At 43.6% G+C, this 123,069-nt stretch overlaps 1 long non-coding RNA gene and 1 other non-coding gene across 4 annotated transcripts; one reads left to right on the top strand and one right to left on the bottom strand.

Annotated features, from left to right (window-relative positions):
* The first annotated feature begins 14,249 nt into the window (after positions 1 to 14,249).
* On the top strand, positions 14,250 to 71,170 carry LOC117098428. Of its 3 annotated transcripts, XR_004443401.1 has the most exons (9): positions 14,252 to 14,310; positions 15,892 to 16,005; positions 30,891 to 31,266; positions 40,068 to 40,179; positions 41,632 to 41,764; positions 47,386 to 47,498; positions 58,535 to 58,675; positions 60,169 to 60,218; positions 70,485 to 71,170. It is a non-coding gene; the product is annotated as an uncharacterized LOC117098428 (long non-coding RNA). The 3 variants fall into 3 exon arrangements; XR_004443400.1 differs by lacking the exons at positions 58,535 to 58,675; positions 60,169 to 60,218; positions 70,485 to 71,170 and having other exon boundaries at positions 14,250 to 14,310; positions 15,841 to 16,005; positions 47,386 to 49,961; XR_004443399.1 differs by lacking the exons at positions 58,535 to 58,675; positions 60,169 to 60,218; positions 70,485 to 71,170 and having other exon boundaries at positions 47,386 to 49,961.
* LOC117099554 lies at positions 18,478 to 18,584 on the bottom strand. Its single transcript, XR_004443878.1, has one exon. It is a non-coding gene; the product is annotated as a U6 spliceosomal RNA (small nuclear RNA).
* Positions 71,171 to 123,069: the final 51,899 nt, after the last annotated feature.

Genomic DNA, 123,069 nt, shown 5'->3' with positions numbered 1-123,069 from the left:
TCACTTCTGTAATCCCAACACTTGGGGAGGCCGAGGCGGGCAGATCACCTGAAGTCAGGAGTTCAAGACCAGCCTGGCCAACATGGTGAAACCCTGTCTCTACAAAAAATACAAAAACTAGCCAGGCATGATGGCGGGTGCCTGTAATCCCAGCTACTCTGGAGGCTGAGGCAGGAAAATTGCTTGAACTGAGGAGGCGGGGGTTGCAGTGAGCTGAGATCACACCATTGCACTCCAGCCTGGGCGACAGAGCAAGACTCAGTCTCGGAAAAAAAAGAAGTACGTTTTAAACATCTCAAATGAATCTTGTGCACATATACAAACAAATACAGGTTACAACACACAATTTTAAAACATTCCTTTAAATTATGCTATAGGATTTTTCAATTTGATTATTAACCCTCTAGCTTGGAAAGCAATTGTCCTCAAAACCAGGTTCTCATGGAAAATGGCAACATAGTATGCTCAATAATGTCAGAACAGATTTTTCTTTCCTTTATCCCTTTTGCAATGAGAAGTCGTAATCCCTGCCTTTGGTGAAGTTACCCTTAAATTCCAAATCAATAGGATTCAAAGCTCTTCAGAGAATTTCTGAATAACTCTGTAGTTGCTCCCTTCCCTGCTGGCTCTTTTCTGCCTTGAGGCCCCCACCTGCACCCCCAATCTCAGCACCCATCTCCTGTCTGCCACATCTTATGGCATCTCTCAGCTGCCTCCGTGCCCATCTACTCACCCCAAGCCTAGAGTGGTCCAAAAAAAGAGAACCAGGCTCGGAGACAGAGGGTCCTGAAAAGGAATTCCTCCCTACCCCTTACTAGATTGACCTTGGACAAACGACTGCTGCTCTCTGGGCTTCAGTTTCCTCACTTATAAAATAAGGATAATAACACAGTCTCTCAAGGTGGTTTCTTGGACTGAAAGAGGAGAAGTGAGATACGATAGTAAAGTAATTAAGACAGTGTTTAACTTGGTGAACATTATTCCCATTCCTTTTTTTTGCCAGAGGCATGTTGAAGGCCCTGTCTGAGGTCAGCAGGTGCTGGGAAAATAACACCCTTACTAGAGATGCATCCTGGACGATCACAGGGCAGCATGGACTCCAAAAGTAATGTTCTGTGAAACTTTAGTCCAATCATGGCCCAAAACTCCAGCGTCCAAGAAAGACATCATCATGGTATTTCTCGGGGGCAGGATAAATGGATCTCAAGGAAAGGCAGGAGCCAATGACCTTGAATACCCTCCCACCCCCTATCCATTCATAGACTGTTTCATACTCATGAAAAAACAGCACTAGAGGCTGGGCACAGTAGCGCATGCCTATAATCCCAGCACTTTGAGAGGCCGAGGTAGGTGGATCACTTGAGGTGAGGAGTTGGAGACCAGCCTGGCCAACAGGCGAAACCCCATCTCTACTAAAACTACAAAAATTAGCTGAATGTGGTGGCACATGCCTATAGTCCCAGCTACTTAGGAGGCTGAGGCCAGAGAATTGCTTGAACACAGGAGGTGGAGGTTGCAGTGAGCCGAGATTGCACCACTGTACCCCAGCCAGGGCGACAAAGCCAAGACCTTGTCTCAAAAAAAAAAAAAAGAAAGAAACTAGAAATGCAAACTTTCAAACTTTGGGTGAGAGGGCTATGAAAACAAAGAATGAACAGTATACATCAGCTATTTTTGGTGGCTACTGCCCTGAGTTGCCCATTTACATAATATAGTAAGAACAAAATGGTGCTAATCTGAGAGGTTAATGGAATCAGATCTCACATATGCTGTCCTTGAATGTCATGCCATCTCACCCAATGAATATTAAGTTGTATGTTAGAAAGAGCTTGAGAAACACATATAGAAATTAGGAAGTGAATTAGATACCAGCTGGATTCTTTTTAGGAATATGATCTGGTCTAGTATTAGTTTTGAACTGGGAACTTCCATTTTTCCTCCTGGAGACTTTCCTTTCACATCATCAATTTTATTAGTGATAGTTGAGGTCTCTCAAATCTGTGAATAAGGTTTAGTGAGAATTGATGCCCTGGTTAAATAAGAATTCTAATGGCTATGGGTTGCCGCTGTGTGGTAGAAGTCAAACTCAATTATTATATTTTTTTTTTTTTTTTTTTGAGATGAAGTCTTACTCTGTCGCCCAGGCTGGAGTGCAGTGGCGGGATCTCAGCTCACTCCAACCTCTGCCTCCCAGTTCAAGCGATTCTCTTGCCTCAGCCTCTCAAGTACTTGGGATTACAGGCATGCACCAGCACGCCCGGCTAATTTTTATATTTTTAGTAGAGATGGGTTTTCACCATGTTGGCCAGGCTGGTCTTGAACTCCTGGCCTCAAGTGATCCACCTGCCTCAGCCTCCCAAAGTGCTGAGATTATAGGTGTGAGCCACCACGCCTGGCCTAACCCAATTATCTTTGAATTCAACAATTCTCTATCTGGAAGACTCCCTAGAACCTCTTCTATGTGTCTTTTTTCATTTGAAATCTTTCCTTTGAAATCAGGCCTACTTTAGAAAGACCAAAAAAAAAAAAAAAATCAAAATACAAAACCTTCATTTGTGAAAAATGAAAGAAAGGGAGAAGGGATTCTTCTCTCTAGATCTAGCTTTTTTCAGTAAGGAAATATTAGACCATCAGGTAATCAATCTTGGCTACACAGTTCAAGCAAAAAACAAAACAAACAAAATCATAGTTTGCTTAGCATTGCTGTATCCCTATACAAATTCTACCAGCTTTTACATTGCTATTACTCTCCTTCCCCATTGCAGCCGTTTAAGAAAAGTTCTACTTGGGAAGATAGAACAACGCCTATCTTTATGCTCTAAGCAGTGCCTAGCTCTCAGAGTTGGAGGAGGGAAGAGAAAGGAATAATGAACTAGGAGGAGGAGAAGGTGGTATTTAGTTTCTTCTTAAATTTCACTTACTAAGAATTCCCTCAGTGTCAAATGGGGAGGCATCTTTAGGATTTACAGTTTATTAAATGTTATCCAATGTTTTCAGATACATTCTTTGGAATACATTCCTCTTTTTTCAGTATGCATATTCACATAATAATACATTAGCAGGCATTAGGAACAGCAAGGTCCACGATTGTACCAGGCTAGAACTAGGAAACTTTATTTATTTATTTATTTATTTATTTATTTATTCATTCATTCATTCATTTATTTATTTATTTTATTTTTATTTTTATTTTTATTTGAGATGGAGTCTCGCTCTGTTACCAGGCTGGAGTGCAGTGGTGTGATCTCAGCTCACTGCAACCTCTACCTCCCGGGTTTAAGCAGTTCTCCTGCCTGAGCCTCCCGAGTAGCTGGGATTATAGGCATGCACCACCACGCCCAGCCAATTTTTGTATTTTTAGTAGAGATGGTGTTTCACCATGTTGGCCAGGATGGTCTCTATCTCTTGACTTTGTGATCTTCCCGCCTTGGCCTCCCAAAGTGCTGGGATTACAGACATGAACCACCACACCCAGCCTACTTTTTAAATATATATACAGGGTCTTGCTCTGTCACCCAGACTGGAGTGCAGTGGCACAGTCATAGCTCACTGCAGCCTCGACCTCCTGGGTTCAAGCGATCCTCCCACTTCAGCCTCCCAAGTAGCAGGACCACAGGTGTGTACCACCAGGCCTGGCTAATTTTTGTTTTTTTTTTTTTTAGACAGAGTCTCACTCTATAGCCCAGGCCTGAGTGCAGTGGTACCGTCTTGGCTCACTGCAACCTCCACCTCCAGGGTTCAAGCAATTCTCTTGCCTCAGCCTCCTGAGTAGCTAGGACTACAGGCACATGCCACCACGCCTGGCTAATTTTTGTATTTTTAGTAGAGACGGGGTTTCACTATGTTGGCCAGGCTGGTCTTGAACTCCTGACCTTGTGATCTGCCCGCCTCAGCCTCTCAAAGTGCTGGGATTACAGGCGTGAGCCACCGCGCCTGGCTTACTTTTTGTATTTTTTGTAAAGACGGGGTTTCATCATGTTGCCCAGGCTGGTCTCAAATTCCTGAGCTCAAGCAATCCACCTGCCTTGGCCTCTCAAAATGCTGAGATTACAAGTGTGAGCCACCATACCCAGCCTAATTTTTAAACTTTTTGGAGAGATGAAGTCTCACCATATTGCTCATGTTGGTCTTGAACTTCTGGGCTCAAGTGATCCTCGTCTTCAGCTTCCCAAAGTGGTGAGATTACCGGTATGAGCCACTGCACCAGCCCTAGGAAGCTCTTTCATAAGGAGGGAATATTCTCTTCCCCATCATCCTTTTGGGTTGACGACAGCAGCCAAGATGGTATTAGGGAAAGGTAGGAAGATAGTGATGGTGGTGGTGGTGGCAGGTGGAAGGGATTAATGTTGAGAATTGTTACTTCCATTGCAAAAAGAGCCTGATGTGTTCCTTTTGTGAATACTATTATACTCATTTCTTGAAAAATATTCTGAAAGGATACTGCCTAGTTCTACAATCTCAACAGATAATTAATAAGAATCCCAAGTTGGAATTAGTTTCACTGAGTTTAGCTCAGAGATCTGTATAGAAAAAAACAGTTCTTTCACAGGTAAAAGGAATGGTAGGGACGCAGTCTCTTAAGTTGGCTTTGGGACCCAGAAAAGTGCAAATAGCTAGATGGCTTCCAGCAAGCCTTTAAAATAAATAGAATAAATAGGCCATGCCATCCTGAATGTGCCCGATCTCATCATAAAATAAATAGAATTTCTTTGGTGAAGCATTTTCTCCCCAAAAGCTATGACAACTCTTTTAGGGGCTAATGACCTTCTCATCAAAGTTCAGCTGTATACCTCTCATGGTCCTCCTGGAATTCAAACTCCTGGGCTGTTGGTCCTTAGTTGGTGTACATTGTCTCATCCCTTACTCCTCAAGATTTAGCTGCCCCGGCCGGGCACGGTGGCTCAGGCCTGTAATCCCAGCACTTTGGGAGGCCGAGACGGGCGGATCACGAGGTCAGGAGATCGAGACCGTCCTGGCTAACATGGTGAAACCCCGTCTCTACTAAAAAATACAAAAAACTAGCTGGGCGAGGTGGCGGGCGCCTGTAGTCCCAGCTACTCGGGAGGCTGAGGCAGGAGGATGGTGTAAGCCCAGGAGGCGAAGCTTGCAGTGAGCTGAGATCCGGCCACTGCACTCCAGCCTGGGCGACAGAGCCAGACTCCGTCTCAAAAAAAAAAAAAAAAAAAAAGATTTAGCTGCCCCATATCCACTTTCAAGGATGGGCGTGTGTGTGTTAATGGAAGTTAAAGTTTTCAAGCATAATCTGTTCCAGGTAACAAGTTATCAGCCAGTATTTATTTAGATCTACCAAAAAATATAGTTCTCTTCTAGGTATTGAGGACATAGGGAACTATTTACATAAATGTTCATTCTTCTCTCAAAACACACAGGATAGCCAGAAATTCAAAACTCATACTTTAAATTATGAGTAATGGTAAAAGACTATCACAGAATATATGCTACGGGTCAAATAAGGGTTAGCTTCAGAGAGCCCTGGATGAACTGGTGGGGCCATGTGACTTGAAATGGTGTCATGAGCTTCACTGAGTCTTGATGCTGTGCTCCTGGAAGAGCACAACCAGATGAAGACTAATTTTACTGGTGGAAAATGGCTCTGCTATCTACGCAGTCTAAAATAAAAACCATGGATACATCATCACGAAACATAACCTGGCTGCTGTGCTAGGCCTAAGCAACTGCTTCTGAAGTTTTCCAATAATACTTGTTTTCTACGTATTAATTCTTTCCAAACACGTATTAGCACTAAAGGTATAAAAACTTATGGCATGAAAATTTAAATTTAAAATTTCTATTTGTTAACCTAATTTGGGCCCAGTGAGGTGGCTCACACTTGTAATCCCAACACTTTGGGAGGCCGAGGCTGGAGGATCACTTGAGGCCAGGAGTTCAAGACCAGCCTGGGCAATAATAGAGTGAGACACTCATCTCTACAAAAAGAAAAAGAAAAAAAATTAGCTGAGCGTTTGGTGGCACACGCCTATATTTCTAGCTACTTGGGAGGCTAACACAGGAAGACGGCTTGAGCCCAGGAGTTCGAGGTTGCAGACAAAGTGAGACCCTGTCTCTAGAATTAAACTATAAATAAATAAATAGAATAAGAAGAAAAAGTCAATCGGAGGATATTAGGATCTCTATGACGCAGGAGCACTAGAAAAGCCTGGGAAGGAAACTCTCTCTCTCTCTTGAGCTCACAGACAGTAGAAGCCACGCAGTATTAGCACATGTTAGATAAGTATAAGATTTGTCAAGTCGAACAATATATGGTCTGGTTCTTACCTAACATATTTTTCTTCACGTCTAGTCCTTAAAGATGTTGAAACAGGCTCGGTGCGGTAGCTCACGCCTGTAACCCCAGCACTTTAGGAGGCCAAGGTGGGTAGACCACAAGGTCGGGAGGTCAAGACCAGCTTGGCCAAGATGGTGAAACCCCGTTTCTAATAAAACTAAAATTAGCTGGGCGTGGTGGCGGCCACCTGTAATCCCAGCTAATCAGGAGGCTGAAGCAGAGAATTGTTTGAACCCCGGAGGTGGAGGTTGCGGTGAGCCAAGATCGCGCCACTGCACTCCAGCCTGGGCAACAGAGCTAGACTTCTTCTCAAAAAAAAAAGATATTGAAACAGCTTGAAGCAAGACCTGTTCTTTCTAGGGCTCTCATCTCTTTTGGAGTTAGTTTCGGTGGGCTTTACCACCGAAAGGGAGAGGTAAACATGGCTGGAGGGTATGCCTGGCAGTAGATTTGGGAGAGGGAATTTCTTCTCCTGCACATCTAAAATGGTTCTAGGAGAGCCCGCTTTGCCGTCATACTTCTGTCCCCTTTGTACTTTCCTCTTGACTACTCCCTCACCACCCTGCATTCCCTTCAGTATACTAACCTGGGCCACATTTGTCAGCATGTGTCATTACTGTTCATTAAAGTTCAGAAACCACATTCCATTTTTTTCTTTCTTACCTCCTGCCACCCCAAAGGATCAGGCTAGCCTTCCTTGTACATTCTGATGCTGCTTAGACTCAGGAAAGAAACAGAAGTGGAATGCCCTGCTCAGGAGTTCCGGCCTTGGCCATGTCTTCCCCTAAAAATCAACCAGAGTTGGCCGGGTGCAGTGGCTCATGCCTGTAATCCCAGCAGTTTGGAAGGCCGAGGTGGGCAGATTACGGGGTCAGAAGTTCGAGGTTAGCCTGGCCAACATGGTGAAACCCTGTTTCTACTAAAAATACAAAAATTAGCCAGGCGTGGTGGTGGGTGCCTGTAATCTCAGTTACTCAGGAGGCTGAGGCAGGAGAATCACTTGAAACCGGAAGGCAGAGGTTGCAGTGAGCCTAGATCAGGCCACTGCACTCTAGCCTGGGTGACAGTGTGAGACTCCATCTCAACACACACACACACACACACACACACACACACACACAATTAACCAGAGCTGCACTGATTTGGGGAGGAGGTAGAAGTCGAGCTCTTATGCACTTACCCAGCTAGTTCTTTATTCTCCCTCTGGCTCTAGTTCAGAATGTGTCTCTTCAGCAAACATCCCTAGAGGACCAGAGAGGGGAATGACAGGAGCTGTGCGTCAGAACTGTTCTCTGAAGCTCTCACATTTGAGGACACTGTCAGCCAATGCTACTGCTTTAATATTAGTGACTGACACTAACGGGCGAAGGAGAGGCAAAGGAATACAGTCCCCACAGAGCCCAGCGGTGGACTGGCTGTACCTTTGTCAATATTGAATTCAGAGCCATAAAATATTTCACCTTGCCTAATTTAATAATCCCACTGTTGGAACTGCATCCTGAGAAAACAGTTCAAATTAAGACAAGAGAATTCTAATGATACCTAGTGCCAATATCTTAGTATCTGAATGTCATTACCCATGAGAATGTACCCAGAACTCCTTGGAGACACGGCTGATTCAGATCTGGGGCAAGGAAACGTCGTGGTGTGTGTCAGAAAGAAAAATGATACTTAGAGGAGGAAGAGTTTTGGGTAGAGAGGTATTGAATTCTGTTTTGGATTGAGCTGTAGGTACCTGGGAGATGTACAGCTGGAGATGATCAGTGGGTACTATACAGATGTGGATGCGGATGTATACCTATGTATCGAATCAGATAATCAATGTTGAAAATTTTCTTGTGCCACCTTGCAGAAGAATTCTCTGTGATGCTTGGTGAAAATGCGGATTTATGGGTCCCACTTCAGAGGATGAGGCAACTGCATTTTACTTTATTTTATTTTATTTTTTGAGACGGAGTCTCACACTCTCCTCCAGGTTGGAGTGCAGTGGCGCGATCTCTGCTCACTACAAGCTCCGCCTCCCGGATTCACACCATTCTCCTGCCTCAGCCTCCCAAGTATCTGGGACTACAGTCGCCCGCCATCACGCGCAGCTAACTTTTTTGTATTTTTAGTAGAGACGGGGTTTCACCATGTTGGTCAGGATGGTCTCGATCTCCTGACCTCGTGATCCGCCCACCTCGGCCTCCCAAAGTGCTGGGAATTACAAGTGTGAGCCACCGCGCCTGGCCCACAACTGCATTTTAAAGATGTTCTGATGTTCTCCAAGTGACTTTTTTTTTTTCTTCAGATGGAGTCTTGGTCTGTCTCACTCTGTTGTCCTGGCTGAAGGGTGGTGGCATGATCATAGCTCACTGCAACCTCGAACGCCTGGACTCAAGCTATCCTCCCACTTCAGCCTTCTGAGTAGCTGGGACTACAGGCATGCACCACCACACCTGGTTAATTTTTCTATTTTTCATAGACACAGGATTTTGCTGTGTTGCCCAAGCTGGTCTCAAACTCCTGGGCTCAAGTGATCCTCCTTCTCAGCCTCCCAGAGTGTTGGTTTTACAGGTGTAAACCACCATGCCTGGCCCTATTTATTTATTTTTAATGTTTAAAATTTTTAATTTTTAAAATTTGATATGGGGTCTTGCTATGTTGCCCAGACTGGTCTTGAACTCTGGGCTTCAAGCCATCCTCTCACCTTAGCCTCCCAAAGTGCTGGATTACAGGCTTGAGCCACCATACCCAGCCAGTAGAGAATTTTGTAAGCTTAAAAGCAAAGGAAGAAAACAACACATTTCTGGATTTGACTACACGAATGTTAAATACTTTGACATGTCAAAAACACCATGAAAAAAATTAAAATGAAAAATTAGAGGGAAATCCTACAGCATATATGAGCAAATAAAGTAGTATCATTAATACATGAAGTTTTTTTTTTTTTTTTTTTGGCCGGGCACGGTGGCTCAAGCCTGTAATCCCAGCACTTTGGGAGGCCGAGACGGGTGGATCACAAGGTCAGGAGATCGAGACCATCCTGGCTAACACGGTGAAACCCCGTCTCTACTAAAAAATACAAAAAACTAGCCGGGCGAGGTGGCGGGCGCCTGTAGTCCCAGCTACTGGGGAGGCTGAGGCAGGAGAATGGCGTGAACCCAGGAGGTGGAGCTTGCAGTGAGCTGAGATCCAGCCACTGCATTCCAGCCTGGGCGACAGAGCGAGACTCCGTCTCAAAAAAAAAAAAAAAAAATACATGAAGTTTTTATAATCCATGCAAAAAACTACCGCTATTTCAGTAAAAAAAAAATGTGCAAACAGGTGAATATGCAATTCCCAAAGAAAAAACAATTTTCTCTCTCTCTATATATATAGAACATGAATATGAAATACTTATTAAAACAAAAATGGAATGTCATTTTTAGCTCCTCAAATTGGCAAATACTTGTACAAAAAAGTATGGCTCAGGGAATCAAGGAAATAAGCAAAATCATTCACTGTTAGTCGAAGTAAATTTCATATCACTTTTCTTTCATTGTTGTCGAGACTGGTTCTCACTCCCAGGCTGGAGTATACTCCCAGGCTGGGATCTTGGCTCACTGCAGCCTGTACCTCCCTGGGCCCAGTTAATTCTCCCAACTCAGCCTCCATAGCTAAGACTACAGGTGTGCACCACCACACCCAGCTAATGTTTTGTATTTTTAGTAGAGGTGGGGTTTCCCCATGTTGCCCAGCTGGTCTCGAACTCTTGGGTTCCAGCGATTCGCCAGCCTTGGCCTCCCAAAGTGCTGGGATTACAGGCGTGAGTCACAGTACCTGGCCTAGTATCACTGTTCTGAAAGGCATGTGTAAGTAATATCAAAAATTTTAAAATATTTCTACCCTTTGAAAGCAATTTTGCTTCTGGGAGCTTATGTTTTACATTTATGTAAAAAAAAAAATTGTTCCAGGCCGGTTGTGGTGGCACGCACCTCTAATCCCAGCTACTGGGGAGGCTGAGGCACAAGAATAGCTGGAACCTGGGAGGCAGTGGTTGCAATGAGCTGAGATGGTGCCACTGCGCTCCAGCCTGGGTGACAGAGCAAGACGCTGTCTCAAAATATACATATATATAAAGGCTCGCTGGCCTTTGGCGACCTTGCACTTACACCGTTGCCAAGAAGTGTGTGGAAGTGTGAACCACTGAGAGTTTCCCTGTTCTACGTTTTGACAGAGTTTTATATCTTCTCATCTGTAGATGTGCACTTTAATACAGACAGCTACATGATGAGCATGTAATACTGACTCAAGGCTCCAGCAGCTCTGTTAGTTGAAATAGTATATATCTGTACCCTCTACTTCAGTTGTTCAAATGGCCTTATAAAAATAGTTATGAAAAAGTGGCTGTTCTCACAGGTGTACAGGCAATCTTAAACATCAATGAGTTGGCTGTTTTCCCCTTAGCCTGAGAATGGCAGCCAGTCACACTTTGGAAGTCAGGCCAGCAAATCTGGGAATGCAAATAGATTCAGAAACCTGGAGTGCTTTTATTTCCTTCACAGACTCATCTAGCAAAATGGATTGCTTTGCAATTGTGAAAAGGGGAAAAAAAAGAATAAGGAAGAAAAGAAGAATGTGTTGGCTTTGTGAGCCCTGGTTTGAGTACAGGATGATTTTTTTTTTTTTTGATGAAAAGTGGGATCTTAATGGACACTCACAGTCGGCTCAGGCAGCCTCTCAAAGCTCCCCCTTGTCAAACAGCACCCTAGATAGAAGGACCCATTGTTTTCTAAGACTAAAGTTACCACGCTTCCCTTTATCCTTTCTTTTGTACCTTTTAGCGTTTGCTTAATCAGAATCTTTTAATCCCTAATGTGGTGACTCGGTGTAATTTATCTCATTAAGCCTCTCCTATTTTCTCCTGTTTACATGACTAATGTTATTGTGTTTTATAGAGCTTATACCAACAAGCCACTCCTTTGTCCCATTGTTTCAGCTCCAGGCCAAAAACCAACAATGAAGTTTTATCTTTCCAATCTTGGACCTCACCTACTTGTCATTCAGATTGTATAGATTGCATGAAGAGCATGTTCCTTTGAAAACAAAGCAAGGATTCATTTTTATGACCTAAAAACAAACAATTACCTTTCTCAAAGGTCCTGGTCATCTCTTTTTATGAGTATAGACTGGCAAAGACTCACCTTAGAAGAGGAAAGAAGTATATACTTCCTTGTGGGCTAAAAGCCCAAAGTCCCCTAGCAATAATGCCCTGCTCCCTAACTTATATTTCTTTCCTAGAGCATAGAATATCCAGAAGCAGAGAATCTGAGCAGTGGAGGGCATCTGGCGAGGTCGTCCAAACCCCCGCCCTTCAGCAAGACCACACCCAGGCCAGACCGAGGAGAATCGATCTTATTTTTTAACCCTTACAAAGCAGAGCCTTCTTTGAAAGTCCCGTATTTGAAATATCGGGTCAGAAAATTTCTTTTCTAAAAACTCAGCCTAGTAAAAGCTTTTCTTGTCATTTTCTCAGTTACTCTTTTTCTTTTCTAGGCTGAAAACAACCAGTTACCATCCTCAGGGAATCAGCAATTTAATGAGCAATAACTTCTGGTGAGGCCGTGGTTCTCAAACGTTAGCCTGCATCAGCGTCACCTGGAGGGCTTATGAAAGCACACATCGCTCGCTGCACACCCCCGGTTTCTGATCTCAGAGGTCCAATGAGGGCTCTAGAATTTGCATTTCTAGAGAGTTCCCAGGTGATGCCGATGCTGTTGGACTGGGGACCCCACTTTGAGAACTGCTGCTATCAAGCCTAGTGCTAGGAAATCTGAAGGACAGAAATATGCAGATGCTTAAGAGGTGGGAATAAGTGGAGTTAACAAGTCAACGGGTTAACCTCCGTATGAAAGTGCCAAACGCCCATCACATAAGCCCTTTGCTAGCTCAGGGCACAGTGTGGGAGGCCGACATGAACTGTAGTTTAGGATGTTAGTCATTCACACCAAGAACCAGGTGGGCATTGAAGGGGAGCACAGCTTCCTGCAGAACTGGAAGCATCAGGAACCATTCTTGGGTGGATTTGTTTTTTTTGAGATGGAGTTTTGCTCTTGTCGCCAAGACTGGAGTGCAGTGGCACTATCTTGGCTCACTGCAACCTCCACCTGCTGGGTTCAAGCAATTCTCCTGCCTCAGCCTCCCAAATAGCTGGGACTGCAGGCACGTGCCACCCACCTCTGCCTCCCAAAGTGCTGAGATTACAGGTGTGAGCCACTGAGCCCGGCCTCCTAGGTGGATTCTTTTCTTTATTTATTTATTTTGCTTTTGGAGATTCCTCTTTGAAGGTTTTTTGTTTTGTTTTGTTTTATTATATTATACTTTAAGTTCTGGGATACATGTGCAAAATATACAGGTTTGTTACATAGATATACACGTGCTATGGTGGTTTGCTGCACCCATCAACCCATCATCTACATGATGTATTTCTCCTAATGCTATCCCTCCCCTAGCCCCCCAACCCCCTGACAGGCCCCAGTGTGTGATGTTCCCCTCCCTGTGTCCATGTGTTCTCACTGTTCAGCTCCCACTTACGAGTGAGAACATGTGGTGTTTGGTTTTCTGTTCCAGTGTTAGTTTGCTGATAATGATGGTTTCCATCTTCATCCATGTCCCTGCAAATTACATGAACTCATCCTTTTTTGTGACTGCATAGTATTCCACGGTGTATATGTGCCACATTTTCGTGGATTCTTCAAGAAGAGAAGGTTTCCAGACAAAGGGGAAGGGCAAGGCATGTGCTCTTCCAGCAGCGGAACAGCGTGGAACTGAGGAGGGGACGTGGAGTGTTCACAGAGCAGCAAGCCATGCAAGTGCCCCCAAGGGGAGCGTGCAAGTGAGGCAGTGAGGACAGAGTGCAGAGGCGGGCAGGGCAAGATCCAGAGGGCTTGGCAACGCAGCGGGAGGAGTCCGGGCGATAATTCTGAAGGCTCCTTTGACATCAAGGACAGAGGAAGCTTTGCTAAGACTCATATAAGGGGTCATCAGAGACAAAAGGAGAAGTAGGAACCCAGCTCTTCCCAGACCTGTAGGTCCTCCACAGTAGGACTTATCTGCCAGGTTCACTCTGGTTTCCCGCTGGTATCAGGGCTCTGCTAGCCTCCTAGCCTAGGTGCAGGACTCGGCTTTCTCTTTCCTTTTCATTTTGTTGAATGATTTGGGAATTTCACAGAGGAAAATTTGTAGACATTGGGCAAACAGAACCAAAATGAACACGAAGGGAATACAGAAGTTGGGTCTAGAGATAAGGCTTCTAGCTCCACCTTTTGCGGGCTACATGACCTTGAGCGTGTTACTTAACTCCCTGTGCAGCAGTCTCTGTATTTAAATAGGGACCTTATCCCCTAACAAGATCCATAAGACCTTACAGGGCTTGGCATTCCCTGCTGTTTTCAGTCTGAGCTCACACTCACTGACTTTTTCTGCCCCAACTATATAAACCCCTTCCTTCCTTCCTTCCTTCCTTCCTTCCTTCCTCCTTCCCTCCCTCCCTCCCTCCCTCCCTCCTTCCTTCCTTCCTTCCTTCCTTCTTCCTTCCTTCCTTCCTTTCAGACGGAGTCTCACTCTGTCACCCAGCCTGGAGTGCAGTGGCAAGATCTCGGCTCACTGCAACCTCTGCCTCCCGGGTTCAAGTAATTATCTGGCTCAGCCTCCCAAGTAGCTGGAATTACAGGCACCTGCCACCACGCTCAGCTAATTTTTGTATTTTTAGTAGAGATGGGGTTTCACCGTCTTTGCCAGGCTGGTCTTGAACTCCTGACCTTGTGATCCACCCGCCCTTGGCCTCCCAAAATGTTGGGATTATAGGCATGAGCCACCGCACCAGGCTTATAAACCTCTTTTTTTTTTTTTTTTTTGATACAGAGTTTCGCTCCTGTTGCCCAGGCTGGAGTGCAATGGCACGATCTCGGCTCACCGCAACCTCTGCCTCCCAGGTTCAAGCGATTCTCCTGCTTCAGCCTCCCTAGTAGCTGGGACTACAGGTATGTGCCACCACACCCAGCTAATTTTGTATTTTTAGTAGAGACAGGGTTTCTCCACGTTAGTCAGGCTGGTCTCAAACTCCCGACCTCAGGTAATCTGCCTGCCTCAGCCTCCCAAAGTGCTGGGATTATAGGCATGAGCCCTCCCGCCGGCCCTATAAACCTCTTTTAACTTGGGTTTACTGTGCTGCTTTCTGCCCCAGGCCTTTGCACAAGCTGTTTCCTTTGTCTGCAATAGTCTTACCCTCACCTCACTAATTAACTGCTACATTAGATCTAAGACTTGCTCCCTCAGGGAAACCTCTGATCTCCCTGAATAGGTTAAATCTCTCTGATTATAGTGTTTTTTAGTATCAGGAACTTCTACCTGATGTCACTTAATGATTGCTTTTTGTGTAATTATTTACTTAATGTTTGTCTCCTACTAGAACAGGGGTCAGCAAACTGTAGCCAGCTTTGGCCTGAAGCCTATTTTTATAAAAAAGTTTTATTGGCTTGCAGCCACACCTACTTTTTTACATATTGTATGTGGTTGCTTTTGCACTACAGTGGCAGGGTTGAGTAGTTGCAGCAGAGGCCTTATGGCCCACAAAACCTAAAATACTTACAATCTGGTCCTTTACGGAAAAAAAATTTGCCAATCCCTGTATAATCTCCATGAAAGCAGGCACAAGGTCTATTTTTGCTTACTTGCTTATCCTCAGCATCTAGCATAGTGTCTGCCACATAAAAGATGCACAATATTTATTTAAAAAAAATGAATGCAAGAAGATTTTTTAAATGATTATTTTACCAGAGTGTTGAAAGAGTTAAATAAGAGACAGTATTATTTTTTAAAAACCAGCAACGTATGCCTAGAACACAATAGGTGTTTAATAAAAAAAAGTTAGCAGTTTTTTGTTGTTGTTGTTATTCTTAGCCTTTCCTTAGTCGGTGCTTTTTTTTGTTTTGAGACAGAGTCTTGCTCTGTCACCCAGGCTGGAGTGCAGTGGCACAATCTCAGCTCACTGCACCTTCACCTTCTGGGTTCAAGCAATTCTCGTGTCTCAGCCTCTCTCCCGAGTAGCTGGGATTACAGGCACGTGCCACCATGCCTGGCTAATTTTTGTATTTCTAGTAGAGATGGGGTTTTGCCATGTTGGCCAGGCTGGTCTCGAACTCCTGACCTCAGGTGATCCACCCACCTCGTCCTCTCAAAGTGCTGGGATTACAGGTGTGAGCCACCATGCCTGACTGTCAGTGCTTTTTAGTCCTCTCTGTGGTACTAGACCTAAACTGTCCTGTGACCCTGGTGTACTCCTGTCTTCCATATCTTGTCCTCTGGCCTTGGTCTCCTGAAGGAGAAATTCATTTCCATTTCTGTCTCCAGGACTCCTTCCTTGGACCCAGATTGTTAGCAATGTCTTCTCCACCTTTCCTAGAGATTTCCTTTTATGATGTGCAATCTATTTGAAGCGTATTATTTGCAAGGCTTGTCATAGTGTTTGGGTAATACCCCTTTAACCTGTCCTTGGGGCTTTGCCTCACCAGGGTCATCTAAATGATGGCAGTTCCATCTTTCTTTATGGCCACCTCCTGCAGGGACAGCAGACAGCAGCTTGTGGTTGGTCAGGAGATGCTGGAAGACTGGAGGAGAGCTCCTGATGGGTCAGCGATGAGCAGATGCTTGTGGACTGGACCTGTGTGGTTTCGTAGGTAAGAGGAGCGGGCAAAGGAGGGCAGGCTCAAAGCCCGACCTAGAGGCTGTTTAATCTGGAGTTGGCCCAGCTGGATGTAGAATCCAGAAGAAGGTAAGGTTTGGTAAAACTAGGGTCAGCAAACTGTCACCTACAGGCCAAATCCAGCCTGCCTCCCGTTTTTATGTGACTTTTACGCTAAGCATGGTTTTTACCTTTTTATGTGATTGGAGAAAAGAAGCAAAAGAAGAATAGTATTTTGTGACACATAAAAATTTTAGGAAATTCAAATGTCAGTGTCCATCAATAAAGCTTTACTGGAACACAGTCCTGCCCATTCACTTATGACTATGGCTACTTTCATGTTACAACAGCAGAGTTGAGCAGTTGGCTACAGAGACCATATGGCCCGTTAAACCTGAAATATTTACTGTCTGGCCCTTTACAGAAAAAATTTACCAACCCCCAAGTTATACTGTTAGCCTGAGCGTTGACCCAAGCCCATCAGAACACCTTCCCTGTTCAGTGTTGCGTGACCTGTGCAAACCCCACCAGGTCCCATCCTAGGAGCGGGAGGGAGAGAACAGGTTAATTAGATGGGTTAATTTGAAGAACTGTTCTTTCAAGAGGTGAGAAGGGATGAGATCAGAGAATGCAATGCAGTTAAGACCATGGGCTCTGATTCAAATGTTGGTTTCACCACTTACAGCAGTGGGACTTTGAGCTAGTGTCTTAACCTCTCTGAGCAGCAGTTTCCATATAACAACATGTGAATAATTATATGGTCAAATATATAGTGTCATTGTGAGGAGCAAATGAGCTACTGCATGCAACAATGTCTGGCATATGGTAGACACTCAATATATATTCACTACGATTAATTACTATGATTAGATGGGGTACAGCAGTGGAAGAGTCGGCCTGGGAGAGGAAAAACCTGTCTTTCTTCGAGCAGCATGTGGAGTAGAGTGAAAACAATAGGCATTCGAGATAAACAGACTTGGGATCAATTCCCTTTGTTAGTGATGCTGTGTGACTTTAGTGACGTTGATTAACTTCTGAGCCTCAGTTTTCCCCTCTCTACAGAACTCAGATGTCAACGGGTGGGGGTGGGGGACCTTCCTGCTCTTGAATTTAGGAAATGTACTTCCTTTACAGGTCTGCCTGTCACCATCTCAGGTGAAACACACGTGGCTTTGTTTCACCCTATACCAGAAAACACATTCAAAAATTTTCTTTCAGCATTTCATGAGCTTAGTAAATTTATTTGAGATTTTAAGAGATATGCTTTTGAGGGTAGGGGCATATTGTGCCACCCAAAGCCTTTCTCTAAAGCTCCTGCTCTTTTCTTGCCTCTGCCCCTCCCCTCTTCTTTCTGAGTGAGGAGCCCACCGTCCCTTCACCCTGCCCATTCCACACACATTTCCTCATCTCTCTCCCCTCCCTCCACACTGTCCAAAGAGGCTGATAAAGGTATTTTCCCATGAAGATGATTCTCGCTCCAAGATAAATTTTTTTTTTTTTTTGAGACAGAGTCTTGCTCTGCTTGCTCTGGCCCCAGGCTGGAGTATAGACTGCAATTTCCACCTCCTGGCCTCAAGCTATTCTCATGCCTCAGCCTCTTGAGAAGCTGGGATTACAGGCGTGCACCACCACACCCGGCTAATTTTTTGCATGTTTAGTAGAGACAGGGTTTCGGCATGTTGGCCAAGCTGGTCTCAAACTCTTGACCTCAAGTCATCCACCCTCCTGGGCCTCCCAAAGTGCTGGGATTACAGCCCCGAGCCACCACGCCTCGCCCCCAAGAGAAATTCTCATACCAGCTGCTAAAAGAATATGATTTCCTCCATCCCCTAACAAGCAAAACAGGGATAATTATGCCTACCTCACAGGGTGTTTGTGGGAATTAAATGAGGTAATGTTTCTGCAAGCTGCTGGCACACAGCAGGCAGTCAATAAATGTTAGCTCCCTCCTCCTTTGATTCTTCCTTTGTGACGTGAAGGAACAAAGAGAGATGTTGGGAGATATTTTGAGGTGGGGAGGAGGGTAGATAAAGCAGCCAGGAAGGTCATCTCCTTGACCATCACCCTCCAGTAAAGTGGAAGAGATTATTTGCCAAGAGCAACTGGAAGAGGTGGAGGGGCTCAGGGCGGAAGCTAGACAAGCCTGGTTTATCTTGGAGTCCATCCAAAAGGGTTTAGTTACTAGAACAGCAGTTCCTCTACATAAATCCTTCAGGTTCTTGAAAAATGTTATTAAATCACTTCTGCATCATAAATAATCCTAATTTTATTACTCTGGCCTCTCAGGCCAAGGTGTGAGTCCTGCAAGGTCCCTCTCCTGCTGAGCTGCAGACCCAGGCACACAGCTGAACAGGGCAGAAGCCCAGGCTCGGCTGAATAGGCTCCAGTGGCCTGGATCGTCTGCTGGCTTTCTCTGATGTTTTCCAAGCTGTTTCTTTTTTTTTTTCTTTAAAAAAAACTTTCTTAAAAAAATATGGAATGCTTCACAGATTTGTATGTCATCCTTATGCAGGGGGCAGGTTAATCTCCTCTGTATTGTTCCAGTTTTAGTATACATGCTGCCAAAGTGAGCACTCCAAGCCCTTTCGAAGTTGAATTCCTCTTAGTAATCTTCCTTGACGTGTAGGACTCCAAATGGGAGGTTTATTAGCAAGGTCCTGCGTGCAGAGGCATGGGAATTTGGGAATTCTGTTACTTGTCTATTTAGATATGTCTCTTGTCCTGTTTGTTTGTGTTAGTTAACTTTTTTTTTTAAACCACGGATTTTTTTTTTTTTTCCCTGAGACAGAGTCTCGCCCTGTCGCCCAGCTGGAGTGCAATGGTGCAATCTTGGCCCACTGTAACCTCCTCCTCCCGGGTTCAAACAATTCTCCTGCCTCAGCCTCCTGAGTAGCTGGGATTACAGGTGCCTGCCGCTACGACTGGCTAATTTTTTTTTTTTTTTTGTATTTTTAGTAGAGACGGGGTTTCACCATATTGGCCAGGCTGGTCTTCAACTCCTAACTTTGTGATCTGCCCACCTTAGCCTCCCAAAGTGCTGGGATTACAGGCATGAGCCACCGTGCCCGGCTAAACCACGGAATTTTCTTTTAAAAACTTCTTCCAAAAGAGTGGATGGATGGCTTTCGTCCACTCTGCTGTGGGCCAAAGATGTTTCTCCCCCATGTAAAAACAAATGGTTGTGATTATTCAATACCAAATTGTATCCTATACCTTAAGAAGTCCCTGCTGTTCTCCTCAGATGTCCTCATCTATATCTATGTATCTTTTCTTTTCTTTTTTTTTTTTTTTGAGAGGGAGTTTCGCTCTTGCTGCCCAGGCTGGAGTGCAATGGTGCGATCTCGGCTCACTGCAACCTCTTCCTCCTGGATTCAAGTGATTCTCCTGCCTCAGCCTCCCAAGTAGCTGGGATTACAGGCTCATGCTACCACAGCCAGCTAATTTTGTATTTTTAGTATAGGAGACAGGGTTTCTCCATGTTGGTCAGGCTGGTCTTGAACTCCTGACCTTGGGTGATCCGCCTGCCTCATCCTCCCAAAGTGCTGCGATTACAGGCATGAGCCACCACACCTGCATCTGGCCCTGTATCTTTTGATTTATCTTTTTTTTTTTTTTTTTAATGTTAGAGATGGGGTGTTGGCTGTATTGCCCAGGAGTGCAGTGGCTATACACAGACTCAATCATATCATTCTACAGCCTCAAACTCCTGGGCTCAAGCAATACTCCTGCCTTAGCCTCCTGAGGACTGCAGTTACTTGCCATTGCGCTGGGCTCTGTCTGTAATTTTTTAACCCAGAGATTTCACGTAGCTTTTCTTCCCAGAGCAAAGTAAGTTGAAAAGTAGCAACACCAGACGGGCATGGTGGCTCACGCCTGTAATCCCAACACTTTGGGAGGCCGAGGTGGGCGGATCATGAGGTCAGGAGTTTGAGAACAGCTTGGCCAACATGGACAAACCCCGTCCCTACTAAAGATACAAAAAAGTAGCCAGGCATGGTGGTGCGCACCTGTAATCCCACTCTGAGACAGGAGAATTGCTTGAACCCAGGAGGCGGAGGTTGCAGTGAGCCAATATCGCGCCACTGCACTTCAGCCTGGGCGACAGGGCGGGAGTGTGTCTCAAATAATAATAATAATTAATTAATTAATTAATTTTTTCAAAAGTAACAACACCTGTCTCTATTATGTGGCATTCTGGGCTTTAAAAAACCCAAATAACTAGAGTTTAGGAAACATGGGTTCAATTCCTAGTTCCTCTCAGTCCACTGTATGTCTTCTGAAGGATTCTTTCTTTCCTTAAATGTTTTGGTTTTATGACTTAATGTTTTTCCCAAATATAAAAATTGTGTGTGTTCCTGTGTAAAACATGGAAGGCACCAAAAAATATAAAGAAAATATAAACAAAAACCATGCTTACGTTCCACCCTCAGAAACTCCACTGTGAACATCTTGATACATTTCTCTAGGGTTTTGTTTTCTCTGCAAATGTGCTTACATAGTTACCAAATGTGATCCAATTGTAAACAGTTTTGAAGCCTGCTTTTCTACTTTACGTTTATTTCATGAGCATTTCCTAGTCATTAAAAATTCTTCAAAAGCCTATTTCTGCACCATAACATATTTAATCATTCTCAGATTGTTCCACACTTAGGCCAGTTTTTCACTTCATAAATAATACTGCAGTGATGCCCTTTGTACCTTGGATTTGCATATCTGAAAATTCCCTTAGAAGGTACTCCTAGAGGTAGGATTTCTAGTAAAATAGCATCCTGGACCTCACTTTAGTCATCACTGTTAAGTCAGCCCAAAGTGTTTCATCTTGAGTCTGATAAAGTATTTAGTAACTAGAATAGAAAAAGGACTTGGTAATTTTTGCCTATATGGTGGTTTCATGGCATGCAACTGGAGGACAAAATAATACAATGATGTTCATCATAATTATGATTTGGAGCTGTTTAAAGGGGATAATAATAACAGCTAACATTTATTGGGTGGTTTATGTGTACTAAGCCCTGTTTTAACTGTTTTTCACATACTAACTCCTTTAATTTCATCACCACTCTAGAAGGCAGGTACTATTGTTAACCCCATTTTACAGATGGGGAAGCTGAGGCACAGAGAGGCTAAATTACTTATGCAAGGTAAATGGCTGAGCCAGGACTCAAAGCCAAGCACTTTGGGTGCCAGCCCATGCTATTCACTATGCTGAATTCTGCCCAGAAACAATCAAGTGGGGAAGGATCCTTATCTCCCACATGCCGGGATACATGGCACAGGGCTGCCTAACCTGGGGGGAGACAGTCCCTCCCTGCTCACTGCGGAGTTCCTGCCTCCTCTATCCCTGCTCTTCTTCCTTTTTTTTTTTTTTTTTTGAGATGGAGTTTCGCTCTTGTTGCCCAGGCTGGAGTGCAATGGTGCGATCCCTGCTCACCGCAACCTCCTCCTCCTCAGTTCAAGTGATTCTCCTGCCTCAGCCTCCCGAGTAGCTGGGATTACAGGCATGCGCCACCACACCCGGCTAATTTTGTATTTTTTTTTAGTAGAGACAGGGTTTCTCCATCTTGGTCAGGCTAGTCTTGGAACTCCTGACCTCAGGTGATCTGCCCATCTCGGCCTCCCAAAGTGCTGGGATTACAGGCATGAGCCACTGCACCCAGTCTCTTCTTCTTCTTTTACCAGCTGTGTCCCTGCCGGGTATGGACAGGACAGAAGCCCAGCTGCAGAGCACCCAATTCTCTATCTGGAAGGGAAGAGAAATGCATATCAGGCTGTTCTCCGTTAGCTGCTTATTCAGGAAGGAAGGATGGAGGGAGAAAATGAATGCAAAAACACTGCTTTAGGACTTTGGTGTTGTATTTTCTTTTCAGTTTTGTTTTCCACAGTTGTGAGAACATTAGCCTTGCCTATTTAGCAGTAGTATTTCCTTCACATTTTTCACAAGTTCCTTTTCAAGAGGTTCTCAGCTCATCCATTGGTGCAGTGCTAGATGTGAACAGTAAAAATAGGAGTTATTAAGGACAACGGTGACAGTGAATTCTGAAGGAGGTGACTATCGTTTTCGATACTGTCCATAGCAGATTACCTTGGTTACAAATGACCTCCAAACAGTTGTTCAGCTTGGACGCTCCATGCCCCATTGTATATAGAGAGAGTTTGGGGCTTAAGTTCTAATTAATGGCCATTTTCTCTTGTCCCACCTCCTAATGTTGACTTAAAACAATACCAGTGTCACACAAGACTACACAGGTTGTTTCTGTTTAGATCAAGTAGACTGGCACCCTGGTGAAACACAACACAATATCCACAACAAGAAATAAACACAGCCTTCATCGTCCTTCCTCTTTTTTACCTTGCCAGGTTCCTCTGATGAGAACCCCACCACAGATAATTTGCCTGTGTGTTCACGCACTGGCTCACGACTGAAATCTGTAGAACTTCCAATAGCACCAGAAGTGAACGTGGGGAGAAATGAGCCACAGAACTTTTGGGAAATGCTACCAGCATAGAATCTTCCCAGGGGTTTAGGTCTCTGCAGTAGGGGACTCTGTACAGTCAGAAACATGCTTTAAGCATCCACTCTGTCCAGATTTGAGCATGGTGCCTGGCCCATAGAGATGCCCAATCATTATAAACTGAATTGAAGTGAGTTCTGTTGAGTTGGAGTGGGTGGGATAGTAAAAGGTAGAAAAAGGGATGCTCTCTTCTTTGATTTTCGGATAGTCTAATAACAACAACAATAATAATAATTAATATCTATGAAGTGTTTACTATGGGACAGGCCTGTTTTCAAGCACTTTACATGCATTATTTTTAAAATTCATACAATATTCCCATGAAGTAGTTATTTTTAATATTTCCATTTTAGATAAGAAAGCTGAAGTTAAATCACTTTCCCAAGGTCATAATACTAGCATGCAGGCTAGGCATGGTGGCTCACATCTATAATTCTAGCACTTTGGGAGGTGAAGGCAGGAGGATTGCTTTAACCTAGGAGTTCAAGACCAGCTTGGGCAACATAGTGAAACCTTGTCTCTACAAAAATAAAAATTACAAAATTAGCCAGGTGTAATGGTGCACACCTGTAGTTCTAGCTACTAGGGAGGCTGAGGTGGGAGAATCACCTGAGCCTGGGAGATCAAGGCTGTAGTGATCACGCCACTGGACTCTAGTCTGAGCAACAGAATGAGACCCTGTCTCACCTGGTGCGGTAATTCATACCTGTAATCCCAACACTTTGGGAGGCTGAGGCAGGTGGATTGCTTGAGGACAGGAGTTCAAGACCAGCCTGACCAACATGGTGAAACCTTGTCTCTACTAAAAATACAAAAATTAGCTGGGCGTGGTGGCAGGCTCCTGTAATCCCAGCTACTCGGGAGGCCGAGGCAGGAGAATTGCTTGAACCCAGTGAGAGGTGAAGCCAGCTGGACTTCCTGGGTCAAGTGGGGACTTGGAGAACTTTTCTGTCTAGCAAGAGGATTGTAAAACGCACCAATCTGCGCTCTGTAGCTAGCAAGAAGATTGTAAAATGCACCAATCACCACTCTGTAAAACGCACCAATCAGCAGGATCCCAAAAGTAGCCAATCACAGGGAGGATTGAAAAAAGGGCATTCTGATAGGACAGAAACAGAACATGGGAGGAGACAAATAAGGGAAAAAAGCTGGCCACCCCAGCCAGCAGCAGCAACCCACTCCGGTCCTCTTCCATGGTGTGGAAGCTTTGTCCTTTTGCTCTGCACAATAAACCTTGCTACTGCTCACTCTCTGGGTCCGTGCCACCTTTAAGAGCTGTAACACTCACCTTTAAGAGCTGTGACATTCACCGCAAAGGTCTGTGGCTCAGTTCTTGAATTCAGTGAGACCACGAACCCACCGGCTGGAACCAATTCCAGACACACCAGGAGGCGGAGGTTGCAGTGAGCTGAGATCGCACCATTGCACTCCAGCCTGGGCTACGGAGCGAGACTCCATCTCAAAAAAAAAAAAAGGTTGAGACCCTGTCTCAAAAACAAAACAAAGGGCAGGCACGGTGGCTCATGCCTGTAATCCCAGCACTTTGGGAGGCTAAGGTGGGCAGATCACCTGAGGTCGGGAGTTCGATACCAGCCTGACCAACATGGAGAAACCCTGTCTGTACTGAAAATACAAAATTAGCTGGGTGTGATCATGCGTGCCTGTAATCCCGCTACTTGGGAGGCTGAGGCAGGAGAATCATTTGAACCTGGGTGGCAGAGGTTGCAGTGAACCGAGATTGCTCTATTGCACTCCAGCCTGGGCAACAAGAGCAAAATTCCGTCTCAAAAAAAAAAAAAAACCTAGCATGCAGTAGAACTGGAGCCCCAACAGTCTGACTCTAGAGCCATTCACTATTCCACTGTCACTCAAATGGAGTATTTTAGGGGCCTGAGTTTTCTATGAGAGGTAGTATATCTATACAGCATCCTGAAGAATATTACGATGGAGTTTGCACCCTAACAAACATGTATGTATTTATAGAAGATGTTATTTGTACTGTTAAATCATATGTATATATACCATGTATTTTATCTATATTTCTACAAACTGATCAGCAACATGTGATAGTGAAGCTGATTTGAGCGATCTTTTATAATTAGTGAAGTATATTTAAACATGTATTGAAGGATAATATACCTACAGAAAAATGTACATATCATATGTGTATAGCTTCATGAGTTTTCACAAACTAGACTACACTCATTCATCCACCTCCCAGAACAAGAAACAAAACATTCTCAGCACTCCAGAGACCTGGTCCAGTCTCTCCCTCCCCTGGGGGCAACCTCTATCCTGATTTCTGACACCACAGATTACTTAGCAATGGGAAATTCTAAAATCTTTTTCTTTTTTTCAGAGACTTGCTATGTTTCCCAGGCTGATCTTGAACTCTTGGCCTTAAGCCAGCCTCCTGTCTTGGCCTCCCAAAATGCTCGGATTACAGGCATAAGCCACCGTGCCCTGCCAGAAAATTTTTAGTGTGGGAAAATTGTCAAAGTTCATCAAGAAGCCTCAGTTTCGGCCGGGTGCGGTGGCTCACGCCAGTAATCCCAGCACTTCGGGAGGCTGAGGGGGGCAGATCACTTGATGCCAGGAGTTTGAGACCAGCCTGGCCAACATGGTGAAACCCCAACTCTACTAAAAGTACAAAAATTAGCTGGGCATGGTGGCGTGCATCTATAATCCCAAGTACTCAGGAGGCTGAGGCAGGAGAATCGCTTGAACCCAGGAGACGGAGGTTGCAGTGAGCCGAGATTGTGCCACTGCACTCCAGCCTGGGCGACAGAGTGAGACTCTGTCTAAGGAAGGGAAGGGGAGGGGAGGGAAAGAAAGGGAGGAAAGGGAGGAAAGGAAGGAAAGGAAGGAAGGCAACTTCACTATATAAGATAAACCTCAAACAATAAATATAAGAAAAATCAATCATTGAGTTCCGTTCCTTGAGGTTACATCTTTCGGATCTACTCCCTTCTTGTGGAGTTCCAGAAGTGCCCTTTCAAATAACTGTTGAGAATGGGCTGGGAATGAGGAGGGGGTTGACATACACTTATCTAAGCAAATTTGTAAATAAAGCAAAAAGCAATTTAAAGGGGAGTCTGTGGTAGGGTTTTGTTTTGTTTTGTTTTGTTTTGTTTTTTGAGACGGAGTTTCACTCTTGTTGCCCAGGCTGGAGTGCAAGGGTGCAATCTCAGCTCACAACCTCTGCCTCACGGGTTCAAGTGATTCTCCTGCCTCAGCCTCCCGAGTAGATGGGATTGCAGGCATGCGCCACCACACCTGGCTAATTTTGTATTTTTAGTAGAGACAGGGTTGCTCCATATTGGTCAGGCCGGTATTGAACTCCCGACCTCAGGTGATCCACCCGCCTCAGCCTCCCAAAGTGCTGGGATTACAGGTGTGAGCCACGGTGCCTGGCTGTGGTAGGTTTTTACACATGAATAAGACTATCCAAAATGCCTTCTAATATCCGAGCATTGGATGTATTGCTATGTTTGCAAGCCTCTGAGCCCCCTTCTAAGAATCTTCACAGGGAGCTGGGCAGCGGGAGTGGCAGCCATGTTGGTACAATGTGGCCTTGCCCCCAGTATCATCTGATTGGACCAGAAAGAGACATCTGACTCAGGCTGGCCAATTAGATCCTCTCTCCCAAGAATTTTTCACTGGAGAGAAAGGATGCCAGTTAGTGTAGGTTGGTCTCTTAAACTAAGGGCATCCCAACTGAAGAGCTTTGGCTTTGCAGCACAGTCAAGAAGAAACACACACCACCAGACTGCAGAGAGAAGGAAGGAAGTAGACATGCTGAGAGGCGGAGAGGAGGGCCGCAAAATAAGAGACAGGAGAAGACCATGGAGGCACAGAGAGGAGGACGCTGGAACAAAGTAGCTGACTTGATTTTTGCTGGTCTTCTGGTTTAGGTTCTCGTCAAGCCATCATGAGATCCAGCTGTGCCTCTTATTTTTGGGCTCCTCAGATGATTCTAGACCTTCATCCTATAATCTTCCTCAGCATTTTGCGGATGCTAGCTAGAAGGGCATCTGTTACTTGCTGTTTCAGAAACAAGGGCTGCAAAATTCAGTGGCTTAAAACAAGAGCAACACTTACTTTCCTTACAGATCTGTAATCTGAACAAGGCTTAGCACGGACAGCTCATTTCCACTCCAACTTGGTTTCAGCTGACAGCTTGAAGGCTGACACTCACACATGCCTGATTCTTGGGTTGCAAAGACTCAAGCAGTTGTGGCTGGAAGAGTTGTGGCTGCATAGGAACCTCTCTGTTTCTCTGTGGTCTCTTTATCATGGTAGCTTCAGGAATAGATGGACTTTCCCATGGAGGCTAAGGGCTCCAAATGCACAGGTCCCAAGGAGAGAGAGCCAGGTGGAAGCCACATTGCCTTTTAGTACCCAGCCTCTGAAGCCATGCAATGTCATTTGATCTCATTCTATTTGTGGCAGCAGTTACAAAAATCCATCTTGGTTGAGGGACCCCATCTCTCAGTGAAGGAATGTCAGCATCACTATTTTTTTTTTTTTTTTTGAGATGGAGTTTCGCTGTTGTTGCCCAGGCTGGAGTGCAGTGGTGCGATCTCAGCTGACTGCAACCTCCGCCTCCCGGGTTCAAGTGATTCTCCTGCCTCAGGCCTCCCAAGTAGCAGGGATTACAGGTTCCTGCTACCATGCCCTGCTCATTTTTTGTATTTTTAGTAGAGACGGGGTTTCACCATGTTAACCAGGATGGTCTTGATCTCCTGACCTCATGATCCGCCCGCCTAGGCCTCCCACAGTGCAGGCATTACAGGCGTGAGCCACCGCGCCCGGCCAGCATTACATTTTAAAACGAACATGTGGCCAGAATGTATATTAGGTGGCCATCTTTGGAAAATACAATCAGTCATACTTGTAAACAAAAGAATGTTGATTAACATGTGGATTAATTAGCTGAGTGTGGTGGCGCATGCCTGAAGTTCCAGGCTAAGGTGAAAGGATCACTTGAGCCCAGGAGATTGAGGCTGCAGTGAGCTATGATCGCACCACTGCACTCCCGTCTGGGTGACAGAGTGAGACCCTGACTCGAAAAATAAAAAAAAATGTGGATTAATCCCCAAAAATAAAAAAGGCATTAGAATGCCTAGAAAATTATCAGTGTTGTGATGGGAAATGGGTTGGTGGGTGTAATAAGAATTCTTTCTTTTACCTCCTGCTGTGAATTGATGAACGTCAAACTCATCTGTAGGTAGTCTCACTGAATTCTACCCAAGAAGCAGCATTTTAAAGATGACTAGTCTTTCGTTCTGTAATTGTCTTGTCTTTTATTTTACTACATAATTTGGCATGAATCAAGTTTAAATCCCTTGTTATTTGTAATGAAAGGTTTCTAGTCATGTTGTTTTCAAATGTTACTTGTAAGCATGTATTAGTTCCTTCTTGAATTGCTACAGTGAAACACTGGAGGCCGGGCACCGTGGCTCACGCCTGTAATCCCAGCACTTGGGGAGGCCGAGGTGGGTGGATCACGAGGTCAGGAGATCGAGACCCTCCTAGCTAACACGGTGAAACCCCATCTCTACTAAAAAATACAAAAAAATTAGCCAAACGTTGTGGCGGGCGCCTGTAGTCCCAGCTACTGTGATGGCTGAGGCAGGAGAATCATTGGAATCTGGGAGGCGGAGGTTGCAGTGAGCCTAGATTGTGGCACTGCACTCCAGCCTGGGCAACACAGCAAGACTCTGTCAAAGAAAGAAAGACAGAGAGAGAGAAGGAGGGAAGGAGGGAGGGAGGGAGGGAGGAAGAAAGGACTGGAGACTCAGTAATTTATAAAGAAACGAGGTTTCATTGGCTGATGATTTCACAGGCTGTACAGGAGGCAAGGTGGTTTCTGCTTCTGGGGAGCCCTCAGAAAACTTACGATCATGGCGGATGATGCGGAGGGAAAGCAGACACCTTACATGGCTGGAGCAGAAGCAAGAGCTGGGGGTGGGGGAGGTACTACACACTTTTTTTTTTTTGAGACGGAGTCTCGCTCTGTCCCCCAGCCTGGAGTGCAGTGGTGCAATCTCGGCTCACTGCAAGCTCTGCCTCCCGGGTTCACGCCATTCTCCTGCCTCAGCCTCCCGAGTAGCTGAGACTACAGGCGCCCGCCACCTCGCCCGGCTAGTTTTTTGTATTTTTAGTAGAGACGGGGTTTCACCGTGTTAGCCAGGATGGTCTCTATTTCCTGACCTCATGAGACCCGCCTCGTCCTCCCAAAGTGCTGGGATTATAGGCGTGAGCTACCGCGCCCGGCCACGTGCTACACACTTTTAAACAACTAGATCTCATGATAACTCACTGTCACAAGAAAAGCCCGGAGGGGATGGTGCTAAAGCATTCATGAGAAACTGCTCCCATAATCCAATCACCTCCTACCAGGTCCCACCTCCAACATTGGGGATTACAGTTGACATGAAATTTGGGCAGGGACACAGATGCAAACCTTATCAAAGCATACCCTTTCTTGTTTGTATAAGAAACAAGAAATGAGGTTTCCCTCCAACTGGAGCCTTCTCAATCTCCTCATAAATAATCCAGATTTTCAGGGTTCAAAATACTCCAGAGCTATAAAGTAGGGACTGCTGAAAGATGTATTAACTCCTCCAGGCCTCCAAGGTGCTATTTAAAATGTTATTGCTTCATATCCCATAATAGATGCTGAAACCTTATTGATGGCCTTTCTCCTGATTGTTTGTATGTGGAGGTTGAAGGTTTGGAAATAAAGAGTTGGTGAACTAGAACAGGACACTGAATTAACTCTTTCAGCAAGGCTTAAAATAAAGGAGTTTAGTCATATAAACTCTAAAGCCTAAAAGATACTGAAGCTTCCAGAATGAATCAGTAGCTAAGACAGTGTTATTAGATGCAATAATTACTGGAGGGGTGAAAACCTTGTTGATGCTGACTGAGAACAGGTATATTTAATACTTCTTTTATAGCAACATTTCCAATACTGTACTAATATGAATATTAACCTAGTGTCTGTGTATTAAAATATGCATATTCTGGTTATATAGAAGAAACTTCAAACTGCCATCTTTTTATTATTAATAAAAGGTTAATCAGGTTTATGTTAACATCTTCAATTCATAGATTGATCTGTTTGCAATAGGGAAAGAAATGAGACCATCAGTGTCTAGTTTAAAAAATTCTACCTATAATAATAAACAAGGCCGGGCGCGGTGGCTCACGCCTGTAATCCCAGCACTTTGGGAGGCCAAGGCGGGCGGATCACAAGGTCAGGAGATCGAGACCATGGTGAAACCCCGTCTCTACTAAAAATACAAAAAAATTAGCCGGGCGCGGTGGCGGGCGCCTGTAGTCCCAGCTACTCAGGAGGCTGAGGCAGGAGAATGGCGGGAACCCGGGAGGCGGAGCTTGCAGTGAGCCGAGATCACGCCACTGCACTCCAGCCGGGGCGACAGAGAAAGACTCCGTCTCAAAAAATAAAAAATAAAAAATAATAATAATAATAAACATATATGCATGAATATAGAGGCAACCTGAATAGTAGGTATATTTTGGATCTGGTGTAACTAGATACATGGGAAGAAAGCCCTGATTTGTAGCATTTGCCAAGCTATATGGTGCAAATATTTCTACCGTGGCTGACTTCTAGCTACCCACATGGCATCTGATATTACATTTGGAGCCATTCACGATATAAAATGTCTAGAGAATGAACCTCTATGCAGAGGAGCACCAAAGTGCCAGACATAAGCAAAGAAGCATCTTTACTTCAATCCCAGTCAAGCTTCCTAAGCACCCCAGACCCAGTCACCATCTGACCACAACCACAGGACAGACTCTTTTGTTGGTTCATCATCCAGAACATGTGACTTCTAGCTACTTGGGGCAGAGGAAAGAAATCCTGGGAGACTCATAGCTCTTCAGTACCTGTGGACCAGAACTAGTCACGTGCCCCCTCACTCCAGCTACAAGCAGGCTGAAAAATTGCGGGCAGCATGTGGGCATTTGGTGATTAGTAAATGTCTTGGTCATAATGTTATGTGGGATTCTTGGCCTCTTTTTTTCCTCCCTTCCCCTTATCTCATCCTCTGTAAGAAATTTAAAAGAAAGAAAGAGAGAGACAGAGAGAAGGAAGAAGGGAAAATAGGGAGGGAGGAAGAAAGGAAGGAATGAATGAGGCAGGAAGGGAGAAAACATGGAAGGAAGAATACCAGAAGGAATTTGCTCTACAGGATGTAAAATGCAACCACTAAAACTACCAACAAAACAACACTATCAGCAGATACTGCTAAATAAAAACGATTAACAAAGAACTGTAATAGCAGAGGCTTTCACTGTGTTTTTAACCTGTTTCATTTTTCTTTTTAATCAGCAATGATAAGGCAACTAAACTGGATTAAGTGCTATCATCTTGGAGGTGCAAAGGCAAACAAGGAGAAAGAAGTGATTGAAGAGCACTTCAGAAAGCCTGGTGCATTCAAATCAGCAGGGCTTGATTACTCGCATCCCAGGACACTTAAGGAATTGGCAAATATAATTGCAAGACCACCAGCCTTTATTTTAGAAAATGAAGGTTGGACAGAAGAAGGTCCTGACAAGTAGAATCAGCAGATGGAGTACTTGTTTTTTAAAACAGGGAAAAGGACAGCTGTAGTAATTATAGACTATTCAGCTTATCTTGGATACCTGGGAAGATACAAGAGCAAATCATCAAACAATCAATTTGCAACCACCTAGAAGAGCACAAGGTACTGGGTCGTAATCAACATGATTTTGTGAAGTGCAAATTATGCCACACCAATTTAATTTTATCTATGATAGAGTGATGAGCCTGGCAGAAGAGGGGAAAGAAATATCTACAGCCGGACTTCAATAAGGTTTTCTATTTTTTTATTTTTATTTAAAATATTCCATTTCCTGGCATTTTCAGCATCCACCTTCTGAGAGGATGCTATCTGAACAGCAGTTGGGTAGGTATGATGCTGGGTAAAACACTCAAAATGGTAAAAACAAGGATTCTACTCCAGGCTGACATAGTTAGTAGTAGTAGTTGTTATTATTATTTTAGTCAATTGATGTAGACAAAAGTGACAGTAGTGAGGTGAAGATGGCATTCTCCATCACTGATGAGACATATGACAGAAAATAGGCGATGTAAAAACCCATTGAAGGCCGGGCGCGGTGGCTCAAGCCTGTAATCCCAGCACTTTGGGAGGCCGAGACGGGCGGATCACGAGGTCAGGAGATCGAGACCATCCTGGCTAACATGGTGAAACCCCGTCTCTACTAAAAAATACAAAAAACTAGCCGGGCGACATGGCGGGCGCCTGTAGTCCCAGCTGCTTGGGAGGCTGAGACAGGAGAATGGCGTAAACCCAGGAGGCGGAGCTTGCAGTGAGCTGAGACCCGGCCACTGCACTCCAGCCTGGGCGGCAGAGCGAGACTCCGTCTCAAAAAAAAAAAAAAAAAAAAAAAAAAAAACCCATTGAAGAGGTCCAACAGCTAAATAATATGAGATCCAGAAGTGGAGAACAGACAAAATGGCATAAGGGACATTACTAGAGAAATTAAGAAAATTCCCAGCACTTTGGGAGGCTGAGACGGGCGGATCACGAGGTCAGGAGATCGAGACCATCCTGGCTAACATGGTGAAACCCCGTCTCTACTAAAAATACGAAAATCTAGCCGGGCGAGGTGGCGGGCGCCTGTAGTCCCAGCTACTCCGGAGGCTGAGGCAGGAGAATGGCGTGAACCCGGGAGGCGGAGTTTGCAGTGAGCTGAGATCCGGCCACTGCACTCCAGCCCGGGCGACAGAGCAAGACTCCGTCTCAAAAAAAAAAAAGAAAATTTCCGAGAAAAGGACACATTTTTACATTACAATAACCCTCTAAGTGCCAACAGTGATCAATGGGGAAGATAACCCACTTGGACATAATTTTGTAAAATTTTTAGAACTCTAAGAATAAACAAAAGTTTTTGAAAGCTTCCAGAAGGAAAAATTAGGCCACCTATAGAGGAATGTAAATTGAACAGCCAAATTCTCATTAACATCTCTGGCTGCTGGAAGATAATAGAGTAGTCCTTTCAGTTCTGGGGGTAATTAAATTTGAAACTAATTTACATATCCAGCCTACCTATCAATCAACTGTGAGGGTAGAATGTAGGTATTTCATACAAACCAGGGCTTGTAAAATGTACTTGCAAGGACTCCTTTTTTAAGTTATTTGAGCATGTATTCCAGCAGGATGATGAAGTTATCCAAGAAAGATTAAGGCAAGGGATCTTTCTAACACAAGAAAGGAAAGTAGTGTGTGATTAAAAAAAAAAAAAAAATTATCCATTTTAAAGTAGGAGGACAAAGAGTTCCAAAGAGAAGGACTCTGGGGCAAAAGTATTGCATGCAGTCCATAGTGTTACTAGGAGAACAACAACAAAAGTTTTAGTATAGTCCCGGCGCAGTGACTCACGCCTGTAATCCCAGCACTTTGGGAGGCCAAGATGGGTGGATCACGAGGTAAGGAGATCGAGACCATCCTGGCCAACATGGTGAAACCCCGTCTCTACTAAAAACACAAAAAATTAGCCGGGTGCGGTGGCGGGCGCCTGTAGTCCCACCTACACGGGAGGCTGAGGCAGGAGAATGGCGTGAACCCGGGAGGTGGAGAGCCGAGATGGCGCCACTGCACTCCAGCCTGGGCGACAAAGCGAGACTCTGTCTCAAAAAAAAAAAAAGTTTTAGTATAAGATAAGCTATATATTTAGTCAATAAAAAGATAGGAAATTAATAATTCCAGAAAAACCAAAAGCTAATTGAGTATGTTATGGCCCAATTTAGAAGAAGAATGTATAATTTTCAGTAATTTAGGGGGTGTGAGAAAAAGACTAGTACATGGTGCTAAGACATTTTTCATTGAATATATGAAGGGTATGATAAACATATGAAGGGTATGATAAATATATGAAGGGTATGATAAATATATGAAGGGTATGATAAATATATGAAGGATATGACACTGCCCTCATAGAGAGGAAAATTGCATTCCTAATATGCTACCTAGTTCAGCAGTGCACAATATTGATGTAGTCTTACTAATGTAATTACTTTTTGTTGTCGTTGTTGTCTTAACTACAGTCACCATCCTGTACATTAGATCTCTAGAATGTATTCATCTTCTTTTTTTTTTTTGGAACGGAGTCTTGCTCTTTCTCCCGGGCTGGAGTGCAGTGGCGGGATCTCAGCTCACTGCAAGCTCCGCCTCCCGGGTTTACGCCATTCTCCTGCCTCAGCCTCCCCAGTAGCTGGGACTACAGGCGCCCGCCACCTCGCCCGGCTAGTTTTTTGTATTTTTAGTAGAGACGGGGTTTCACCGTGTTAGCCAGGATGGTCTCGATCTCCTGACCTCGTGATCCGCCCGTCTCGGCCTCCCAAAGTGCTGGGATTACAGGCTTGAGCCACCGCGCCCGGCCTGTATTCATCTTCTAAGTTAAAGTTCATCCTTTACACTCAACTTAAGGACAAAGTAAGGAAGATCTTGGTTATGTTGCAAAAAAAGGCAAGCATTATTCTTCATAATATAAAAGTATAGGTAACAAAAGGTGGGAAATGGAAAGTTAAGGAAATATGAAGAGAAGGATAGTATCATAGATACCTGCAACTTCTATAATCTGAAGTCAGGATACTGACTCAAGTTTTTGGAATGAAAAATTGAGGTGTAACATACTATTTAAAGTTAAAGGGTAACCACAACAAAACTTAAAAATAATGGCATAACTACCTAACACTGAAGGAATTGGGAGGATGAAGAAAACATAAATGAGCTAAGTTCTTATCTTTTATACCTGCAGGCCATTAGATAACCAAGAAATTGGAAAGAAGAGTGATTTTTCCAAACACTTCTTATATTCAAAGCATGCATAAGTCATGAGTAGTTTTTTTGTAGGCAGATCTGTATGGTCATGGGGGTATAATCTCAGAGCACAGGTGCAGACAATCTCTGTAGCATAGGGACACATTGTGTTAGGAATGATCTTGCAGCCATAGCATTTTTTCCATTTCATTATCCATACCCAGTTATAAGATTGTATTTGCAAACTTAAAGATGTATTTGCTTTAATACTCTCTTAAATTTTCCCGGAATTATCTTTGATATTTCACAGAGTACTGTCTCCAAAATTTAATAGCTTGGTACATGGCCATGTGGCTTTATCTAGTGTTTTATTGTCTCTGACTTCTGTTCCAAAAGAATATATTTTCAAGATTGGGTTATTGTTCTCACTGAATTAAATGCTCACTGGAACTTGCTCCTTAGATGACCTTGTTATAGAATAAAAACTATTTAAAAATTATAACTCTAAACATTAAAATAATAGGCCAGGGGTGGTGGCTCACACCTGTAATCCCAGTACTTTTAGAAGTTGAGGTAGGAAGATCACTAGAGCCCAGGAGCTTGAGACCAGCCTGGGCAACAAAGTAAGACCTCCTTTCTACAAAATATTATTATATTTTTTTAATTTGATGAACTTTTTTTTTTGAGACAAGTTTCGCTCTTGTTGCCCAGGCTGGAGGACAATGGCGCAATCTTGGCTCACTGCAACCTCTGCCTCCCAGGTTCAAGGGATTCTCCTGCCTCAGCCTCCTGAGTAGCTCCCATTACAGGCATGCGCCACCATGCCTGGCTAATTTTTGTATTTTTAGTAGAAACGGGGTTTCACCATGTCGGTCAGGATAGTCTTGAACTCCTGACATCGTGATCCACCTGCCTCAGTCTCCCAAAGTGCTGGGATTACAGGCGTAAGCCACCCCACCGGGCCTATTTATTTATTTTTTTGAGATAGAATCTCGCTCCTGTCACCCAGGCTGGAGTGCAGTGGTGCGATCTTGGCTCACTGCAACCTCTGCCTCCCAGGTTCAAGCATTTCTCCTGACTCAGCCTCCCAAGTAGCTAGAACTACAGGTGCCCACCACCACGCCTGGTTAATTTTTGTATTTTCAGTAGAAACAAGATTTCACCATGTTGTCCAGGCTGGTCTTAAATTCCTGACCTCAGGTGATTCACCGGCCGCGGCCTCCCAAAGTGTTGGGATTACAGGCATGAGCCACCGCACCCGGCCGAAAAAATTACTCTTGACTGGAGTTAAATAATTTCAAATTTTGCACAAAACTGGGACTTTCTTATTTTTAAAACTTATTTATTTATTTATTGAGATAGAGTCTTGCTCTGTCACCCAGGCTGGAGTGCAGTGGCATGATCTCGGCTCATTACAAACTCTGTCTCCTGGGTTCAAGCAAATCTCCTGCCACAGCCTCCCAAGTAACTGGGACTACAGGTATGTGCCACCACACCTGGCTAGTTTTTGTATTTTTAGTAAAGACGGGATTTCACCACGTTAGCCAGGCTGGTCTTGAAATACTGACCTCGGGTAATCTGCCCACCTCCACCTCCCACAGTGCTGGGATTACAAGCATGAGCCACTGCGTCCAGCCAATTTTTTTTTTTTTTTTTTTGACAGAGTCTCGCTCTGTTGCCAGGCTGGAGTGCAGTGGCATGATCTCAGCTCACTGCAACCTCTACCTCCCAGGTTCAAGAGATTCTCCTGCCTCAGCCTCCCAAGTAGCTGGGACTACAGGCACACACCACTACGTCTGGCTAGTTTTTGTATTTTTAGTAGAGACGGGGTTTCACCATGTTGGCCAGGATGGTCTCGATCTCTTGACCTTGTGATCCGCCCGCCTTGGCCTCCCAAAGTGCTGGGATTATAGGTGTGTGCCACCATGCCCGGTCCATGTTTTTAATTTAAAAAAAAAATTTTTCAGAGATGGGGTCTCACCATGTTGCCCAGGCTGGTCTTAAACACCTGGGCTCAAGTGACCCTCCCACCTCAGCCTCCCAAAGTATTAGGATTACAGGTGTAAGTCACTGTGCCTGCCAAAGCTGGGACTTTCTTAATAGGCCGGTTATACTATTTCAAATATTCATTATTCTTTGTTTTTGAGACAGGGTCTTGCTCTTTTGCCCAGGCTGAGTGCAAGTGGTACGATCAGGGCTCACTGCAGCCTTGACCTCCCAGGCTCAAGTGATCCTCCCACCTGAGCCTTCCAAGTAGCTGGGACTACAAGCACACACCACCACACCTAGCTAATTTTGTTTGTTTGTTTGTTTGTTTGTTTTTTGTAGAGACAGTGTCCCTCTATGTTGCCCAGGCTGGTCTCGAACTCCTGCAGTCAAGCTATGCTTCCCACCTCAGCCTTCCAAAATGCTGGGATTACAGGCGTGAGTCATACCACTCTTGAGAGCCTTGTTATTCCAACTTATGTAAAATATGAGCATATCATAAAAGAGCAGTATTTATTTTAAAAGTTTTGGGTGAGAGAGCCTCTTTACAACTAGAAAACTAAAAGCAGAAATGTTTAATAGAGCCCTGGCACAGTGGCTCATGCCTGTAATCCCAGCACTTTGGGAGGTTGAGGAGGGCAGATCACCTGAGGTTGGGAGTTCAAGACCAGCCTGGCCAACATGGTGAAGCCCTGTCTCTACTAAAATTACAAAAACTAGCCAGGTGTGGTCATGGGCACCTATAGTCCCAGCTACTTGGAAGGCTTAGGCAGGAGCATCACTTGAACCCAGGAGGCAGAGGTTGCAGTGAGCTGAGATGGTGCCACTGCACTCCAGCCTGGGTGACAGAGCAAGGCTCCATCCAAAGAAAAAAAAAAAAAAGAAATGTTTAACAGAAAGTCTCACACAAACCCACAGCTAACATCATACTGTATGGGGAAAAGTTGAAACGTTTTCCTCTAAGATCTGGATCAAGACAAGGATGTCCACTTTCATCACTTTTATTCAACATAGTCCTAGAACTGCTAGCCAAAGTAATTAGGCAAGAGAAAGAAATAAAAGACATACAAATTGGAAAGGAGGAAGTCAAAGTGTCCGTGTTTGCAGGTGACATGATATTATGTATAGAAAACCTTAATGACTCCACCAAAAAAATGGTTAGAACCGATAAACCAATTTAGTAAAGTTGCAGGATGCAAAATCAACATACAAAAATCAGTAGTGTTTTTTTATACCAATAATGAACTATCCAAAAAAGAAATCAAGAAAATCCCATTTATAATAAATAATATATATATATATATATATATATAATCTAGGAATACATTTAACCAAGGAGGTAAAATATCTCTACAATGGAAACTATAAAACACTGATGAAAGAAATTAAAGAGGATACAAATAAATGGAAAGATATTCTGTGTTCATGGACTGAAATAATTAATATTCTTAAAATGTACATACTACTCAAAGTGATCTGCAGATTCACTGCAATCCCTGTCAAACTTTAAATGACATTCTTCACAAAAAATAGAAAAAATCAATTCTAAAATTTGTATGGAACCATAAAAGTTCCCAAATAACCAAAGCATTCTTGAACAAAAAGAACAAAACTGGAGACATCACACTACCTGACTTCAAAATATACCATACAAAGCTATGATAACCAAAATAGCATGGTATTGGCATAAAAATAGACACATAAACTATAGACACACTATGCAAATGGCACTAAATAGGGAACACAGAAAGAAATCCACACACAGCCAGCTGATTTTCTGTGATGGTACTAAGAACATACATTGGAAAAAGGACAGTATCTTCAATAAATGATGTGGGGAGAACTGAATGTCCATATGCAGAAGAATGAAACCAGACACCTACCTCTCACCATATGCAAAAATCAGCTCAAAATGGATTAAAGACTTAAATGCAAGATCTGAAACTATAAAACTACTGGAAAAAAAAAAACATAAGGGAAATACTTCATGACATCGATCTGGGGAAAGATTTTTTGGATGAGAACTCAAAAGCACAGCCAGGCGCGGTGGCTTGTGCCTGTAATCGCAGCACTCTGGGAGGCCAAGGCAGTGGATCACCTGAGGTCAGGAGTTCAAGACCAGCCTGGCCAACATGGCGAAACCCCATCTCTACTAAAAATACAAAAAAATTAGCCAGGCATGGTGGTAAGTGCCTGTAATCCCAGCTACTCGGGAGGCTGAGGCACAAGAATCGCTTGGATCCGGGAGGCAGAAGTTGCAGTTAGCCGAGATTGCACCACTGCACGCCAGCCTGGGTGACAGAGTGAGACTCCTTCTCAAAAAAAAAAAAAAAAGAAAGGCCTGGCGCAATGACTCACGCCTGTAATCCTAGCACTCTGGGAGGCTGAGGCAGGCGGATCATGAGGTCAGGAGATTGAGACTATCCTGGCTAACACGGTGAAACCCCGCCTCTACTAAAAGTACAAAAAATTAGCCGGATGTGGTGGTGGGCGCCTTTGGTCCCAGCTACTCGGGAGGCTGAGGCAGGAGAATGGTGTGAACCCAGGAGGTGGAGCTTGCAGTTAGCTGAGATCACGCCACTGTACTCCAGCCTGGGCGACAGAGTGAGACTCCCTCTCAGAAAAAAAGAAAACAAACAAACAAACAAAAAAAGCACAAGCAATAAAAGTAAAAATGGACAAGTGGAATTACATCACACCAAAAACCTTCTGCACAGCAAAGGAAATAATCAACAGAGTGAAAAGACAACCTACAGAATGGGAGAAAATATTTACAAACTGCATCTGAGAAGGAGTTAATAGCCAAAATAGATAAGGAATTTAACTCAATAGCAAAAAATAAATAATCCAATTTAAAAATGGGCAAAAGACCTTAGTAGATGCTTTTCAAAGGAAGACACACAAATGGCCAATAGGAAAAATGTAAGCCAGGCGCGGTGGCTCACACCTGTAATCCCTGCACTTCGGTAGGCCAAGGCAGGCGGATCATGAGGTCAAGAGATTAAGACAATCCTGGCCAACATGGTGAAACCCCATCTCTACTAAAAATACAAAAAGTTAGCTGGGCGTGGTGGCGGGTGCCTGTAGTCCCAGCTACTCAGGAGGCTGAGGCAGGAGAATGGCCTGAACCCAGGAGGCGGAGCTTGCAGTGAGCTGAGATCGCACTACTTACACTTTAACCTGGGCTCCATCTCAAAAAAAACAAAAACAAAAACAAAAATTAGCCGGGAGTGGTGGCAGGTGCCTGTAGTCCCTGCTACTCGGGAGGCTGAGGCAAGAGAATTGCTTGGACCCGGGAGGCAGAGGTTGCAGTGAGCCAAGATCACGCCACTGCACTCCAGCCTGGTGACAGAGCAAGACTCTGTCCCCCGCCCCCCAAAGAAAAGAAGAAGGAAAGAAAGAAAGAGAGAGACAGAGAGAAAGGAAAGACTTCAAGGAAAATATTTGTTCTTGAGGAGCTAAGAAGATAACTAGATAAACATATGCAACTCTGTTTCTCTGTCTCTTGCATACCCTTCTGTGTAAGGGAACAACAATTCTTTTCAACATCCTTTAATGTATGCCACCTCTTGAACACACAATAGCTAAGAAAATCTGTTCAGTTTTAAAATTAATGACAATGAGTGGTTTCTTAATTATGTAGGGAGAAACATTTTGAGGCTGTCTTTGTATCTTGTTTTGGTGGTGATCATTTTTTTTCATTCCCATGACTGCAGGAATATTGATCTCAGCGTTACTTTGACCATTAATGAATTATGATGGCAATAAGCAAAGATGCGCACCTGTAGCCTCTGGGGAGCTTAATCTTCTGCTACAACGTTTGCATTTGTAAGTCAGCACCTGTGTAATCTATATTCTATTTGTTATTCTCCTTTAATTACATATTGGTAGTGGTCCATTTGCAGGCTGGGAGCAACCAACTGGAGCATCAAAAAGATTATTAAAATATTGACTTTAAATTAAAAGGCCAAAAAGGAAACAAGACAGGGTTTGTTTCTACCCATTCCGTTATGATGATTCAGGAACAATTATTTCCTTTCATCTCAAGTTTCAAGAATTGTGCAAGGAACTCCCAAATGCCCTTTACATTCATCCATTATTTATATCTTGCCCCACTTGCTGTGTTTCTTTGTATTATCTGTGTAATCCATAGTTCAAATGTAAATTCAGATTTTCTCAATTGTTAAAATGATGTCCCAATAATTAATTATGAATGATTTTTTCCCCCAGATTAGGATCCAGTGTAGGATCCTGCCTTGTACTGAGTTCCCATGTCTCCTTTGTTCCTTTAATATGGAGAAATTTCTCCGCCTTTCTTAGTTTTCTTAATTTGACTTTTTTTTTTTTTTTCTTTTTGAGATGGAGTCTTGTTCTGTTGCCCAGGCTGGAGTGCAGTGGCGCAGTCTCGGCTCACTGCAGCCTCCATCTCCTGAGTTCAAGCGATTCTCCTGCATCAGCTTCACGAAGAGCTGGGATTACAGGCATGCACCACCACACCCGGCTAATTTTTTGTATTTTTAGTAGAGATGGGGTTTCACCATCATGGTCAGGCTGGTCTTGAACTCCTGACTTCAGGTGATCCACCTGCCTTGCCCTTCCAAAGTGCTGGGATTACAGGCATGAGCCAAGGTCATGCCATTGCACTCCAGCGTGGGCAACAAGAGCGAAACTCTGTCTCAAGAAAAAAAAAAAATTGACCTTGATATTTTTTGCCTGGTCATGTATAGCTCTTTTTGAAATAAGAAAAGTCTTGCTATTTTATAAAAAACGGACTGTCTTTGGTTTGGTAGTGTGGCATAAAATATCTTAGAAGGGATGAGTTATTCATTCAGTTCTAGATATTTTCTAATTTCTTTTGTGATTTAGTCTTTATACTACAAAATATTTAAAACTGGGTCACTTAATTTGTGATTTTTTTTTTTTTTTTTTTGAGATGGAGTTTTGCTCTTGTTGCCCAGGCTGGAGTGCAATGGTGTGATCTCAGCTCACTGCAACCTCTATCTCCCAGCTTCAAGCAATTCTCCTGTCTCAGTCTCCCAAGTAGCTGAAATTACAGGCTCATGCCACCACGCCCGGCTAATTTTGTATTTTTAATAGAGATGGGGTTTCATCATATTGGTCAGGCTGGTCTCGAACTCCTGACCTTAGGTGATCTGCCCACCTCGGCCTCCCAAAGTGCTGGGATTACAGGTATGAGCCACCACCCCAGACCAATTTGTGAATTTTCTAGTTACCTTTTTCCTAATGGTATCTATATTTCTTTCTTTTTTTTATTTTTAGAGACAGGGTGTCTCTCTGCTGCTCAGGCTGGAGTGCACTGGTGCAATCATAGCTCACTGCAGCCTCGACTTCCTGGGCTCCAGTGACCCTCTCGCCTGAAACCGTACTCCCCCTCAAGCAGCTGAGACTACAGGTATGTACCACCACACCCAGCTAATTTTTATTTTTTGTGGAGACGGAATCTTGCTTTGTTGCCCAGGCTGGTGTTGAATTCCTGGCCTCACGCAACCCTCCCACCTTTGCCTCCCAATGCACCGGGAGCCACCGTGCCCCGCCCTGTATTTCTATTACAAGTGATGTTTTAGCATCATTCTGTGAAGCCCAGGGAACAGATTCCGTATGATTTCAGTAATGTGAAAGTTGTTCAGACTTGCTTTGTTGTCCAGCATACATCAATTTTATAAATGTTCCAAATACACTTGAAAAGGAAATGTTTTCTGTGGTTGTTGGTGGGAGTGTTCCTCTTGTCAATTGTGTCAAGTTTATTAATCTTGTTCAAGCCTTCTGTATGTTAATGATTTGCTTATTTTTTGCTTGTTTTGAGTGTTTGCTTATTCTATCATTTATTGAGAGAGGGGTGCTAAAATCTCTCACTGAAAGTATGACTTCATTTCTTTCTTCAGTTTTTGCTGTATACATTTTGAGGCTAGGTTATTAGGTTGAATACAAATTTAGAATTCTTATATCTTCTGGTAAACTTAACCTTTATCTCATAATAAAGTTTTCCTATTTATCTCTAGCAATACTTTCTGCTTTAACCACTAATTTAATATTAATTAGCAACACCTTCTTTCTTCTGATTAATATTTGCATCGATTTTGTTTGTTTGTTTGTTTTTGTTTTGTTTTTGTTTGTTTGTTTGTTTTTTGTTTTTTTTTTATGAGACGGAGTCTCGCTCTGTTGCCCAGGCTGGAGTGCAGTGGCCCGATCTCAGCTCACTGCAAGCTCCGCCTCCCGGGTTTACGCCATTCTCCTGCCTCAGCCTCCCGAGTAGCTGGGACCATAGGCGCCCGCCACCTCGCCCGGCTAGTTTTTTGTATTTTTTTTAGTAGAGACGGGGTTTCACCGTGTTAGCCGGGATGGTCTCGATCTCCTGACCTCGTGATCCGCCCGTCTCGGCCCCCCAAAGTGCTGGGATTACAGGCTTGAGCCACCGCGCCCGGCCTGTTTTGTTTTTTGAGACAGAGTCTCGCTCTGTCACCCAAGCTAGAGCGCAGTGGCGCCATCTCGGCTCACCGCAACCTCTGCCTCCTGGGTTCCAGCGATTCTCCTGCCTCAACCTCCCCAGTAGCTGGAGCAGCTGGGATTACAGACATTTGCCACCACGCCTGGCTAATTTTTGTATTTTTAGTAGAGACGGGGTTTCACCATGTTAGCCAGGCTGGTCTTGAACTCCTAACCTCAGGTGATCCGCCCACCTCAGCCTCCCAAAGTGCTGGGATTACAGGCATGAGGCACTGAGCCCGGTCCATCCTTCTTTAATCCTTTTCCTTTTCCTATCCAATTACTTTCAATCATTTCGAACATTTTATATGGCTTTCCTTAATTTTTAAATATTAATTTAATAAATAATTAATAAAATATTTAATATTTTAAAATATTCCTTAAATTTTAATTTTTAAAAATCGTATTTTTGCTGATTTTTAAAAATTAAATTATAGACATTGTGACTATTCGAACCAACATATCTCCAAAAATAATTCCCTAATATCATCTAACACCGAGCCCACACTCAGCTAACTCCAGTTGTTTATAACGTGACTTTTAGAACTGTGTGTGTCGGCTGGGGGCGGTGGCTGGCACCTGTAATCCCAGCACTTTGGGAGGCCGAGGTGGGCAGATCATGAGGTCAGGAGTTCAAGACCAGCCTGGCCAATATGGTGAAACTCCATCTCTACTAAAAATACAAAAATTAGCCAGGCATGGTGGTGCATGCCTGTAGTCACAGCTATTCCGGAGGCTGAGGCAGAGAACTGCTTGAACCCGGGAAGTGGAGGTTGCAGTGAGCCAAGATCATGCCACTACACTCCACCCTGGGCGACAGAGTGAGACTTCATCTGAAAGAAAGAAAGAGAGAGAGAGAGAGAGAGAGAAAGAGAGAGAGACAGAGAGAGAGAGAGAGAGAGGGAGGGAGGGAGGGAGGGAGAGAGGGAAGGAAGGAAGGAAGGGGAACTGTGTGTCATTGCATTTAACTGTATGGCTCTTAGTCTTTTAAAATATAAAATAAGCTAACTTAATTGATAAATTGTTATATCAGGAGTGACCATAGGCAATGAAACAGATATTTTAAAAATAACTCTTAAAAATATATAAGGAATATATTCAGTACATCCCCTTTATAAGAAAAATCAGAAAGGTACAGAAAGTAGAAATAAGAAAAGAAATTTTTTATGGCTTATACCAGTTGTGAGCATGAGTACCTTCCTGATGCATTTATCTGTCTAGCTCCTTATCTGTCAATACTTTTACATGGTAAGACCGTTCTGTATGTAATTCTCCATTTACTGTAGGCGGTTTTATATCTTGCTTTATATCTTTAAAATTAATATGATTGTAATTTTTGTTTTTAAGTGACAGGGTCTCACTTTGTTGCCCAAGCTAGGCTGGAGTGCTGTGGCATGATCATAGTTCACTACAGCCTTGAACTCCTGGATTTAAGTGATTCTCCTGCTTCAGCCTTCCAAGTAGTTGGAACTATAGGTGGACACCACTGCACCTAGCTCATGAAAAAAAAAATTTTTTTATAGAATGGGATCACTTGCATTGTTGCCCAGGCTGGTCTCAAACTCCCGGCCTCAATCTGTCTTCCCACCTCAGCCTCCCAAAGCACTGGGATTACAGGCGTGAACATTTAGAGTTTTTTCCAATTGTAATAGTTAATAAAAATAAACATATTTTTGAAGAAATTTTAGTCTGCTTCACATTATAGCCTAATCCTAGACTCTGAAAAGTGGAATTTCTCCTCCCTCCCTTCCTTCCTTCCTTCCTTCCTTCCTTCCTTCCTTCCTTCCTTCCTTTTTCTTTCTTTTTGAGACAAAGTTTTGCTTTTGTTGCCCAGGCTGGAGTGCAATGGCGCAATCTTGGCTCACTGCCACCTCTGCCTCTCAGGTTCAAACAATTTTCCTGCTTCAGCCTCCTGAGTAGCTGGGATTACAGGTGCCTGCCACCACACCCAGCTGATTTTTGTATTTTTAGTAGAGATGGTGTTTCACCATGTTGGCCAGGCTGGTCTCCAACTCCTGACCTCAGGTGATCCACCAGCTTCGGTCTCCCAAAGTGCTGGGATTACAGACATGATCCACTGTGCCCAGCAATGAAATCTCTTAACACAAAGGCTTAACCTCTTTTAAGGCTTTCCAGAAAATTGTTCCAAACTTTTAAAATTCCAGTGAGCTACAGTTTACTACATTGAGATTAATGTCCTTGTCATAGCAGACACAGCCTGTGAGGCTTTGTGGATACTTGTTTTGGACACCTGTCCTGGAAGCTGAAGATGTCAGATACTTTCCCAGGATCTCTTTTTTTTTTTTTTTTTTTTTTTTTGAGGCGGAGTCTCGCTCTGTCGCCCAGACTGGAGTGCAGTGGCCGGATCTCAGCTCACTGCAAGCTCCGCCTCCTGGGTTTACGCCATTCTTCTGCCTCAGCCTCCCTAGTAGCTGGGACTACAGGCGCCCGCCACCTCGCCCGGCTAGTTTTTGTATTTTTAGTAGAGACGGGGTTTCACCGTGTTAGCCAGGATGGTCTCGATCTCCTGACCTCGTGATCCGCCCGTCTCGGCCTCCCAAAGTGCTGGGATTACAGGCTTGAGCCACCGCGCCCGGCCTCCCAGGATCTCTTGAAGCTGGGGCACTGCCCTCCGACCTGGGATAGACCAATCCAATTGGCTCCCTCCAGACTGCGGCAGAGGCTGTTTATACAAAGAGGCACAGTAGAGAATCCTTTTGGGGGATGCCTGTAGTGGCAGGAGCTGAGGGGTGCTGCATCTGATGCACAGAGCTGAGGTGGTGGCCATGAGGTCCAGCACTCAGCACTGGTGGCAGTGGTGTCCTCACCAGTAAGGGCTTGGGCATGATTTTGGCTCTGGCTGTGGCTGATTCTAGTTTTTCTTCTTCTTGCCTATTTACTGAGCCTGGTTGTCTAGCCTTTCCTGATCTTCTTTCAAGTCCCAGTATCCTTCAGTAAATTACTTTTCTATTAAAACTAGTCAGTTTGATTCTATTGCTTGCAAAGAAGAATGTGATGAATCTTCTATAAAGGGATTCTTCTGTGTAGCAAGGCCCGTTTCAAATAGCAGGAGAACTGGCATGCTGAGGGAGTGCCAGGGCGATACAGAGAGCTCAGCATGGTCACGTGTCAGGGCTGGGAGTTGGAAGAGCCCAGGTCAGTGAACTGGGACAATATTGGAATCTGAAGGTAAAAATAGCTTCTTAAGAAGTTAACATCAGCCAGGCGCAGTGGCTCATGCCTGTAATCTCAGCACTTTGGGAGGCTGAAGCCAGTGGATCACAAGGTCAGGAGATCGAGACCATTCTGGCTAACACGATAAAACCCCACCTCTACTAAAAATACAAAAAATTAGCCGGGCATGATGGCAGGCACCTGTGGTCTCAGCTACTTGGGAGGCTGAGGCAAGAGAATCACTTGAACCCAGGAGGCAGAAGTTGTAGTGAGCTGAGATTGCACCACTGCACTCTAGCCTGGGTGACAGAGCAAGACTCCATCTCAAAAAAAAAAAAGAAGTTAACATCTATGGCCGGCCACGCCTCCACAACTTTGGGAGGCTGAGACAGGTGGATCACTTGAGGCTAGGAGTTTGAGACCAGCCTAGCCAACATGGTAAAACCCTATCTCAACTAAGAAGACAAAATTATCTGGGCAGGGTAGTGCATGCCTGTAGAACCAGCTACTTGGGAGGCTGAGGTAGGAGAATCACTTGGACCCAGGAGGTAGAGGATGCAGTCAGCTGAGGTTGTACCACAGCACTCCAACCTGGACAACAGAATGAGACTCTATCTCAAAAAAAAAAAAAAAAAAAAGTTTGATTCTTGGGCATGCAGTCTGTATGGTAACAGAGTGATTCGGGGGCTGATTCAGGAATCCAGCTCTTGTAAATGTGTTACTAGAATCCAGGTCTGGTAAGGTGCCTAAACATTAAGCCTCTGAATGGACAAGAAGCCAGGCAGCCTAGGTTGGAGACGGGTGTTGGGTCTGAGACTATACATGGGGCCGGGGGCAGTGGTAGATGGAGCTGTGCCGACATGGAGTGGAAGCTAACCACCATCGGGGAAGGCCATGGCAACCACTTAGGAATTTCTTTTTGGCTATTTCTTCAGAACCAATTTCCAAGTAATATGACAAAAGCAGCCTCATAATGTAAGAGGTAAACTCTGTTTCTGACCAAAAACAGTATTACTCAGTTTGATATCTTTCCCGTAGGGATGGGCTTTGGTAAATTTAGGCCATTTCAAAAATCCAGAAAACCAAGTCTGTAACCACTAGGGACATTTAAAAGAACATCGCCAGCTTTAAAGGCGATCTTTAGAATAGTTATTTATTTAGGCTTTATGTGTTTCCAAACTGAACCAGTGTTTCACATCAGTTATCTTCTCTAACCCTCTCAACAACCTGAAAGGTAGGTATTAGTAATCCCATTTCATGGATGAAAGAACAGACTGAGAAGTTAATTATCAGATTAGATTGTAAATGAGTGGTAAAGCAAGAATTCAAACCCAGATCTGGTTCACTTTTCTGTAGGCAGTGTTTAAGAAGGATCCAGAAATACTTCAAGCAATGCCAGTGGTAGTGTTGCCTTCTCAGAAGACTGCTTTCAGGGGAACAGTATACATCTGCCCTGTAAATTCTGGATGGTAATATGACAAAAACTCTCTGCTTGACCCAGCTCTAGTGAGACTACTCCAAGCCCTCTTCTCAACATGGCTCAAGCTTGGGCTTCAGTGTACATTTTGTTGGGCCTGCATTGCTCAGTTTTAGCAAGAGTCCGGTTAAGTTAAAGAGAATGTCACCTTTGATATCAGATTCTTCCATATCTGATCAAATTCCTCATCCCCTACCTTCAATATCTGATCATTCTGCCCTGTCTGCACCAAGAATCTCCCCTCACCCTTGGTGTCTCCTCTTAGTAATTTTCCATCCACCAGTCTCTTCCCACTCTTCAAGCCTACTCCTTGGCTGTAACTCCCTACCCCTCCTTGTCTTATTTGCAGTTGAACTCTGTTCTACACTGAGGTCTCTTTTTCCTGATTGCAATAGTTCCTGAATAAAATCTGTTTTTACTGCTTTATCCACTGGCTAGCTCTGGTTTTCTTTACCAGAAGTCACAGTTAACACATGTGAAAACCCATTTGCAAAACAAATCCGTAAGACTCAGTCCATGTGCTGTGAAGTCTTTGATTAAGGGCTTAAAAACAATGAAAAGTAATAAACAGATCTGAATACAATTCAGGTAATAAAACACTTTCATTGGTTTTCATACTCAGCAAAAGTATTTTTACTGATTAAAAGATAAATAATCCTCACTCTACTAACTCAATGACACATTGAAACATTAGCCTAACTTGTGCATCTTTCAGCGAAGCTACTCTCTTTGCGTAGGCACAGCCTTTTCCGCCAAGGTACAGGAGAGCAAGCCCACGCATGAATTCCGTTCATCTCAGGGCATTTCTTTCTGTAGTTCTTAATGTGTCTTTGTGAAGGAATGCACACTCAAAACAGCTGAAAATCTAACTCTCTAGATTTCATTTAGCTAACATTAGGCCAGTCTTTGGACTGAAGGTAATGCCTACATATAGGAGGAAGGGAGAGGAATCTCTGAATTGCAACCCTTTTAGACTTCCTCCGTGATGAAGCAGAGAGGGGAGGACTATTGTTTGGGAGATGTGTGTGGGAGGTGAAGATTTCAGATTTTCTTTAAAGTAATAGTTGGCTGCACAGGCAGCAGCAAAGCCGACCTGTACATTGTGGGATTGTCTCTGTGTTAAGAGGTCTGGCCAAGCTGGGGGGCCTCAGCAGGGGATTGCTCAGTTGATCAAGTCTTAATTTGTCTCTTCCACTCAGGGTGGTGCTGTCTGTCCCTTTTATCTCCCAATCACCGACATGGTGAGAGATGTTGAGGGCAGTGCTGTGTTATCTTAAGGTTTCCTTCAAGAAAGCAAAACCAAACAAACAAGCAAACATGCTTTGCTTCCCAACTGTGCACCCCTAAGGGAGATTCAAAGGCTCTTCTGAACCAGACAGGTGCTGATGTCTCTGCTGCCGTTTGGATGTGGGTTTGGCGAGGGTGGCAGGAGTGAAGGGAAAGCAGAGGAGTGAAGGGAAAGCAGAGGAGTGAAGGGAAAGAGTGAGGCAGAGGGATCTCGATTGCCATTTCTTCCTGTTGCAGTTGCTTCAGACGGTTCAGCTTCCAGCCAGACAGTTCCTAATGGACCTGCACAGCATGCAAAAAAACCCTTCTTTGTAAAAATAACTCCTTTGATTTCTCCCAGCCTTGGGCCCTGTTTAGTTAGGGGCAATGACCAGGAGGCAAGTCGTTCCGGGCCTTGCTGGTAGAGTGAGGGGGAGATTGCCCATGGCTTCCCCAGCTGCACTGCCTGTGGAGCAAAGGGTTCAGAAGCAGAGAATTTTTAAAAATATAATAATAATAAAAAGAATGAAAGAAAGAAGCCCTCTTTGAAAATCCTTACTGTTTCCCACTATCTCCTACAGCGATTGCCCTTTCATTAGTGTGGAAATCCAACAATGTGGAAATCGAGTTTTGTGTGTGTGTGTTTTTTTTTCTCTTTGATATCAGCCTAACCCTTGAGGCTAAACTTGTGGTAAGCCACCTGTCCACGTTAGCTAAAATAAAGTTGTAGCTGGAATCACCACCTAGTCCTTTAGCTGTTGTACATTTTCATGTTTATCCTTTGAGGCCTGAGACAATAACCACATATTGCTTTATTATTCAGGATCCCGTGGGTTGCTGGCAACTGAAACCCAACTGAATTTGTTTAAGAATAAGGGAGGAATGTATTGGGAGAATATTGGGATATTTTAAGTAACTGAAGGAGGGGTTAAGAGGTCAATCTATGAGAAAGACAAGGAACCAGGCAGAAATTTAACAATAAAATGAAATAAAATCGGAACCAGGACTCCCAAGTGCCCCCTGGATTCCTTCTCTCTCTGTCTGCAGCTCTATCCCTCCTGGTATCCAGGGCTTTCTCTCTCATTGTAGATCTGAGTCTCACATACTGTGGGTTAAAACACCAATGAGGGGCTGATTTTGTTTCTTTTTTTCTTTTCTTTTCTCTTTTTTTGAGACGGAGTCTTGCTCTGTTGCCCAGGCTGGAGTGCAGTGGCGCCATCTCGGCTCACTGCAAGCTCCGCCTCCTGGGTTCACGCCATTCTCCTGCCTCAGCCTCCTGAGTAGCTGGGACTACAAGCGCCCGTCACCACACCTGCCTAATTTTTTGTATTTTTAGTAGACACGGGGTTTCACCATGTTAGCCAGGATGGTCTCGATCTCCTGACCTTGTGATCCACCCGCCTCGGCCTCCCAAAGTGCTGGGATTACAGGCGTGAGCCACTGCGCCCGGCCCTGATTTTGTTTCTTAATTCTAGATAGAAAAGTCTTGGGGAAGGCTCTGACTGTGTGCGCTTCAGGCAAGGGTGCCAGCCGGTCCACACAACTCTAGTTTGGTGGAGGCGGGGTCATATAAGAACATGGCCACACTCGCCCCATCCGGTGAACCACTTGTTTATAGGGCGGAAAGGAGCAATTTCAGAAAGGGGGCTTCTTTCTTGGAAGGATGGGTTCTAGTCAAAGCAAGCAGCAGCCATTTACTAAACATACATAACATACTTGCGTAATGACCTGAGAAATGTTTCTTAGGGATTTTGGCCATCTTGGTAATAATCAGAGTCTTGGTAAAAGTCAGAAATCAGAAACCTAATCAGATGCATCTACGTGGCAAAAACTCTTAAGATTCTTTGGTTTGTTTTTAACTCGAAACTCCAAAGAGGACAGAATATATTGAGAATGACTGGACCCACGCTCTAAAGCAAACTAAGTACATAGCAGTTACACTCAGATTTATATGTACCACAGTGCATGGGACTTCAGTGAGTTCTTATATTCACCTCTAGTTTCTCCTCCCTGCGGAAGCAGTGACCACAGCAGATGGAAGCAGCTAAGGGGGTTTTCTAGGCTTACTTGAATTGAATTCTCTTTTGCATGCTCACTGTTGTTTTTTACTTGCTTGATTTGGTCTAAGCTGAGATGTCCACTCTTTAGGGGAGGACTGTTATTTTGGAGACTTGCCTCTGCCAGCTCACTGGACGGGCTGTGCTCACTGTGGCCTCCTGACCTGGATGAGTCGGTCAGCACACTCTCAAGGGGCCCTGTCTCTTTCTGCATGGGTGGCTGTCTCTGCAAGAGCCGTGATGGTGGGTAAAATGTTCAAAGCCCCATAGGCAGGATGAAATGCACCATTGTCTATTTACTTAACTCAGTGGTGTCTGACGTAAGACCACAGAACACACCTTCTTTCCATCGCCCATCTTGCCTGACCCTACCTGCTGGCAGTATGTTGCCAGCAACCTGGATATTATTGTTAATTAATTCATGCCTAACATGCAGTGACTTATACTTGGTATTGCTGAGTGTCTAAGAATAGGCACAGCCTGGAATTGAGAAGTGAAAACTGCAAAATGGCTGGGTGGAAAAAATGATGGGACACAGAGCAGGCCTTTTGGTGTTTTCCCTGTAGTTATGTTTTACAGGTTAAATAAGATTAATATTCATGGTGAATCAAGAGCAATTAGCTACTTTGCATGTGTTACTGCTTCTTAGCCTATTCTAAACTCTGTTTTATGTATTTATTTTAAAGGACTTTGCCTTGATTAGGGCCAATCGTATAAGACCTTGTACTTTGCATATTTGCAATCATGTTTGCATGTTTGCATTTCTAAAGTTTTGAATTTCAAATCAGGCAACGAGTTTCAGCAAATATACTTTAGGTACACATGACCATAATCAGGACATGAGACTATACTACAATAAAATCCCAAAATGGCCTCTAGGGATAAACTATTTTATGTTTTCTATTTATAATAAAAATTTGGGATGAGGGTTGGCTTTATTTTAAAAACAGAATAATTCAGAATATAATTTAAATGCAAAATTGCAAACTAGTATTTTTTCTAATTATTTTCAAAATCTGAACCCCCTGACAGGGGCAAGGGAAGGTTGGAATATTCTTATCCATAATGATGACAGAACAACAGGCCTTTCCCCTTTTCTTTCCTCTTATTCCCTGGGACAGCAGTGCCCGCTGTCACGCACCTATCACTTACTCTCATACTGTTTTCCAGGATACTTGGCCAAGGCATCTTCTAACACGTTCTAAGATGATTTCAGAAATAATTTTTATCAGATCATCGCTAATCTTTCTAACAGATCTATGAGGTAAACATCCCAGGCCCACTCGCTGTAAATCTTAGGGCTCCAATTTTTATCCAGATTTTTTTGACTTTTAATCAAGGACCTTTTTCACTTCATTTATATTTCTCAAATTAAGATCTGAAGATCCTTGAAAGTCTTCAGTCATATTCTCAAGGGGCCTTGAGTTCTCTATGAGAATTCAATTTTGTATTTTCATTTTGATGCTAATAATCAGGGAAGATCAACATATTTTGGTTCATTTGGCTGATCAACTTAACGGAGAACTTCCACATACTTTCGGGGCCTGCATTTTTATCTGTGTGTAAGATTTTCTTGGTGACAGGGAGTGACAGTTTCTTTGTCAGAAAAATCATTGTAAATGATTTAAAAAAAACAAAACACACAGACATGTGAATGTTGTGTTCTCACCAAGTGAAGGCCCGATGACCTCATCACAGGATGTACAAAGGAAGGTTCTGCGTAACGTAAATAGAGACAAGCAGTGGAAGCATTGAGTCACTGCGAAGCATGAGGCCAGCAGGCTGAACTCAGGAGAGCCTGGACAGGGAGCACCACTTTCACGCTGTTGAGGGGAGTGAGCATTCTGTATTTGTTCCATTAAATTAAAAGTATTCATTTGAATTGTATGACTTTCCTACATTTGTTGACCTGTAAGTTTGTTTTAGTTTTATTGTGGCATGATGTCTATATGCAAACATTCTTTATATCTAGTTTTAAGTTTATATATATTATAACGTTTTAATAAAAATCACTTAGGATGACATCAGAGGTCCATGAGAATGTCTTTCCCCTAAAGACAGTCACACATTATTCCCTCAGCACTCCATCATAGGCTGTTTCCAAAGAAGTTTCAGGAAAGAGGAAAGTATATTTGAGGTTTTTGTTTGTTTGTTTGTTTTGTTTTGATTTTTTACAGAGTTTCACTCTTGTTGCCCAGGCTGGAGTGCAATGGCACAATCTTGACTCACTGCAGCCTTCGCCTACTGGGTTCAAGTGATTCTCCTGCCCCAGCCTCCCAAGTGGCTGAGATTACAGGCTTCCACCATCATGCCTAATTTTTTGTATTTTTAGTAGGGACAGGGTTTCACCATGTTGGCCAGGCTGGTCTTGAACTCCTGACCTCAGATAATCCACCCGCCTTGGCCTCCCAAAGTGCTGGGATTATAGGCGTCAGCCACCGCACTGACCCATGTTTGAGTTTTATGCAATTTATGTTGGCAACTTGTTAACAGCACCAGAGGCCCTACCTTCAAAATATATCCAGAGTTCAATTGCTTTTACTCCCTCTACTCTTAGTGCCTGGTCCCGTCACCATTTCTCAGCTGCCTGGATGACAGCCACAGCTCCCAGCTCCTGCCAATCCCTCTGTCCATTCTCAACCTGCAACCAGAGGGAGGCTGCTCAAGCCTGAGCCTGAGCCTGTTGCTCCTCTTCTTCCCACCTGCTAATGGCTCCTCGCTCTCTCAGAGTGACTGCCAAAGGCCCCCTGACCAGCAGGCCCTGCACCAGCCCCTGTGCCTCTCCAGCGTCTCCACGGCTCCCACTGCTGCAGCTGCACTGACCCCTCCCTGCTCCTGGAACACACCAGGCCTACTCCTGCCTCGGGACCTTTGCACTTCCTTTCCCACTGCTTGGGAAGCTCTTCCCTAGACACCCAGTGGCTGCCTGCCTCCCTTGGCTCAAGTCTTCTCTCAAATCTCATGTTGGCAGTGATGCCTTCCTGACCACTCTGTATGAAATTGTAAACCCTAGGCCGGGCACAGTGGCTCACGCCTATAATCCCGGCACTTTGGGAGGCTGAGGCAGGCGGATCACCTGAGGTCGGGAGTTGGAGACCAGCCTGACCAACATGGAGAAACCCTCTCTCTACTAAAAATACAAAATTAGCCGGGCGTGGTGGCGCATGCCTGAAATCCCAGCTATGTGGGAGGCTGAGGCAGAAGAATCGCTTGAACTCAGGAGGCGGAGGTTGCAGTGAGCCAAGATCGTGCCATTGCACTCCAGCCTGGGCAACAAGAGTGAAACTCCATCTCAAACAAACTAACAAACAAACAAACAAAAATTGTAAACCCTACCCCTCCAGTGCTTCCCCTTCTCTTTCTCTGCTTCATTTTTCCCACATGATGTATCCTCAAACACATTATTTAATGTATTTATATATCTGATACAGTAAAGGCAAAAGTTTACCCATTGCCTAATGACCCAAGGGACTTTTTGTTTATATTTTCTTTTAATCTTATACTGTGTACTTGTTACAAAATTCAAAAGGTACACAAGTGAATAGTAAGTCTTTCTTCGTCCCACTTTCTATGCTGTACTTTCTATGTATTTATCTTTTTGTTTTGTATTAATTATGACATCAGCTTTGTTATAAATTAACATATAATCTTAGTAATATTATTTCAAATTATTGTATTGCCATTACTTGACCTTTTCAGCATATGACAATTATTTGCTATTGTAAATAACACTGTGATAAACATATTTGTACTTGAAACTTTTCCATGTTTGGGTGATTTCCTTAAGATATATTCAAAGAAATGGTATTCCTAGGCCAGTCCCTTTAACGGACATTTTTGAGATTCCTTATTCATATTGCTAAGTTAATTTTGTAATAAAAGGCCAGGCGCAGTGGCTCACGCCTGTAATCCCAGCACTTTGGGAGGCTGAGGCAGGTGGATCACAAGGTCAGGAGATGGAGACAATCCTGGCTAACACGGTGAAACCCCGTCTCTACTAAAAAATACAAAAATAAATAAATAAATAAAGAGATAGGCGAGGTGGTGGGCGCCTGTAGTCCCATCTACTCAGGAGGCTGAGGCAGGAGAATGGCATGAACCCGGGAGGCAGAGTTTGCAGTGAGCCGAGATGGCGCCACTGCATTCCAGCCTGGGCAACAGAGTGAGACTCAGTCTCAACAACAGCAGCCAGGCACGATGGCTCAAGCCTGTAATCCCAGCACTTTGGGAGGCTGAGGTGGGTGGATCACCTGAGGTCAGGAGTTCAAGACCAGCCTGGCCAACACAGCAAAACCCTGTCTCTAGTAAAAATACAAAAGTTAGTCGGGCATGGTGGCACATGCCTGTAATCCCAGTTACTCGGGAGGCTGAGGCAGGAGAATTGCTTGAACCCAGGAGGCAGAGGTTGCAGTGAGCTGAGATCACACCATTGCACTCCAGCCTGGGCAGTAAGAGTGAAACTCTGTCTCAAAACAACAACAACAACAACAACAACAGCAAAAGTCTATAAAAATGTGCCATTTAAGGCCAGGTATTGTGGTTCATGCCTATAATTCCAGCACTTTGGGAGGCCAAGGCAGGCGGATTACTTGAGCCTGGGAGTTCAAGACCAGCATGGCCAACATAGTGAAACATCGTCTCTACTGAAAATACAAAAGTTAGCCGAGTATGGTGGTGAGTGCCGGTGGTTCTAACTACTGGGGAGGTTGAGGCACGAGAATCGCTTGAACCCAGGAGGCAGAGATTGCAATGAGCCAAGATTGGGCTACCGCACTCCAGCCTGGGCAACAGAGCAAGACCCTGTCACACACAGGCACGCACACACACACACACACACATGCCATTCAAACAGCAAAATCTGAAAGATTTTAACCAATTTATTTATTTATTTGAAACTTTGTTTCACTCTTTCACCCAGCCTGGAGTGAAGTGGCACAATCTCGGCTCACTGCAATCTCTGGCACCTGGGTTCAAGCTATTCTACTGCCTCAGCCTCCTGAATAGCTGGGATTATAGGCACCCACCACCATGCCTGACTAACTTTTGTGTTTTTATTAGAGACGGGTTTCGCCATGTTGGCCAGGCTGGTCTCACACTCCTGACGTCACGTGATCCACCTGCCTTGGCTTCCCAAAGTGCTGGGATTACAGGCCTGAGCCACCACACCTGGCCTTTTTTTTCTTTTTTCTTTTTTTTTTTTTTTTTAATCAATTTTTCAAATGTACCTTTAACAGACATTTTTTTTTCAGACGGCCAGAACCAACTGTGCGTTCTTTTAGAACCTCTTCTCCAGCTACCTGGGTGGCCAAAGGTGGGGAAGAGGGGACAGGAAGAGTCAGGGCATAAGGGCTCTGAGAATCTTTTGGTTTCTGGCTCCACTTCTCTTTTGTAGGGTCTGCTGAGGCTTTGCTAGGCCCAGAGAGATACAAGCAAGGGGTTGGGGCTGTGGAGACCGGAATGGAATATAAATAAAAATCAATAATCACATGCCTAAAAGTGTTCCCTTCATGACCTTTCAGCCTTGGTCAAATCATTTTGGTTTTTTTTTGTTTGTTTTTTATTTTTTATATTTTGTAGAGATGGGGTCTCCCTATGTTGCCCAGGCTGGTCTCAAACTCCTGGGCTTAAATGACCCTCCCACCTTGGCCTCCCAAAGTGCTGGGATTATAGGTGTGAGCCACAGTTCCTGACTGGTCAAGGCATTTTGTATTGAAGATTTCCCTCTTAGACATAGACTGAATCATACCTAACACTTACGCATGTAAAAGGATGGACTTGGGCATTTAATGCTCCTTACACGGCCAGTGATATGTAAGTCTAAAGAATTGTCTACTCCAGCCGAGTGCAGCGGCTCATGCCTGTAATCCCAGCACTTTGGGAGGCTGAGGCAGGCAGATCACCCAAGGTCAGGAGTTCAAGACCAGCCTGGCCAACATGGTGAAACCCCGTCTCTACTAAAAATACAAAAATTAGCCAGGCGTAGTGGCGGGCGCCTGTAATCCCAGTTACTTGGGAGGCTGAGGCAGGAGAATCACTTGAACCCGGGAGCCAGAGGTTGCAGTGAGCCGAGACTGTGCCATTGCACTCCAACCTGGGCAACAAGAACGAATCTCCGTCTCAAAAAAAGAAAAAAAAAAAAAGAATTGTCCACTCCATTTAGTGATTAGTAATATTTCAGTGGAAAAGACCTCAACTAAGGATAATTGTTTGGATAAAAATATTTCAATTCCCATAGCAAAAAAAAAAAAAAAAAATTCAGTTCCAAATTCTATTGCTTCCCCATTTAAATGAAAGTACAGAAATCCATTAATTCTGTAGCACATGCCCGAGAGCAGATAATAGTCCAAAGGGTGCCTTCTAAGGAAGGGTTGTTGGTTCTTTCATTCTTCGCATTATTGAGAAAACTGAAAAATGTTAGTCTGTAAGATGATTTTTTTTCCATTAGAAGAGAACAGAAGTAAATATCAGAAATGAGTAATATTTGTAGTCTCCAGAAACGGTATGGCTTAGAAACTGGGATGAAGAAAGACTTACTCTTCATATCTGTACCTTTTGAATTTTGTAACAAGTAAATGCATTACTTATATAACAACGCATCTGTCAAGAGAACAACAGCGAAAGGTGCACCTTATGTCTCCTGACACTGACAAGAGGTCCTATCTCTATGGTCTTTGCTTTTCAACCAGGTGATCCCTTCAACCAGGTGAACACTACAAATCCCATTAATAGGGCTCTACAAAAAAACACAAAAATTAGCCAGGCATGGTGGCACATACCTGTAATCCCAGCTACTTGGGAGGCTGAGCTGGGAAGACTGCTTGAACCCAGGAGGCAGAGGTTGCAGTGAGCTGAGATGGCACCACTGAACTCCAGCCTAGGTGACAGAGTGAATCCCTGTCTCAAAAACAAACAAACAAACAAAAAACTAGTTTCACCTGTTTCTTTCTATTTGCATAATGTGACTACTAGAAAGCTTAAAATTAAAAATGTGGTTCACAGTATATTTCTCTTGGACAGCACTGTCTGAAGTTTACTGTGAGCCCAATGTGTCCAAGGACCTAAAGCTACTAGAGTGTAGTTAGCATATGAATGGCAAGGAGGTTGTGGCAAGGACAGGCCTGGATATAGGCAGTGATCGCAGCAGGCATGATTGCCCTTGGAGGTCATTTCAAGGGTTCAGACCTTCCTAAGAGTATAGGAAGCTACTGGGGAGATTTCCTCAGGGCAGTAATAAGAACAGACCTGCATTTTAAAAAACACTTGGCTTTTGTAGGAAATTCATAGGAATGACTGCTGCAATCACCTATAGCTGTTCTGTGCACTTAGACGAAAATCCAAATTCCTCATCTCAGCCTCCAAGGCTGTTTGCATTGGACTCCAGCGTCCTGCTGCCACCTCATCAAATGCCATGACCTCCTATTGTCTCTCTGAAACAGGGCAGAATCTTTTCCATCTCAGGACCTTCTCACTTGTAAATTCCCTTTGCCTGAAATGCTTTTCCTTGGTTCATCTCAGAACTGGCTCTTTGTAATCAGAGGTATTTTTTTTTCAGCTTCTGTGTCACCTCCTCAGAGAAGCCTTCTCTCACCCCCCTTCCTAAAATATCCTCCTCCAGTTAATTATTTCCCTCATTGCACTTATCACTGTCTGAAATTATCTTAGGATTTATTCGTTTGCTTGTTTGTGGTCTGTGTTTGCATATTAGGTTGTAAACTTCTGGAGATCAAAGGCCTTGCTAGTCTAATTTGCTCTTTTGTATGACGATGGATGCTTTGAGGATGGAAGGGGTACAAGGAAACCTGTAGACCAAGTGCAGCAGAAGGCCCAGGATAGAACTCTAAGGATGGTAAGTGTGCAGGAGGTGAATGACGGAGGGAGAACAGGCGCTGGAGACTGAAGGAGCATCCAGGCAGAAAGAGCTGCGTCCTGCCACGGAGGGCCATGGAAGAAAGGGTTTCAGGAAGGAGCTCTTGGTCAATAGCAGAAAGTGATGCCTAGAGGATAAGTATAGTGTCCACTGTCTACAGTGAGTTGGGGGCATTGGTAGCCTTGGGAGAAGTATGTTCTGTGGAGTGATGGGATGGAAGGCAGATAGCAGTGGGCAGAAGCACAAGGAGGAGGTGGTGGAATAGAGGGGGTGGATGTACACACCTCCACTCCTCCATGACATGTGACAGTGGGAGATCCAGGGATGGGGCTGGAGTCGGATATGGGGCCTTTGGAGGAATTTTTTTTCTTTTTTTTTTTTTAATCAAATGGGAGACAATTGAGCTGATAGACTGAAGCTGGAAAAGTTAAAGGAAAAGGAGAGATAGGAGATGATATGCACCCTCTGCTTCCTGGGTTCAAGCGATTCTCCTGCCTCAGACTCCCGAGTAGCTGGGATTACAGGCGCGTACCATCACACCCAGCTAATTTTTGTATTTTTAGCACAGACAGGGTTTCACCATGTTGGCCAGGCTGGTCTTGAACTCCTGACCTCAAGTGATCCACCCACCTGGGCCTCCCAAAGTACTAGGATTACAGGCGTGAGCCACTGCACCCGGCCAGGATATTTACTCAACACTTGTGATTGGCAGACAAGGAACATGGTCCCATCTCCAGGAGGCTGCAGTGTGGTTGGAGTGGCAAGACATGGCAACAAAGGAGAAGAACTCAGTGTGTGAGAAGCCTACAGGAAATGAGTGCTGTAGTATTTCAGAGGAGAGCAAGATTAACTCCTGATGCTGTGATCAAGGAAGTTTTCATGAGAAGTGGCATTTGATTTGGGACTTGAAAGCAGAGGAGTATTTTACTAGCTGGAAATATAAGTGGCAAAAGAAAATAAAGGAGAAGGAGAGTGCATTTCATGTAAATGGACTGACATGAACAAATAAAGGAAATAATGTATTTTAATCAGTTTATCCTTTTGGCAAAGAAACAGGGACAATTTTTTTTTTTTTTTGGGTCCATACTCTGATAAAACACGGCAATTTAGGGTAAGAAAGAGACTTTAGGCCGGGCGCGGTGGCTCAAGCCTGTAATCCCAGCACTTTGGGAGGCCGAGGCGGGCGGATCACGAGGTCAGGAGATCGACCATCTTGGCTAACACGGTGAAACCCCATCTCTACTTAAAATACAAAAAAAAAATTAGCCGGGCGTGGTGGCGGGCGCCTGTAGTCCCAGCTACTAGGAGGCTGAGGTGGGAGAATGGCATGAACCCAGGAGGCGGAGCTTGCAGTGAGCCGAGATCGCGCCACTGCACTCCAGGCCTGGGCGACACAGCCAGACTCCATCTCAAAAAAAAAAAAAAAAAAGAGACTTTAGAGATTATCTCATCAAATGTCCTTATTTTTCTAGGTATGAAAACTGAGGTGCAGAAAGAAATAACTATTGAAAGTCACAAACTGGTAAGTGACAGAGTTGGGCTCTGGCTCACAAGTGTAGCTTCCACAATAACATAATTGTACAGGTTTTAAGCATAGAATATATTTAGTAAAACCACATCAAATTTTGTTGATTTATATCAGAAGTGCAAGGGAGTGAAGACTAGATGAATTTTTAGATTTTTTTAAAAAAAGAAATATAGTTGTAATCCCAGCACTTTGGGAGCCGAGGCGGGCGGATCACGAGGTCAGGAGATCGACCATCTTGGCTAACACGGTGAAACCCCATCTCTACTTAAAATACAAAAAAAAAATTAGCCGGGCGTGGTGGCGGGCGCCTGTAGTCCCAGCTACTAGGAGGCTGAGGTGGGAGAATGGCATGAACCCAGGAGGCGGAGCTTGCAGTGAGCCGAGATCGCGCCACTGCACTCCAGGCCTGGGCGACACAGCCAGACTCCATCTCAAAAAAAAAAAAAAAAAAGAGACTTTAGAGATTATCTCATCAAATGTCCTTATTTTTCTAGGTATGAAAACTGAGGTGCAGAAAGAAATAACTATTGAAAGTCACAAACTGGTAAGTGACAGAGTTGGGCTCTGGCTCACAAGTGTAGCTTCCACAATAACATAATTGTACAGGTTTTAAGCATAGAATATATTTAGTAAAACCACATCAAATTTTGTTGATTTATATCAGAAGTGCAAGGGAGTGAAGACTAGATGAATTTTTAGATTTTTTTAAAAAAAGAAATATAGTTGTAATCCCAGCACTTTGGGAGGCTGAGGCAGGAGGATCACTTGAGTCCAGGAGTTCAAGACTAGCCTGGGCAAAAAGTGAGACTTCCTCTTTACAACCAAGCAAAAAATTAGCCAGGTGTGGTGGTGCACCTGTCATCCCAGCTGCTTGGAAGGCTGAGGTGGGCGGAGTCCACTTAAGCCCACGTGGTTGAAGCTGCAGTGAGCCATATTCACACCACTTCAGTCTCAATAAGTAAACGAGAACTTGTGTCACAAAAGAAATACAGTTATGTAGTCATAGTGCTTACCATTCCAACAAAGTTTTGCTACACAGACATGTCATTGCAACCTATGTGAATAGAGAGACAAGAATGATTTGTTTTTTTTTTTTTTTTTTTTTGAGACGGAGTCTCGCTCTGTCACCCAGGCTGGAGTGCAGTGGCCGGATCTCAGCTCACTGCAAGCTCCGCCTCCCGGGTTCCCGCCATTCTCCTGCCTCAGCCTCCCGAGTAGCTGGGACCACAGGCGCCCGCCACCTCGCCCGGCTAGTTTTTTGTATTTTTTTAGTAGAGACGGGGTTTCATGGTGTTCGCCAGGATGGTCTCGGTCTCCTGACGTCGTGATCCGCCCGTCTCGGCCTCCCAAAGTGCTGGGATTACAGGCGTGAGCCACCGCGCCCGGCCAAGAATGATTTGTTATTGAGAGATTAACTGATGACTTCCTGCTATTCACCAGACTTATTCTGGTCTCCTATGTCATGGCCAAATTAAGCCCCAATTGGCCAAAAGTGAAATTGAAAAAAAAAATCCATGTTAACTCAAAGTATGAATTCACAAAAGAGCGAGAGAAAGATGATGAGAAGGTATTAGTTTCCTATGGCTGCTATAACAAGTTAGCACTTTGGGGGCTTCAAACAACACAGATTTATTATTTTATGGTTCTGAAGACCAGAAGTCCAACACAGGTCTCACTGGGCTGAATCAAGTTTTAGCACAGCTGCATTCCTTTCTGGAGGCTGTAGAGGAGAATCTGTTTTCTGCCTTTTCTGACTTCTAAAGACTGCCCACTTTCCTTGGCATGTGGCCAGTGACATTGCACCTCCCTCAGGGAACTTGATCACCCCCTGACCACAGCTGAAAAAGGTTCTCTGCTCTTAAGACTCATGTGATTAGACCGGGTGCAGTGGCTCACACCTGTAATCCCAGCACTTTGGGGAACCGAGGCAGGCAGATCACTTGAGGCCAGGAGCTCAAGACCAGTCTGGCCAACATGGCAAAACCCCATCTGTACTTTAAAAATTACAAAAATTAACCAGGCAGGCCCCTATAATCCCAGGTATTTGGGAGGCTGAGGCATGAGAATCGCTTGAGTCGGGAGGCAGAGGTTGCAGTGAGCTGAGATCATGCCACTGCACTCCAGCCTGGGCAACAGAGCAAGACTCCAGTCTGAAAAAAAAAAAAAGACTCATGTAATTATGTAATTGGATTCAGTAATTGGATAATTCAGGCTGCTCTCCTTATGTCAAAGTCCTTAGCCTTAAAATCTCATCCATAAGGTCCCTTTGTCACAGAAAGAACAATTTCACAGGCTGGCATTAGGATATGGACATATTTCGGGATCCATTATTATTTTGCTTAATACAAAGAAGGAAGAGGAGGAAAAGACATACGGTGAATTATTAGAGAGATGACTTATACATAATTAGAAAAGAAAATGAGCATCGAGAGCCAGCATAAATTCATTAAATCATAGCAGATATTTTCTTATGTAACAGAGTTACTAGGCAAATAGATTTGGGGGATACCAGAGACAAATTGATCCTCCAGTTTATCTCTTAGAATGTGCTTGTGGAACGATAATAGCATTTGTGTAAGGTGTCAGTGCAGCACATCTATTCACAACTCATTAAACAACTGCTGAAAACTGGGAACAGGCATAAACCTGATGAAGGTCTCCTAGTGTGTCATGGGGCTGTCTGTCCTTGGTCCCTCTATTTGCAGCGTTATCAGTAACCAGGATGAAGACTTAAAGGTCAGGTGTATCCGATCTGCAGGTGACACAACAGTATTCAAATCTAAAGAAAATCTCAATACTCTGGGAAGAGAAGATGAACACACATGAACTGTTACAATAACAAACGTGAAGTCTGAAATGTCAGGGAGAAAATCAGTTGAATAAAGGAAGGATGGGACTGAATTTGATGTCAGTTTCTGTGGAAAATTAAAAACAAGGCTGGGTGCGGTGGCTCACACCTGTAATCCCAGCACTGGGAGGCCGAGGTGGGCGGATCACCTGAGATCAGCAGTTCAAGACCAGCCTGGTCAACACAGTGAAACACCGTCTCTACTAAAAAATACAAAAAAAATTACCCGAGCATGGTGATGGGCACCTGTAGTCTCAGCTACTTGGGAGGCTGAGGCAGGAGAATCACTTGAACTCAGGAGGCAGAGGTTCCAGTGAGCCAAGATCGCACCATTGCACTCCAGCCTGGGTGACAAAGAGAGACTCTGTTTCAAAAATAAAGCAATTTCTGTGTCTGTGAAAATAAAAATGATATTAAGGGCATCAATTAGCAATTTTTTTTTTCTTTTTGAGATGAAGTGCAGTGGTGCTCTCTCTACTCACTTCAACATTTGCCTCCCAGGTTCAAGAGATTCTTGTGCTTCAGCCTCCCTAGTAGCTAGGACTATAGGCATGCAGCCCTATGCCTGGCTAATTTTTGTAGTTTTAGTAGAGATGGAGTTTCACCATGTTGGCCAGGCTGGTCTTGAACTCCTGACCTCAAGTGATCTGCCCACCTCAGCCTCCCAAAGTGCTGGGTGTGAGCCAATACGCCCAGCCCAATGGCAATTTTTTGAGCATCTACTATGTACCAAGTATTGTGCTAAGGAGCTTTACACGTCGTATATTTTCACCCTCACCGAAAAAATCTATAAGGAAATAATGATTATCTCTGTTTCACAGATGAAGTTAGGGTTCAGAGACGTGAAGCAACTTGTTCAAGATTACAAAATCATCTATCTATATGAACTTGGGTCTGACTCCAAAGACCATGCTCATACAGCAGAATGACAGAAGTGTTTTCAAAGGCCAAGGAATTGTAGTTGCATTAGAAGAAGTCAGTATCCAGCCGGGTGCAGTGGCTCACGCCTGTAATCCCAGCACTTTGGGAGGCCAAGGTGGGCAGATCACCTGAGGTCAGGAGTTAGAGACCAGCCTGACCAACATGGAGAAACCCCATCTCTACTAAAAATACAAGATTAGTCAGGTGTGGTGGTGCGTGCCTGTAATCCCAGCTACTCGGCAGGCTGAGGCAGGAGAATCATTTGAACCCGGGAGGCGGAGGTTGCAGTGAGCCGAGATCGCACCATTGCATTCCAGCCTGGCCAACAAGAGTGAAACTCCGTCTAAGATTAAAAAAAAAAAAAAAAGGCCGGGCGCGGTGGCTCAAGCCTGTAATCCCAGCACTTTGGGAGGCCGAGACGGGCGGATCACGAGGTCAGGAGATCGAGACCATCCTGGCTAACACGGTGAAACCCTGTCTCTACTAAAAAAATACAAAAAATTAGCCGGGCGAGATGGCGGGCGCCTGTGGTCCCAGCTACTCGGGAGGCTGAGGCGAGAGAATGGCGTAAACCCAGGAGGCGGAGCTTGCAGTGAGCTGAGATCCGGCCACTGCACTCCAGCCTGGGCGACAGAGTGAGACTCCGTCTCAAAAAAAAAAAAAAAGTCAGTAACCAGGTCATTCTAGAAAATAGAAATAGAAATGTGATACATTTTCTATTTTGATCTCCTCACTTTAAGAGGGGCTTTGACAAACCTGAATGTGTTTAGAGGAGTGTGACCAGGGCTCTGAGTGTTTTAGATGCTAAATCATATGAGGAGTAATTGAGTGAACTTCGTATGTTTTGCCAAAAAATCTTGAGGTCAGAGTGGACAGCACAAAAACTTAATACTCCCTAAAAATATTTGAAGACAGAACCAAATTTTCTCTTCTGGAAGTAGTGCAAAGGCAATTTCAATTCAAGAGAACTTGATCATAACGATTTATGTCATGAAGTCACCATTCAAGGACAGGCTTAGTGTGAGTTTCTTGGAAGTAGCAACCAAAGTGCTTTCATCTTTGGAGTTAAATAAGTGGTGCTTGGCAAGAACAGGTGCTCAATTTGTGTCTGTTGAATGCATGAACAAGTGACTTTGTCAGGGACATCATACAAGATGTTAGCAAATGGAGAAGCAAGTTAGAAGAGGTGAACTTTAGAGTTATTTCGAAGTTCGGGATTTTTCTTTGATTTTAGATTGTTGACTTGAGATAAGTAGGGGAAACAAGCTCTGGGTCTGCTGCCTTTTTTTTTTTTGCCTCATTGGTAAGTCAAAGCAAAATTCTAACGCCGTGATTGACACTGAGTTCTAATGACCTGAATATCAACATCAAAAGTATTTCATATTTGCATTACGAATAGGTCTCTTTCTAAACACGTTGACATTTTAATTATTCCTTAAAACAATTTTTTTTTGGCTGGGCACGGTGGTTCACGCCTGTAATCCCAGCACTTTGGGAGGCCGAGACGGGCGGATCACGAGGTCAGGAGATCGAGACCATCCTGGCTAACACAGTGAAACCCTGTCTCTACTAAAAATACCAAAAATTAGCCAGGCGTGGTGGCGGGCGCCTATAGTCCCAGCTACTCAGGAGGCTGAGGCAGGAGAATAGCATGAACACAGGAGGCGGAGCTTGCAGTGAGCCAAGATCGCACCACTGCACTCTAGCCTGGGCGACATAGCAAGACTCCGTCTCAAAAAACAAAAAGGAATTTTTTTTTAGAGACAGGGTCTCACTTTGACACCCAGGCTAAAGTGCACTGGTACCATCATAGCTCTCTGCAGCCTCAAACTCCTGACCACAATTGATCCTCCGGAATCACAAGATTACAGGCACAAGCTATTGTGCCCAGCTGACATTTTAATTGTTCTTGAGTTGCCCCCACTATTTTTTTTTCTGCATTCTTGCAGCGTTGATTGGCTAAATCATAGAAAAACAAATTAAATTTGCAATCTAGCCAATTACCATCAACAAGCTGGCAGTATAAGGGTCCTGAGGGGTTGTCGCTACGACAACAGCTGCCTAGAATGAAGTAGAATCTGTTTAGAGGACTTATGTAGGAAGTGAGTCATACATTGTGGAGCAGTAAAGATGACCAGGAGGATACAGACAGGGAAGGGGATATCACAGAACTGGCCCAGAGTCAGTGTGACCTACATTTTACAATCTGAAGAACTCCAATAAAGGCCACTGTCCAGCTTGAATGTATTCAAAATAATGTTGAGGCCATATACATGTATGTCAAAATCCTATCTTTAATACAACCGAATATGTTAATATTACTTCATTGTGGTTCCAATGGAGCAGACAGCTGAATTTCTCTTAATATTTTTGCATATCTTTTGTGCTATGTTGATGCTCAGCTGTTGGACCCCATTAATTGGATCCCATTAAATTAGCAAGATTGCTATCCTTTTAGATCCATCCCCCACACACCAGTATTTTATACTCAGTTATTTGGAACCCCTGCCATTATTAACTCTTACAAAGTTTATTATAATATGAGACTATGTCACCACAGGCACTTAGAAGTGACTTATATGTAGAGTTATTTAGCCCTTTGGAATATGCCTCGTTGGAATTTAATCCTTAAGAATTTCCAAGTTGTTTGCCGTTACATTTATTCTAGCTATCAACCACTTCCTCCTTCGTCCTGGTGCCTGAAATTTCCACTTTTAGGGTTATTCTTTAGTTTTCAGATAACTCTGTTTACTTGGGAAGAGTAATCTACTAAGGCACCGTGATAGAGTTCGTTTATCAGATTAGTTTGCCTCTCTTTCCTAGCATCCTTTGTTTATCACTCAGGGTCTCTTTACGAAAATGATGACATTTTCAAGCTGAATAATTGGGGAGATTTTATTTATTTATTTATTTATTTATTATTTTTTGAGACAGAGTTTCACTCTTGTTGCCCAGGCTGAAGTGCAGTGGCACAATCTCGGCTCACCGCAACCTCTGCCTTCTGGGTTCAAGTGATTCTTCTGCCTCAGCCTCTGGAGTAGCTGGGATTACAGACATGTGCCACCATGCCTGGCTAATTTTGCATTTTTAGTAGAGATGGGGTTTCTCCATGTTGGTCAGGCTGGTCTCCAACTCCCGACCTCAGGTGATCTGCCCACCTCGGCCTCCCTAAGAGCTGGGATTACAGGCATGAGCCACCGCGCCTGGCCGTAATTGGGGAGATTTTAATAAAAGAGTTATTTAAAAAGTGTGTATGGCTTAGGAAAAGTAAGAAGGACCAGGACAGTACCCCTGGCCAGTATCAGCGAGGCTTCCTTACCATACCTGGCCCTGATAGATAGGGAGGGCCATTGCTGGAACTTGGAGAGGTAGTTGGTAAAGGGATGAAGCAGAGAGTGAGCTGGAGAATAAATACCTGGATGTCATTCTCCTCTCTCCTTCTGTCTACTGGTAGTCTTTCTCATGAACTAAACCAAAGCAAAACTAGAGGGCAAGGAAGCCCATTGGTGTAGTCCATATAGGTCAGTCTCCTGGGGTGGGATGGACAGTGGATCTGGAGGGGGCAAAAAGAAGAAATCTAGCCCACCCTGTAACAAAGTTGATGTTCCCAGGGCACTGTGCTTGACCTCTTCCTTACACCAACTATTCCCCCATGCCATTTTTTTTTTTTTTGAGATGGAGTTTTGCTCTTGTTGTCTAGGCCGGAGTGCAATGGCACGATCTCGGCTCACATCATCCTCCTCCTCCCGGGTTCAAGCGATTCTCCTGCCTCAGCCTCCTGAGTAGCTGGGATTACAGGCATGTGCCACCATGCTTAGCTAATTTTGTATTTTTAGTAGAGAAAGGGTTTCTCCATGTTGGTCAGGCTGGTCTCAAGCTCCTGACCTCAGGTGATCCGCCTACCTCAGCCTCCCAAAGTGCTGGGATTACAGGTGTGAGCCACCGCGTTCGCCCTCACTATGCCATTTCTTTCTTACTTTGTTTTCTTTCTTTCTTTCTTTCTTTCTTTCTTTCTTTCTTTTTCTTTCTTCCTTCCTTCCTTCCTTCCTTCCTTCCTTCCTTCCTTCCTTCCTTCCTTCTTCCTTCCTTCCCTCCCTCCCTCCCTCCCTCCCTCCCTCTTTCCTTTCTTTTCCTTCCTTCCTTCCTTTCCTTCCTTCCTTCCTTCTTCCTTCCTTCCTTCCTTCCTCCTTCCTTCCTTCCTTCTTTCTTTCTTTCTTTTTCTTTCTTTTCTTTCCTTTCTTTCTTTCTTTCTTTTTCTCTCTCTCTCTCTTTCTTTCTTTCTTTTTCTTTCTTTCACAGTCTTGCTCTGTCACCCAGGCTGGAGTGCAGTGACGCGATCTCAGCTCACTGCAAGCTCAGCCTCCTGGATTCACACCATTCTCCAGCCTCTCAAGTAGCTGGGGCTACAGGCATCCGCCACCACGCCTGGCTTATCATGCCATTTCATTTATGGTTTTTACTACTCCCCTCACTCCATATGCCAAAGTCCAAATAAGTCCACTTGGTCTTTCCATATGCACTTCATCCTCAACGTGCCCTGAGCAAACTCATTAAAACTCATCGTTGTTTTGCCCTTTATCCAATCTGCTTCTCGTCTCGTATTGTATCCTAGTTAAGATATCGCTATCCTGGTGCCCAAATCAGAAATCCAAAAATTATTTCATACCATAACCTTTCCCTTAGCCCCAATATCCAATCATCAATTCTGCTGATTTTACCTGTAAACTATTTCTCCATATAGCTACTTTTTTGCCACTCCCGCTTTTCTGGTTTAGGTCATCACTGCCTCTTATAACACGTCTCTTGGCCTCTAGTGAGTTCCCTCTTGAAACAATTAGTCACATTGCTATCAGAGGGAACATTTAGAAATAAAATATATTTCATTCATTCATTTATTTGGAAGTGATGTTGTGCTAAGCATTGGACATTTGGAAATGAATAGATATATTCTCTGCATTCAGTTGTATCTTGTGATAGAGAGACAGAAGTACAGATTGATAGGTGCAATGACAAAATTACAAAGAAAGCACTTAGCTTATAATAGGGGTAAAGGTGGTGGAGAAAGCAACACATATGTTAATCCCTGAATGACTAACAGGGGTTAGCCAGGTGAAGAGAAGGAGAGGAGAGACAGCCAGGGAAAGAAATTTCAGACTATGTGGGCAAGCTGGTACAAGTTCTGGAGTGAGAGAGGGCATAGAGAGCTGGAGGAATTGAAAGTAATATATTGTGTGTGAAGCAGAAAGTGTGAAGTCAGTATCAGATGATGAATTTTGTTGAGAACTTTGGACTTTATCTCAAAGATTACGGAGACCCCTGGAGGACTTTAGGTTGAAGCTTGATATGATCATATGTGTGCTTTGGAGGGATTGTTCTTGCAGTTATTTGGTGAATAGACTTGAAAGGGGATAAGACTAGGGGCAAATGAGCCAACTGTAAAGAGCTCTGACTGAACTAAAGAAGTGGCACTGGCTATGGAGTGATCAGAAATATATTAAAGTGAGATTATTTATAGGACACATTAAAAAAGACTGAATTTGGAGTGTAAAGGAGTGAAAGGAACCAAGACTGATGCTTAGGACCCTAGCTTGAGCAATTGGATGGACAGTGCTAGTATTCAGTAAGGTAGGAAATTTGGCAAGATGAGGTGTAGGAGAGTCAGGTGATGAACTTGATTTTGGACATGTTGAATTTGTGATTCCTTTGGGCCATTTACGTGGAGATGAGTTGGATGCTCATGTCTAGATTTTCAACTATGATAGAAGATGAAACTTCTCAAGGAATGCCTATTGAATGAAAATAGGCTCCAGGAAGGACAAACATATAAAGCTTATTGGAGGAAAGAATGAATAAGTGTTTAGTAAACTAGGAGGAAAAATTTTCAGTTCACTTTATCTACCGAATCAAGGCTAAGTTCTTAAGTTAAAACTTTCTCTTCAACTTCATCTCAGGCCCATTCCCAGCTTAACATTTTAAGCTCTGTTAGTACCAAACTGCTGCTGATCCTCCATGTATATTGCGTCTGTTTCTTGGATGTCTATTTACTGCTTGCTTTCAGTGTTTGCTATGCCTGAAATACCTGTTCCTCCTCCTCCTCCTCCTCCTCCTCTCTTCTCCTCTTCCTTCTCCTCCTCCTCCTCTTCCTCCTCCTCTTCCTCCTCCTCCTTCTTTCTCTCCTTTCTACTTTCCTTTCTTCTCTCTTCTTTTTTTTTTTAGAGACAAGGTCTCACTATGTTGCCTAGGCTGGTCTTGAACTCCTGGCCTGAAGTGATCCTCTCATCTTGGACTGCCAAAGTGCTGGGATTTGGCAGCACTGAGCTAAATCCCAAGCATGAGCCACTGAGCCTGGCCTGTTCTTCCTTCTTTATATGCTTATAAATCTTCAAAATTATCTCAAGATTACTCACTCCAGGAAGAACTTGAGCCTCATTGATTGAATTGGTGTACTTCTCCTCCCTTCCGATCGCTTTTTCTTTATGTGTCTATCCTAGCACTTCTCACACAGTATTGAATTCATCTGTCCACCTGGCTCATCAAACAAATTGTTCCCTGAGTTCAAGGATCATGCTGCATGCTGGATTCCCCAGAAAGCTGCTTCTGAGATGGAGTTTAGTGACCAAAATATGTATGTGGGCCTTTGGATCATCACCTGTGGAAAGGAAGACAAGGAAACAGGAATGGACCTAAGGTGAAGTGAAGCTCTGATGCAAACCTGACAACTATCTCACCTGACACCGTGAAGAGCTCTGGAGCTGGAATGGCCTTTCGTTGTTCTGAATTGGTGTGAGGTAGCTAGGTCTTTACACCCCTGCCACCACCCATTGTTGGGTATGGGCCAACCAGGAAGGGCATGACCATGAGTGATGCAGTTCTGCAGCTGAAGCAGTACCTGAAGAGGCTGACAGCTGAGGGCCATCTGCTGACAGCACTCCCTGCAGCTGGGCAGCACATCCTTTCTCAAAGGGGGATTAAGGCAGTCGCATCTCCATGTCCACCATGGACTATATATTTTTTCTTTGAATTCTTAGGGCTTCCCATAGTATATGGCACATAGTAGGCAAAACTGGAGGTCTGTGTGGCAAATTCAGCTAGTAGATGAGTATTGTTTTTTCACCTACAAAGGGATTGTTAAAAATTAGTTGTCAACATTTAAAAATGAAAAGATTTCATATTGAAATTATCATATTTTCTAGCTTTTCTTGAAAAATCAAAACATCTGGCCAACACTAGATCTTTTTCTGAGATGGAAACTGTGGGCTGGAGCTGAGCCAAGATTGTCCTCAGACAGGCTTGTGAGCTCAAGGTCTCCAGACACACACCTTCCCCACTCCTTGAGGCATGGAACCCTGCCTGCTGCATGCATTTACGTTACCTGTTACCTGTAGTCCTTTGAGTTTGCCACCCCTATTAGTTGTTAAAGAAATGTTTATTGAACTGAGCAAACATTAACATCACTGCATTACACTTCTCAAGGGATATTCATGTACATTCACTTATTTAATCCATCAAACAACCCTGAAAACTAGGTGGTATGATCACCCCCATTTTACAGATGAGGACACTGAATCCCAGAGTGGCTGTGACTGCCCAAGGTCTCTAGCTGGGAAAGTGGTAGGATTATGACTTGAAATAAAATAAAATGTTTTGATTTAAATCCTGTAATCCTCCCACTGTGACACCTGGGGGCCCTGGGATGTTACTGCTGGAGGAAAATTGGGTAGACCTAGGTTTTAACTAATCTTGGCTAGGTGGGAAGAAAAAATCTTCTTAACAAACTAAAAATACTCAGCAAGAAACAAATTGAAATATTTCTAAGTTGGCAGCAATGACTGGAAAGGAGACTATTCTTTAAGGACCTTCTTTTTTTCCAGATGGTTTCAAAGGAATAAAAAACAATTAGAGCTGCAAGGGAGAGTGGGAGACAAGACAAGGTTGGTGATCAAAGGGGAGAACTGTGTAGGAAAATAGCAACATGGCAGCATTTCACACATAGCCACACACACTGAAAATGTGTCAACAGCGCCAGGTCATTGGTAACTGCCAAGAATAAGACTGAAATAGATTGTTAAATGAGACAGAGTATTGCCGAGGCTGAGTTGTTTGCCTTCCCCAAAAGGACAAAATTCTGAGAGGTGTAATGAAAGAAAATTTAACCAATTTACTAGAAATATGATGACTCCAGTGCCAGATATGGATTATACTTTTTTCATTACACTAAACTTGAATAGTTAAAAGAGTTTGAAAAGAACATTTTTCTTCTCTACATAATTTTCTCTTTTCTTTCCTTTTCTTTTCCCTCCTTCCCTCCCTCCCTCTCTCCCTCTCTCTCTCTTTCTTTCTTTCTCTTTGTTCTCTTCTTTCTTTCTCTTTCTTTTCTTTTCCTTTCCCCTTCCTTTTTCTCTCTCTCTCTCTTTCTCTTTCTTCTTTCTTCTTTCTTCTTTCTTTCTCTCTCTCTCTCTCTATTCTCTTTCTTCTCTCTCTACCTCTCTCTCTCTTTCTTTCTTTTTTCTTCTGAGACAGGGTCTCATTCTGTTGCCCAGGCTGGAATGCAGCAGCACAGTCACAGCTCACTGCAGCCTCTATCTCTGGGCTCAAGCAATCCTCCCGACTCAGCCTCCCAAGTAGCTGGGACTATGGGTGCATGTTACTATGCCTGGCTAATTTTTTTATTATTTTATTTTGTGGAGATGGGGTCTCACTCTGTTACCCAGGCTGGTCTCCAGCTCCTGTGCTCAAGCAATCCTCCTGCCTCGGCCTTTCAAAGCGCTTGGATTGCAGGTGTGCTCTATCCACCTAATTTTAAATAAAGGATTTTGTTTTTTAAAAAGACATTTCCTTTTTATTAGAAATAAAGTTCTTGGCTTCATTCCTTAAAAAAACATTTTTACAGATATATAATTGTACCTATTTATGGGGTACCGGTGATATTTTTCTATATGCATTCAATGTGTAATGATCAAATTGGGATAATTGGGATATCTCTTACCTCAAATAGATATCATTTCTTTGTGTTGGGAACATTCCAAATATTCTAGCTATTTTGAAATATATAATACATTATTGATAACTATAGTCAACCTGCTGTGCTATTGAATACTAGAATGTAGTCTCTCTATAAAACTATTTCTGTACACATTTACAACTTCTCTTCATCCCATCCTTACACCTCTAAAAAATATGTTTTTTTTTTTTGGACAGGGTCTCACTATGTTGCCCAGGCTGGAGTGCAGTGGCACGATCTTGGCTTACTGCAGCCTCTACCTCCTGGGCTCAACCAATCCTTCCACCTCAGCCTCTTGAGTAGCTGGGACTTCAGGTGTGCACCACACCTGGCTAAGTTTTTGTAGAGACAAAGTTTCACCATGTTGCCCAGGCTGGTCTCAAACTTCTGGGCTCAAGTGATCTGCTCTCCTTGGCCTCCCAAAGTGCTGGAATTACAGCTGTGTAATCCACTGTGCCTGGACTAAGAAACATTTTGAAGTTTAATTCGAATGATCACAGAATACTTATTTCAGATGGGAGAGATTTCAAGTATATGGATATAAAGATGAAGAATATAAAATTGTATAATCATAATTTCCATCATGTTGTGTAAATCATATAATGAAGTCTCCGAGGTGACTTTACTACTTTGTAATTTGAATTCACATGTAGATTTTTTAAAACTAGAGCTTGGAAACAGTTCTTAAAAACATGATTAACATGAGTTTTTGGTGGAGGATAGCACAACTATTAAGTGGAAAATTACTAATAGCAATTTCCTTAGGTTTCATTAGTTGATGTAAATATAATATAGTTAGATAATCTTTTACCACAGTGTAACTCTATCTATCTACCTGCCTACCTGCCTATGTATTTGCCTGCCTATATTTTAGGGATACATACTCTTATGGACTGAATTGTGTTTCCCGCCAGATTCATACATTGAGGCCCAAACCCCCAAAGTAACTGTATTGGAGATAAGGCCTATATGGAGGCGATGAAGGCTAAATGAGGTCATAATGTGAATCCCTAATCTCACAGGACTGGGGTCCTTATAAAAACAGGGAGAGCTACCAGAGTCCTCTCTTTCTGTCTTCCTAAATGCCCAGAGAGGAAAGGCCATGAGAGAACGTAGCAGGAAGGCAGCTGTCTAAAAGCCAGAAGGAGAGGCCTTAACCCAAACCACCCTCCTGGCATCTTGATCTTCGGCTTCTAGCCTCAATGTATGAATCTGGCGGGAAACACAATTCAGTCCATAAGAGTATGTATCTAGCTGTTGTTTCAGCTACCCACTATGTGGTATTTTGTGATGGCGATCTGAGCAGACATATATAGCAGAAGTGGGAAGAATGCATCGGGGTGATAAACACCACATTAAGATAGGGCCTAACTCTAGGGCCAAGAACGGGAATGAAACAGAAGACAGGTAAGTATGGGGACCTGAAACATGGCAGAGTTTTAAAGCTAAACATGATCCAGTTCCTACTAAAATTCTTCTTTTTTTTGGTAGGGGGGTGCGGACAGGATCTCACTCTGTTGCCCAGGCTGAGGTACAGTGGTGCAATCTCGGCTCACTGCAACCTCTACCTCGCAGGTTCAAGCGATTCTCCTTCCTCAGCCTCCTGAGTAGCTGGGATTACAGGCATGTGCCACCACACCTGGCTATTTTTTGTATTTTTGTAGAGATGGGGTTTCGCCATGTTGGCCAGGCTGGTCTCAAACTCCTGACCTTAAGCAATCCACCCGCCTCGGCCTTCCAAAGTGCTGGGGTTACAGGCATGAGCCACCACGTCTGGCCTTAAAATTCTTCTTTAATCAAAACAACCAAAGTATACTTCGGTTCCTATATGAGAAATAGTATGAGGCCAGGTGCGGTGGCTCACAACTGTTATCCCAGCACTTTGAGAGGCTGAGGCAGGTGGGTCACGAGGTCAGGAGTTCGAGACCAGCCTGGCCAATGTGGTAAAACCCTGTTTCTACTAAAAATACAAAAATTAGCCGGGCATGGTGGCAGGCGCCTGTAGTGCCAGTTACTTGGGAAGCTGAGGCAGAAGAATCGGTTGAACCCAGGAGGCAGAGGTTGCAGTGAGCCGAGATCATGCCACTGCGTTCCAGCTTGTGTGACAGATCAAGACTCCATCTCAAAACAACAACAACAACAACAAAACAAAACAAAACCAAAAAAAACCCCCCAAAATGGAAATAGTATGAACAGGGACCCAGTGCAAGAAGAAACCAGTAAGGAGATAGTCACCTTAGTGCAGGTGAGATATTATGGTAGCCTGGACTAGGGTGCCAAGAATTCAGAGGTGAAAAGTAAACACATTCAAGATATATTTTGCAGGTAGAGTTGGGATGCTGATGCATTGGACGTGGAGTGTGAGGATAAGAGAAGAATAAAGGATGACACTAAAGTTTGGGGCCTGCACAATTGGTTGAATGGTATTTTGAAAGCAGAAAACTATGATAGAAAGAGTTCTGGTTTGCTCTGAAATTTAAAATGCCTATGAGGCCACTCGGTTGATATACTAAGTTTGTAGTTTGATATACAAGTTCAGACACCAGTGGAGGGGTCAGAGACAGAAATACAACATATACCAATGAATCAACGATGACATTCATTATAAAACACAGCCTGGGGACAGGCGCGGTGGCTCACGCCTGTAATCCCAGCACCTTGGGAGACTGAGGCGGGCAGATCTCAAGGTCAGGAGATCAAGACCATCCTAGCTAACACAGTGAAACCCCGTCTCTACCAAAAATACAAAAAAATTACCTGGGCGTGGTGGCAGGTGCCTGTAGTCCCAGCTACTCGGGAGGCTGAGGCCTGAGAATGGCGTGAACCCGAGAGGCGAGAGGCGGAGCTTGCAGTGAGCAGAGATTGCGTCACTGCACTCCAGCCTGGGCACAAAAAAGAAAAATATAGAGAACTCGAAACATCTATTTAACTAATTAACAGAAAATGTGGACAGAAAACCAACAAATATACAGAACACCTGAGCAACACTATTAACCGGTTCCCATTTATAGAACACCTCACACAACAGCAAAATACACTCTTTTCGCTTTTTTTTTTTGTCTTTTTTTTTTTTTTTCCTTTTTGTGGAGAACGGGGTCTCGCTATATTACCCAGGCAGGTCTCGAACTCCTGGGCTCAAGCTATCCTCCCGCCTCTGCCTCCCGAGAGCTGGGATTACAGGCATGAGCCACCGCACCCGGACAATACACTCTTTTCAATTGCACCTTGAGTATTCACCAAGATATAATATAAATGTATGTTTTCTGTTCATAACAGAATTAAACTAGAAACTAATAATAAAGATACCTAGAAAACCATTAAATATTTGCAAATAAAAATATACTAAATAATTTATGTGTCGAAGAAGACACCTACTAGGAAATTATACAATTTTTTTTTTTTTTTTTTTTTTTTTTTTTTTTTTGAGGCGGAGTCTCGCTCTGTCACCCGGACTGGAGTGCAGTGGCCGGATCTCAGCTCACTGCAAGCTCCGCCTCCCGGGTTCACGCCATTCTCCTGTCTCAGCCTCCGGAGTAGCTGGGACTACAGGCGCCCGCCACCTCGCCCGGCTAGTTTTTTGTATTTTTAGTAGAGACGGGGTTTCACCGTGTTAGCCAGGATGGTCTCGATCTCCTGACCTCGTGATCCGCCCGTCTCGGCCTCCCAAAGTGCTGGGATTACAGGCTTGAGCCACCGCGCCCGGCCAATTATACAATATTTTTAACTGAGCCAGGCATGGTTGCTTGCACCTGTGATCCCAGCTACTTGAGAGGCTGAGGCAGGAAGATCACTTGAGGCCAAGAGTTTGAGACCAATATGGGCAGCATGGTGAGACCCTATCTACAAAAACCAAAAAAATTAGCTGGATGTGTGGCATATGCCTGTGTTCCCAGCTACTTGGGAGGCTGAGGCAGGAGGATTGCTTGAGCCCAGGAGTTGAAGGCTGCAGTGAGCTATGATTGCACCACTGCACTCCAGCCTGGGTGACACAGTGAAATCTCATCTCTAAAAAAAAGAAGATCTCAAGTCAGTAATCTGTTTTCACCTAAAGAAACTAAAAAAGGCCACTGTACTCTCACATAATAGCAATAAACAATAGGAAAAAAAATCAAAATTAGTACCATTTACAATACCTAGAAAATGGAAAGAAAAAATATATTTAAGGCCGGGCGCGGTGGCTCAAGCCTGTAATCCCAGCACTTTGGGAGGCCGAGACGGGCGGATCACGAGGTCAGGAGTTTGAGACCATCCTGGCTAACACGGTGAAACCCCGTCTCTACTAAAAAATACAAAAAGCTAGCCAGGCGTGGTGGCGGGCGCCTGTAGTCCCAGCTACTGGGGAGGCTGAGGCAGGAGAATGGCGTAAACCCGGGAGGCGGAGCTTGCAGTGAGCTGAGATCCGGCCACTGCACTCCAGCCTGGGCGACAGAGCGAGACTCCATCTCAAAAAAAAAAAAAAAAAACTACAAAACAGTGATGAAATAAAGAAATATTATTTTCGCTGGGCATGGTGGCTCATGCCTGTAATCCCTGCATTTTGGGAGGCTGAGGCAGGTGGATCACTTGAGGTCAGGAGTTCGAGACCAACCTGGGCAACCTGGTGAAACCCTATCTCTACTAAAATACAAAAATTAGCTGGGCGTGATGGTGTGCGCCTGTAATCCCAGCTACTCTGGAGGCTGAGGCAGGAGAATTGCTTGAGCCTGGGAAGCAGAAGTTGCAGTGAGCCGAGATCACACCACTGCACTCCAGCCTAGGTGACAGAGCTAGACTCCATCTCCAAAAAAAAGAAAAAAAAGAAGAAGAAAGAAAAAAATATTATTTTCATAATTGAAAAATTCAATATAGTTAAGATATCAGTTCTCTCCAGTTTGATGTGTAGATTTGATGCTGTTCCAACCAAAATCCCAGCAGGGGTTTTATATCTATTGACAAACTGATTTTAAAATTTATATGGATGGCTGGGCGTGGCGGCTCACGCCTATAATTCTAGCACTTTGGTATGCCAAGGTGGGCAGATCACTTGAGGCCAGGAGTTTGAGACCGCCTAGCCAACATGGTGAAACCCTGTCTCTTCTAAAAATACAAAAAATTAGCCAAGCATGGTGGTGCTTGCCTGAAATCCCAGCTATTCATGAGGCTGAGGCAGGAGAATCTCTTGAACCCAGGAGGCGGAGGTTGCAGTGAGCCGAGATTGAGCCATTACACTCCAGCCTGGGCAATATACTCAGACCCTGTCTCAAAAAAAAAAAATGTATATGGAAAGGCAAAAACGTGGAATATCCAATACAATTTTGAAAATGAGCAAAGTTGAGGGACTCATACTACCTTATTTCAAGCCTTGGAATAAAGCTACAGTCATCAAGACAATGAAATATGGGTGAGCAGATAGACACACAGTTCAATAAAATGGAGTAGAGACTTCATATAGATTCACAAAAATATGGTCAGTTGATTTTTGGAAAAGGTAAAAAGCCAATTCAATAGAGAATGAATACTGCCTTCAAAAACTGGTGTTTGAACAATTGGGCATCCATGTGCAAAAAAAAAGAAAGAAAAAAATGAACCTTGACTTATACTTTAGTTTATACAAAATTACCTCAAAATGGATAATAGACTTCAATGTAAAACATAAAGGTTTTGAAGAAAATCTAGGAAAAAAATCTTAATGGGCTTGAGATGGCAAAGATTTTCTACATATGCTACCATAAGCAAGATTTATATGAGAAAAGTGGATAAATTAGACTACCATAATTAAAAGTTTTGGCTTTGTCCAAGTTGCTGTTAAGAGGATAAAAAGACAAGTCACAGGGTGGGAAAAAATATCTACACATCGTATATTTGACAAAGGGTTTGAACTTAAAACATATAAAGAACTCTCAAAACTCAACTATAAGCAAAAAAAAAGCCAACTGAGCACAGTGGCTCACGCCTGTAATCCCAGCACTTTGGGAGGCTGAGGCGGGTGGATCACCTGAGGTCAGGAGTTCAAGACCAGCGTGGGCAACATGGTGAAACCCCATATTTACTAAAAATACAAAAATTAGCGAAGATTGTGGCACATGCCTGTAGTCCCAGCTACTCAGGAAGCTGAGGCACAAGAGTTGCTTGAACCTGGGAGGTTGAGATTGCAGTGGGCAGAGATCACTCCAGTGCACTCCAGCCTGGGTGAGAGCAAGACTGTCAAAAACAAAAAAGGAAGGGAAGGGAGAAAAAGAGAGAGAGAGAGAAAGAGGAAAGAAAGAAAAAAGAAAGAAAGAAAGAAAGAAAGAAGAAAAGAAAGAAAGAAGAAAGAAGAAAAGAAAAGAAGAAAGAAAGAGAGAAAAGAAAGAAAGAAAGAGAGAAAAGAAAGAAAGAAAGAAAGAAAGAAAGAAAGAAGGAAGGAAGGAAAGAGAAAGGAAGAAAGAAAGAAAGAAAGAAAGAAAAAGAAAGAAAAAGAAAGAAAGAAAGAAAGAAAGAAAGAAAGAAAGAGACAGGCAAATTTCAACAGTTACTTTACCAAAGGAAACACATAGATGCTATATTAGTTCATTTTCACACTGCTATAAAGATGCTACCTGAGACTGGGTAATTTGTAAAGAAAAGAGGCTTAATTGACTCACTGTTCCACATGGCTGGGGAGGCCTCAGGAAATTTACAATCATGGTGAAAGGTGAAGGGGAAGCAAGGCATGTCTTAACACGGTGGCAGGAGAGAGGCCAACAAAGAACTGCCAAACATTTTTAAAACCATCAGCTGTCATGACAACTCCCTCACTATCATGAGAACAGTGAGGAGGAAACCACCCCCATGATCAAATCACCTCCCATCAGATCTCTCTCCTGACATGTGGGATTACAATTCGAGATGAGATTTGGGTGGGGACACAGAGCCAAACCGTATCAGATGGCAAGTAAGTGCATCGAAAAATTCTCAACATCATTAGGCAGTCGCTGTTAGGAAAAGGCAAATTACAATCACAGTGAGATATACTATACATGTATTAGAATAACTAAAATAAAAAACAGACAAGTGACAATATCAAGTCTTGATGAAGTTGCGTAACAACTGGAATTCTCTTATTGCTATGGGAATGCAAAATGGTACAGCCGTTCTGAAAAAGTTTGACAGTTTCTTTTTTTTTTTTTTGGAGACAGACTCTCACTCTGTTGCCCAGGCTGGAGTGCAGTGGCTGGATCTCAGCTCACTGTAAGCTCCGCCTCCCAGGTTCACGCCATTCTCCTGCCTCAGCCTCCCATGTAGCTGGGACTACAGGCGCCGCCACCTCGCCCGGCTAGTTTTTTTTTTTTTTTTTTGTATTTTTTAGTAGAGTCGGGGTTTCACCGTGTTCACCAGGATGGTCTCAATCTCCTGACCTCGTGATCCGCCCGTCTCGGCCTCCCAAAGTGCTGGGATTACAGGCTTGAGCCACCGCGCCCAGCGACAGTTTCTTATAAAATTAAACATATATTTACCATATGATTCAGCCATACCACTCCTGGCTGTTTATCCTAGAGAATTATAAGCTTATGTTCACACAAAAAGTTGTACAGGAATGTTTATAGCAGCTTTATTTGTATTTGCCCCAAAGTGAAGTGAAACAACCCAAATGTTCTTTTTTTTTTTAAGACAGAGTTTCACTCTTATTGCCCAAGCTGGAGTGCAATGGCGCAATCTCCTCTCACCACAACTTCCGCCTCCCCAGTTCAAGCGATTCTCCTGCTTCAGCTTCCCGAGTAGCTGGGATTACAGGAATGTCCCACCACGCCTGGCTAATTTTGTATTTTTAGTAGAGACTGGGTTTCGCCATGTTGGCAGGCTTGTCTCGAACTCCCGACCTCAGGTGATCCACCAGCCTCAGCCTCCCAAAATCCTACTGGGATTACAGGCATGAGTCACCATGCCCGGCCCAAATGTTCTTTAATGAGCAAATGGATAGCCAAACTTTGGTACCTTCATGCAGTAGAATATTACTCAGCAATAGAAAGAACAAACTTTGATATATGCAACCACAAGAATGAATTTCAAAGTCATTATGCTAAGTGAAAAAAGCCAAATTCCAGAGTTTGCATACCATGTGATTCCATTTATATGTCATTCTGTATAAGCTGAAGATACGGAGATGGAGAATAGACCAGTTGTCATGGTTGGTTGTATGTGTGTGTGTGGACGTGGAAGGGAGTTTGACTAAAAACAGTCTGAGGAAGTTTGGGGAAGTAATGGAACTCTTTTGTGCCTTGATTATGGTTTTGGTTATATGTCTTGTCAACCTGAAATAATCAAAAGGATCAGAATCCAGTTTTTAAAAGTTTATTCAAGAGAAAAGCTGGAAATGGCCCTCCAGGAGATATGGACATCAGAGAAGTGGGGGTCAGTGCTCCAGAATTAAAACTTAACATCGGCCGGGCACAATAGCCCACGCCTGTAATCCCAGCACTTTGGGAGACCGAGGCTGGTGGATCATGAGGTCAGGAGTTCCAGACCCGCCTGACCAACATGGTGAAACCCCATCTCTACTAAAAATACAAAAATTAGCCAGGCGTGGTGGCAGGCACCTGTAATCCCAGCTACTCTGAAGGCTGAGGCAGGAGAATCACTTGAACCTGGGAGGCGGAGGTTGCAGTGAGCTGGGATCGTACCACTGCACTCCATCCTGGGTGACAGAGCAAGACTCCATCGCAAAAAAAAAAAAATTATGTTAATAAATAAAACTTAACGTCTTTCATATATAGGCCAAAAACAAAGAAATTTAGTAGGGTTACAATTTTTTTATATAAAGCTGGTTTATAAGTGACAACAATTTAGTTACAGTTTTTTTTTAATATGGCTTTTTTTCTTTCCTATTGAAAAGCACGTGTTTAACATTCCATCCTAGACAACATGACAGTCACAAAATCTTTATGTGAGAAAGGAAAGAAGAAAGTTAATCTATAATAAAGATCAACAGTCAAGAGAAATGAGGTATCCCCTGGTGCACTTAAGTCATTCACAACATTTTACAAAACAATGTATGTAAGGAAAAAGGCTCATCTATAATCAAAGAAACAAAGGTTACAGCTGCCCAAGTTACAGCTGTCTGTTTACACGACTCAGGTCCCATGAACACATTCCCTTTAGGTTCAAAATATTACCAGCTTAGATTTTTGAATTACTTATTTTCACAGTCTCTATGCATTTGTCAGAACTCTTAGAACTATATATCAAAAAAGTAAATTTTATTGTATATAAATTAAAAATAGAGTTTTAAATAGTAAAAAGATGGCTTGAGGTTGAAAATCACACAAATACAGTAAGCTTGGAGGAGAGGATCTAATCCCTGTGCCGCTTGACCTAGTGGAAACTACAATTCTTTTAGAAAAGAATGTAGATACCTAATCAAGTGCATGGTGCTGGCAGGACTATATAGTAGGGGAACATGAAAGGGTCTGGGCTGGAGAAAGCAATGAATAGTTAGAGAGGACAGTTAAGGAAGATTCAAATGTGTGAAAGGGATACAAGTGGCCTGCTTGAGTTCTTTTTTTTTTTTTTGAGACAGAGTCTCGCTCTGTCGCCCAGGCTGGAGTGCAGTGGCCGGATCTCAGCTCACTGCAAGCTCCGCCTCCCGGGTTTACGCCATTCTCGTGCCTCAGCCTCCCGAGTAGCTGGGACTACAGGCGCCCGCGACCTCGCCCGGCTAGTTTTTTTGTATTTTTTAGTAGAGATGGGGTTTCACTGTGTTAGCCAGGATGGTCTCGATCACCTGACCTCGTGATCCGCCCGTCTCGGCCTCCCAAAGTGCTGGGATTACAGGCTTGAGCCACTGCGCCCGGCCCTGCTTGAGTTCTTGAGTTCTTGAATTGCCCAAATTGGGTTTACATGTATTGGTGATATGTGGCTAGTTCTCTTGGTCAAGAATAGACTAAGTGGAGGCCAGGCACGGTGGCTCACACCTGTAATTCCAGCACTTTGGGAGGCCAAGACAGGCAGATCACGAGGTCAGAAGATTGAGACCATCCTGGCTAACGTGGTGAAACCTCGTCTCTACTAAAAATACAAAAAATTAACCGGGCGTGGTGGCACACGCCTCTAGTCCCAGCTACTCGGGAGGCTGACACAGGAGAATAGTGTGAACCTAGGAGGTGGAGCTTGCAGTGAGCCGAGATAGCACCGCTGCCCTCCAGCCTGGGTGACAGTGCAAGACTCCATCTCAAAAAACAAACAAACAAACAAACAACAACAACAACAAACCAAAGAATAGACTAAGTGGAGTAAAAGTTTCTCTGAAGTTGTAACGTTCATAACAACACCCTTGTCCCCTCTTCCTTGTTCATGAATAACGGAGGATGGGCACATCAGGCAAGAGTCTCTGGTATTTTTTTTTTTTTTTTTTGAGACGGACTTTCGCTCTTGTTGCCCAGGCTGGAGTGCAATGCCACAGTCTCAGCTCACCGCAACCTCCACCTCCTGGGTTCAAGCGATTCTCCTGCCTCAGCCTCCCGAGTAGCTGGGATTACAGGAATGAGCCACCATGCCCAGCTAATTTTGTATTTTTAGTAGAGACGAGGTTTCTCCATGTTGGTCAGGCTGGTGTGGAACTCCCGACCTCAAGTCATCCACTGGCCTCAGCCTCCCAAAGAGTTGGGGTTACAGGCGTGAGCCATTGTGACCTGTGAGTCTCTGTATTTTGTTTTGTTTTGTTTTGTTTTGTTTTGTTTTGTTTTTGAGACAGAGTCTAGCTCTGTCGCACAGGCTGGAGTACAGTGGTGCGATCTCTGCTGGCTGCAAGCTCTGCCTCCCGAGTGCATGCCATTCTCCTGCCTCGCCTCCCAAGTAGCTGGGACTATAGGTGCCTGCCACCATGCCTGGCTAATTTTTTTTTTTTTTTTTTTTTTTTTTGCATTTTTAGTAGAGATGGGGTTTAACCATGTTAGCCAGAATAGTCTCGATCTCCTGACCTCGTGATCCACCTGCCTCAGCCTCCCAAAGTGCTGGGATTACAGTCTCGAGCCACCGTACCCGGTCCGAGTCTCTGGTACTTTTTATACCAAGATCTCTTTTGGACTTTTAGCCACTTTTAATACTGTGCACCCCATTGGGACATTTGAGAATTAATACCCTTATTCATTAGGGACACATTAAACTATAGCAAACAAATAAACAAAAAAACCCAAACCCAGTTATCCACTTTTTCAGTTACGATTAGTTAGAACCAAAAGTATATGTTAAATTTTAAAAACACACCCCAAATTATGAATGCAAGTATTAAAAGATAAATAAAATAAAAATCAAGCAAACTTATTGGCTCTCATATAGGCCCTCCTTCATAAATACACAACTTATGGCTTCTGATCACAAATCCTTTAAGGAAGGAATACTGGTTTTCCAAAATCCTATGGAGGGAGAAATGAAGCTAAAAATGAGTGTTCTCAAAAAATAACAAATAAGGCCAGGCGCGGTGGCTCAAGCCTGTAATCCCAGCACTTTGGGAGGCCGAGGCAGGCGGATCATGAGGTCAGGAGATCAAGACAATCCTGGCTAACACGGTGAAACCCCATCTCTACAAAAAAATACAAAAAATTGGCCAGGCGTGGTGGCGAGCGCCTGTAGTTCCCGCTACTTGGGAGGCTGAGGCAGGAGAATAGCGTGAACCCAGGAGGCGGAGCTTGCAGTGAGCCGAGATCACCCCACTGCACTCCAGCCTGGGCGACAGAGTGATTCTCCACCTCAAAAAAAGAAAAAATGAAATCATCAAGTAAAATTCATGAATTTATAAAGAATATTTATTGATTTCCCACCTAATATTATTAGTTAAGTTTCCAGTTTTTCTTCCTGACAGGAAAAGCAGCTATTCTGGGTTGTTGATTCAATTCCTTTGCAGTGCAGTGCTTAGTAATTGGCAACATTGGTGGTAAGATGGACATTCTTTTGTGAAAGTTAAGGAACCTGATGTTGACACACACATTTTATCTTTTTTTTTAAAAAAAAGATCTCACTCTATTGCCCAGACTGGAGTACAGTACTGTGATACACTCCAGCCTGGCCAATAGAGCTTTGAGGTTATAGCTTGCTGTAACCTCAAACTCCTGCACTCAAGCAGTCCTGTTGCCTCAGTCTCCTGAGTAGCTGGGACTACAGGCATGTGTTATCATGACTAACTAATTATTTTTAAATGTTTTATAAAGACCAAGTCTTGCTTTGTTGCCCAGGCTGGTCTTGAACTCCTGGCTTCTAATGATCCTTCTACCTTGGGCTCTCAAATCATTGGGATCCCAGACATGAGCCACTGCACCTGGCCATGTTTTTAACTAGAGGGTGGAATGTGTGAACAGCCTTGAGTATGACCCAGCTTTTTCTAATGCAGTACTTTCATGTTTGTTTTTATATACAGGTGCATTTATAGGTGGTCCAACCTTCCCCATTCACCTCGTGGAGTAAGGGTGGCTGATGTCTGCTGTGTGCTCCACCCCTCTGCTTTCATGCCTTTGCTCCCCACTGCCAGAATCCTTTTAAATGTAGCGCTGCACGCAGCCAACAGCAACCACTCAGTGTATTAGTTTTCCAGGGCGGCCGGGCGCGGTGGCTCAAGCCTGTAATCCCAGCACTTTGGGAGGCCGAGACGGGCGGATCACGAGGTCAGGAGATCGAGACCATCCTGGCTAACATGGTGAAACCCTGTCTCTACTAAAAATACAAAAAACTAGCCGGGCGAGGTGGCAGGCGCCTGTAGTCCCAGCTACTCGGGAGGCTGAGGCAGGAGAATGGCGTGAACCCGGGAGGCGGAGCTTGCAGTGAGCCGAGATTGCGCCACTGCACTCCAGTCTGGGAGACAGAGCGAGACTCTGCCTCAAAAAAAAAAAAAAAAAAAAAAAAAAAAAGTTTTCCAGGGCTGCTGTAACCAAATACCATAGACTGGGAGGCTTAAACAACAGAGATTTATTTTTCTCAGCTCTGGAGGCTGGAAGTCCAAGCGCAAGATGTTGGCAGTTTTGATTTCTCCTAAGGCCTCTCCTTAGCTTTTAGATGGCCGCTTTCTGGCTCTGTCTTCACACAGCCATTTCTCTGGGCTCACATATCCCTGGTGTCTCTCTTCCTCTTCTTACAAGGGACACCAGTTAGATTGGATTAGGGCCCACCCTAATTGCCTCTTTTACTTAAATCATCTTTTTAAAAGACCTTTTTTTCAAATACAGTCACATTCTCAGGTATGAGGGGTTAGGGCTTTATCCATATGAGTTTTGGAGTGACACAATTCAGTCCCTAGCACTCAGATATAATCTATTTGCTATCTCTGCCACAAGCGAAGATACCCTACTTAAAAGGAAATAGCCTGAAAATGTTTGTCAACCTCCTGACTAAAGTTCATTGCTTTAAGCATGAGAGTTCATTGCATAATCTCATCTTCAGGCAGCCTCCTGAGCTTTTAGGGCAGTGCAGGGGGAGGTATCCAATGTAAGCAACACTCCCCTAAAGGATACAGCAGGATAGTCTGGAAATAGGTTCTCACTGGAATTGGTGTCCAGGCATTGCTGCCACCCAAGACAACCAAGGCCAACAGCCAAGTGGGGACTGCCCCTAAACACTGAGTCAGCGTCACTGCACGTGGGAGGGTTCTTCTACCTCCTTAGCCTGGAGGAAAGCCAGGACTGTAAAACCTAAAGAATTTGAGCCACAATGATTCTATGTTACTGGAAAATATTGCAGTTACATTTGCACACACATGCACATAGATTAGAAAGGTATTTCGCAACAATCTTCATCTAACATTGTCACTGGAGAGCAACAGTAATTCCTTATCACTTAAGACCAATACCCACAGGTTGAAAGCTAGGAACACTCCCAATATTCTATATGTAAGAGTCAAGGAAATTTCACTGAGAAAAGCGAGGAAGGGATGTGCAAATGTTACAGATGGGCATTCAGCAAACAAACTTACATATGTTTCTCAGGATTGGTGCGTTCTCTGGGATTACGCAACAGATACTGGCTGAAAACACTATTCCTGGACCGGAGCAGTGACTATGTTCTGGCTACTTACTCCTACTTTTTTCTAGGTAATACATAATATTCTTTTTATCCTTTTTGGCGGGTGGGGGTATGACAGGGTCTTGATATGTTGCCCAGGCTGGTTTCAAATTCAGGCTCAAGTGACCCTTCCACTTTAGCCTCCCAAGTAGCTGGGATTAGAAACACATACCACCATGCCCAGCTTATTCTTTAATTTGAGATGCACATTTTAGCATGTCTGCCCTTGGACTTCAGTCTCGCAATAAATATAAAATGTAATGTGTTCTTTCTCTTCCTTCTCTTCATCCTCTTTTCCCTTTTTTGCTCCTCCTGGAAAACCCTTATTAAAGAGCAGGTGCATTTTACAGTTGGCGTCTTGGAATTGAGGTAATGCACTTCCAATTTGTTTGAAGTCTAAGTTGAATAAAGTCTTTAATAGTGTCTCTGTTTAGTTTTCCCCATTTGGTTGCAGAGTAGACATTAATAATTTGCCCCTCCAAAACTGGAAGGCACCTCCATGGGTCTGTGCACTGACGTCCTCTTCTATCTCAGATCTTAGTGGGACTCCTACCAGAGCTGTGTCCTGATAAAGCCCTGGGAAGGCTAAGCCTCACCAAGGCCACGTGATGCTCAGGCAAGTGCCACTTTCCAGAAATGAACACAATGTCTTTGATGGCAAGGCGATGGCAAGGCGATGTAATCTCTCTTTGCGCCAAGTCTATGCAAATTTAGGCTTCATTTCAGAGAAAACCTCTGTTTTGCAAAGAAAGGTACTGTTGTTTGTGTGTGTAATCTCCAACACAAGAAGTAAAAGCCACCATCTTATGGTAAGTTAGAATAAAAGAACCATTAGCTCTTAAATCACTGGAATACATTAAAGACTAATTACATCAAGAATAGTCTAGAAGTTAGTCTTCTGGAACAATCTGCTTCATAGATTAGCATGAGAGCTCATTTACATATATGCTATAGACATTTAAGAGAGAGAGTGTATGTGTATATATAGCATATATGGCATATATAGCATTTTCAAGAGAGTAAACATCATGCTAATTCCTGTGGCAAAAGACAATTTCAGTGTTTTTGCAACATTTGACAATCGCTTCATCTTTGTAATACCATCTAAATTAGCATTTTAAAAAATCCCATATATTACTTAACAGAAAAGGCCTAAGTGGTATCAAAAGAGACTGGAAGCAAATTAAGTTTCCTTTTGTCCAACTTTGTGTCACTTCCTGCCTCCATAAATAGGGAAAGCAAAATATCTGTGCTTCTTATTCATGTACATCTGCCAAACCAATTAACACCTCCTGAATGTTATCTTAATTGCATTTATTAACATAACATTAACATAGCAGGGAGATAACATTCAGGAGGTATTAATTGGTTTGGCAGGCACTCTTGAATGGGGAGCACTGAGAAAGGCCCTTCTCAGTATCTTACTTTTCATTTTTTTAAATTTTTGTGGTGAAGAGGAAATGAGATTATGCTGAAAGAGAGAAAATATATCTTAACCAAAATGGTCGCGACATTCCTTGATTCTGCCTCTTTGTCAGCTTACCCAGTTGCTCTCTCTGCAACAGTGTCTCTCTGCAGTCTGGTTAAGATGGCTTAAGTTATGCTTCTTGGGGAGGCACCAGACTGCAGTGGTGAATATTTACAGCATTTCAACTGCCTTACAAATAATGCAAATACGTTCCGCTGATGAGAATTTAATAGGGCTTCTGCCCTTATAGAATCATAGAACTATAGAATGTTATAACTAGATTCATCCATTCATTAACTCATTCATTAGGCATTATTGAGCTTCTAGTTTAGTCCAGGGACTGTAAACTGCTGGTGGAAAGAGATAAACAGGATTCAATACCTGGCTCAAGAAGTCCAGCTGGCACAGGAATTGGACATGAGGACAATAATTGCATGTGTTTGGCATTGGTAGATGCCTGCTACATATTGATTGAGTGGATGAATTAATGAAATGTGATTATTTTGTTTCTATCCGATGGTGGTATAGAGGGTGGTGAGTGTGGGTTGTAGGGATATGTGTAAAAGAAGACAAAAACTGAAGACAAAGAGATGATTGTGAAAACATTTGAAATCATCAGGGGCAGAACTAAGACAGAAACCTTAGGCATGAAGAACAGCGGGTAAAGAAGTCCACATGGGGCCGGGCACGGTTGGCTCACACCTGTAATCCCAGCACTTTGAGAGGCTGAGGCAGGCGGATCACTAGATCAGGAGATCAAGACCATCCTGGCTAACACCGTGAAACCCCGTCTCTACTAAAAACACACACAAAAAATTAGCCTGCCTGGTGACAGGCGCCTGTAGTCCCAGCTACTAGGGAGGCTGAGGCAGGAGAATGGCGTGAGCCCGGAAGGCGGACCTTGTAGTGAGCGGAGATCCGGCCACTGCACTCCAGCCTGGGCGACAGAGCAAGACTCCGTCTCAAAAAAAAAAGTCCACATGGTAAAAATAGCTACTAACATTTGTTGAGGATTTTCTTTGGGCCAGATAGTGTTCTTAGCATTTCATATGAATTTAATTTTCTCAAGCACCATATAGGGCGTACCTGTTATTACACCCATTTTAAAGATGAGGCAGTTGAGCCGGCTGCGGTAGCTCACGCCTGTTATCCCAGCACTTTGGGAGGCCGAGGCAGGCAGATCACATGAGGTCGGGAGTTTGAGACCAACCTGACCAACATGGTAAAACCCTGTCTCTACTAAAAATACAAAAAATTAGCCGGGCGCAGTGAGGGGCGCCTGTGATCCCAGCTACTCGGGAGGCTGAGGCAGGAGAAGAGCTTGACCCCGGAATGCAGAGGTTGCAGTGAGCCGAGATCGCGCCACTGCACTCCAGCCTGGGCAATAGAGCAGACTCTGTCTCAAAAACAAACAAACAAACAGAAACAAAAAACAAAGATGAGGCAATTGAATGTGGTAGTCTGAATACTGCTGCCCTCATCCCCCAGGCTTCCACACCCTAATACCAGAACCTGTGAATATATTGCATTATATAGCAGAAGGAACTTCGCAGATGTGATTGAGTTAAGAATTCTGACTGGGCGCAGTGGCTCACGCCTGTAATCCCAGCACTTTGGGAGGCCGAGGTGGGCAGATCACGAGGTCAGGAGATCGAGACCATCCTGGCCAACATGGTGAAACCCCGTCTCTACTAAAAATACAAAAAATTAGCCGGGCGTGGTGGTGGGCGCCTGTAGTCCCAGCTACTCGGGAGGCTGAGGCAGGAGAATGGCATAAACCTGGGAGGCGGAGCTTGCAGTGAGCCGAGATGGCGCCACTGCACTCCAGCCTGGGGGAGAGAGAGAGACTCCGTCTCATAAAAATAAAAAAGAATTCTGAGACAAGGATATTATCCTGGATTATCCCTGTGTGCCTGATGTAATCATAGGGCCTCTATATGAGGCGGCAGGAGGATCCGTGTGAGAGCGAGACTATATAAGGACAAAAGCAGAGATCAGAGAGGAGAGAAGATGCCACACAGCTGGCTTTGAAGATGAAGGGGCCTTGAGCCCAGGAATGAGGGTGGCTTCTAGAGGGGCTTTCCCTGGGCACTTTGTGTAATGAGACTCATCCCAGTTACTCACCCTGTTCACTTTCTCTCCCTTCCTTTCTTTTCTTTCCTTTCCTTTCCTTTTGTCTTCTTTCTTTCTTTTCTTTTCTTTTTTCTTTTCTTCCTTCCTTCCTTTCTTCTTTCTTTTTTTTTTTTTCAGAGTTTCCCTCAGTTGCCCAGGCTGGAGTGCAGTGATGCAATTTTAGCTCACTGCAACCTCCGCTGCCCAGACTCAACCGTTCTCATGCCTCAGCCTCCCAAGTAGCTGGGATTACAGGCCCATGCCACCACACTCTGCTAATTTTTGTGTATTTTTAGTAGAGAAAAGGTTTCACCATGTTGGCCAGGCTGGTCTGGAACTCCTGACCTCAGGTGATTCCCCCAACCTTCGCCTCCCAAAGTTCTGGGAGTACAGGCATGAACCACCACACCCAGCCTCACTTCCTTTAGAGTGCTTATCTCTATGGGAAACTACTTTGTTTAATTGTATGATGATGATGTTGATTATTATGTTTTAAAGTTTCCCTCGTTAGATTGTAATTTCGAAGAAGGCTATTTCTGTATTGTCTGCCTTTGACCCAGTGCCTGACATAAAAAATGTGCTCAATAAATGTTTACTAAAAGAATATAGGAAAGGAAGAAGTTCTCAAACTTGCTCAGGGCAGCATATTTCCTGGCTGTCAGGGTGTCCTCTGAGGATGTTGAGATATTGAAATACAGACTTATGCAGTGGCTCACGCCTCTAATCCTATCACTTTGTGAGGCTGGGGCAGGCGGATTGCCTGAGCTCAGGAGTTCGAAACTAGCCTGGACAATACGGTGAAACCCCATCTCTACTAAAAATACACAAAAATTAGCCAGGCGTGGTGGCATGTGCCTGTAGTCCCAGCTACTTGGGAGGCTGAGGCAGGAGAATTGCTTGAAACCAGGAGATGGAGGTTGCAGTGAGCTGAGATTGCACCACTGCACTCCAGCCTTTGTGACAGAGTGAGACTCCATCTCCAAAAAAAAGAAGAAAAAAAGAAAGGAAAGAAATACAGACCTATAATTACTCTGTGGCATGGATTTGTGGCATGGATCTGTGGCATGGATTTGTGGCATGGATCTGTGGCATGGATTTGTGGCATGGATTTGTGGCATGGAGGTGCACTGCTCTGATTCCCCTTCATTGAGGAATGTATTGGCTCAGCTGCTGGAAGCGTGGTGCGCAGACAGTCTTTAGTTATCAGGGATTATCTCAACTGCAGAAAACTGCCTTGCCCAAGTACACCGTTCTCGGGATGGCCCACACACAGTGGGTGGTTGAGATGGGTATAGAGGCCTGGCCATTTCAGTCTAGCATGGGACAACCCCGACAGGCTGTTTTTAGCTCCAGAGCGCCTTGTGGGGTTGTCCAAGGCTGTCATTGGCCCACATTGCCTTTGACCTCTGCCTCACCCAGTACTGCTTCCACTGCCTTTCCACAGATGTTGATCCCAAGGACTCTCCTTAATAAATATCCTGCACATTAAACTCTGTCTTAGAGTCTGCTTCCTACAGACCCCAATCTTGAACACTCACTAAGCATAGAATTTTATCTTGAGCTAGATAATTGTAAACAAGCAGAAACAGAATATAAAACTTAAGAAATATGCATGGAAGAGTTTAAGATTAAGGAAATCCTATCCATTAATTATTATAATTTCACTGATTTAGAAAAAGACAGCTATCATTAAAGACATCGCCGGGCATGGTGGCTCACGCCTGTAATCCCAGCACTTTGGGAGGCCGAGGCAGGTGGATTACCTGAGGTCAGGAGTTTGAGACCAGCCTGCCAACATGGAGAAAACTTGTCTCTACTAAAAATACAAAATTAGCTGGGTGTGGTGGCACATGCCTGTAATCCCAGCTACTTGGGAGGATGAGGCAGGAGAATCGTCTGAACCCGGGAGGCGGAGGTTGCGGTGAGCTGAGATTGTGACATTGCACTCCGGCCTGGGCAACAAGAGTGAAACTCTGTCTAAAAAAAAAAAAGACTCATCAGTGGAAGCCTTTAACACACTGATGTCCCCCCAGCAACATGGCTTGACAGCTGGCAATTTTGATTTTCAGGAGACTGTTCACAGCCAGAATTTAACAGGTCATCTTTCTCTCTAATCTGATCTCCTTGCTGGGCTTTCTGTGCCCATGAATGACACCAACATCCTTTCAGCTGATCAGGCCCAACCCTGGGAGTTGTCTTTCAGACCTCCCACCTCCCTCTCCTGTGTTCCCTAATAAATCACCAAGTCACAACACACTGTCTCCTAAGTATCTCTTGAACTTGTCTCTCTGAGCCATGACCATCATCATTCTTGATTCAAGCCACCCATTCCTCCTCTCTTGGCTTAATGAACAACTCTCTTGTTCTCTCGTTTTATCTCTTTCCAATTTGTTTTTTTCTGTGCTGGGATGGTCATTGCCCAGCTTAAAGTTCTTTGAGTACCTACTCATCACACTAAGCATGAAGTATAATCCCCTAACAAGACATCCAAAGCCCTCTCTAATCAGGTTTTCCCCTATTTCTAGATATACCTCTGATATGTCCTTGTTAACCTTGCCCCCTCTCCACTGCCTCCTTTGTTTTGGTTCCGATAAAATTCTCCAAAATATCCATGCTTGTGCAGAGTCCCGTTATGGCCTGGATTCTCGCTGGACTCCAGTCTTTAATTTTGCCATCATCCGTTCTTCCTAGTCTTAGCCATACTGAATAACATGCAGTTCCTCAATATGCCTTGTCTTTGTTTGCCTTTGGGCCTTTGCACATGTTGTTACCTCTGTCTGTACCATTTTCCCCTTCTCTGCCCACCCAGCTCCCCAGCCTTCTTCACCATGTTGATTTCTTACTACTGCCACCCTTCTTTGATTCCATGAGGATAGACTTGGTGCCCCTGCTCCTATGTGCTCTTATAGCACTCTGTGCTTGGTTCTTTTGATAACAGTTGTACTATGTGTAACTGCCTGTAAACCTGGCTGTCTCAAATACTAGATGAAACTCCTTATTTATTTTTTTACTTATTTATTTATTTTTGAGACAGTGTCTCACTCTGTTGCCCAGGCTGGAGTGCAATGATGCGATCTTGGCTCACTGCAACCTCTGCCTCCCAGGTTCAAGTGATTCTCCTGCCTCAGCTTCCTGAGTAGCTGGGATTACAGGTGCCTGCCACCACGCCAGACTAATTTTTATGTTTTTAATAGAGACAGGGTTTCACCATGCTGGCCAGGCTGGTCTCGATCTCCCAGCCTCAGGCGATCTGCCTGCCTTGGCCTCCCAAAGCACTGGGATTATAGGCATGAGCCACCGCACCTGGAAAACTCCTTATTCATAGCAGTGCCCCAGCATTAACACAGTGCCTAGCACAGAGAAGGTACTTGGGAAACATTTGTTGATGAATGAATAAATGAACGTGTAACCAGTCTCATGAAAACCCTAATACATAGGCAGAGTAGACATTTTGTGGCCACGTTTTAGAAATATGGGAATTGAGGTTGACTTAGCCAAGTATATATTGCATTTGGGTCTTCTGATTGCAAATCTAGTTCTACTTACGATAAACATCTCCATTTTTCATTCATTCCACATTATAGTATCCCACAGTTACCTGAAAGTTTGCTCTGTGTCAGGCTCTTTTATAGGTGCTCCATTGTCTTTCTTATAGTGCTTACATTCTTGAAGGAAAGATTGACAATAAACAAAGGCTGACAAGTAACAAAATAATTTTGGGTAGAGGTAGGTTCTATAAAAGAAGTATGGATAAGGTGATGTGACAGAGTGGACGAATATGGGTGAAGGTGGTTCTTCAGAAATGGGGTCAGGGAAGGTCTATTGGAGGAAGTAGCAGTTGAGCTGAGATCTGAATGAAGAGAAGGAACCACCCATGAGACAAGCCAAGGAAGAACCTTCCTAGCAAAGGGAAGAGCATGTGCAAAGCCCGGAAATAGAGAACTCAATGTGCTCAAGGACCAGAAAGAAGGCCAGAATGTTCAGATCACAGTAAGCTAATAGATCTGTTCCCCATTATTTGGAGACAGTGAAGGAAAATGTGGTCAGAGATAGCACTGGTCTAGATCATCTTCCTGGCTGGTAGATCCTAGCCAGGAATTTTTTTTTTTTTTCTTTTCCAAAATGAAATGAGAAGCCAATGAAGGATTTAAAGCAGGGACTGACAGTTACTTAATCCAGAATATGATAGAGTCAGAGTCCTAATTATATAGGAGAGCTAGATGATTAGAGTTTCAGAAAATAAAATCCCATGTAATTGGGAAAATGGAGTCTAGTGTGATAAAAGCTCTGGAAGCAGTGTGGACCTGGTGACCATTTTCCCTTGAGAATTATAGGTACTTTTTTTTTTTTTTTTTTTTGAGACGGAGTCTCGCTCTGTCTCCCAGGCTGGAGTGCTGTGGCCGGATCTCAGCTCACTGCAAGCTCCGCCTCCCGGGTTCACGCCATTCTCCTGCCTCAGCCTCCCGAGTAGCTGGGACTACAGGCGCCGCCACGTCGCCCGGCTAGTTTTTTGTATTTTTTTAGTAGAGATGGGGTTTCACCGTGTTAGCCAGGATGGTCTCGATCTCCTGACCTCGTGATCCGCCCATCTCGGCCTCCCAAAGTGCTGGGATTACAGGCTTGAGCCACCGCGCCCGGCCTATAGGTACTTTTAAAAGCCACAATTATGGTTTTGACCAATACCTTCATGCAAATAAATTCCAAGTCTGAATTTCCAGCCTATTTCCAGTTTTCTGCTGGACAGATCTTCCACAATGTCCTGAAATTCATGTCTAAAGGCAGATCTATTTGCTTGCCCACCTAGTCTAAGGTTCAGTCATATGCTCTACCTTTATTAGTGATTTACTCAAGTTACAGACATCCTAAATGACAATCCAATTACAGAAGCCCAGATGATCACCATGTCCTGCTTCTTCTACCACCTAAATATTTCTCAGATTTCTTCATTATCTCTGCTCTCTTCAGGTTATCATCAGCTATTACCAGGACCTTTGTAACAATCTCATACCTTATCACCAGCTTTCTTTACTCCAACCCCTACTACCAGGACTAATCTTATTTTTTATTAAAAATGCTAGCCTTTTAATGTTTTATCTCCACTGCAAAAGTAATAACTTCATTATTGTTAAATAGCCAAAATTCTGTCACCCAATGAAAACCCAGTGTGCATTCTCCTAGAACTTTCTTCTATGATTATACAGATATACACAACTTTGTTCTATTTTTATTGTAGCAAAAATTGGATTTTAATATAATTCTGTTTGGTAATCTGCATTTTTATTTAATAGAGCATGGGTATTTTTCTAAGTGAGTAAACATGTTACATCAGTTTTGGTGGCTTGAAATTATTTCATTATATGAGTGTACTATAAGTTATTTATATGATTTTCTTTTGATAGATGGTATGGTTTGGCTGTGTCTCTACCCAAATCTCATCTTGAATTGTAGCTCCCATAATTCCCATGTGCTGTGGGAGGGACCTGGTGGGAGATAATGGAATTATGGGGGCGGTTTCCCCCATACTGTTCTTGTGGTAGTGAATAATTCTCACGAGATCTAATGATTTTATAAAGCGTTTCTCCTTTCTCTTGGTTCTCATTCTCTCTTTTGCCTGTCACCATGTAAGATGTATCTTTCTCCTTTCACCGTGATTGTGAGGACTCCTCAGCCACATGGAACTGTGAATCCATTAAACTTCTTTTTCTTTTTCTTTTTCTTTTTTTTTTTTTTTTTTTTTTTTTTTGAGACAGAGTCTCGCTCTGTCGCCTGGGCTGGAGTGCAGTGGCCAGATCTCAGCTCACTGCAAGCTCCGCCTCCCGGGTTTACGCCATTCTCCTGCCTCAGCCTCCCGAGTAGCTGGGACTACAGGCGCCCGCCACCTCGCCCGGCTAGTTTTTTGTATTTTTTTAGTAGAGACGGGGTTTCACCGTGTTAGCCAGGATGGTCTCGGTCTCCTGACCTCGTGATCCGCCCGTCTCGGCCTCCCAAAGTGCTGGGATTACAGGCTTGAGCCACCGCGCCCAGCCTAAACCTCTTTTTCTTTATAAATTATCCAGTCTTGGGTATGTCTTTATCAGCTGCGTGAACACGGACTAATACAACAGCCATTCAGGTTATTTTGCTTTTATGAATGATGTGTTCAATATCTTTCTAGATTTACCTACATATATCTCCGTCTTTCTGTTTCTTAGGAAAAATTTCCTTAAAATGGAATTTTTTGGCATATAAATACAACTTTAATAAGAAAATATTTCATATCTGTTTACTAATCTCTCAATGTAAAATGGAATTCTTGATCACATACAATTTTAATATTTTTGTAGTTTTGTGATTTATAATTAAGTTTTACATTTTTTATTTAGAAATCCTTGGCATGAGGTATGAATTCATGGTCTGAACTTCGTTTTTCCTAATATGTTTGACCAGCTTTCTCAATGTTATTTGTAGTTAAATGCAATCTTTTTCCAATGATTTGAAGTGCCGACTCTGTCATACACTAAATTCTTATATATATCTTGGGCTTCTTTCTGGGCTTTCTATTCTAGTCTATCAGCCTGGCTGCAAATTTAAACAAAAATGCCTTGTTGTTTTAAATGTAGTAGCTTTATTTGGTAGGCCAAGTCCTCCTGTTTTGCTCCTCCCCTTTCATTTATTTATTTATCTTCTGGCAGAGGCTTTCCAATGTTTCTTTCCCCACATTTTATTTTCAAATATAATTTGTACTATTTTATTTATTGTTTTTAAAGAAAACAAACGTACTGAGATTTTTATGTTGATTGTAATACATTTATACATTATTTTGGATGAGTTCGGTATCAGCAGAACCATCTTTTTTTTTTTTTTTCTGAGACGGAGTTTCGCTCTTGTTGCCCAGGCTGGAGTGCAATGGCGCGATCTCGGCTCACTGAAACCTCCACCCCCAGGTTCAAGTGATTCTCCTGCCTCAGCCTCGCAAGTAGTTGGGCTTACAGGCACCCGCCACTACACCCGGCTAATTTTTTGTATTTTTTAGTAGAGACGGGGTTTCACCATGTTGGCCAGGCTGGTCTCAAACTCCTGACCTCAGGTGATCCACCCACCTTGGTCTGCCAAAGTGCTGGGATTACAGGCGTGAGCCACTGCACCTGGCCCAGAACTATCTTTCTAAAATAAACCAAGTTCATTTATATTCTGCTTAAAGACCTGTTTAACTCCTACTAAAGGAAAACTATCTCTTGGCATGGCATTTAACACCTATATATTTTGACCTCTGCATACCTTTTTTTTTTTGTCCTTCAAAGACTTAGAAAATAAGGTGAATTCCTTAGATTACAATACTTCGAATAATACGGAGTCATTATTATTATTATTAGAATTTCAAATTTGGGGAAGGAGGTTGGGTGGTAGAGAATGCATTGGCAGATTGAAGATGTGATTTGGAAATCTGTACTTACCTCATTTGCAGCTGGAGCTGGAGCCAAGGGCCCTAGGCTTGATAGCATTTTGGCCTATAAATACACCCAGTGGAAGAACATCAGTGCTAACCTACAAGCATTCCAAGAATATGTGCATGATCAAGGCTATCTTTCTTTTAAGTCTTGGGAAAACTGTGACTTTCTAAAAGTCTGGCTCCTGCCTCTTGACGTTGGAGAAGAAAGTTCCACTAACTGCAAAATAAACAATTTGGCTGCTTTGTGTTTAGTTTGCAGCATAATCTCCAAACCCTGGCCCCAGTAAGTTTCTGTTGGCTCTTTTATTCCTCCTCACCCTTCCTTGTTCTCCGCGTGTTTCCCTCTTCTCCGCCATGTACAAATCTAGTGGTGGAGATCTGGGTCAGTGATAGTGAATGCTTAAGAAGGAAATGAGAGGGAACAGGGAGAAACGTCAAGAAAACTAAACTTGGCAATGTTAAAACGTGCTGAGAAAATTAACTTTTTTAAATTAAAAATTTATTTTAAAAATTTAAAAATTATTTTAAATTAATTCATTCTTCAACTGTTCTTTGAGACATTGATAACATGTAAGAATTCGATGCAGGCTATGATTTTTTCAGACATCCAGCCAGAATCCCAATACTCACGGGGTACTGTTTATATATACCATGTTAGCTGAAAAAATCTCATAAACATTCAGTCACAGTATTTGAGAATTGGATTTTGTGGTTATCTCGCTAACACTGAGCTATAAAAATGACCCCTTCATTTACTCTAACATTAGGAGAAGAATAATTGGCATGGGTCTTCAAACTCCAGAGTTTTCATTTTGGTCAATGGCTTCAGGTTTCCTTCCAAACAGTCTCATTGGTGAGATACTAAAGCGTATGCAGTAGATTAGCTTGTGGTTTTTTTTTTTTTTTTTAACCATTATTTCTTGACCTCTCCTTTACTGAAGTTGATATTAAGCAATAAAGTATTGAAAAAATGAACAGAACAAAAATAGGACTTGAAGGTAGGTACAATTTATAGATGGGATTATCACCATTGAATTATTTTTTTTTTTTTTTTTTCCTTTTGAGTTGAAGGTTCGCTCTTGTTGCCCAGGCTGGAGTGCAATGGCACGGACTTGGTTCACTGCAACCTCTGCCTCCCAGGTTCAAGCAATTCTCCTGCCTCAGCCTCCGGATTACAGGTGTGTGCCACCACGGCCAGCTAATTTTTGTATTTTTAGTAGAGACGGGGTTTCGTCATGTTAGCCAGGCTGGTCTAGAACTCCTGGCCTCGTGTGATCTGTCTGCCTCGGCCTCCCAAAGTGCTGAGATTACAGGCAAGAGCCACCGCGCTCGACCACCATTGAATGATTAAAAAGCTTGGCATCATAGTCCATATAAGTTGAAATTGAATTGCCATAAGGCAAAATTATGCCAAAAAGTTTCTAGACCTTTATTTCCAATGTATGTTGTTTTCAGGATGTCCTTTGTGTGTTTGTGCAAAGACAATATCCCTACTTTATGACTATTTTTAAAATGAAGCTGCAAAACTGTTACTATTAACTGCTAGAGGAATTGACACATTTTTGAGAATCATTTTTCAAAAGTCCAGAATAGCTATTTCAAACTAGTAAAAACGTGGTCATAATGTAACAATAATTAACCATAAAAAAAACAAGGAAAATACAGAAGACATGTATGTACAGTTTTCATCCTAAGAAATGTTACAGGCCAGGCGCCGTTGCTGACGCCTATAATCCCAGCACTTTGGGAGGCTGAGGTGGGTGGGTCACCTGAGGTCAGGAGGTTGAGACCAGCTTGTCCAACATGGTGAAACCCTGTCTCTACTAAAACATATACAAATTAGCCAGGCGTGTTGGTAGGTGCCTGTAATCCCAGCTGCTCTGGAGGCTGAGATGGAAGAATTGCTTGAACCTGGGGGCGGAGGTTGTAGCGAGCTGAGAGTGCGCCACTGTACTCCAGCTTGGGTGACAGAGCAAGATGGAAAGAAAGAAAGAAAGAGAGAGAGAGAGGGAGGGAGGGAGGGAGGGAGGAGGAAGGAAGGAAGGAAGGAAGGAAGGAGGAGAGGAGAGGAGAGGAGAGAAGAGGAGAGGAGGGGAGGAGAGGGAAGGGAAGGGGGATGGAGTGGGGAGAGAGAGAGAAAGAAAGAGGGGGGGAGGGCAGAGAGAGAGAGAAGGAAAGAAAAGAAAAAGAAAGGAAGGAGAAAGGAAGGAAGGAAGGAAGGAAGGAAGGAGGAGAGGAGAGGAGAGGAGGGGAGGAGAGGGAAGGGAAGGGGGATGGAGTGGGGAGAGAGAGAGAAAGAAAGAGGGGGGGAGGGCAGAGAGAGAGAAGGAAAGAAAAGAAAAAGAAAGGAAGGAAGGAAGGAAGAACGGAAGGAAGGAAGGAAAGAAGAAAAAGAAAGAAAGAGAAAAAAAAAAGAGAGAAAGAAAGGTTACAAATGCATCATCACCCTGGTTTCTCCTTTTAAGTGCAGAAGCTTAGTCATCTAAGCAGGAATTTTTTTAAAAAATCAACCAGGCCGGGCGCGGTGGCTCAAGCCTGTAATCCCAGCACTTTGGGAGGCCGAGACGGGCGGATCACGAGGTCAGGAGATCGAGACCATCCTGGCTAACACGGTGAAACCCCGTCTCTACTAAAAAATACAAAAAAAAACTAGCCGGGCGAGGTGGCGGGCGCCTGTAGTCCCAGCTACTCGGGAGGCTGAGGCAGGAGAATGGCGTAAACCTGGGAGGTGGAGCTTGCAGTGAGCTGAGATCTGGCCACTGCACTCCAGCCTGGGCCACAGAGCGAAACTCCGTCTCAAAAAAAAAAAAAAAAAAAAAAAAAAAAAATCAACCAAGCTACTCACCTCTCCCAAGATCTGATCATGAATTATAGAGCTTGAGATTCAAGGACACTAATTGCCCATGCAGCCCTGCAGGGAGTTGAACTAAGCTCGGTTGGAGGTCACAGCAGGGCAGCAGAGGACAGAGGTAATGAGATGTCTGGGCAGTAGGGCATTGGCTCATTGGCTGCTCATCTGAGGAATCCTGGTGTATGGATGAGGACCAGACTCTGAAAAATAATGAGGCAGATATGACTCATTGGTTCAACTTGAAGCAGAATAGTGAAAGACAAGGAAGGGGACCAAAAAATAACTCAAGATGGTAGGAGACGTCGAGATGAAAAGCAATCTTTACAGGGGCATTGTCTTACCAGGGCTAAGAGTTAGAAATGGGCCTTGATCTGCTATTTGTCCACTTACTTGAAGGGAATTTCTGAGGCCTCACATAGCAGTACCAGTGCATGCACACACACATTAATGAGTTACATCCTTTGCATAGGGAAGAAGCAAAGTTATCAAACATTCTAGAACTTACATTCAAATATAGAAACAGACTTCTGGAGTTTTTTTCTATTAATAAAAGAACACTTCAAATACACAAAGAAGTAGAGAGGAAAAATATACTGAACCTCACGTTACCACTGCCCAGCTTCAACAATTGTCAACATTTACCTTTTCTTCCTTAAATACAGCTGCGCTTGGGAAGAGTTTTTTCTTTTTTTTGAGAACATGGTCTCGCTATATTGTCCAAGCAGGTCTCAAACTCCTGGGCTCAGGCTATCCTCCCACCGCTGCCTCCCCGAGCTGGGATTCCAGATGTGAGCCACTGCGCCCAGCGATTTTTTCTTTTTTTGATGAAGAGAGTTGGCATAAGGAGAAGAGACCTAGAAGGTAAAGCTAGTTTGAAGAGGGGGAAGCAGAAAGCTACATTGTCAGCACGGCTCCCTAAATCTCTCCAGTGTGACATTATGATAGCATTACCTGCATTACTTGGTAAATGAAAGGCACTAACTCCGTGAATAATCAGGTAATCAAAAACTAGTTACTGCTTTGACTTTTTATTATAGGTTCTTCAGCCACTTACATTTAAAATTTTTTAATATATTATTATTTTAAACACACATCATTATTTTAATTATATCCAATTAAATATACCTGCATCTCCTCAGCATGCATCATTATGTACTTTACTAAAAAGCACTTTGAATCAAATTGCATACCAACGTTCTTTATTATAATTTATGTGCACATGTCTGCCGCAGATTTAAACATTTTAGAGATTAATTATCAAGAATTTTATTTAGAGTTTTAATAAATGTGAAAGTTAACTTGAATTTCAATGTACTCTGGTATTTAGAATTCTATAATCTTATTCTATTGTCCTGTAAGACAGCATTTTGGTTTTCTTTCTGAGAAGAATATGCTGCAGGTACATGACTAGCAGAAGTTATTATGGTTACCAAAACCATTTGTGCCCAGATCCTTAAGTTATTCATCTCTTTTGTGTCTGCTGAAATTCACAGTCTTTTTAGATTCTGCCAAATAGTGGCCCAAAAGGCTTCCCAAGACTCAGTCCCAATCACATGAAAATAATATTACTAGGTTAAGGAATATAAAAGGTATAGCCCTTAGTGATTGCTTCTCATTCTAGTTGAAGGATTTTAGCTCCTTTTACCCACAGATCTGTAACTTTTTATATCTGCTCTTGCGTCACTCAGAAGGCCTAAGAAATTTGCTCTACTGATGTCTGACACATGAGAGAGTGGCACAAAGATCTTTAAAATAAAATTTGTCATATAGTATTTGTACTTTAGCCAGCTCTCTGCCATCAGTTGCCACCCCATCCCACTGGCTGTTTGCAACAAATGGATCCACTAAATAAACTCCCAAAGGAAAGACCTAATCTCTCGCAGTGCTAGAGGCAACTAGTTGGTTCAGTTTGACGCGAATGTCTTGATTGGTTCCCATACCCTAGATCCTAAATCCTTGGATTGAATCTATGACTTGAATACTTGCCTCTTTCACAACCCATATCCTCTGGTTTTGGCATATTTCCTTACTTCCTCCAGTATTTAAACAAAAGCATTTCTGTATAGCTTCTGGATTATCTCATCTGTCAGGCCCTGGCATCTCTTGTTTTCTCCAGGGTGGACTGGCTGTTATCAGAGAAGCTCTGTGCAGTCCCCTACTCTGCCTTTAAATGGAGTTTGGGAGTTCAGAATTGGGTTACTTTATGACCTGGGGTAAATCAGTTAGATCCTCTTAGTCTCTGTTTCACCATTTATACATGTCTTAGGTGGTTCAGGATGCTATAACAAAATACTATAAACTGGGTGGCAGAAATTTACTTCTCACAGTTCTGGAGGCTGGAAAGTCCTAGATCAAAGCACCGATAGATTTGTTGTCTGATGATGGTCTGTTTTCTGGCTCATAGATAGTGCCTTCTCACTGTTACGATGTGGTAGAAGGGACCAGGGAACTCTCTGGGGGGTCCCTTTCATAATGTCACTAATCCCACTGTCCATCCTCATGACCTTAATAACCTCCCAAAGGCCTTACCCTCAAATACCATCACATTGGGGATCTCGTTCCAACATATGAATTTTGGGGGGACCTACACACTTAGTCTATGGTATTACAACTGGGAGATTTGGGACTAGGTCATCTCTAATAGTCCTTTCATTGTTAACATTCTGTTTTGTTTATGATTTTTGCCTAATTCTTTTTTTTTTTTTTTTGAGACGGAGTCTCGCTCTGTCGCCCAGGCTGGAGTGCAGTGACCGGATCTCAGCTCACTGCAAGTTCTGCCTCCCGGGTTTACACCATTTTCCTGCCTCAGCCTCCCAAGTAGCTGGGACTACAGGCGCCCGCCACCTCGCCCGGCTAGTTTTTTGTATTTTTAGTAGAGACAGGATTTCACTGTGTTAGCCAGGATGGTCTCGATCTCCTGACCTCGTGATCCGCCCGTCTCGGCCTCCCAAAGTGCTGGGATTACAGGCTTGAGCCACCGCGCCCGACCCCTAATTCTTAAATATTACACAATTATTATATGATTACATTCTCATTGTAAAAAGTGTTTTTCTTTTTTCTTTTTTTTTTTTTTAAGTCAGAGTCTCACTCTATTGCCCAGGCTGGAGTGCAATGGCATGATCTCAGCTCACTGCAACCTCTGCCTCCCGGGTTCAAGCAATTCTCCTGCCTCAGCCTCCTGAGTAGCTGGGATTACAGGCACCCGCCACCACACCTGGCTAATTTTTGTATTTTTAGTAGAGACAGGGTTTCACCATATTGACCAGGCTGGTTTCGAACTCCTGACCTCATGATCCACTCGCCTCGGACTCCCAAAGTGTTGGGATTACAGGCGTGAGCCACTGCACCTGGCTGTAAAAATTTTAGATAGCACACCAGTATACAAGCGTACAGAAAATGGCTGTAGAGCCCCTTCAGCTTCGCTGTCTTTCCCACCCCTCCTTCCACAGCCAAAGATAACTACTTACATGAACACTCCTTGATTAATTTGTGTAATAAAATTTTGTCATGCAAACTTGCTACTTTGTGACCTTTCAGCTGCTATGATTTGTGCATTCTATTCTGTATGCTGTTAGTCATTTAAGAGGCCGGGCTTGCGAGGAATGGTGTGGATAATCTCAAAAGCAAAAGCCTTCAGCAGAAGATCTGAAACATGAACAATGAATTATTCTCCTTGGTTTGAATAAGAGTCTGTGAAGTTAGTTCTTTACTTTTTGAATGACAAGAAAATTGGAGAGGAAGGAGGTGGTAGTGAGAAGAGTGAGGGAGAAAAAGAGTGTTCTCTGTCATTTTATAGATTTCAGTGTGTAAAACTAGTCTTTCAGAGATTTTCTTTCTTCACTATGTTCATGAAGCTTATGTGGTTAATAATTTTTTTGGGATTTTGTTTTGTGACTTCAGTGAGTAATTTGTCCATTGACTAGAGTAATTGAGGACATAGATTTTGGTTAAATTCTATGTAGATAGACACAATATTTCTTTAGAAAGATGTTCTCTCTTAAGATGATAAAATATGACAATTTCTACTGCCAAATTATTGTATTAACAGCAGGGTACTTAAGAGCAAAATGTAAAGAAATACAAATGCATTTTTATGATCTGGTTCCTTTGTTACTAGCATTACCTATTATCAATAGCTAACTATTTGAACAACACTACTATTGTAGAGAACAATTTTTAAAAAATTTTTTGAGATGGAGTCTCACTCTGTTCCCCAGGCTGGAGTGCAATGGCGCGATCTTGGCTCACTGCAACCTCTGCCTCCCAGGTTCAAACAATTCTCCTGCCTCAGCCTCCCAAGTAGCTGGGACAACAGGCGCCTGCCACCACACCTGGATAATTTTTGTATTTTTAGTAGAGACGGGTTTTGCCACTTCAGCCAGGCTGATCTAGAACTCCTGACCTCAGGTGATCCACCCCACTTCGGCCTCCCAAAGTGCTGGGATTACAGGCGTGAGCTCTTCCAGAGTGAACGAAGTTCCCAGGCTTTGAGAACATGATTAGCAGGCACATGAAGCTCCTGCAGTTTCCTTCCTACTGTGAATCTCTTCACTGTTAATAGGTGGTACTTAGAACTCATTTTACATTTATAAGGGTGAATTCCATTTTCAATCTCGGTTTCTTCCTTTCTTTGCCCCATGTAAAATTAGAAGAATGGTGAAAAGTCTGGCAGGGTGGCTCATGCCTGTAATCCCAGCACTTTGGGAGGCTGAGGTGGGCAGATCATGAGGTCAGGAGTTTGAGACCATCCTGGCCAACATGGTAAAACCCTGTCTCTACTAAAAATATAAAAATTAGCCGGATGTGGTGGCAGGTGCCTGTAATCCGAGCTACTTGGGAGGCTGAGGCAGGAGAATTGCTTGAACCCGGGAGGTGGAGGTTGTCGTGTGGTGAGATCACATCACTGCACTCCAGACTGGGTGACAGACCAAGACTCTGTCTCGGAAAAAAAAAAAAAGAAGAAGAAGAAGGGGGCAGGGAGAAAGGCAATTCTCATATGTGTTAAACATCAACCTCAATAATATTAGGTTGGTGCAAAACTATTCGTGGTTTACTTTCAATGGCAAAAACTGCGATTACTTTTGCACCAACATCAATATATTTTGCAAGCAGAAAAATTGAGCACATTTTCTTCTCACTGTTTTTGAAACCAGTGACTAGGTGCAGAAAGCTAGAATACTAACAATTATACATTCCTTACAGCAACTAATTGTGTACTTCAAATTCTATACCCAGCCAAACTTGTGTTCCAGTGGGAGAACAAAATATGCTTTGGGATATGACCACAGACCTTCTTCAAAAGTAATCTTCAAAACACATTGCTGTAAAACATCAAGAAAAATAAATTTTATAAGTTTTATATTCTTTGTTTTATAAGTTTTATATACTTTGTTTTATAAGTTTTATATACTTTTTTTGTTTAGTTTTTTTGTTTTTTTTCCCCCGAGACTGAACTCTTGCTCTGTTATTCAGGCTGGAGTGCAGAGACCCGATCTCGGCTCACTACAACCTCTGCCTCCCAGGTCCAAGGGATTCCCATGCATCAGCCTCTCAAGTGAGCTGGGATTATAGGCGTGCACCACAATGTCCAGCTGATTTTTGTATTTTAGTAGAGATGGAGTTTCACCATATTGGCCAGGCTGGTCTCGAACTCCTGAACTCAGGTGATCTGCCTGCTTCGGCCTCCCAAAATGCTAAGATTACAGGTGTGAACCACCGCGCCCAGACACATGTATTTTATGAATAAAGCAATGGGAGAGATGTGGGTCGAAAAACGTTAAAAACATAGCTGAGTCTAAAGAACTATTGATGCATAATATAGAAACAATTGTTAATATGGAACTAGAATTTCAACCTGTAAGTAGAAGATATGGGAGTACAGAGATTAGAGAACAGGAAACAGAAGTGGAGTCAGAATTAAAATCTTTAAAATTCATGCCTTAATCAAGATGACAATAGAGGCCCTGATTATTTCTAGACATTGATAAGATATAGATATTTAAATGTGAGTATTAAAATGTAAAGGCAATTCTTTTATTTATTTATTTATTTTTTTTGAGATGGAGTCTTGCTCTGCCACCCAGGCTGGAGTGCAGTGGCCGGATCTCAGCTCACTGCAAGCTCCGCCTCCCAGGTTTACGCCATTCTCCTGCCTCAGCCTCCCAAGTAGCTGGGACTACAGACACCTGCCTCGTCGCCCGGCTAGTTTTTTGTATTTTTAAGTAGAGACAGGGTTTCACCGTATTAGCCAGGATGGTCTCGATCTCCTGACCTCGTGATCCGCCCGTCTCGGCCTCCCAAAGTGCTGGGATTACAGGCGTGAGCCACTGCGCCCGGCCTGGCAATTCTTAAGAAGAATAGAAAAGGATACAGTTTAAAAAAAAATTTTTAGAAAAGAAGAGAAAACAGAACAACAACTAGATTAATCAAACAAAAGATAGAGAATAAAAAGAATGCAAAAGGATGATAAATAAAAACATACAAATAAATGGTGAAAGGCTGGCCGCAGTGGCTCACACCTGTAATCCCAGCACTTTGCGAGGCCAAGGTGGGCGGATCACCTGGGGTCAGGAGTTCAAGACAAACCTGACCAACATGGAGAAACACCGTCTCTACTAAAAACACAAAATTAACCAGGCGTGGTGGCACTCCCCGTAATCCCAGCTACTCAGGAGGCTGAGGCAGGAGAATTGCTTGAACCTGGGAGGCGGAGCTTGCAGTGAGCCAAGATTGTGCTACTACACTTCAGCCTGGGCAACAGAGCAAGACTCCACCTCAAAAAAAAAAAAAAAAGGAGAAATCATTTGTTCATCCTGATAGTGCTAAAAGCAGTTGATATATGTCAACACCCATTTGTGATTTAAAGTAATCATAATAAAATAACTTTAACATAGAGAAGAAAACTTTATTAACTTGGTAAAATGTGAAAGAGTTATTGATCTGAAGAGAAACCAAAGTTGTTGTTTGTTTGTTTTTTTTCTGAGACAGGATCTGGCTCTGTGACCACCTCCTGGATTCAAGCAATCCTCCTGCCTTAGACTCCCAAGTAACTGGGATTACAGGTGTGCGCCACCACACCTGGCTAATTTTTGTATTTCTAGTAGAGATGGATGTTTTGCTATGTTGGCCAGGGTGGTCTCGAACTCTGGACCTCAAGTCATCCGCCCACCTTGGCCTCCCAACGTGCTAGGATTACAGGCATGAACCACAGCGTCTGGCCAATACATAGTCCTTTTTTTCTTGTGTTTTTTTTTTTTTTTTTGAGACGAAGTTTCACTCTTTCACTCAGGCTGGAGATGGGAGTGCAGTGGCACAGTCTTGGCTCACTGCAACCTTCGCCTTCCGGTTTCAAGCGATTCTCTAGCCTCGGCCTCCCGAGTAGCTGGGGTTACAGGTGCCCGCCATCACACCCCACTAGTTTGTTTTTTCAGTAGAGACGGGATTTCACCATGTTGGGCAGGCTGGTCTTAAACTCCTGACCTTATGATCCACCCGCCTTGGCCTCCTAAAGTGATGGGATTATAGGCACGAGCCACTGCGCCCAGCCTATAAATAGTCTTAATAGCAGTACCTATTAAAATTAAAGCTGGATATTTCTTTCAACTCAGGATTACTTTCAACAAAGTAATACATACATGAATGTTTATGGCATTGTTGCCCATGATGGCCCCAAACTGGAAATAACCTCAGAGTCCTGAGGTTAGAAGAATTCATAATAATTTACGGAGCATCTACACACATAATAGTAGAGGAAAAAATAAAGTGGCAAAACCATGTGTAAAGGTTTTTTGTGTTCTTGTTGTTGTTGTTTTGTTTTTGTTTTTTAGACAGTTTCGCTCTTGTTGTCTAGGCTGGAGTGCAATGGCACAATCTCGGCTCACTGCAACCTCCGCTTCCTGAGTTCAAGCGATTCTCTCGCCTCAGCCTCCCAACTAACTGAGATTACAGTTGCCTGCCATTACGCCCAGCTAATTTTTGTGTTTTTAGTAGAGACGGGTTTCACCATGTTGGTCAGGCTGGTCTGGAACTCCTGACATCAGGTGATCTACCTGCCTCGGCCTCCCAAAGTGCTGGGATTACAGGAGTAAGCCACCGCGCCTGGCCTAAAGTTTGACCTCATCTATATTATATGTTAAACAAAACTAAACTACATATTACATGCCAAACTGTAAATCGATTATGCTGTGGATTTGGGAAAAAAGGATTGTTACGGAGGGAAGATGTACTTTCATTGCTGATGTTAATATAAACTTGTGAATAATTTGAAATGCATTCTTTGTTGTATTTTGAAAAGCCTCTATCTCCTTTCATATTTCTAATTATAAAAGGGAAAAGTCATGATTCCGCCAGTTTATAATGGATATATTTTGTAGATGACGTTCCATTACAAAAGAGAAACACTGTATTTTTATTATGTGTTATGCGAATTATTTTTTTCACTCAGTAATATTTATTGGTGCTCAATTTGTGCATTAAACACTCTATGGCTGAGAGTGGGCATGTTCTTACTCCTGCATTGCTTTGGTTGATTTGCCTGAAAGACTGCATGTCTCATGACAAAGCCTAGAAAGAGGCATAGAGCATCTTCCTCCAGTACTTTTGTGCATCTCCCTAGTGTACGGAACAGAGATTCCTTGGTGATGGTGGCTAGGCCAGTGCTATTTTGTGTGTGGCAGAGGAAAAAGTCACTGGGACCAAGAACTTCTCTGAATTTCACATGTAAGGGATCACATTTGGAATATTTGCCCTCCGTGTTTACAAGATCTGTTTTTCACAGAAGAAAGTCAAATTATCTGAAATAACTTTCTCTGCAACTAGCTGTGTTGGTGGTTATTCGTGCTTTATATTCTTCCCTGGAATAGTAACGAATTTAAACTGACCAGTGTACAAACCTATTTCTCTCTCTCTTAAAAGATAGGTATTTTACATGCCCATTTTATATTTTCAGTTACATCCTTTTCTGCCCATAGTCCCTTTTTTTTTTTTTTTTTTTGAGAGAGAGATTCTCCCTCTGTCACACAGGCTGGAGTGCAGTGGCACTATCTCGGCTTACTGCAGCCTCTGCCTCCCGGGTTCAAACAATTCTCCTGCTTCAGCCTCCTGAGTAGTTCGGACTACAGCACCATGCCCAGCTAATTTTTGTGTTTTTAGTAGAGATGGGTTTCGCCATGTTGGCCAGGCTGCTCTAGAGCTCCTGGCCTCATGTGATCCATCTGCCTTGGCCTCCCAAAGTGTTGGGACTATAGGGGTGAACCCACACGCCTGGCTGCTGCCCAGTCTTAAACCAAATAGTAATTTAACTTCAGATCCTGACAATTTGAATACATGCAACTTCTAAAAAAACACCTCTCTGCTATTCTTTCCCTCTGCATCCTTGAGTTCAAGCAGAGAAGTGACACAGAAAATGGGATGCACTAGGAGTCAGAAGACTGAGGTTTGAGTCCTGCCTTCCGGAACCTTTTGCAAGTCTCTTCTAGGCTTCACTTTGTGTCAGCTGTCAAATGGAGAGGATGGGGAAAATTGGGGAGGTGGGTGTAGGTGATAAAGAAGAAAGGGTTTTGAAAGGCATAAAACATCAGATCAGCATGAGACTTCATACAAGTCCCTTTCTCCTCTTCTTGTGCACACACAGACACACACACACGCGCGCACACACACACACAGCCACAGCTGCATGCATGCTCTTTGGGTTTCTTTTTATCTTTCACCTGTGTTCCCTTTAAAAGTAGGCATTTGAATCCCTCCAAGCACAGCCAGCTCTGTCATTTGTCACATGCACCCATTGATCTCCCTGGTACCTGAGGCCTTGAATTGACTTAGTTCTCCCTTTTAGGCAGTACCTGTTTTCTCCCAGAAGAGCATTTAGCTCAGTGTTAAAAGCACAGTGTGTTCCCTCTTTGTTAACTTAACCTCTGTGTTGTTTTTTTAAAATCAGATTTGAAAGAACAGGGACCCTAGAAAGCCTGTGATATGTAAATATTTAGCCAGGCAGATAGGGATAGTAAGCATTTTCTCTCTTAACACAAAACATGATTTTATTTGCTAAAGCTGTAATCTTGTTTGATAATCCATCAGTTTATTATCAGCTATGTGGTGAGACATAATGCTACAGGGAGATAATCAAGAACCTTGCCTGACACTACAGGGTTGATTACAGTGCCTAGAGAAGAGAGAGGCTTCTGGAGGGGATTATGTTAAACATAGCCTTTCTATTTACAGTTGATTTCCTCCGAGCGCTTTAACCCTTCTGCTCCCAGCCTAAGTAAGTAGGTCATCTGAAAACCTTCAAGGAAGAGGAGTCTTTGCAGGTGTGAAAGAATGAGGCATGTCTCTTTACCAACCCCCCATTAAGACATTGTTTCATGCTCAATGCGTTTCTGAATCGAAAAAAGAGATATAGTGGTGCTTCATTGAAAACACCAAAACCAAAGAATAACAGGAAACCAAAGAACCAAGAGCACAAAGTGGTGCTTCATTAAACAAACCAAAACCAAAGAACAACAGGAAAGTCCAGGCTGAAAACAGAACAGGAAATCCTTCTACCCCGCAGGTAACACTGGGACTCCAGCTCTAAGTATTAGGTCCAATAAGCTGCGTTAGTAAAATGAAATTTGAATATGACATTGATTGATAGCACTCTCTAAGGCTGTAATCAATCTCTGGTTTCTGAACCAATGACAACACACATGTAGGGCATCCTCAGAGCTTCTCCTGGTCAGGGCAGTTGGAATGCACAATCCCAGAGGCAGAATTCACATGTATTGTAACGAGAGTGGTGCCATTGGATTACTGCAAGAAGGTGGCACTCCTTCCATTCCTTAGTAGGGGGCAGAAGAGCATTTTTTTGCAACTCTTTTTTTTTTCTTTTGAGATGGAGTCTCGCTCTGTCACCAGGTTGGAGTGCAGTGGCGCGATCTCAGCTCACTGCAACCTCTGCCTCCCGGGTTCAAGCGATTCTCCTGCCTCAGCCTCCTGAGTAGCTGGGACTACAGGCAAGCACCACCACGCCCAGCTAATATTTGTATTTTCAGTAGAGACGGGGTTTCACAGAGTTAGCCAGGATGGTATCTATCTCTTGACCTTGTGATCCGCCCACCTCGGCCTCCCAAAGTGCTGGGATTACAGGCGTGAGCCACTGCGCCTGGCCTTTTTTGCAACTCTTATCCTTGTCTACCCCATTCTTCTCTTTCTTGAAATTTATCTCCTCAGGATTACCCACTATGCAAAATGTGCCCACCACCCACTGCTAATTCAGCCTTCAAGTCACAGGCCTGTGGTTACCTGACTGATTTCTGGCCACTGAAAATAGAGGCTGCAGTACTCTGCAATTAAAGTGCCTTCAGGTACATTATCTCACCGGTTCTGCATGACCTTGGGCAAGTTTCTTATCTTAGTATGCCTGCCCTCAGTGGTAAAATGAGGATAACAATATTATCTACTTCATATGGTGATTGGGAAGATAATAATAATACAAGTATACTAATTCTAATAGTTAGAACAGCGTCTGGCACATAACAAAGATATAGTAAGTCTTAGTCATTATTCTTATTGTTGTTTCCTTCCATTCTTCCCTCATCAAATATTAATCATCTTCTCTCTGATGAGCATTAGGCTAAGCCTCAGGGCTGAGTCAGAGATGTCCCTGTTCCCTGGAACTCACTGTCTGTGAAGGCATAGGCCATCAGCTAACTACAGGAGATGTCATGGTGCCATATAATCCCACATGATATGTTTGATGCCCATGGTTAGCTGGAAGGCCTCATGGAGGAGACCAGGCATTGGAGTTGAACATTGGAGATCAAGAAGTGTTTACCAGGCCAAAAGTCAAGGGATGTGCACATCGGCAGAGTCATCAGTATGCATGAAACGAGGGGAATGAGAAGTTGTATTATTTTTCTCTGGTTGCCTATAACAAAAGATCACAGATGGGATTGCTTAGAAAACAGAAGCGTGGCCAGGTGCGGTGGCTCACACCTGTAATCTCAGCATTTTGGGAGGCTGAGGCGGGCGGATCACAAGGTCAGGAGATCAAGACCATCCTGGCTAACATGGCGAAACCCCGTCTCTACTAAACATGCAAAAAATTAGCCGGGCATGGTGGTGGGCGCCTTAGTCCCAGCTACTCAGGAGGCTGAGGCAGGAGAATGGCGTAACCCAGGAGGCGGAGCTTGCGTTGAGCCGAGATCACACCACTGCACTCCAGCCTGGGCGACAGAGCAACACCCCATCTCAAAAAAAAAAAAAAGAAAACAGAAACATAAGGCTGGGAGTGGTGGCTTACGCCTGTAATTCCAGCACTTTGGGAGACCAAGGTGGGTGGATCACTTGAGGTCAGGAGTTCGAGACCAGCCTGGCCAACATAGTGAAACCCCCTCTCTACTAAAAATACAAAGAAGTTAGCCAGTGGCGATGTGCCCCTGTATTCCCAGCTACTCGGGAGGCCCAGGCAAGAGAATCGCTTGAATCCAGGAGGTGGAGGTTGCAGTGAGCTGAGGTTGTGCTACTGCACTCCAGCCTGGGCGACAGAGCAAGACTCTGTCCCCCCCCCCAAAAAAAAAAAAATTAAAAAAGAAAAAAAAGAGCCTGGGTTCGGCGGCTCACGCCTGTAATCCTAGCACTTTGGGAGGCCGAGGAGGGCAGATTGCCTGAGCTCAGGAATTCGAGACCAGCCTGGGCAACACGGTGAAACTCCGTCTCTACTAAAATACGAAAAAAGAAGGTCGGGCATGGTGGCTCACGTCTGTAATCCCAGCACTTTGGGAGGCCGAGGCAGGTGGATCACAAGGTCAGGAGATCAAGACCATCCTGGCTAACATAGTGAAACCCTGTCTCTACTAAAAATGGCGGGCGCCTGTAGTCCCAGCTACTGGGGAGGCTGTGGCAGGAGAATGGCGCGAACCCAGGAGGCAGAGGTCACAGTGAGCCAAGATCATGCCACCGCACTCCAACCTGGCGCCAGAGTGCGACTCGTCTCTACAAAAAAAAATAATAAATAATGTGAAAACAAAACAAAAAAACAAAAATGTATTTCCTCACAGTTCTGGAAGCTAGAAGTCAGAGAACAAGGTGTTGGCAGGATTGGTTTTCTGAGGCTCTGTCCTGGGCTTCTAGATGGCCACCTTCTCGCTGTGTCCTCAGGTGCTCTTGCCTCACATCCCTGGTGTCTTAATCTCTTCTTGTAAGTACAGCAGTTGGATTGAATTAGGCCCGCCTATGTGATCTCATTTTGCCTCAGCAGCCTCTTTAAAGGGACTTTCTCCAAATACATTCTGAGGTACCGGGGGTGGAGGATTTTGGCATACGTTTTTGTGGAATACAGTTCAGCCCATAACAGAAGCATCTGTGAAGGAGGGCCAGGGTCAGATCGTGTGGATGCATGTTCTGGGATGAAGCCAGAACGCCAGCATTCTGCATCTTGAAAGGCCTGGCCTCTCATCAGGCTGAGGAGGATATTGGGGAATGGACACTACCACCATATGTAGGCTCTGCTGGCCCCACAGGCTGCCGTGTGAGGGGCGGACTACAAGGAGCCACCCTGTACTCTGTCTGATGAGATACGGATTTGAATTCGAGTTCTCTTCCACCACACCCCAGGGTCTCCATAGCAGTTTAGGGGAGGCAAGGATTCCCCAGTAGCAAGAGTGTCCATGAGAACAAGGACGTGTGTGGTTGTAGGGGGCAGGTGGGTGGGGCAATGGAGGCAGCAACAGCTCATCGTTTGCCTGCGGGAGCAGCCCATTGCCGTGTGAAGTCAGTGGACAGCTTTCCAGGCGGAAGGTACTGCAGCACAAGCAAGTGAAGAAGCACCAGATGACGGGATGAAGCCAGCTCCGGTGTTTTCTTTTTGCCCAGAAGCCCCCTCAAGTGTTCCTAACATAATCACATCTCTTACTACTGTATTGTGTAAGTGAGAGAACAGCCTCCCTTTCATTCTCCTGCCAGGTAGAAGCACACAGCAGCTCCTGGCTGTTAACAGTCAGAGAATGAGATAATTACCCTTCTCCATTTTTAGATTCCTGCTCAAACTCAAGCATTTTGGTGCAAAAAGAGACCACGCGTTGGGAGGAGCAGCCTTGTTTTGTGTAGCTCCCGTTTGGTTCAGAGGCCTGAGACAGAGGCGCCCTGCTCTGCTTTTACTCGCTTCTGATAAGGCTGCTTGAGCAGGTCACTTCCTCTACCACTTGGGCTTCTCTTTTACACAATGGGGATAATCATATATAAATGACCAGGATAGTGGTGAGGATTCACCAAGAGCCCTTTGCAGTCATTGAAGCGCTATGCAAATGTTAGTCCTGGGGATTAAAAAAAAAAAAGGATTCACCTTACTAGAGACAAGGTGTTTGCATTTTGCAATTTTGGTGACTTGCCGCCTTACTAGAAAAAAACGAGCATTTTCGATTCTCAGCCCGGCTGTGTCGTTGCATGTGAGGCATTCGGAAAACCCTGCTTGTCAGGTACAGCTTTGTAAAGTGGGAAGTGGTCTCTCTCGCCTTCAACTCTTCTTCTCAGAGAAGCTGTAAGGATTAATTGGATGGTGTCCGTGCTGTCTGCCAGGAAGACAGAAAGCGTGAAGTATCATCTGGATGGGTTTGGTAAGCACTGGATTCCCTTTCCTCTGCTTATGACAAACAGAGTGACAGCCCAGCGCTGTGTTTAAACAAGTTAACATGTATGTTCCTTGACATAAGGAAGCGCTCTAATCATGAAATACAGCTTGCATGTCATTTGGTTTTGAGATGTTATTGAGTACTACTAATCTTGACATATTTTGGTTGGCACCACATTCTTGGTATAGTGGGTTAGCGGTTGAATAGTTTGCAGACTTTGTGAAATAAAATCCTCGTTTAATGGTTTAGTTTGGCTGCATATTGAAAATATACAAAAACATAACGTGCTTTTATTTTATAGGGAATTTTTTTTCAACTTGTGACTTTGGTTTTGTTTTGTTTTGTTTTGTTTTTCTTTTCCTCACTGCCCTTTCTTTTCTCTCTTCCCTGTCTCTTTGTCTCTGTCTCTCTTTTTAATGTTCCAGTTGCAGCAGCCTAGGAGGAAAGCAGCAGAGAAAGATGAGCCTGTGACCTGAGTGAGCTGCAGGCAGAAGAATCTTCTTTGTACTGCTCGAGGTCAAGAATGTGTTTACACCCTGGCCTAATGGTCTGAACTTTTGCATCTGAGTGCAGGGCTTCAGGACCACTGAAGGCTACCACGCGGTGGAATGAAGCTCCTTAGCAGAAGCACCTGGATTAAACGTGCAACAAGACCAGTCCACACCAGCCCCCCAAGTCACTGAACTCAATGACATCATGCCCAGGCAGGGAAAGTCAACAGGCCTCTGGCCTGGGTCCCCTCCACTCCTCTCATTTCTTCTGCCTCTCGCTGTTCTTAACCCAGGGACAATATTTGGAAAGCAGAACGGGTTCAGGCAACCCTCTCAATTACTTTGGCTGGAACCTTCCTGAGTACATTTTGCTATCTCTTTGTGATGTAAACAGGGGCATTCACAGTTGGCAGGGGATGCTCTGTCTGTTTTAATTACACACGGCATAATTATAGTCCCAGGGTCTGGAAACAGTGCAAAGTTCTCTGGAGAACTTCATAGGGATTTTTCTGTTATGACATAGTTTATCAGGAGAAAAAAAAGTAAGGCAAAAGACATTTCCAAAGAGGAACTAATAACACTATTTATGCTAGCATTCCCTTCCATAATAAGTAGATCACAAAATTGGAGTAGACATTTTTTTTCTGGAGGCGGGGGTGGAATTTCAAAATTTTGGACTCATGGACAGTGGTGGCAAAATCTAGATAAATACTAATGAATGGATGTGGGTGGAGAAGGATATACATGTAAATGCTTTTTACTTAGGAATGCAATAAGAAGGCATCCAGCTGTATCCGAGGGAATTTGCATGTACCCTGGACCCTGAGGATATGGAAAAAGATCCTACCATAGTCATAGTAATCTGGCCTAAGCCTGAGTCGTAAAATTCTCTCTGCCCCCAGATGTGCAGTATGAGGGCCCTTCGTTACTCCGCTGATGTAGTGAGAAATTGCAGAACTGCCACAGTAATGGAGAGTGCAGTGACAGAGATGGGGAGAGAGGGCTGTTTCTCTGTTATGAAACATGTTTTTATAGGTAATTCTGATGTACAGTAGGTATTAAATAGAGCAACGAAAAGATGTTTTATTTTAGATTAGTGCTAGAGTGATATTTCCCCCATGGCACTAATAATCCGGCTGCTTTCTAAAGCCTATTTCCTCTCCCACTTTCTCATAGACTCCCAGCACTGTTTTGGCAGAAGGGTAAGCCATTGCTTTGAAATTTCTGCCTTTGAAAAGGAGAAGATCAACTTTATATATTATGCATTTTATAGTTAGACAAGAGGGACATGGTGCATTTTTTTTTTTCTGGTGGGGAGGAAGATATTAAATAAGTTCTGCTTTTGCAATGTAGAGATAGGGATATATATAGGGGGTAAAAATATTTCAAGAATGGCTTTTTGTAATTGAGTGTTTTTTTTTTTTTTTTTTTTTTAAGATAGAGTCTTGCTCTGTTACCCCAGCTAGAGTGTAGTGGCACGATCTCGGCTCACAGCAACCTCCACCTCCCAGGTTTAAGCGATCCTCCTGCCTCAGCCCCCCAGTAGCTGGGATTACAGGCATGTGCCACCATGCCCAGCAACTTGTATTTTTAGTAGAGACAGGGTTTTGCCATGTTGGCCAGGCTGGTCTCGAACTCCTGACCTCAGGTGATCCACCTGCCTCGGCCTCCCAAAGTGTTGGGATTACAGGCGTAAGCCACTGCGCCCAGCCTTGAGCGATCATTTAAGACACCCTTGTATGCATGCATGCTGGTTTGAAATCCAGGGGACACACCATGTCAGCCTAGCCTCTCTGCTGTCTGTATCACACAGGACTCACAAACCTAGTTTAATTGTATGCTTCTTACATATTTCAAGGCTGACACAGGAACAACAATAAGAGGCCTGTTATTTGAAACCACATCGTTTTCATCACAGTGAAAAAAAAATAAGGTCATTGCAGGTTTGGAGCATGGTTAAGTTTGAGCCTGCCCACATTATTTTATTCATGTTAAAATATAAAGAGATGAGAAACGTATTGAACGAGAGGACAGAAGCTAATTTATTTCTGGGCCTTCCCACTCTACGATATCCTCCCACCCACTTTTAGCTGGAGGGTGAGTCCTCTCCGCCAGCCCCTCTCCCCCCTCCCCCTCCACCTTTGGGGTTTGTTTTTTTTTTTGTTTTTTTTTTTTCAATTTGTTAAGATGCTGAAATCTGCTTTGTGTGATTTATGAAGGAACTTGAAGCGATTAGTTTCACAGTGCATGAAAATTCCTCAGGTTCCAGGGGGGATGGCCAATCTGTTACACTGTTTGCCGTGGACTGGATGGGAACTTGAGCAGCTCGGAGCCATAAGGAGATTGTGTTGAGTTATTAAACACTTGTGGTAAAGCTGCTTATTGTTAATTCCCCGATGTCCTGCTGAAGCGATAGGATAAAATCAGATCGGATTAGATCAAAGAGCCTGGGAGCCAGCCTTTGGAGCAGATTCATTTAATCAATAAAGAGACCTCCTGAGAGACAGGGAGAGAATGGGCAGCGCTGGTGGCTCAGGGATTAAGACCGGGTTGGGGGAGTTGTGGGAAAGAAACAACATTTTATACATAGATATTTCCCCCTTTTTTTAGAGGTGTAATTCTCTTCTCAAATATTTTAGCCACACTCACCAAAGGGTACAAACATTTCTTTTAAGATTTCATGACTCCAATCCTCCATTGCTACAAAAATGCCCTATAAGTCAGGAAGTTAGAAAAAAAAAGAACTTCTGTTCCGTAAAAGGTATTTCAACAAAAGCAATTTAGGCTTAAGTGATTTCCCAAGAAACATTAATCCCTTATGAGTCAATCTGCAAAATTTCCTATTGTCCTTTTGTGAGGAGAAATAATAAAGAACCACCAAAAGGCCAAAGTCTAGCTCCACCCCGCTCTTTGTATTCTCCTCACTGCCCACCTCCCAGCCCCTGCCAGTAATTATAAAGCATTGTGTTTTAAGAGGTATGATGTGGCTTCCTTCATCCATGATTAACACTTATACCAATGCATATTCATTCATCTCTTAGCCCTACCAAACCCTGCTAAAATGAGGACTTGCCAATAAGGAAGTGACACCCATTAGAAAGTTAACCACGGAAAATGAGAGAAAAAATGAAGGATAGAGCAAATTAAGGATGCGAGTCCCTCAATGGTTATTGGCCTTAATGGTGTTATAAAAATGATGTCGGCTTTTACCAGGAATAATTTATATTCTGAATTAAATAAGGATATGTATCTATAAATCCATTCTATAAAACTTAATTTTCCATCTAGATATGCTGATTACTTCGGGCTCGGCATACCTTTACCGGTTGTTAATTACTGCGGGATGGTTTAACACTATTTTCCAAATCAGCATGCATGCATAAAATGACTGCAATCCAATTTGACACATTATTAGTGATGATTATTGTCATAGATAAATTAGATTGAACAGAAAATAACCTTCATCCTTAGCATGTTTTAGCTCTCAGAATTAATGTGATTTGGTGAACACATATAAATAAAAATCTGATGAGTCCCTGCTGACTGCAGGGCCTGTTGGTACTGAAGTGTATCAATTTCATGCAGATGATGAATTCCTTAAGCATTCAATGATAATCATGCTTGATTTGACAAGACTTTCTCATGCTATTTTAGGGCCTTAATTTTCTGTGAAGTTCTGTCAAGTGCTCATCAAGCACCCACTTATCTCCGTATCTTAACCTGGCAGCCAATCACAAGGTTGCCTAACAGTACAGCTACGGAGTGCCAGCCCATTAATATTCGGATCACGTGACTGTCCAAGGAGAGAAACCAATCAATGGCTGATTAACATTCAGGTCACATGACTCCTGAGGAGAGTAAATGAGTTACACAGTAAGACATCAAACAAATTTTCATCTTGAAAGAGTGATTGCTTTTTCTGCTGCTGTGATGTTTGTCAAATTCGCTCTAGCCTTGTCCAATTAAGCTCCATGAGCTGAATTAATAATGAAGAGATGTAAGAACTGAGCCAGCGTGAGCGCTGCGATCTGTGCCACGAAATAAGAACTGCTAAAAAAAAAAAAAAAAAAAAAAAAAAATCCTCCAATGATTGAAAAATCACATCTGGATAACTGGAATAATTGCTTTTGCAATCTTGATGCTGTTTCGTCATCTCCAGTGCGAAGTGTGAACTGGAGTATGCTGGGACATGGCACTGAGCTGGCGTTGTACTTCAAAGATGAATGTGGTATTGAGTTTAGAATGATTTTAAAGGTATTACACAAATACATGTTAATTGGATTATTGTTTGTGACCATGGTAATGAATTTCATTTGCACACTCAATTATGCTCTGGGGCTTTCTGGAGGTATGACCTTTCAAGATTTTTTAAACTGGCCGAGCGTGATGGCTCATGCCTGTAATCCCAGCACTTTGGGAGGCCGAGGTGGGCGGATCACAAGGTCAGGAGATCGAGACCATCCTGGCTAACACGGTGAAACCCTGTCTCTACTAAAAATACAAAAAATTAGCCAAGCGTGGTGGTGGGCACCTGTAGTCCCAGCTACTCAGGAGGCTGAGGCAGGAGAATGGTGTGAACCCGGGAGGTGGAGCTTACAGTGAGCTGAGATCACACCACTGCATTCCAGCCTGGGCGACAGACCGAGACTCCATCTCAAAAAAAAAAAAAAAAAAAAGGGTTTTTTAAACTGTCAGAAGAGGGGAAGGAAATTATTCTCTATTCTTGTATCCTGGGTGAAGAAAAGACTGAACTAAGTCCTCAGAGAGAATTTGAGTGTTGGTGTGGGTGTGTGGGTGTATGCTTCTCATTTTAACATTCAGAAGTTGATAAGTTAAATTCACTGAATTATTTCAAAATGCACATGTGAACCCAATGAAAATTTTCAGAAAAAGGCAGATGCTCTCTTGCTGTTGATAGCCAGTGACAGCTTTCTTGTAGTTTCAGGGAAAGTTCTATTCAATCACAAAGTCAATTGCATTTCAGCACAGATGCGCTACTAAATTCAGGTGACATGTTTAGAATAGAGACCCTCTGACTAATAAAGCTTTCATTCCTTCCCTGAAGGGAGTGAGACTTGACTAATGGTTTATTGGAATTATCAAAGAGTGTCAAATCCCACTTAATAAGTTCCAGCATGAAATTAGCTAAATTCCCAAAGGCCTTTCTAAAACAATATAGTCAAATAAAAGGTGTTGGGCGTGCTGGAAAGAGTGTTAAAACCAGTTACTTGGAAGTGATGAGAAATAAATCTAACTGTAGGCAGGAGGCAATGTTTATGTATACAGTTAATAACCTTCTTAATGGGACTTCTTGGCTTGGTGATTCCCGGATGGGGAGGAAAGTGTGATGTGGAGCACAGGGTAGGCAAAGGGCCATAAGTCAATTCCCAGCACTGTTAGTCAAGGATGGAAATTGCAAAGAGAGAAGCAATGAATTTAAAAGCCCCAGCAAGCCGAGAGAGTGGAGGGAGAAGATGAGCTGTGCATTTAGGGGAGGAGGGAATGAAGATGGAAGGGGAATGGTTGCGAGTCCACACTGGACCGTCATAAAGTAATTAAAGCCAATTTAGTCGAGAGAACAAGGAGCTCCATCATTTTTTCAGCGTTGTCTTCTTATGGTGAGTGAGGCTTGAAGGAGAGCATAGTATAGAAGTGGTTTTATTCAAAAAAGCTAAAGTTGAGACCCCAGCCACTAAGACTCAAATGGAATTTCAGATTCTTGTGAAAACGCAGTCCTGAGTTGGTATGAGAAGACCTGACGTGCCCAAGGTAATGTAAGTTGAATGAACGTGCTTTTCCTCAATATTTTACCTCTAACTCGCTTTGCAGTGAAGTGGCAGCCTAGAGCTCTACTTACATGCAGCTCACACGCCATGGAGCCCCTTCCTACAAGCACCCCCACTTCCTGGCACTTGAGAGGCACGGAATGGAAGGTGGCTCCACGTTGTCCTCATCAGTCGGCTTTAGAAGGCCCTGAATAAAAGAGTATTCCACTTTCTGCATAACTTTACATAATTAATAGTTTTCCATGCAAACTATTGTTTGCCGTAATTGTTGTTTCAACAGCTGTTTTCATTAAATTGTAAAGCCCGCTGTGTCTAATCCTTTGAGCCTCACTATTGATAACAAGAACAGCTCTGAAGCTTGCTCTGGAGGAGGGTTCCCTGCCAAGCTGCAAAACCGTCATGAAGTTACTTGAAAAATAAGGCCTACAGTGGGACTGGTTGTGTAGCTAATCCATTAGGCTTTTCAAAAGAGCCATGCTCTGTCCCCTTATGGCTAAATTGACCCAACAACCAATCAATGCCTTTATTTGCTGAGTGGCTGCTCCCGAAGGGTCTTACAGCTGGGTCCAAGTCGTAATCAAAGCCTCCATCAGTACTGGGGCCCTGATGACATAAATGGCCCAACTTTCAACGCAGCTGGCCCGAGTCCAGTCACACCATTTTGAAGATACAAAGAGGCTGTGTTGCACGGTGGAATTCATTTTCTTGTTTACTTCCTCCCGAAACAAGAGCATCATCAGCGCGCTCAGTGCATCGGATCAGACCGCGGAGTTGTTGACAGAAGCTTGGCGACGCCTGCCAGCTTTCCACATGAAACGCTGGCTTTCTTCTCATACACCCCCTACCGTTTGTGTCTCTGCCAATTGTGGCACGTCAGAGCGGCCATTGAGATAATGACCGTGAAGTCTCATGATACACTTTGATGAAGTGTAACATTTTTTAAAGGATTTTTGTCTGTGCCAAAATGATCGAGGCAGCTGACTAAAAATCACCCCATCAAAATCAAGACTGATGAACAGCAGGCGGAGGCAGGAGTCTCCCCAGAGAAGATGGGGGGATTTCGCAGCCAAAGTGTCTTTCTTTCCATGTCTGTGTGCACCACAGATTCCTTTATAAAAAAGTTGTCTTTGTTTCGGATGAACATATGTCAGTTGCTGATGCTTCAGCCTCCATCATTTTTAATTTTTTTTTTTTTTTTTTTCCTATCAAACCCCAGAAGATGCAGGGACTGATTCCTTTCTGACAGGTCCTTACTAATGACTTAGAACATAATGTTATTGTTAATAACTCCATCTGGGTTGGGAAAAGTATTCCAGAGCTCATCAGTGCAATCGCAGAGGTTTCCAGTCGGA

This window comes from Trachypithecus francoisi, unplaced genomic scaffold, assembly GCF_009764315.1.
Source record: "Trachypithecus francoisi isolate TF-2019V2 unplaced genomic scaffold, Tfra_2.0 Lachesis_group16, whole genome shotgun sequence".
Lineage (NCBI taxonomy): Eukaryota > Metazoa > Chordata > Mammalia > Primates > Cercopithecidae > Trachypithecus > Trachypithecus francoisi.
This window is presented reverse-complemented; position numbering and strand designations above follow the sequence as displayed.